Source organism: Aulonocara sp. 'chitande type north' Nkhata Bay, linkage group LG15, assembly GCF_057382095.1.
Source record: "Aulonocara sp. 'chitande type north' Nkhata Bay isolate Kocher_YH1m ecotype deep benthic linkage group LG15, A_spYH_male_GT1.1, whole genome shotgun sequence".
Taxonomy (NCBI): domain Eukaryota; kingdom Metazoa; phylum Chordata; class Actinopteri; order Cichliformes; family Cichlidae; genus Aulonocara; species Aulonocara sp. 'chitande type north' Nkhata Bay.
In genome coordinates this window covers 38,445,430-38,586,425 of record NC_141358.1, presented here as the reverse complement: position 1 = coordinate 38,586,425, position 140,996 = coordinate 38,445,430, and the positions used below count along the sequence as shown (strand labels likewise).

Sequence of the window (140,996 nt, the reverse complement as noted above, 5' to 3'; positions counted from 1 at the left end):
GTCAGCGGCTGGCCCCAGGGAGGGGTCACTTGCCCCGCCCTTCCTTCCCTCCCCATCTCCAGCTGCCTCCCTCTTCCCACTCCACCACAATCACCCACACATGCAGGGCCTTGGGGTAAAGGTATGTCACCAGGGTGCGGGGGAGGCATCTCCCCCTCTGTCCCCTTCTGGCTGCCTGTACTTCAATTTTATCCCACAACTTAGACATTCACATTACTTACACTCTCATTACACATACATATAGGATCTTGGGGGTGGGCACGCTACACGGTATCCAAAAGACCATCAGGGGGTACACCTCACCCCTGGCGTCGTTGCCCACCTCTCAATTTTAAATACACGTAGACATTGAGGGCTAGCAGGAGGGACCATGCGCTTACCTGCTGCTCTCTAGCAGGTAGCTCCAAGCCCTCCTGGGTTTTAAATGCACCTTAGAACACACATGCATCAACACTACAATGAGCGGGTGGAGGGAGGTTTGGAGTCTTCTCTCACCCCCGTTCTCTGCGGCCTGCTGGAGCGGGGGGGCTAGGAGGAGGAGTTGGCTGTCCGACTGCGGTCTGGAGTGTGGGGCCTCCCTGCTGCTGCCGAGTCGGGGCGGTCTGCCTCTCCCCACTGCAGGGAAAAGGGTAACACCACCTGGGTCTGGGTGCAGTTTCCCCCTCCAGGGGCAAGGGTACCTAGACCCGGTTTGTAGAGTACGCTTGGGGAGTGTGATCGTGTGTACAGCGTCTCTTTATGTCTGTCTCCACGTTGGGTGAGTGTGGAGTGAGTGCATATGAGAGCATGAGGGTGGGAATGGATGTTTGTATCTGTGTGTGCCTGTATGTCTGTGTCTATATGCCAGTGGCGGACTCCCTCAGACATCGGTGCGTTGGTGGTTCTTTGTGTCCGGGGATGGGCGTCCGGGTAAACACCGGCTCACTCCTTGGCGGCCGCTTATCGGGGCCTGGAGCCTGGGGCTTGCTCGGGCCACTTCGGAGGTGGGTGGCTCGGTCACTCAGGCACAGCTGGCTGCCGGCGGAGCTCACGGGCGCGTCACTGCAACTCCCCCTGGCTTCTGCTCCGCGGCTGCTGGGTGAGCCCTCATCTGGGACTCTCCTCAGCTCTTTCCGGGACAGTGGCGCGGCTGCCCCTCTGTTGGTCTTCCTTGGTCTCTTGTGTTCTGGGGGCCTCTGGATGTCTGGAGTTTTGATCTCCTCCATACCTGCTTCATGCCCTGGAGGACGGGGCTGTGGCCCCCCCACACCCTCTAGCAGATCATTAGATGAAGGAACCTTTTAAAAAAAACAAGCGCGTCCATGCTCACAGGTGTACACACGGGTGATCACACCCACAAACTACACCCTTTTTGGCTCCTACCTCAAAGCACACTGTGTTCTGTTGATATTATGTGCTGCACAATAATGTTTAATATTTAGTATTTACTGTCATATTCCCATATATCATTGTGATGTTGTTTATTCTATTACTCTTGTTCTCTTCTGCTTGTTTTCTTTTTTCTTTCTCAACAGGTGATCCAGGTGATCGATAGATGCATTTCTTTTTCTTTTTTTTTCTGCCCGTTCTGTTGGTTTTTGTTTTTTGCCCTTCTCCCCCGTCCCTCTTCTCAGCTGTTTCTCTTTCCCTCTTTCTTTCCCCCAGTCAAGTCTGTCCCGTATTCAGTAAGTGAAAATAAAATAAACAATAAAAGGTGAATCAAATGGACCATTATGGCAAGGCTGGGATGGTCAATTTGGTAAAGTAAATCCGTTGGGCATCTTTCTTTGCCTTTAGACAATAATTCTGATGGCAAAAGAGCCAAACGGGACAGGCAAAAAAAAAAAACAAAAACAAAAAACGACTAAATAAAACAGGCAATAAATTAACCAAAAGCAGTTTAAAAAAAAAAAGAAAAAAAAGAAAAGCCAGTGTGCATGGATTCATCCGTGTTTGCCATTACACACTTCAGCACCATTGGGCAGTGATTTTCAGGTTCCTTTTCACATGTAATGTACAGCTGGCCACTACACTCTTTGCAAAAGCCTCTGATTTTAATAAAACAAGATACAGTTCTGAGGTACACCTTGGCTCGTTTAAAAGTAATGGTGCATGTACTTTTAACCTCTTTCCAGATTCCCTGGTTTACAACATGAGTCCATGTACCTGGCTTCAAAATTGTGTATTCCCTTTTCTTGAAAGTACTCTTTTTGTATGTGACTTTATGTGGAATCATATGTATCCACTGTTCAAATGGGAGCTCCACATTGAAAGTCTTGCAGTCTTTGTTTTGAAAAGGAGAGCTGCTTTGTTCAAAATCATTATCATTGTCACTGCTGTCTGTGTCAGTCAGTCTCTCTTCATCACTGTAATCCAGAGCAGCCCATACATTGTGTCTGTTTAATTTAACAAAAGTGTAAAGAGCTTTTGGTGTCATCTTTTCACCAAGTTGTTTGCATAGATTTTGCCATATGTCATCACTTGGAGTTGAAACTTTTCCATTTTTTATGACTGCTTCTTTAGAAGCACGAAGGATTTCAAATACTGCAATTTTGTCCACCACTGATTTCTTTGGCATCTGTCAAGCAAAAATTAAAAATGTGATATATTAGTGCTATAATTTGGTTATAACTTTAATTCTACATCTTTAAGTGGACATTAAAAGTGAACAACTAAGCTGTAGTGCCTCTTCACCTCACTGTACAATACCTTGTGCAATACTTTTTGTAAATAGTCAACAGTGAAATAGACTCAATACTTGAAATGTGCAATTCACTTGTATTTTTATTTTTTATTCCTATTTATTGTGTGGATGCTTTAAGCATCCACACTATTGAGTTCCTGTTTCTCTTTATTCTTTATTATTATTATTCTAGTTGCTTCCGTACACTTTTCGCCGTTAAACTACTTCCACAATTTTAAACTATTCTGCTATTTTTGCTAATTCCTGCTACGATTTTTGCTATTTTTAACTATTATACTTTTTAAAATATTAAGCTTTTTTCCTTTAATTTGTCCCATTGAAATGAATGGGAAACTTCTGCAATTCTGCTAAATTTTGCTTGTTTTTGAAACTTAACTACTTCCTCATATTTTCACCTAGAACAACCATTCAAATTTTAAAATGTTCACAAATTATTGGGCTATTCAGGTATGATTCAGCTTTTTCAAATCTTCTACTGTTTTACTTTTATGCCTCTTAAAGTTTTGAGTTGCAAAATTGTGATTTTTCACAAAATACATGCGTTGTTATGGTTGCTATGCTCTTGGCTTCCAGTGTGCCACTGAAGGTTTTGCAATTTTCACTTCATGTCCGAACAACTTCTTGCTACTTGCTCAATTTTCACTCAACTTCCACAAAGTATACATCAAAACGTAGGTATTTTTGCTGGCTTTCAGAAAATGTCACTATCATTGTTGTGGGATTTATAGAATTTTTGCAAATCTCCTCAGACCAACACAAGGTCTCAAAACTCTCCATATAAAGTCAATGGAGAGCTTGTTCAAAATCATCGCTGGATTTCTGTAATGAGAGGCATATTCGAATCGTCATATCTCCTTAACGAAGCGACTTTAAGACATGAGGCTTGTCCCCGAATATCTTCAGACACCCCTGACGCTCACAATTCAAGAATTTCTTTCTCACCTATTACCGTTCTGAAATGAGTTGGACTTGTTTGAGGGTAGGAAATTCGTCCTTCGCTCAGATTTCTTCAGATTTAAAACTCTGGAAATGAACCACTTTTTTCTCTCGTCATAACTTTTTTTTGGATTTCCACAGAGACCTGAAAATTTCCATGACTGTTCACCAAAGCCTGCTGTCTCTTACGGTGAAAGAATGATATCGATACTCCAAATAGATTTCGAGTTACAAAGCGTTGTTTGAGGGCAAGTCAAGGCAGTTTTTGCTTCGCTCTACTCAGTTATGGTGCATTAGAAGTCAAATATCTTTAATAATTCATATTTTAATGATAAATTGTAAACACTGGAAGATTCCCCCATCTCTTCTGAACAAAACGGTGTAAGAATGACCGTTCTAGCCCCTACGGTTTAGAAATTATGGTCATTTGTTTGAGGCGAGTCCTCACTATGAGAAATAGGCTGCAATAATCCTGTGCCTCTCTCTGCTGCGTGTGTAAAAAGATGCACCTGTTTTGGCGGGAAAAAGTACACAGGCTCTCTGATTGGTGGATTCAAATTCAGCAGCTCCCAGGCTGACCTAGAAACTTACTTCTCTCTCCCTGTGCATTTTTTTGCTGATTTTTTCATTTAACAAGTATATTTGAGGGACCCTCAGCATGTTCAGCATTTTTTCAGCTGTCCATTTTGCTTTTCCAATTTTTCTGTTTAACTTATTACTATTGTGGTAAATCATACTGTTTCTGCTATTTTACAAGATTTGTGCTTAATATAGTATTTCTGCTTTTAATAGAATTTGTGCTTAATATAGTATTTCTGCTTTTTATAGAATTTGTGCTTAATATAGTATTTCTGCTTTTTATAGAATTTGTGCTTAATATAGTATTTCTGCTTTTTATAGGATTTGTGCTTAATATAGTATTTCTGCTAAATTATAGTATTTCTGCTTTTTATAGTATTTGTGCTAAAACATAGTATTTCTACTAAATGTAGTATTTATGGTTAATCATAGTATTTCTATATATTTCTGCCAGGTCCCCAGGCAGCCAAACCTCTGTGAGGACTTAGACATTCAAATTTTCAAATCAGGGCCTGCACGGTTTCCCAGCCAATCATATATGTGTCCTGAGGCATTCAAATTTGCATATTGGGGCCTGCACGGCTTCCAAGCCAGCCAATCATATATGTGGCCTCAGGCATTCAAATTTGCATATTGGGGGAATTCGTGGCTTCTAAGTCAACAAGTCATCCATGTCGTATATCTCTAAAAATTCACATTTTAATGATAAATTGTTAACACTGGAAGATTCCCCCATCTCTTCTGAACAAAACGGTGTAAGAATGACCGCTCTAGCCCCTACGGTTTAGAAATTATGGTCATTTGTTTGAGGGGAGTCCTCACTATGAGAAATAGGCTGCAATAATCCTGTGCCTCTCTCTGCTGCGTGTGTAAAAAGATGCACCTGTTTTGGCGGGAAAAAGTACACAGGCTCTCTGATTGGTGGATTCAAATTCAGCAGCTCCCAGGCTGACCTAGAAACTTACTTCTCTCTCCCTGTGCATTTTTTTGCTGATTTTTTCATTTAACAAGTATATTTGAGGGACCCTCAGCATGTTCAGCATTTTTTCAGCTGTCCATTTTGCTTTTCCAATTTTTCTGTTTAACTTATTACTATTGTGCTAAATAATACTATTTCTGCTATTTTATAAGATTTGTGCCTAATATAGTATTTCTGCTAAATTACAATATTTCTGCTTTTTATACTATTTGTGCTAAAACATAGTATTTCTACTAAATGTAGTATTTATGCTTAATCATGCTATTTCTGCTTTTTATGGGATTTTTGCCTAATATAGTATTTCTGCTTTTTATAGGATTTTTGCTCAAACATAGTATTTCTACTAAATGTAGTGTTTATGCTTAATCATCCTATTTCTGCTTTTTATAGGATTTGTGCTTAATATAGTATTTCTGCTAAATTATAGTATTTCTGCTTTTTATAGTATTTGTGCTAAAACATAGTATTTCTACTAAATGTAGTATTTATGCTTAATCATAGTATTTCTATATATTTCTGCCAGGTCCCCAGGCAGCCAATCCTCTGTGAGGACTGAGAAATTCAAATTTTCAAATCAGGGCCTGCACGGCTTCCCAGCCAATCATATATGTGTCCTGAGGCATTCAAATTTGCATATTGGGGCCTTCATGGCTTCTAAGCCAGCCAATCATATCTGAGGGCTGAGGAATTCAAATCCACAAATCAGGGCCTGCACAGCTTCCCAGCCAGCCAATCATGTATGTGGGCTCCAGGTATTCAAATTTGCATATTGGGGAATTCGTGGCTTCTAAGTCAACAAGTCATCCATGTCATATATCTCTAAAAATTCATATTTTAATGATAAATTGTCAACACTTGAAGATTCCCCCATCTCTTCTGAACAAAACGGTGTAAGAATGACCGCTCTAGCCCCTATGGTTAGGAAATTATGGTCATTTGTTTGAGGGGAATCCTCACTATGTGAAATAAACTGAAAGAAGCAGGTCTATGTCTCTGTGCTGCGTGTGTAAAAAGATGCACCTGTTTTGGCGGGAAAACGTAAACAGCCTCTCTGATTGGTGGATTCAAATTCAGCAGCTCCCAGGCTGACCTAGAAACTTAGTCCTCTCTCCCTGTGTGTGTGTGTGTGTGTGTGTGTGTGTGTGTGTGTGTGTGTGTGTGTGTGTGTGTGTGTGTGTGTGTTTAGTGGGAGAGAGAGGATCCTGCCCTTATTTGACAGCATGTCATTGTAGGATTTAAATTGAACATAGTTAGACTGGTTGACTGGATTAGAGCCTGTGTTTGTGTGTCCCTCTGTGCATTTGTGTTTCAATAAGTTATTACTATTCTGCTAAATCATAGTATTTCTGGTACTTTTCGGTACTTGTGCTAAATACAATATTTCTGCTAAATCATACTATTTCTGCTTTTCATAGGATTTATGCCTAATATAGTATTTCTGCTAAATTATAGTATTTCTGCTTTTTATAGGATTTGTGCCTAACATAGTATTTCTGCTAAATTATAGTATTTCTGCTTTTTATAGGATTTGTGCTTAACATAGTATTTCTGCTAAATTATAGTATTTCTGCTTTTTATACTATTTGTTCTAAATTATAGTATTTCTGCTTTTTATAGGATTTGTGCTTAATATAGTATTTCTGCTAAATTATAGTATTTCTGCTTTTTATAGGATTTGTGCTTAATATAGTATTTCTGCTAAATTATAGTTTTTCTTCTTTTTATAATATTTGTGCTAAAACATAGTATTTCTACTAAATGTAGTATTTATGCTTAATAATAGTATTTCTATATATTTCTGCCAGGTCCCCAGGCAGCCAATCCTCTGTGAGGACTGAGACATTCAAATTTTCAAATCAGGGCCTGCACAGTTTCCCAGCCAATCAAATAAGTGTCCTGAGGCATTCAAATTTGCATATTGGGGCCTTCGTGGCTTCTAAGCCAGCCAATCATATCTGAGGGCTGAGGAATTCAAATCCACAAATCAGGGCCTGCACGGCTTCCCAGCCAGCCAATCACATATGTGGTCTCAGGCATTCAAATTTGCATATTGGGGAATTCGTGGCTTCTAAGTCAACAAGTCATCCATGTCATATATCTCTAAAAATTCATATTTTAATGATAAATTGTCAACACTTGAAGATTCCCCCATCTCTTCTGAACAAAACAGTGTAAGAATGACCGTTCTAGCCCCTACGGTTAGGAAATTACGGTCATTTGTTTGAGGGGAGTCGTCACTATGAGAAATAGACTGCAAAAATCCTGTGTCTCTCTGTGCTGCTGCGTGTGTAAACAGATGCACCTGTTTTGGTGGGGAAAAGTGCACAGCCTCTCTGATTGGTGGATTCAAATTCACCAGCTCCCAGGCTGACCTAGAAACTTACTTCTCTCTCCCTGTGTGTGTGTGTGTGCGTGTGTGTGTGTGTGACAGAGAGAGAGAGAGAGAGAGAGAGAGAGAGAGAGAGAGAAAGAGAGAAAGGCTTTTAATGGGATGATCTCATTCTAAGATTTAAATTCAATATATTTAGACTGGTTGACTGAATTGGATCTTGTGTGTGGGTCTCTCTGTGCATGTGTGTTTCCTCATGTGTACATATTTGTGATTGTGTGGCTGTAATAAATTTTTTTGCAGATTTTTGTCATTTAACAAGTATATTTGAGGGACCCTCAGCATGTTCAGCATTTTTTCAGCTGTCCATTTTGCTTTTCCAATTTTTCTGTTTAACTTATTACTATTGTGCTAAATCATACTGTTTCTGCTATTTTATAAGATTTGTGCTTAATATACTATTTCTGCTTTTATAGGATTTGTGCTTAATATAGTATTTCTGCTAAATGTAGTATTTATGCTTAATCATACTATTTCTGCTTTTCATAGTATTTGTGCTTAATATAGTATTTCTGCTAAATTTAGTATTTCTGATTAATTATAGTTTTTCTACTAAATCATAGTACAGTATTTCTGCTTTTTATGGGATTTGTGCTAAAACAAAGTATTTCTACTAAATGTAGTATTTGTGCTTAATCATACCATTTCTGCTTTTTATAGGATTTGTGCTTAATATAGTATTTCTGCTAAATTATAGTATTTCTGCCAAATTATAATATTTGTGCTAAAACATAGTCTCAATTTAAAATTACAATATTCATAGTTCATCACAGTGTCTCTGGTAAATCACAATATTTCTGCTCTGTTGTACTATTTTTCTAAATCATAGTGTTTCTGTAATGTTTAAGTATTTTTGGCTAAATATATTCTTTCTGTTATCTTATACTATTTCTCCTAAATTCTTGTATTTTTGAGAAGTTATCATGTTTCTGGTAAGTTACAATATTTCTGCTAAATTCTGCTATGCTATTGTATTTCTGCCAAGTATTATGTTTCCTCTAAGATATTGCAGTTCTGCTAAGTTATTCCATTTTAGCAAACTTCTTTTGCTTCTGCAAAGTTTTTACAATTTCTGCAACTTTTCAGCTTTTTCAGCTACTTTTTGCATACAGCTTCAGCTTTAAGCATCCACACTGCATTTTCGCAGGAAATGCAAATTTTTCTAGTTCTATTTATCCCCTTTGTATATTTTATTTATATTTGTCTCTGTATTTATGTTATATATATATATATATATATATATATATATATATATATATAACATTCTGTAACTGTAACTTCTGTCGGTGCTGTGCTTTTTTTGGAAATCGAATTTCCCAGAGGAACCCACCCGAGGGATTAATAAAGTTCTATCTTATCTTATCTTATCTTATCTTATCTTATCTTAAATTACTTACTTTGATACACTGTTTTGACGTAGTAAATTGAAGTGTTGATGATTGCTGTTGCTCATGGGATCTAGCTTAAAAATGCAAATAAGATAGCTAGCACATGTTTTCTTCAACTCTTGTTTTTTTCTCTCAGAAGAATGTGTATGATAGCACCCCCTGGTGATCACAAACCAAACACAGGTCGCTATGTTTGTTTTTTTTGGCAGAGTTTATCAGTTTATCCTTACCAGTGTTGGGTAAGTTACTTTAAATTAGTAACTTAGTTACATTACTAGTTACTTCTATCAAAAGTAACTCAGTTACTTCAAGTTACTCGTTACTTTCAAAGTAACTAGTTACTAGGGAAAATAACTTTGGTTTTACTCAGAATTCTCTTGTTAATGTGTTTCTTCCATAACTTTGCCAGTCTTCTAGCTTGCTTACTTGCCACAAGTGCACTGTGCCACCTACTGTGTCTGAGGAGGATGTGCGGAAGTGCTTCAGGAAGGTGAACGCACGCAAAGCTACTGGTCCGGACGGGATTCCCGGCCGCGTCCTCAGGTCATGCTGGAGTGTTCACGCACATCTTCAACCTTTCCCTCTCTCTGTCTGTAGTCCCAGCCTGCTTCAAAATGGCCACCATCGTCCCTGTACCCAAATCCTCCACCATCTCCTCATTGAACGACTGGCGACCTGTAGCCCTGACCCCCATCGTAAGCAAATGCTTCGAGAAGCTGGTCAGGGACTTCATCTGCTCTGCACTACCCGACTCACTGGACCCTCTACAGTTCGCATACCGCCACAACAGGTCCACTGATGATGCCATAGCCCTGACACTACACACTGCCCTGTCACACCTGGAGAAGAGAGACACGTATGTGAGGATGCTGTTTGTAGATTACAGCTCAGCATTCAATACCATCGTTCCCTCGAAGCTGGACAGGAAACTGCAGGATCTAGGACTGAGCAGCTCCCTCTGCAGCTGGATCCTTAGCTTCCTGTCTGACAGACGCCAGGTGGTCAGACTGGGCAGCATCACCTCATCCCCCATCACACTGAACACTGGTGCTCCACAGGGGTGTGTACTGAGCCCTCTCCTGTACTCACTCTACACCTACGACTGCACAGCCACTAACAGCTCCAACATCATTGTGAAGTTTGCGGACGACACTACAGTGGTGGGTCTTATCACCAACGGTGATGAGACGGCTTACAGGGAGGAGGTCAGCGCCCTGACCCACTGGTGTCAAGACAACCATCTCACCCTCAACGTCGCAAAGACAAAGGAGTTGATAGTGGACTTCCGGAGGTGCAGAGAAGTACACACCCCCATCACCATCAACGGCGCTGCTGTGGAGAGAGTGAGCAGCTTCCGGTTCCTTGGCGTACACCTGGCTGAGGATCTTACGTGGTCAGTACACACAAACAAAACAGTGAAGAAGGCGCAGCAGCGCCTCTTCTTTCTCAGGAGACTGAAAAGATTCGGCATGAGCCCCCGCATCCTCAGGACCTTCTATCACTGTGCCATTGAGAGCATCCTCACTGGATGCATCACCACCTGGTATGGCAACAGCACCGCCTACAACTGCAAAGCTCTCCAGCGAGTAGTGCGGTGCTCTGAACGGATAATTGGAGGTGAGCTTCCCTCCCTCCAAGACATCTACAGGAAGCGGTGCCTGAGGAAAGCGGGGAGGATCATCAAGGACTCCAGTCACCCCAGCCATAAACTGTTCAGACTGCTTCCATCAGGAAGGAGGTTCTGCAGCATCCGGTCCCGTACCAGCAGACTGAGAGACAGCTTTTTCCATCAGGCCATCAGACTGCTGAACACGTCATAGACACCTCAGCTTCACTACTGGAACTTCAACATTATGCACTCCACACTGTATATAAATGCCACTTGTTTTGCACATATTCAACTCTGTATATTTTATATATTTTATTATTATTATTATTATTATTATTTTATTTTATTTTTTTACTATTTAATTTGTAAAAATGTGTATACACACACACACACACACACACACACACACACACACACACACACACACACACACGTAGGAAAATATTTAGTATACACATCCAGAAATGCATACACTATTATATATTGTACATATATTTATTAGTTTCAGGTTGGCCATTCTTGTATTTTGCTCGTTTGTGTTGTTGTGTTTGCACATCTCTGTTGCTTGTGGGGCTCTCACACAAGAATTTCACTCGCATGTGCTGTGCCAGTGTGCCTGCACATGTGATGTGACAATAAAAAGTGATTTGATTTGATTTGATTTGACCAATAGAAAGGAAAAAATAATGTGCACATTTCCACGAGAGAAATCCCACGCCTGATTCTATCCTAGCCTGCTTTTTACATCCAACACAAAAACTGCAGTCGTGGTGCTTTCGATTGTACTCAGAACTCGGAAATTCTGCCTTCTGAATAGGAAGATGCAGGTAACACCAGACTGCAGATGAGCTGCATACAGGGCTGGACTGGGACAAAAAAATCGTCCCGGGCATTTTGACTAGAGACCGGCCGCCATTATAGGAAAAATCATAAAGCCTTTGAATGAAAATAAACACTGTTGTGGCAGTGATGTACACTGTTCTGATGGTATATATGTATCAATTTATCAATTGTTTGTTGCAAGACTCAGATAATTATTTTTTTAAAAGTGAGACATTTTAAATGAGAATAAGAAAGTGTTTCTTTGTGCCCCCCTCTCCCTTTTAATGCCCAACCTTGTCCCCTGGCAACACTTTGCTAGACCCGCCCCTGCACAGTTACCAGCTGTCAGCTGCTTAGAAAAGGATCCTGGGGTTATTTGTCTCTCAGAAACAGTTCATAACTTCCCTTCAACTCATTCATGTCAGCTAAAAGGTAAACCTGTTTCTCCATCACAGCTCTGATGATCCAGTAAGGACATCTCCTGGTTTCATCTTCATGTTTCCCTCTCACCAGATAACCAAACCATATCATGCAGCTTTACAGCTGTGGCTCCAGCAAACATCAGCTGATAGTAGAAAGTAATATTAAATAAATTCTAACAACAGCTGATCAAACGTGCTGCTGTTGTTTACCGCGACATCCGCTGGTTTCCTCTTTCTGGCGCAAAGTGAGCAATAAATAAACAAGAGAGAAAAGCCGATCAGCTGATCATTGATCAGTTTCATGATTGAAGTAGAAACGGGTGAGGGAGGGGGAGAGGATGAGAGAAGAAGAGGCAGCTGTGCAGCAAAGACACAGAATAACTCCAGCTTTGTGTCTTTTTCATTGTAGCTGAAGTCCAGGACAAAATGTTCCTTTTCACCTCAATAAGAAACGCGCAATATTTTCTCTGAATACTAGACGATTCTGTTTTTTATGGGACGGTTGGCAGCTCTAATAATTAACCTTATGAACAAAATAAAGTTCAACATCAGTAACATAGCACCCACCCAGCTGTATAGAAACTCCGTCATGCTAGCTAGCACGCAGTACGAAAAAGTCAGCACAACGAAAATAAACTCCACCTAAACTTGGTTCATATCTGACCCAGATGGACTGCAGGTCATAACTTCTTACCTGAAGTTCAGTTCACCTGACTCTCTCGGACCAGCGGCTGCTTCGGGTCTCTGCTCCTGCCTCCCTTTTCCTTCATCCACCTGCTGGCCTCCACCACTTGCTAATGTTACTGAATCTGTGGAAGCTCTGCGATGCCGCCACACGAAGTAACGAATAACGAGCCTATTTAAATCCCAGTAACGAGTAATGCGTTCCCGGTTTTGACATAATAACTAGTTACCGTGCTCGTTACCACAATAATAACGTAGTTACTCTAACGCGTTACTTAATAATGCGTTAGTCCCAACACTGATCCTTACCACGATCTAGTTCAAAATTCATTTGATCAGTATAAAAATGAATTTAGTCAATGTTCAAAGCTCATCATTAAAATACTTGTAGATAAATCCAGACTCTGTTGAGATAAATCTGTGTCTGTGTCAATCCCACACGTGTTTAATAGCCCACTCATTTAATAGCCCTTTGTGACCATGGCTACAGAAGTTTGACTCTTGCAAAAAATATAGGTCGGCCCTTTCATGTAACATTGACAGTTACCTAAGGTTCACAGTTCTGCAGGCTGTTTGGAGCCTTTGAGTCCAGATTTGCTGAATCACTGAAGTGCACTCCTGTGTATGTTAATTTTATACAACTTGCTCATGACAGCCTACATACAAATGACAGCACTTTTGTTAATATTAGCATTTGACTTAAAAGCTACAGTTCACATATTATTAGGTTAATGTTTTAACAACCATTAGCATTTTAGCATATACCCTGCTGGTAGCACACTAGATGGAGTAAGGTAATGTTAAGAAACATGGTAGCCAGTGATCCACAACCAGCTTATTGGCTCAAAACACCTTATCTAATTATAAACTGATACGCACCTACTGGCATGCCCCTTTAAATTTCTTCATAAATGTTATTTAATGTTATTATTACAGCAGCACGGTGGTTAGCACTGTTGCCGCACAGCAAGAAGGTCCTGAGTTCAATTCCACCATCAAGCCAGGGTCTTTCTGTGTGGAGTTTGCATGTTCTCTCCCCGTGTTTGCGTGGGTTCTCTCCGGGCTCTCTCCAAAGACATGCAGCTTGTGGTGATAGGTTAATTGGTTAATCCGAATTGCCCATAGGTGTGAATGTGAGTGTGAATGGTTGTCTGTCCCTGTGTGTTGGCCCTGTGACAGACTGGCAACCTGTCCAGGATGTACCCTGCCTCTTGCCCTATGACAGCTGGAATAGATTCCAGCACCCCCTGCGACCCTTAAAAGGATAAGCAAATGGATGGATGGATGGAATTTTATTAATATCTTTAAAATAATAGCACCACAAACAAAAATTTTTGCAGCACAAACCTGTGACATCAACTTCTGTTTGATTTGGGTGATGTGGGGGGCTGGTTGACCTTTTGACGTTTGCATTTTCATTAATATCTTTAAAACAGAGGCAGCACAAACGACAATTTTAGCAGCACAAACCAGCACAAACGTAGCACAAACGTTTGATACCACTTTTGTTGGATTTGAAGAAGGTGGGGGGGCCAACTTCACTCACATGGTATCACGTTGTTCCACCCTCACCTTGCTGTGTTTCTTCCTTCGGTTTCTTGGCTAAGCTTTAGCTCTCAGTTCCTGGTTTGTTTTCTAGTTTGTGTTTCCAGTTTCGTCTCTAGTTTTCTGAGTTTTTTTCTATAGAAAGTCTTCCCAAAATTAAAAGCGGCTGCTCTAAGTTGTCAGTCTGTGTACGAGTCCTGCATTTTGGATCCTTCATCCTGCCACTGCACCCTCCTTGACACAGGCTCAGTTCTTTTAATTTTATTGGTGTTTCAAATGCTTTTTTTTTTTTTTTACTGCTGCACCAAGTTTGCTTAAGTACTTTAAGGCTGCCTGTTCATTCAAGGGAGATGAAAAATACATTATAATTGTAGCTAGTAATATCACAGATGATTAAATAAATATATTTTAGGTAGATGCTTGTGCATTCTTAAAGTCTTATTGAAGTATGTCATCCATACATGCCAACCCTCTCGATTTTTCCGGGAGAATCCCGAATTTCAGTCCCCCTCCCGAATATCTGTACAATAATAACATTTAACTTATTTTATCCGATAAACACTGTAAAATTCAAGTTTTTTGTATATATATGTATATGTACAAATGTCTCCCTAATTCTGAGGTCTCAAGGTTGGCAAGTATGATGTCATCTGTTCAAAGACCCTCCCAGTCAGTGCTGTTCTCCATGCCTGTCTTACTGTACATGATGTTGTTACACAAACACTTTAAAGGTGATCATTTAGGACTTAAACAATAATACAGACAGCAATGTAGTTAAACATCTTACATTCAGTTTTATTAGGAATGAATTAAAAAAAAAATCTAGTCTCCTATTTTTTTGTGTCATATAGGAAAAGAAGCATCAATATCCGATGAGAAGACTCATCGGATATTGGCCTTACTGTGTGTTATTTTGTGGTGTTTGGTGCAGTTTTCTTGTTTTGTAGGATTGTTTTTTTTTCCCAATGGGAGGTGAATATCTCTAACAAGTTTTTTTCACATTTGCACATCTTAATTTTTAAGTGAAATATGCGTTTTGAGTTTATGTACTTTATGCATATAAGGCAACGTTTTCCTTTTGCAGTATTTTTGTGTAGTGCATTTTTCTGTGTTTTAATAAAAGGGGAACAAAGGTCAACCAAAAATGATGTTATTATTTTCACATACTTACTCAGGTTATGCGAAGTGAAACATGCATTTTTTTGGGGGGGGGGGTAATGTGCTGGAAAAGCTTGAAAATGGACTTGAAAGTGCTTAGAAAGGGCTTGAATTTAACCCTGAAGAAGGTGTATGAACCCCGCAAGGCAGGAAAGTAAAAATCTCAAGAAGGAACTGATGAAAGTGCAAGATGAAGTTGCAGAGGAGAAAATGGAGTTGATGGGATTCCTCAAAGCGATGACAGACGCTGAAGTGACCAAGAAAGACTGTAAAAATGCACTGAAAGACCTACAAATGCACAAAAAAGAAGCTAAAGAGCTCCTGAAACAGTAAAACTGGCCAAACAGCAAAAAGAAAAAGTTAAAGATGCCAAGCAGCACCTAAAGAAAACCTTACAAGAGCTGAAGGCAAAAGAAAAGAAAGCCGAGGACAGGAGTGGATTCTGGAGCAGAGTGCAGAAGAAAAACTGTCCCAGCAACATCGAGTTTAAGGGGAATGATGGATCCACAAAGGAGGACCAATAGTTTCTTCTTCCTTCCCCCTTTCTCTCACCCCAAACCTTTTTCATGATCTTCTCTACCCCCACCCTGGCCCATGACAAGTGTTATGTAAAACAGTACCACACTTTCCACTCTGTAACTGTGAATAAATCCATTATTGCTTTATTTTACAATGCAGTGCAAAAATATTATGCTCCCAATCTTTTTTTGAGCACAAAGCTTTTTTTTGCCCCTTCCTGACTTCTTAAGTTTTATTAAGTTTCGTTTTTTTTAAAATGATGATTTCGTGTTTTGGATTATTCAAATTCAAATTCAAATCTTATTTGTCACGTACACAGTCATACACAGTACGATATGTAGTGAAATGCTTGGACAACTGCTCGTGACCTAAAGAAAACAAAAAAAAGAAAAGGCTATGAATAAGATAGGAAATAAATATGAAAAATTAAAAAGGGTAAATTTAACTAGGAGGGAATAAAATATAAATTAAGGTTAAAAATGAAATAACTGTACAACACAAATTAGAATGAAGGGTAAATTTAACTCCCCTCCTTGAATCGCTACCTTATCGTGGTGGAGGGGTTTGTGTGTCACAGGGATCCCAGGGGCTATGTTGTCTGGGGGCTTTTGCCCCCTGGTAGGGTCTCCCATGGCAAATTGGCCCTGGGTGAGGGACCAGACAAAGAGCGATTCATAAGACCCTTATGAAAAGGAAACCGAGGGAACAGTTTACCCTGCCCGGGATAGGGTTACCGGGGCCCCGCCCTGGAGCCAGGCCCGGGGAGGGTGCCCGAGGGCGAGCGTCTGGTGGCCGGGCCTTAGTCCATGGGGCCCGGCCGGGCACAGCCCGAAGAGGAGACATGGGCCCATCCTCCCGCAGGCCCACCACCCGCAGGAGGCGCCATAGGGGTCGGGTGCATTGTGTGCCGGGTGGCGGCCAGGAGCGGAGGCCCTGGCGGACTGACCCCCGGCTGCCAAGACTGGCAATAGGGACATGGAATGTCACCTCTCTGGTGGGGAAGGAGCCTGAGTTAGTGCGTGAGGTTGAGAGGTACCGGCTAGATATAGTCGGGCTCACCTCTACACATGGCTTGGGCTCTGGAACCAGTCTCCTGGAGAGGGGCTGGACTCTGTCTCAGTCTGGAGTTGCCCCTGGTGAGAGGCGGCGGGCTGGGGTGGGTATCCTAATATCCCCTCGGCTTGCTGCCGGTGCGTTGGGGTTTTTCCCGGTGGACGAGAGGGTTTGCTCCCTGCGCCTTAGGGTCGGGGAACGGGTCCTGACTGTCATCTGCGCTTATGCGCCGAGTGGCAGTTCAGAGTACCCCGCCTTCTTAGAGTCCCTGGGGGGGGGGGGGTGCTGGAGGGTGCTCCACCTGGAGACTCTGTTGTCCTGCTGGGAGACTTCAATGCTCACGTGGGTAGCGACAGCGAGACCTGGAGGGGCGTGATTGGGAGGAACGGCCTCCCTGATCTGAACCCGAGCGGTGCTCTGTTATTGGACTTCTGTGCTAATCACAGTTTGGCCATAACGAACACCCTGTTCGAACATAAGAGTGTCCATAAGTGCACGTGGCACCAGGACACTCTAGGCCGTAGGTCGATGATCGATTTTGTAATCGTATCAGCAGACCTGCGACCATATGTTCTGGACACTCGGGTAAAGAGAGGGGCTGAGCTGTCAACTGATCACCACCTGGTGGTGAGTTGGATCAGGTGGCGGGGGAGGACGCTGGACAGACCTGGTGCACCTAAACGCGTAGTGAGGGTGTGCTGGGAACGTCTAGCAGAGGCCCCAGTCCGCGAGATCTTCAACGCACACCTCCGGCAGAGCTTCAACAGCATTCCGAGGGAGACTGGGGACATTGAGTCCGAATGGACCATGTTCAGCGTCTCCATTGCCGAAGCTGCTGCATTGAGCTGCGGCCGCAAGGTGGTTGGTGCCTGCCGTGGTGGTAATCCCCGAACCAAATGGTGGACACCAGAGGTGAAGGGAGCCACCAGGCTGAAGAAGGAGAACTATCGGGCTTGGTTAGCCTGTGGGACTCCGGAGGCAGCCGACAGGTATCGACAGGCCAAGCGGAATGCGGCTCGGGCAGTGGCTGAAGCAAAAACTCGGGTGTGGGAGGAGTTCGGAGAGGCCATGGAAAAAGACTTTCGGACTGCCTCGAAGAGATTCTGGCAAACCGTCAGACGTCTCAGGAGGGGAAAGCGGTGCTCTACCTGCACTGTGAATAGTGCTGGCGGAGCGCTGCTGACGTCGACTGAGAAAATTGTCAGGCGGTGGAAGGAATACTTCGAGGACCTCCTTAATCCCACTGACACGTCTTCCAAGGAGGAAGCAGAGTCTGGGGATGAGGGGAATGACCCGCCAATTTCCGGGGGCGAGGTCACTGAGGCAGTTAAACAACTCCTTGGTGGCAGAGCCCCTGGTGTTGATGAGGTCCGCCCCGAGTTCCTGAAGGCTCTGGACGTTGTAGGGCTGTCCTGGTTGACACGCCTCTGCAATGTTGCGTGTAGATCAGGGGCAGTACCTGTGGACTGGCAGACCGGGGTGGTGGTCCCCATCTTTAAGAAAGGGGACCGGAGGGTGTGTTCCAACTACAGGGGGATCACACTCCTCAGCCTCCCTGGGAAAGTCTATGCCAGGGTGCTGGAAAGGAGAGTTCGTCCGTTAGTCGAACCTCGGATACAGGAGGAACAATGCGGTTTTCGTCCTGGTCGCGGAACACTGGACCAGCTCTTTATCCTCTCCAGGATACTTGAGGGTGCATGGGAGTTTGCCCAACCAGTCTACATGTGTTTTGTGGATTTGGAGAAGGCATTCGACCGTGTCCCTCGGGGTGTCCTGTGGGAGGTGTTGCGGGAATATGGGGTGTCTGGCCCATTGCTACGGGCCATTCGATCCCTATACAACCGTTGCAAGAGCTTGGTTCGCATTGCCGGCAATAACTCGGACTCATTCCTGGTGGGTGATGGGCTCCGCCAGGGCTGCCCTTTGTCTCCGGTTCTGTTCATAATTTTTATGGACAGGATTTCTAGGCGCAGCCAAGTGGCGGAGGGCTTTCGCTTTGGTGGCCTCAGAATCTCATCTCTGATTTTTGCACATGATGTGGTTCTGTTGGCTTCATCGGGTGAGGGCCTCCAGCTCGCACTGGAGCGGTTCGCAGCCGAGTGTGAAGCAGCGGGAATGAGGATCAGCACCTCCAAATCTGAGGCCATGGTTCTCAGCCGGAAAAGGGTGGAGTGCCCACTCCGGGTCGGGGATGAGTTCCTGCCCCAAGTGGAGGAGTTCAAGTATCTCGGGGTCTTGTTCGCGAGTGATGGGAGAAGGGAGCCGGAGATCGACAGACGGATTGGGGCTGCAGCTGCAGTAATGCGGACGCTGCACCGGTCCGTCGTGGTGAAGAGGGAGCTGAGTGTAAAAGCGAAGCTCTCAATTTACCGGTCGATCTACGTCCCTACCCTCACCTATGGCCACGAGCTGTGGGTAGTGACCGAAAGAACGAGATCGCGGATACAAGCGGCAGAAATGAGCTTCCTCCGAAGGGTGGCTGGCCTCTCCCTTAGAGATAGGGTGAGAAGTTCGGCCATCCGGGAGGGGCTCAGAGTAGAGCAGCTGCTGCTCCACATCGAAAGGAGCCAGCTGAGGTGGTTTGGGCATCTGACAAGGATGCCCCCTGGGCGCCTCCTGGGTGAGGTGTTCCAGGCATGTCCCACCGGGAGGAGGCCCCGGGGCAGACCCAGGACACGCTGGAGAGATTATATCTCTCGGCTGGCCTGGGAACGCCTTGGTATTCCCCCGGATAAGCTGGAGGAGGTGGCTGGGGAGAGGGAGGTCTGGGCCTCTTTGCTTAGGCTGCTGCCCCCGCGACCCGGCCCCGGACAAAGCGGATGAAGATGGATGGATGGATGGTAAATTTAACTGGGAAAGAATAAGATAAAATATATAAATTAAAGTTGAAAATAAAATAACTGTACAACAAAATACACAATATAGAACTATATAAGAATGTATGAAGAAATATAAATATAAATAAATATATACACAATAACAGCAGCTGTACAAGTATTAACCGGAAATGAAGAATATAGTGACCAGTGTTGTGCAATCCACATTATGTCTTGTGCAGTGCAAATATGCTTAAAGTGATTTAAGTGATGAAGTGAAAACAATGTCCAGAATGTCCAGTGTGTGTAAGAACCATATGTGTGGGTCAGTACTGTGTGGTGGTGTGATTGAGAGACCGTATCACCTGCGGGAAGAAGCTCCTCCTCAGTCTCTCTGTGTTGGTCTTCAGGGAGCGGAATCGCTTTCCTGACCTCAACAGAGAGAACAGTCTGTTGTTGGGATGGCTGAGGTCCTTCACGATCTTCCTGGCCTTGGTCCAGCACCGCCTGCTGTAGATTGAGTGCAGGTCAGGGAGCTCGGAGCGGATGGTGCGCTCAGCTGACCGCACAACCCTCTGTAGTGTGGAGGGAATTATGGTGTTAAATGCAGAGCTGTAGTCTATGAAGAGCATTTTAACATAATTCCCCCTTCTAGTGTCCAAGTGAGTGAGTGATGTGTGGAGGAGATGAGAGATGGCATCGTCTGTGGAACAATTGCCCTGGTAAACCTAAAGGCTTCAGGGAGCATTAATTGAGACAAGTGAAGCCTTTAGGTTTTTATTTCCAGTTCTTTTGTGACCCCCTGGATGAAACGTCGATGGGCTACGTCCACACGTGCACGGGTATTTTGCACCCAAATGCATATTTTTCTATGCGTTTGGGTCTTTCTAGACTTGTGATTGCTCACCATTTAGTTTATAGCGTTTACATGTGGACGGAGATATTTTTTCAAAACTGCACGGCTCAACAGGATTTTCTTTTTAAAACAATTCCGTTTTCAAAAATACCCGTGTACGTGTGGACGTAGCCTTGGAGTAATTTTAGTAGGTCGGTCAGTTCAAGTCCCAAAGTCACAAAGAAATGCCTTTGTAACCCTTTCCGGTAGTGATGTGCGATACCACTGATTTCCTTTCCGATCCGATAACAAGTAATATTCAGGGTGGTATCGACGATACTGATCCGATACTTTGTATAAAACTTATTTTATTTATTGTATAATAATAATAGCGTCATAATGATTACAGGACATCAGATTACTTGTTCTTATCACTTAATAATGCAGAGTTCATCATATAGAAATAAAAAACTGAAGTTGTGCGCTATTTGAACACCTTGCCTGCCTGCAGCACTAAAGGACTCCCTGAGAGACGTCTGTCTCGCCCTAGCAGCACCTGTCCCTCTCCTCCTCTTCAGTTCGCCTCAACATACGCTCGTCATATTCTGTGATATGATTTACTCTGAGGTGTTTGACACGGTTAGTGATGTTGCCACAACCATACATGCCAACCCTCCCGATTTTTCCAGGAGAATCCCGAATTTCAGTCCCCCTCCCGAAAATCTCCCGGAGCCACCATTCTCCCGAATTTCTCCCGATTTTCCACCCGGGCAACAGAATTGAAAAACCATATCGCAGAATTCATAGCGCGGCCCAGCCAATTCCAGTTTCCAACAATGACGGCAGCTACTTAGTTTTAATATTACTCTTTTTTCTCTTTCTGGGTCGCAAAAAAACTTTTAACATATTTTCAGGTGAGCATGTAGCTGTGTAAACTTCAAATATCTGAGCCGACCGACACATCGTCTTCAAACCCCCGCGGTCTTTCACTACTCGGGTTAAACATGATATATAAGTCACTTTGATAACTTAAAAATGTTATTGTTTGGCTTTTTCAGTGTTTTATTTGTTCGTGAGTAAATCGGTTTGGCTGAGATTAAAGTTATTAGATTAGATTAAATTAAATTTAACTTTATTAATCCCTCGGGAGGGTTCCTCCGGGGTTTTCACACAGCTGAATAAACGTTAAACAAAAAACTAATTAAACAAAGTGTGAGACGGTCGAGAGTTTACGTCAGCGCCTGGTTATATTTTAGATAGCAAGGAGCAGACGGCAGAGTTTCACTCCACCGAGGGAGCTTGTGATGTACTACCCGGCTTTCTTTAGACCGCGAAGCCCGGGTCCTCAGGTGGAAGCAGCCTCTGAATTTGGACACCCCCGCTGTTTCCGGGCCGGCCAATAATAACGGTGACATTTAACGTATTTTATCCGATAAATAAACCCTGTAAAATGCATTCATCCCCCCTCAACAGCCCTTTTGAATGTCTCCCTAGTATGGCCACAACACCTCACTCTTGGAGCACTTTTTTGCCACTTTTATCGCAAACCACGTCTCAGCTGTTTGTGGAGGTAAAATAAATCCGCACATGACTCCAATTACACTCAGCCGTTGTTGTGAGTGGTGATGTGCGGATCGATCCTGAAATATCGATTCCTCCGATACCAGTCATTTATGTTCTAGAATTGATTCTCATATAAAATATCACTATTTTAGTAATTTAGGGTAAATATGTAGTTCATCATTAACAGGAACAGTGGAAAGAAACTATATCATTCGGATCGTTTACATTCAAAGGAACTACTTCCTCTTCCGCCTTTCATAGTCATGTGCGAAATACGGCTGTATAAATGTCTCGCAGCCCCTTGGCGTTTTTTTAAATCCTGCATATTATTAAAAGGTGGTGATGGCGAATAAATAGTCCATCAAAAGCTTTGTGGGTCAGTCCATCTCAGCCCAGGATCAACTTTATTGCTGGCTTATTGTTAATATCAGGTAACAACAACAAATTTTCATTTCCTACTTTATTGTTCATACTTTTTCTAAAGTAGATTTTCCTCTGTGACTTGTGTCTTTGATTTAAAAAATAATGGTAAGCATCACTGTTTTTATTTTCAGAATTACTAATTAAGATTTTATTTTCATTAAAATTTCTTTCTTTGACAAAATAAAAATAATAATAAATACGTGTGTGTGTTTAAAATGGATTAAAAATGTAATGCGTCTGAGAATTTATTACCACACGACTCTTCTTCAGCTGATTTCACACATAGAGACAAGAAAACTGCATTGTTATAGTTCACTTCAGTTATTATGTTACTGTTTTCTGTCATCAGATCTTGGGTTAATTTTAAAAAATTTGTAACTGGTAGGGTTAATAAAAGAAGCTACTGCTGTACATGATTAATGGTAAAAAGCAATAAATCTAAAGGCATGCTATATATATATTAGCACTTTGAAAATCTTACTGATCATGCAAAGCTCAAACCACATCGAATCATACATTCATCCACTTTAAGCAATATGATCTATCCCCAAATGCACAGCCAGTTTACAATCACCCGTTAACCTAACATGCATGTGTTTGGACTGTGAGAGAAAGGACCTTGTTGCTCTGAGGGAAGATTAACTCATTTATTACTGTGGCAGATGATGGTGATGATGACCAGCCCCTGTCCTAAAACCACTGCACTGTATTTATCAGTTGGCCTGTTTCAAAATTACAAGTAAATTATACTTTATGTTAGAGAAAAAAAATACAGTCCTTGTCATGCATTCACGTTTTCTAATTGTTTATACAAGACACCCATCCTGGATCATATCAATATTCATTTAGGTTTGAGTGATCCAAATGCACCACATTGTGACAATAACCATAGCATAGCAGCTGATGATCAGTAGATAGATACGAAACAGCAGGAAGTCAAGGACATATCCTACATGGCACCACTGGTCCAACAGCTGGCTTTCCTTCTGCAGAGAGACGAGGTGGGCACGAAGTTCAGCAAGGTACTGACAGATCTGTTGCAGTTCAGGCAGAGCAGATGTACCTGGCAGAAAAGTGGAGATTAAAAAGTCAAATAAAGAGCACTCCATAATATATTTAACACCACAGATATCTTTTAATTTAATACAGAATAGAACATTTGCCCATGTAACCTTTTTGTATCTGAGTGAACCAAGTGATGCCTGCCAGTATGTTTTCTCAAATACTTTTAAGGTCACAAGATTTTTCAGCACCAATTGGCCATTGGCAGTAATGACAGAGTATTATGTAGGTTGGCTACCGTTACTAACTGGGTGCTGGTCAGGTGCCCGGCTGGCTGGTTGAATGATCCAAGGACCAGAACTGCCATTGGAGTTTCCAGGTTTATCCTTCTGTGGTGTAGAAGGTGGCTGGATATCTTCTGGCCAGCGGTAGCAGATGAGGTTTGCTATATGTTTGAGCACAACAATCCTAACCCACTTTGGAACCTCCCGATATTTCAAGGAGTTATGGTGGAGGACATTTGTAATGATGACTGTTTCCAGTAGACTGATAACCATGAGGGCAAGACACACTGAGAAATAGATACCTAGATTGAAGAATCAAAGAACAAACATTAAAGTAGTCATACATTTAACTTTTAAGATGTTGGCCGAGTTGTTTATCAGCACTTTTAACAGGCAGCTAAATTTGGGGCCTATAAGCCTTCCAACCATTTTCTTCTACTTATCTATAAGGTGGTTTATAAAAGTATGCACCTATGATGGGAGTGCCATTTGCTGTACTTGGCAGCAGGTCGTTCATGATGAGCAGGAAGACTGTGTAGCCCAGGATGAGGGTCATTTTGAAGGAGGCACGGTCGACGCTATGGGGAGGCAGGTAGAAGGACATGATGTCAATGAGCATGAGGAAAGAGCTTGGGATCAGAAGGTTGACCACGTAGAGCACTGGGCGCCGCTTTACGACCACCTAGTGAACAAGAAAGCACATGCAGTTTAGATGCATCTTCACAGGGTGTGACTTCTGTATTCAGAAAAGTGAGTTTTTAATTTTGCATTCACTTTCTGTTGGTTCTTTTTTAGTTTCTATAAACTGATAGATACTGAATTAGTAAATGCTAAATTCTAAAATCTGTTCACCGACTCCTGTTTGGGGATGAGAATGTACAAAACCATTTGCCTGTTGCAGTTCAAAAAGTTTGTATAGGAGAAGTAAGAAAGGAAACAGTTAGCTAAAAATCACTTTAAAGGTCTACAGTGATGCAGTGGCTTGCAGATAATCTGTGGTCAAGCAGTAAAGCCTTTTGGATGGTTTTAAAAACAACTTCTGACCTTAATAATAAGAGACTCAGCTACATGTCACACTCTGTGTTGAGCTAAACTATACCTGCTGGCTTACATTGTATATTTGCCATACAGACACTAGTGGTAAATAGCATTAATAAGTAAGCATCAGTCCCATTGTTGCTGTGCTGTGGAGTCTCTGATGCCCAAATTAGTTTCAGTCTGTTATATTTGTTTTATTTAAAAGTAGGAAATTCAGTGAAAGTGTGGCTCTCTGACCCAGAAGGTGATGATGTCCCATTCGTCGATTCCAAATTTAAGTATGGAGGTCTTTCCCAGTATGTCCACCAGCTCCCACTCTCCACTTGCTTCCAGGTATCGTTTTGAGTTTAGAGACATCTCCTTAAAAGGCAGAGCTGGACTGACCCTCACATCCCGTACTATGTAAGACAACCACAGCAACACAATACACTGTTAGGTATACATACAAAAGTAATTTTGTAATTTGCACACAATGTATGATAGTTGTGTGATTGAAATGAAGATGTTTGGCTTTCATTTAAGCGGTTTAATAAAGGTATTCAATTAACCCTTTAGGAAATACAGACATTTTCAAACATAGTCCTTCAAATTAATTGGAGTCAGTCTCATAGCAGTTACCTAATCTCAACCCAAACAAACATGTTTTTTATTTATTTATTACAACCCAAAGAGACCCAAAAACAAACAGCAACTGAAGGTGGCTTCAGTAAAACCCTAGCAGGGAGGAAAGGGAGGAAACAGTATTTGGTTAGATGGCTTCTGCACTTCAGGCAGTCAGAGAATTTGTATCCCAGTATTAAAAACAATTATTATGTTTAAAATTATGTTACTTTGTTCCATTAATATTATTTAGCCACTGAAGATGTGAACTATGTGTAAAATTGGCTGTAATTCCTAAAACGGCTGATGCAATTTTTTTGTTAAACCCTCTGAATTAAAGCTGAAAGCAGCCCATTCTTACTGGTGTGCATGTAAGAGCCAAATGTAAATGTGCAGTTCTGCACATCAAAAGGAAAACTGAAGATCTCCAGATTGCAGGATGAGACGAGCCGCAGCATCCTGTCCCAGCGGATGTGACCCGTGTGGTTAACGTAGACGTAAGGACATGCCTGGGAGACGTCGTCATCCACACTGGCAGGGGGAGGTGGGGAAATTAGGAAATAGTATAATATTGAACAAAAACAATGACAGAAAAGAGAGATCGTATTTGTATCAGTCCCACTGTGGATACATATGTATGAGACAGTGTAAAGTAAAAATAGAACTAAATACAAGTACAGTCATTATTTATAACTCCATAGTTTTATAAGTGCCCCTGTAAGTAATTACAGTAATCAAGTACACACAATACTAGGACCATAAGAGGTCTGTATCCATCCTTATTACACCTGTGGTTCCTCCACTGTGACAAGCTAAAATGTCTGCATGAAAAGGTCGATAATGTACCTGCAGATGACATCTTAGAATATCGACATGGTTTGTATTTTGTAACTGGACTTCAGGATCTTTGGCTGATTCCAAGCCTGTTCACAAAAATATCTTTTTCAGATCTGTATCAGCATTTCATGCTTATCACTCTGTACTTATGGCAACTATGCATGTGTGGTTTTGTGCTTAAAGGTTCATTTTGCTGAGCTGATTAAATGTATAAATGTTATTATTTAAAAAAATGTTTTATTTGAAGTGCTTACAACTCATAAACAATGATGTCCGGAGACCAGAGCTCCTTCACAGGTAGAGAAATCTTCGTGACACCATCACACTCCTTGGGGTCCCAGACCAGGAACTCATTGTGCCAGTACTGCCACAGAAGTAATGCATTCATTTTAAACCTCCAGTGTAACATTTAAATATGTGAGCAGCTTTTTACAGTGTCCATGGTTATACTTACTATAAGTTTGACATTTATTGAGTACTTACCAGTCTCAGCCACAAGAAAGTAGTGAGCATCTGAGTTTTCTCATTCTGAAATACAGTGAATATGAGTAAACCTGTTGTTGACTGGTACCACTCAATTCGAGTTAAAACAGCATTAAATAAGAATAGGTATGATAATAATATGGGGTTTTAGAGAAATTCCTTAAGAAGTCTTGGTGCATTTCTTAAAGTGGTAATAAGGAAACTCACCACACCGAGGACAGCATACAAAGTGAAGGAGATGTTGGCTATGGTGGGATTGCTGAGGTTCACGGCTGGCCTGAAGGGTTGGAGGTCAAAGACAGCCTGCAAGGACTCGTGTGTTGGGCCACTGTGGCCATTTTTACAAGACAGTATACTGTAACATACAGACACTGACCACAGAGAAAATGTATTTCATAAAAACAACAAAACACAAAGAATAAACTTTGCTTTTGAGTTTTTGCCTTTATGGATTTTTACCTATAGTGTCAGTTTAGATGGGGTGACCAAGAGGGTCACCTCAAGGCACTTTATATTGTAAGATAAAACCCCTAAAATAATGACCCCCTTGGAGCAAGCACAATAAATTGAAATCTATTAATTACTGTATTTTTCTGACCATAAGGCACACGGATTATAAGGCGCACTGTCGATGAACGGGTCTGTGTTTTTATACATAAGGCGCACCGAATTATAAGGCGCTTGTTAAGCAAAACAAGCATTAGCATTCATCCTCCAGCTTCACTGTTTATGCTATGCTATGCTAATATAGCTGTGCTGCTAGCGATCACGGAGCACATCATTATATACCAGCTAGCCCAGGGGTGTCAAACTCAAATACACAGTGGGCCAAAATTCAAAACTGGAACAAAGTCGCAGGCTAACGTTAATATTTATTGAAATATATTTATTCCTCCAGATATAAGAATGAATCTTTTCTTATGGACTCAAAAACGTTTTGCTGAAAAACTGAATATGGAACAAGCAAAGCTTAATACTAAACTGTGGTGGACCACTGGAGGGCTCCACTCACACCCAGTTCTCAGGAAGTGTTGTTGCTGTGTTTTGGAGGGAAAGTGTTCAGTTCTGTGGTGATGAGTAATAAACGAGCAGTGTTTATCGAGAGCTCTCGTGTTGTCTGTGTTTACCTCCACATTGGTGACCCCTGACTCGAACATGCTGCAGTCCGATGGTGGCGCCGACTCCGCTCTGGATGCATCAGCAGCCGCCAGCTCTCTGCCTCCGGCTGCAGCTACGTTTGCTGTGGCGCTCGAGCTGCCGGACTTTTGGCTTCACGATCCCCCGTCGTGGTTCGTGCACGTGGAGGCTCAGTTTGCCCTTCGTGGCATCTCGGCTGACGACACGAAATATCACCATGTGGTGGCTTCTCTCGACCCGCTAGCCACCCGTCGTGCGTTGACTCTCCTCCGGGACCCACCCACCCGAGGGAAGTACGCTGCCCTTAAGGAGCTGCTTCTTCGGCGCTATGCCCTCACCGACGCAGAGCGAGCCGAGAAGCTCCTCTCCCTCTCAGGCCTAGGTGGCGGTACGGCTCTCGAACTGATGGAGCACATGCTATCCTTTCTCGGACCGGACGACGGGGGATTCCTCTTCGCCCACATCTTCCTCCAACAGCTGCCGGCGGCCGTGAGAGCCGGCCTCGCCAACTCTCCGCTTCTGGGCACGAAGGATTATCGCTCCCTGGCTGAGGATGCGGATCGTATTCTCCTGGCTACCTGCACTTTCCACGATCACGACCTAGTTCCAGCCTCGCCGGCGGCGCCTTCCACTTCCCCGCTGACCTGCCACGACGTACCCGATCCTTCGCTGACGGCAAAGATCGCGGCACAGCGACACCACGGACGGGACCTCTGTTTCTACCATCAGCGTTTTGGCGCCGGAGCGCACCGCTGCCTGCCGCCTTGCGCTTTTCCGACCCTGGGACATGGACCCCGCCAGCGCGCTGTAGCGGCCGCGACCGCTGGCGACAAAGAAAAACTGCTCTTCATAGAAGACTCGCGCTCTGGGAGACGTTTCCTGGTCGACTCTGGCTCCCAGAAGAGCCTCCTTCCCCCGTCCGGAGCCGACAGTTTAGCAGCAGGCTGCGGACCGCAGCTTATTGCGGCTAATGGCTCTCCCATCGCAACGTTCGGGGAAAGGTCCGTGACTGTTTGTTTTCATGGTCGGGATTTCCAATGGACCTTTGTTGTTGCCGCTAGCTCTGTACCTATTTTGGGCGCTGATTTTCTTTGTGCCCACGGACTGCTGGTCGATGTCGCTAACAGACGCTTAATCGATGCACTGTCTTTTTCTTCAATACCCTGTTTCACTCGCGCCATCGAGCCCCTGAATCGGGCTAATTTAGTGACTTCAGGGAATGTTTTTCAGCGTTTGCTCTTGGAGTTCCCTTCACTGACTGTTCCTAATTTCTCGAACACGGCAACGAAGCACGGGGTTGAACATTATATTCCGACGGTCGGTTCCCCGGTGTTCGCACGCGCGCGCCGCCTCGACCCCGCGAAACTCTCCGTCGCTCGGGAAGAGTTTGCCGCAATGGAGCGCCTCGGCATAGTGCAGCGCTCGAATAGTGCCTGGGCTTCTCCGCTACACATGGTGCCCAAGTCAGACGGTCGGTGGCGGCCGTGTGGGGATTTTCGCCGTTTGAATAATGTCACGGAGAATGACCGTTACCCCATTCACCACATCCAGGATTTTTCCGCCCACCTCGCCAGCACCTCGATTTTTTTCTAAAATTGACTTGGTGCGGGGGTATCACCAGGTTCCCGTGCGCGCCGAAGACGTCCCCAGAACTGCCGTTATTACCCCTTTCGGCCTGTTTGAATTTTTGCGCATGCCGTTCGGCCTGAAAGGCGCCGCCCAGACTTTTCAGCGGTTGATGGACTCTGTTTTGCGCGGGCTGCCTTTCGTCTTCGTGTACCTTGACGATATATTGGTGGCCAGCTGCTCTGAGAGTCAGCACGCGTCCCATCTGCATCAGGTTTTCCAGCGCTTGGCGGCACACGGCCTGATCGTCAACCCCTCCAAGTGCCAGTTCGGCTTGCCGGTTCTGGATTTCTTGGGCCACCGCATTTCCGCTGACGGTGTGGTTCCGTTGCCAGACAAGGTCCGGGCCGTTTCGGCTTTTCCGCGTCCTGCGTCAGTTAAAGCGCTGCAGGAGTTCTTGGGGATGGTCAATTTCTACAACCGCTTTCTCCCCAGAGCTGCGCACCTGCTGCAGCCTCTCTATGCTGCCTTGAAGGGTAAAACAGCTAAGGACCCGATTGATTGGCTCCCTGAACGCATCCAGGCATTTTCTGGGGCCAAGACCGCACTGGCAAACGCCGCCCTGCTGGCCCACCCGTTTCCGTCGGTGGAGATTGCGTTGACCTCCGACGCGTCGGACGTGGCAGTGGGCGCAGTGTTAGAACAGCGGGTCTCTGGTGTCTGGCAACCGCTCGCTTTTTTTAGTCGCACGCTTAGAGACAGTGAGCGCAAATATAGCGTTTTTGACAGGGAGTTGCTGGCCCTACACCTCGCCACACGGCATTTTCGTTTTTTTCTCGAGGGTCGGAGCTTCACCGCGTACGTCGATCATAAACCTTTGACATTCGCGATGTCCAAGGTCTCTGATCCATGGAGCGGGCGCCAGCAGCGCCAGTTGGCAGCCATTTCCGAGTTCACAACGGACATTCAGCACGTGGCTGGTAAGTCCAACTGCGTGGCTGACTGTCTATCCCACGTGCTGGTTTCTCCTGTTTATGTTGGCATAGACTTTGAGGCTATGGCCGCTGACCAACAGGCCGACCCGGACGTCCTTTCCCTTCGGTCTGCGCAAACGGGCCTTGTACTGGAGGACAGACCCGTGTGGAACGGCGGGCCTAGCCTGCTTTGCGATGTTTCCACCAGCCGTCCACGCCCTGTAGTTCCCCTTTCGTGGCGTCGTCGCGTTTTCGACTCCGTACACGCCCTCTCTCATCCAGGCGTCCGGGCCTCGGTCAAGCTGGTCAGCTCTAGGTTCGTTTGGCCGGGCCTTCGTAAATCGGTGAAAGACTGGGCAGCCGCGTGTATCCCATGCCAACGCACTAAGATCCATAGGCACACACAGGCGCCCCTCGAATCCTTCCGCGTTCCAGGGAGGCGTTTTGATCATGTGCATGTGGATCTGGTTGGTCCTCTGCCGCAGTCACAAGGTTTCACGCACCTTTTGACTGTAGTGGACCGCACAACCCGCTGGCCTGAGGCAGTGCCTCTGGCCTCCACTACAGCAGCAGCAGTGGCCAGGGCATTTTTGTCAACGTGGGTTTCGCGTTTCGGTCCCCCCGCCGACATTACCTCAGACAGGGGCCCCCAGTTCGTTTCCGAGCTTTGGTCTGCCATGGCTGACGGCCTGGGGGTCAAGGTCCACCGCACCACTGAGTACCACCCGCAGGCCAACGGGATGTGCGAACGTTTCCACCGGTCGCTTAAGGCCGCGTTCCGTGCTTCTCTCACAGATGGCAACTGGGTTGACCGTCTTCCATGGGTTTTACTGGGGTTGCGCTGCGCGGTTAAAGAAGACCTTGGGGTTTCCCCGGCTGAACTTGTCCTTGGTCAGCCCCTCCGGGTCCCCGGGGAATTCTTGCCTGAGAGCCCACCCCCGTGCTTCGCTCCCTCTGTGCTGTCTCTCCATGCCCCAAGAGACTCGTTTTCTCTTCCTGGCCCAGTGCACCTTTGTGTGCCTGACACCTTTGTTCCGAGGTCGTTGGACTCTTCGCAGTTTGTTTTTGTCAGGCATGACGCTCATAGGCCTCCGCTGCGTCCACTGTATGACGGCCCCTTTCGGGTTATTCAACCGGGCCGGAAGCATTTCCTTTTGGATTTTGGGGGTCGGCAGGAGGCTGTTTCTATTGACAGACTTAAACCAGCACATGTGCTTCTGGATGACCAAGTGGTGCCGGCTCAGGCCCCCCGCCGTGGCCGCCCGCCTTCCACTGGACTGGACAACCCTGCTTCTTCCTCTGGGAGCGCCCCCCACCTGGCGGGGCCCAAGCTATCTTCAGTTTTTCCTGACCGTCCGTGCCAGCCTGGCCCTCAGGCTCGTTTCCCCTCCGCCAGCTCTCCACCTCCCCGGTTCAGCCGTTCTGGACGTTTAATTAAAGCAAGGGTTCTGGACTAGGGGATGACCCTACTGGGTGTTCGGGGGGGGGGGGGGGGGGGGGGTGCATGTGTGGTGGACCACTGGAGGGCTCCACTCACACCCAGTTCTCAGGAAGTGTTGTTGTTGTGTTTTGGAGGGAAAGTGTTCAGTTCTGTGGTGATGAGTAATAAATGAGCAGTGTTTATCGAGAGCTCTCGTGTCGTCTGTGTTTACCTCCACAAAACAATATATATATATTAGCTGTATAATACCAGTAGGCCAGCTCTAATAGTAATTTGGTATGGCTTCGCGGGCCAAATGTAATTAGGTTGCGGGCCAAATTTGGCCTGCGGGCCAGAGTTTGACACCTATGAGCTAGCCCAACTTCAGTAACCCTACAAACGTCACTGCTGTTTAGTTTTCTGTCTTCATTTATGTTGGAAGTGATAGCAGAGCTGTATGTTTGAATTGTTTCAGAAATCTCTCAGTCAGAACATGCTATATCATATTTAGGTGGAAACTAGCGAGCTAACTTACGGCTAACTTCTATCTCTGTTAAATTTAATAAATCCTATTTTCATGGATGCCTGGATGTTAAACGTAATTGTTACATCTGGTAAAGCAGCAACGCTGATCATTTTATTAAAGATGAAAGAATTTAGACAGTTTTTACCTCTCATTGATGCCGCAGTGTTGATTTGACTTTGGGACCCGAGGCGGATGGATTGTTGGACCCAGATTACTCCGCGAGGCTCCTGACTACGGTAGCTATAATGCTCCAACAATCCATCAGCAGTGCGGCTTCATAGCTTACAAAAGTCGTACTAAAACATTTTTGACAGTTTTTTGAACGCTGTGCCACATAAAATCAGTTCCAGGTCAGTAAGCACAACCAGAATTCATACATAAAGCACACCGGCGCACTGTCGTTTTTTGAGAAAATTAAAGGATTTTAAGTGTGCTTATAGTGTGAAAAATACAGTAGATATGATTCAGAAAGGTCATTGGAGAGAATTGTACTAAACAAATATCAGTAGTAGTGCAAGTAGCTGTACATAATATTAGCTGTGAGATGGCGATGACTAATTTATTCTCTGATGGTTTAAATGTATTTTGTGAAAATATTCATTTAGTCATTAGTTGTTTCGATTAAAGAAAAACTTGATTCAGCAGCTCTGACTGTTTGTCAGTTTGGTTACAGTGTTGAAAAGAAACCTTATGATTCTATTCTCTTTTTTCAGCAATGAACAATAAGTGCCCTAGCTTCACCGAGGAGTTTTTAATTTTTGGTTTTTAAAGCGCAACAAACTTTTTTCTTAAACTAAATAAGCGTCTTCTAAATTAGTGAGATGACTTTTCCTCTCCAGTTTACAGCTTATCTGCTTTCAGGTGTGTGTTTATGAGTTACACTAGGCACTTCTGATTGTAGACTTTATGATGGATTTTTATAGGCGTATTTCATACATAAGACATAATAATGTGTATGTACAAAATGTTACTTAGTTCTATCATTTTCAATCAGCCAGATTTGTTTTGATTCTTAACTGAATATTTTAAAATGTATGTACTAACACTGTATGATAATTCTTCATATTTAAACAATAAGAACAAGAGTCTAATGTCCTGTATTCATTATAAACGTATAGTTTGAAATACTCTCATTTTTAATCCAAACACATCAAGTTTTTGCTCAAAGTATCGGTATTGGATCAGTATTACTGCCTGAATTTTACTGTATTATCAGATCAGAAAGGAAATCAGTGGTATTGCACATAAGATAAAGGGGGGGGGGGGGGGGGGATGATTGAACTTATTTATAGCACTTTTAGAAAGAGATCTGCTGTAATCAAATGTTATTCATCAAATGTCAAATCAAATGTTATTCATTAAAAGCCATTAAACAATAACGACAGTTGCCAACTAGAAGATGAAATAACAAAAAATATTTATAGCAGTAAAAAAAACAAACGTCTTTGCAGTACTTATACTTAGAAAGTGTGATTCTAGCATACCACAGTGACATAAACTAAATGTACAAAAGGGAAAAGAAACAAATATATTTGCACAGTAAGACTGATTTTAACCTGAACCTGACAGATAAAACCTTTACATTAGTAATAATTAAAATAATAACAGTCATGCTTATCATTATTATTAAAAACATTTGTTGCAGATGAAAACCTGCTTAGGTTTAGAAAATAAAGTATGAACACTTAAGTAGGAAATAGAGGTGTTATCATTACCTGACATTAAGAGTAATCCTGTGATGAAGTTGATTCTCTGCTGAGACGGGCTCATGCTGAAAGCTTTTGATAGACTAAACTTTCTCCACCACCACCTTTTAATAATGTGCAGTGAAAAGCTCCTCCTGATAACACACACACACACACACACACATACTTGTTTTTGTCTCTTAAAGAAATATTGTAATGATGAACCTCTGGAGATTTAGTGCCTCCTTAACCACAGCCACTACCTGCCTTACCCCGAACAAAACAGCAATCTTAAGACTAATAAACACTCTATTGTTTAAATCATCAGTGTTTTATACACATTTTATAAATAGAGCCTCACAAATAACAGATTTCACTAAAAAAGAACAACAAAAATAATAAACAAAACAATATATGTGCTAGAACTCTGTTGTGCATACCTGTCAAACTTTCAGGACCCTTTAACACGTTTTTTTGTGTTATTATCACTTTTATTGGGACAGCTGTTGAACATAACAGTAGTTTGCCTTTTTACACTTTCTTTGCTGTCACATTTTAACTTGTAATTGAAAAATAAAGAAGACAGAAAAAGAAGAGAAAAGAAAAGAAGAAGAGAAAAAAAAAACTAGGGTTAGGAGGCAGCAGGGCAGGTAGGTTTACGTAGTACTCAGGGTTGTAACATCATATACAAAATCACACCTCATATGCTTAACATAGTCTGTCCATTTAGACCATATTCCATAGAAGGTATCCCTCTGAAGTTTAAGAGAAAATGACACTTTTTCCATCGTATAGATCTCTTGTACAGAATGTATCCAGTCTTCTATCGTTGGTGGTTCAGGCTTAAGCCATCTTCTCGTAAGAGGCTTTTTACTTGCGGCCAGAAGGATATACAGGAGTCTTCTGTCATTGGAATTCAGTTTATCCACTGGTGCATTGCACAAAAATATGGTCTCAAAAGTTGAAGGAAAAACAAATGAAAAAACATTTTGTAAATGATCATGGATTAGAGACCAATACTGGCGAATAACTTTACAGTCCCAAACCTTTAACGTGTTTTATTATGCAAACAGTCACAATGGCAGATTATTTCAGTCTGTTTGAGGTCACTGAGGCCTCGTGAATAGATTAAAAAACAAACACACAAACCAAAAATCACCAACAAAAATAGCAGTAAATAGAAAACTGTGGTCTATGCAATGCGTCACAAACACATACAGGGTAGCACAGAACTTGTTTTTCACACCTACAGTAACCGTTCACCCATTTTGTTTTTCAGCACCTCCACCTGTGGGAGCAGCAGTCTTTTCCGATACCTTTCGGTGTGTACTGTGCTAATGATCCACACAATTATTTTTGGATTTATGCTTTTTTGAAAACCTATGACAGGCTCTGACCCTGATACATAGCTTAAAATAAAATGTATGATTCTTAAATTGTACATTTTGTCATAAACAAAGACAAGAACAAGGACCCAAGGTGCCAATCAAGAAAGACACCCCTACTTCAAAACTCACATCTTCAAGCTTGAATGAAGTTTGCATCTGTCCACGTGGACAAACCAAACGCTTTCTAGAGAACATTTTTATGGTCAGACAAGACAAAGACTGAACTATTTGGCCTCAATAACAAGCGGTGTGTTTGGAGTAAAGGTGAGACTTTGAAACCAAAGAACACTAAACCGTCAACCATGATAGTGGTAGCAAAATACTCTGGTGCTGTTATGCTACCAGTAGTACTTGTAGATAACACAAATGGACGGAATATTCAAACGGAAGACCACCTTCAAATTATTTAACTTTACTACAAATCAACAGCTAGATGTTTGCAACACATTTCAATGTTCCCAAAGGATAATGAAAGCAAACACACATCAACACTGGTTTTGGAATGCATAAAGCAGACTAACATTAAGCTTCACCATCCAAGTCAGGAAACTAACCACTATCAAATCTGCCAAAAAGAGTAATCAATTATCTTGAATTATGCCCAACCCATATGGAAAAGAAATAGAAAAAACTTATAAAAGACTTGCATCAGATGTGGCCTACTTCATATAGTGAATCATATAAGACTTATATGATTTACTCATGAAAGTGGCCACTTTCATATATTGTTTTAGTAAGTATCCAAAACATACAAGTTTCATTTATATAATTTTTCTAGGGTTCTTATATCTGTTTTCACTCTTGTATGCTTTTCATACAAGTTTCATACAAGACAGATACAAACTTTATAAGATTTATATATATCTTTTCCATATGGGAAGGCTTGTTGATGGCTGCACAAAACCACACAAAAAGATATATAACCAAAAATTAGTGGGGGTGGCTATTTATATTCGACTGTGTGTGTATACTCTTAACCCTGTGTGGATTAGAGAAAATCCAAAATAATTCTAACTTGTTGTTTTTAAAAGTCATTAAAGATGTATGATGTAGAACTCTTGGAAGGCTCAAATTACCCCGATAATCAGGTTCATAATGAAATTATATATTAAACTTGGAGCTACTAGTCAGGCAAGTGTGAAATGAAACACAGAAAAGTAACATTTTGAATATTGTAAACACTTGCTAAATCAATAAATTCAGCATATTATAATCCTTTTTTTTAACCAGATGAACTCTGTAGGTGACTGATCTGTTGATTTCATCTGAAGCCAAACACAGTGGTTATAAAGCAGACAGAAGACAAGATTCATGACTAATAGATGGTCAACGACCAACCCAGTTCCTTCAACACGCTGTCCCCCAGGTGTGGTTGGATGGGTGTGAGGGTTTCTCTAGATGCGCATACTCTGCAGATCTGTTAATGAGAAGCTGTCTGTCTTCATGTTGCTAAATATAATGTACTGAGTGAACTGCAGTTAACTTTTCCAAATGGCATTGTATTTTTACTTTTTGTATTTAAATTGAATTTCTTTATAATTCCAAAGGATATTAATCAGTGGGACACCAGTAGTGGAATTTTAAATGCTGTTTAATCAATTACACCATCCATTCATGTATTTTAAACAGAGATGAGAAGACAGGCTTCCATGCACTTCCATAACTCAACCAAACAAAAGAAAACAACAACAATCTGAGCAAGTATTGCACTTTTTCCATCTCAGTTGCTTGTTAAAATTAATTGTAAACTGCAAAACTGACAACTAACTGACCAAGAGTGACAGCTTTTTTATTATAATAATTCATAATAATATAATGACATGCTAGTAATGCCATACTTTTAAAGTCAAGGTCTTTTTAATTCTAAGATTAAACAAGACAGAAATTTACCACTAACTTTTGAATTAAACACAAAATAACAAACAGCAAAGAAAATGTGAGAAAGACCTTTAATATTTTCACACAGATACAAAACAAAAGATCATACTAGTTACACAAGATCAGAAATTCTTAATAGTAAGTAATAGAATAAAGGTAAAGGCAACAAGTAATTGATACTTAACACATAAAATATTAATTTTTGTCAAACGATATTTAGCTGTTTGTAAGTCACGCCGTATATATTAGCAGCTTAATGTATGCCAGCTTCGGTCTTTCTGCCCTTTGTAACTGACATATGTCATGGACCTGGATCTTTGACCCAGTATTTTCAGCTTTTCATTTTGGACCTTTTGTTACTTTTGATTTTGAGAGATGGTGTTATTTTTATGGTGTTTTGTTTCTGGTGTTATTTCCTGTGTTTCCAATAATTAGTTCTTTATGAAATTATGTTAGTTCTCTTCCCAGTCTCGTCTGTGTCTGGTCCTCAGCGTTTCTTTTGGAAGTCAGTTTTGAATCCATGTTTGTCTACCTTTCTGCCTCCCAAGCCTCCAAGTTCATTTGTCTTAGTCCTGGTCTCAGTGTTTGTTACTTCCTAATTTATTTTGAAAGCATCTTGTCCCATCTGTGTTATGTTCAGTTTTGCTTTCCCTGTCTCATTGTGGGCGTGATGTTAAATATTATTTGAAAACTAAAAGTTAATGCAAAAAGTTTAAAGTTTAAAGTTTAAAGAACAGACAAGCTAAAAAGTTAAATTAGGCCGCATTGTATGAAACCACCCAGATAATGATGATGGTAATGAAGCTGACTGTTATGAAGATGATGTAAAGGATGAACAGCAGGCGGTCTATGATTAAACCTATCTGGATCCATTCCTCTGTGCTCAGGCTTTTGCTCAGATGCTGCTCCACCTGAAGGCGGACGGCCTGGAGGACTCTGCCCAGGCTCCTCAGCTCTTGCAGGGTTTTGTCCTCACCCAGTGGCCCCTTCTGCTCCAGAGTCTTGGATTCCTCTGTCACTGGAGAGGAGACTGGCATTTTGTATTGCAGAGAAAACAACAGAGAAAATTATGTCAGCTTTGTCATTTTTTAAGAACTTGCTCATCCCGACATTCTATCTAATAGATTGGCATTTCTATTGAGCGGAGACAAGTCAGAAGATTATGTCAGCTTTAACATTTGTTAATTATTTGCATATCCTGATCTTGTTTCCTACCCTGTGTGACTGGATTTTGGATCACTGTGTCGTTCCGATCTCTGGGCTTTGGAGGAAGGCATACTAGTCGACCCAGGATTTTAAGAAAAAGCACTCTGGTCCAGCGAGGAGCTCGAGAATAGTTAGAGGAACCGCAGAGGAAGTTTGTAATGACGATAGTTTCCAGTAGACTAGCCACCATCATAGCCAGGCACATAGAAAGGAAAACATCTAATAACAATAATAATAATAGTAGAGAAATAATTAATGCCAATATTTTACAGACAAATACAAGTTAAATCCAGACAAAAACATTTAAAACTAAAAAAAGGACATGGAGATGGAGGAAGACAGAGAGAGATACATTCCTTCAGTTCACTGTAAAGAGTGTTGCATAACTAATAATGTTTAACTGTAGGGATGTGTGCAACTATTTGATTAGACAATTCATTTTCAGTATTATCACTAATTGATACCAGACATACTTGTTGTTTAATCTCATTATTAACATTTTAATTGATGCCTAATGTCGGTAAATTGTTGTGTCCAAAATGTTATGTTGTTGTTGAGAAACGTCAACAAGGTTTTTAATCTAGGCCTGATCTTGTTACCACTATTATTGTGAAATATTTTAAAAGCAAATGATTGTGAATACAAATGGCAGAAATTAGCTCTCAGTGGGTTGATGGCCTCTCACTCAGTCAATTGGTAGGGGCTCAAAATAGAGCCGCTACTCCTCCATATTGAAAGGTTGCTAGTTGAGGCAGTTGCCTCCTGGGTAAACTGTTCCAGCTGGCATCTCCTACCAGGAGAAAGCCCCCGGAATACCCAGGACACACTGGAGCGATTTAATCTCGTGACTGGCCTGGGAATACCTCAATCTTTCCATGGATAAGCAGTAGTGATGTGCGATACCACTGATTTCCTTTCCGATCTGATACCAAGTAATATTCAGGGTGGTATCGATGATACTGATCCGATACTTTGTACAAAAGCTTGTTTTATTTATTGTATCTCAAATTATAGCGTCATAATGATTACAGGACATCAGATTACTTGTTCTTATCACTTAATAATGCAGGGTTCATCATATAGAAATAAAAAACTGAAGTTGTGCGCTATTTGAACACCTTGCCTGCCTGCAGCACTAAAGGACTCCGTGAGAGACGTCTGTCTCGCCCTAGCAGCACCTGTCCCTCTCCTCCTCTTCAGTTCGTCTCAACATACGCTCGTCATATTCTGTGATATGATTTACTCTGAGGTGTTTGACACGGTTAGTGATGTTGCCACAACCATACATGCCAACCCTCCTGAATTTCAGTGCCCCTCCCGAAAATCTCCCGGAGCCACCATTCTCCCGAATTTCTCCCGATTTTCCACCCAGGCAACAAAAGTGAAAACCATATTGCAGAATCCATAGCCAATTCCAGTTTCCAACAATGATGGCAGCTACTTAGTTTTAATATTACTCTTATTTCCCTTTCTGGGTCGCAAATTTTTTTTTAACATATTTTCAGGTGAGAAGCTGTGTAAACTTCAAATATCTGAGCCGATCGACACATCGTTTTCAAACCCCCGCGGTCTTTCACTACTCGGGTAAACATGATATATAAGTCACTTTGATAACTTAAAAATGTTACTGTTTGGCTTTTTCAGTGTTTTATTTGTTCGTGAGTAAATCGGTTTGGCTGAGATTAAAGTTATTAGATTAGATTCAATTAAATTTAACTTTATTAATCCCTCGGGAGGGTTCCTCCGGGGTTTTCACACAGCTGAATAAACGTTAAACAGAAAACTAATTAAACAAAGTGTGAGACGGTCGAGAGTTTACGTCAGCGCCCTGTTATATTTTAGATAGCAAGGAGCAGACGGCAGAGTTTCACTCCACCAAGGGAACTCGTGATGTACTACCTGGCTTTCTTTAGACCACGAAGGCCGGGTCCTCAGGTGGAAGCAGCCTCTGAATTTGGACACCCCCGCTGTTTCCGGGCCGGCCAATAATAACGGTGACATTTAACGTATTTTATCCGATAAATAAACACTGTAAAATGTATTTATCACCCCAAAACAGCCCTTTTGAACGTCTCCCTAATTCTGAGGTCTCAAGGTTGGCAAGTATGGCCACAACACCTCACTTTTTTGCCACATGTATCGCAAACCACGTCTCAGCTGTTTGTGGAGGTAAAATACGTCCGCACAATTACGCTCAGCCATTGCTGTGAGTGCGCCCGCCAAGGGACTGCGAGACATTTATACAGCCGTATTTCGCACATGACTATGAAAGGCGGAAGAGGAAGTAGTTCCTTTGAATGTAAACGATCTGAATGATATAGTTTCTTTCCACTGTGTTCCTGTTAATGATAAACTACATATTTACCCTAAATTACTAAAATATCGATATTTTAATGTGAGAATCGATTCTAGAACATACATGATTGGTATTGGAGGAATCGATATTTCAGGATCGATCCACACATCACTAATAAGCAGAAGGCAGCTGGTGAGAGGGAGTTCGGGGTTTCCTTGGTTAGGCTGCTGTCCATTTGACCTGACTTTAGATAAGTTAAAGAAAATGGCTGGATGATTTATTGTTTGGAGAGAACTTTATCCTCTTTATCCTCACAAACGTTCCAAACAAGTCATCCATCCACTTTGTATTTGTATACCCTTTTGTATTTGGGCCAAAGAGTCACATTGGGAATAAGTGTATACCAATCAAGACAATTTAAACTTACTTATGAGAGGTATGGCATTTCCAGTGGCAGGCAGCAGGTCATTCATCATGAGCAGGAAGACTGTGTAGCCTAGGATCAGTGTCATCTTGAATGAAGACCGGTCAGCATCATTGGGAGGTAAGATGAAGCTGAAGAGGTCCACAGTGATGAGGAAGCAGCTGGGGAGCAGGAGGTTCGCTACATACAGCATGGCCTGGCGCCGCAATGAGATCTGCAGCAAAGTGAGAACTTAACTAATCTCACATAGCTCTTTGTGCTTTGATTATACAGTACCTCATACATATACAATAGTTAAATGACAAGGCCCATAAATTTGCAGATATAACTTAATTGTGAAATGGTTTCCCCATCTTAAGTGTGTAAAACAAAGCCTTTCAATCTGTTTACTCTGGTAGAGAACTAGTTATGATCAGAATACTTGTGGCAGCAGGTAATGAAGTTTCTTTTCATTAGTAACTAAACAATTGAACTGCAATTAATCCATATGGAAAATAAATAGAAAAAACTTATAAAAGACATGCATCAGATTTGGCTTGCTTCATATAGTGAATCATGTAAGGCTTATATGATTTACTCATGAAAGTGGCCACTTTCTCATTACTTTCATATATTGTTTTAGTAAGTATCCAAAACATACAAGTTTCATTATATAATTTTTCAAGGGACCTTATATCTGTTTTCACTCTTGTATGCTTTTCATACAAGTTTCACACAAAACAGATACAAACTTTATAAGATTTATATATATCTTTTCCATATGGGAAACTGCAACTATACACCCAAATTCTTTATATACATGAAGCAATATATCCTAGGTTCCTATCAAATATACAAACAATAGAGTCAAATGGTAATGAAGAGAAAACTCTTCTACTTCCTGAAAGAACTTGTCTTCTGTTTTCTTATAGTATGAATAAGTAAATCATACAATAACATTACATTTTTACAGTGCAATGCAGTTTCTTACATAGAAGCGAATTTCATCGTAAGAGCCCGATGCTGTAGATGGTAGTGTGTATTTCTTTGCTGCAATTCCAATTAATTCCCATTCACCCATAGTTGCCATCCTAGATTTAGAGTATTCAGTCATCCTCTCTGGACTCTGTGTCAGGTAAAGCTGCAAAGCATTACCTGCATGGAAAACAGTCAAAGTCAGATAAAACCATATACATATAAATAAAAAAAACAGCTTTAAAGACTAATCCACTCAATTCACCAGGATTGCTTGTGATACATCCTCGTGGTTATACTTACTCTTGAGTGTGTATGAGTTGAATGATAAAGTGCAGTTCTGAATGTCAAATGGAAACAAGTAGATGTCAAGCTTGCAGGAGGTGATGGCTTTGATAGGCTGTGAATCACTTACAGTACCATCAGAAAGCAGGTAGGCATATGGCACCTTTGGAGCTGTGTTTTCATCCATGCTGCAGGAAGATAAAAGACATTAATTGAAGTCAGATATCTACATGGAAGAAATGGAAAATGTATGGAGAAATAGCTTAAACTGGACTGTAGCCTATATTGATTTTCACCAGAAGTGATAACCAGGTATGATAATAGATCAAAGACTTGAGAAACGTGCAGCCTAATAATAAGTGACTTATTATTGTTAAATTATCTGCTTCTTTCTGTCTGCTAAATATTATAGGAGGCAGATGATAAGGATTATACCTTTATATAGCGGATAGCAGTGTTACTGTAACAAAAAATAATTTCCCCCAGGGATCAATAAAGTATTCTGATTCTGATTCTGATTCTGATTACCAAGCTGCTCTATTGTCCTGTGCATGCCATTATGATTTTTTTTTTTGTACAATGAAACCAACTGGAGTCACAAGCCCCATGTTTTCTGACAAAATTCTACACATAAACTGTACCTTTGTAGTTTCACTTGTATGCACTTTCTCCATTTTTTCTTTCCTACTTAGCAGAGTTAGCTCTTTATTGGCTAATGATGCTTCAGGGCTAGTTCTCAAGATCATAAAAATACATAAAAAAGAAACTGATTGTAATCTGTGAATTGTTGAAGATAGGACTTACAATTCATTGATTATTATATCTGGTAGCCAGAGATTTGTTCTTGGAACAGACATCCGACTAGTTCCGCACTCTTCTGGGTCCCATTTGGTAAATTCATTTTGCCATTTCTGCAACAAAGAAACCCAAGAGTCTGACACCGTCCTTCTTCTTTTTAACTTTCTCTCTGTATTATTTTACGGTCTTTACCTTACAATGTAAAGAAACTTGCACTGTAAAAAAATCCGTAAAAATACAGTACAATCTACTGTATAAACGTGAAGGAATTTTCCGTATTAGTCATTTACAGGTATTTTTCTGTATTTCTCAACTACTGCAATGCATTGTGGGAAAAAGAACCTGAAAAGGAGGGAAAAGTAAGCGCAAGAGCAGCCATTAGGCTTCTTTCAGGCTTCATCTGGATTTTGGATTCTGAAGTTGGAGAAACTGCCTTCAAATTTCTGTGGTAAGTATTAAAACTCATGTTTCGTTTTATTAAAATAATGTTTTTCAAAAGACTCCGTGTTTTTATTTAGAAAGAATTGTTAATTTATTTGTTAACTGGTTTCGGCTGTCTCCAGACAAGTCAGGAATATTTTGCTGACTCATTTTTTAAAATAATTGTTATTTAGGTTTAACATGACTTAAGCTTTATTTTAATTAATGTTAAAATAATTTTTACTGTGATACCACCAGTTTTGCCCTTCAGTGGCTGAACCAGTTTTCATAAATATTATAGTTAGCTGTCTGTGTCTCTCTGGGTATTACACAGCTGTGACTGCTAACTAGCTAATTAGCGAAAGTCAGCGATGTGGATAACTGGGAAAGTGAGAACTTCATGGTTCTAGAAATTATTCTAGGACTCTAATAAGTACTGTATCAATACCTGTGTTTTACAGTTGGCTGTACTGTACACTTTAAAGGGTTTCAGGCAAAGTTACACTAACCCTAGTTTAAGCCTCAGACCTTCCTGGCTGACGCTAGCAAATGCTAATGTTAGCCTCTGATTTGGGCTGCTAAAGTAAAGACTTTTAGCTAGCTGACCAGCATAGATTATTTCGGTGGTTAACAGACTGTAGTGGTAAAATTATTGAAAGTATAGTTTCACCTCAGCACATTTACAATTACAGTATGTCTATTTTGTAGCACATAGAAATGTTTAGTTAATATTTACAGACAGACACATTTTCCCTGTAACTGTGTTTTTACTCCAACATTTGTTGAAAATGTAATTTATGAAATGCTGAGCAGCATTTCTTGTATGTGGAATATTTTTGTCACCCCACTGTGCTAATGTGATTAAATACTAAAAATTATTACTAAAAAAATTCAATAATAAATCAATAATAACTATTTCTTGATTGAACTATAATGTAAGCGCAGTGCTGGTGTGCAGGGGCTCTATATGCCTTGTCTATATCAAGCTTTTAGCCAAATATAAGCAGAGATATTTGTATCTTTCTTAAAAATCCAGATCCTTACAGATTATTTGAGAAATGGATCAACAGCTATCACTACTTGAAGCACTTTAAGTCCTGCAGTGGAAAAATATCCCTTATTTCACCTTTGATCACACACTTTGGTTTTCCAGTGCAGAGCAATGGCCAAGAAAAGGAAAGACTTCCCCGAGTGAAAAAAAAGATGAAGATACAAGCTGGTGATGATCCAGAGCAGCTGGTCTCAGGAAATGAAGAAAAACCCTGATCACCTTCTCTACAAACACAAGGTGAGTTTAATGTTGTGGTTGATTTAGTTTTTCAAGGTATGTATGTTACTTTAATTATAAACTGCTTTTGTTGCAACAGAATGGTGTTATGTGTATGCAACTCTACGTGAATTATAATCCTTTGTAGGGCTGCGTGATATGACCAAAGTCTCATATCCCAATATAAGACGTATCTCTCCTGATAACGATATATATCACAAAATAGTGCATTTTCTGTAAATTCTGTGATTCTCGGGCAACTCGACTTAGGTGAAATGTTTTCAGTTGGGCGTCGTGTACCTGGAGTCGAGTGTTTTGACCGATGCATGAAACTATACATTTTTAGACATGAGTTTAAATGGCCGCCATTTTCTTTCTGAGTATTTATTAGACGGCGTGCTGCAAGGAAAAGCCTGTTCTAACGTTTGAGTCTAAGGATTATTTTGAGCACCTGACGACTCTTTTTTGCTTTTCATTCGTAAACTCTCTCGAAACTCTTTCATGTGATTCTTGTGTAGGTGGTTAAAGAGGTTTGTCGTGTTCGAGTGGTGGTGGGGACCAGTTTGTGGCATAATTTGCATAGTACAGTTTTCTGGGGCGTGTCAGACTTTTCATAACCAAACCATGTCCATGCTACAGAGGTAGCCCCTCATTTAACAATAAGGTCCTCGATTTCTTTTGACTGGTCCTTCTGGTTCTGCCTCATCCTTGCTGGCCATGCTGGTATTTTCTGTGCCTTCATCTGCATGGTGACTGTAAGCGCCATTTATAGTTACTTGATGTTTTTATTTGAGGTCATTTGTTTGATGCATATTCCGAAATTTTATGTTTGAGAATAATGTATATCATTTCAGTTTAGTTTGAAAAGTCTCAACAGAAACTTGAGCTTTATTGTGAAAGGTTTATGTGGAAAATAAACAAGCGGACGGCGGAGCCACACGATGGTTTTATCCTCATTGTTGGTAACGAAAGTACGCGTAAAAACAGTCACTTGTCCGTCCATAGTGTGGTTATTTTAAGTATAAGAGAAGGAGAGAACTTTAAGAAATAATATAGCAACTACAGTGACCATCAAAACCATGAAAAAAATATTGCCGTAAACAGTTTATTTTGCAACACCACAAAACAAAGAATAGTGTATAATATGAAACGATAGACATTTTTATATCGTAATCTGATATATATCGTCATATCGCACAGCCCTAATCCTTTTTTTGTTTATGTTGTTTATGCTCTAGGTAAAAAAAAATTATAAAAATACAAACTTTTTAAAAATGTCTTGTTGTTTCTCTTTTTTTCCTCAGAATAAATTGCGACTAGTCTCAATGGCTGACACGGAGGAGCAACACAGCGACACGTTAACTCCGACTGCTGCAGTTCCTGTATGAACTGAGCAACTCTTAAAATCCAAGGAAAAGCTGAGTGTATTTTACTTAAAGCTCAGATGGACCTTGATGTACTAACATGCAGGCTGCATTCAGGACTTTGTCACACTGTTATATGAAGAGCGGTAACAAGACTTTGTAGTAATTTGTCTTACTATTGTCTTATTTGTTGTGATTTAGGGTCTGTGCGCACAAGCAGAGGTTTTTGTTTGTAACTGTAACCTCGTTTTCAGAGCCTTGTCTAACATTTAATGGTCATGAAATATGTCAGACTTTTTCCTCTACTTAACCAGCTTAGAGAATTTGAACACCGTGGAGAAAAAGGTGTGCATTAAGGATTTTGAACTATGATGTTTAAGTGTTGTCACTGCTGAGGATTCGTGGACACAGATCCTTATTCACTATGCTGCTGTTTACAGTTTAACTTTTCATCAGAACAAGCACTTCTAATTATACTTTGCTCCTCACTGACAAAACAAGTCCCGTAAATACACTTTTATCTTTAAGTTTGGGACAGTAATCTGTCTTAATTTATTATGTGTTGTAGTTATCATATGGGGAAAAGTCCTGTGGTTATCCATCAGTCCTGTTCGAATAAACCCAAAGTTCAGGAACATCTTCTTTAGATCTGTTCAGTTGTATTCATGTGGCACCACTTAAACAGTCAACAAATTTTGACTCAAGTATGTTATATTGTAAGGTAAAGAGCCCAAAGAGTTAATCTCAGACAAATGTTCACACAAATGTGAATTACATTCACTTCATTAATGAAGTGAATGCAATTCAGTAATCAAAGGTGTTTGGCTATAACTGACTACATGTGTATACTGTATCATAAGTGGACAGAGATGGATGTAAACCACACCTTAACCATTTGGCTGAGGCAAAACTACCACAAGGCAGTGATTCTAACTAAAAGGTACTCTGGATATTATTAAATGTGAACATGTCGTTAAATATGACATTTTTTGTTTGTCAGGTGTCCTGTTTGAAGAAAACACTTGGTAGCCACTTGAATGAATGTAAATAAACACATTTACATGAGGGCAACCTGATTTCAAGGAAATAAAAATGCTCAAATTTGAAAGCTTGTGAGTTATTTTGTTCATGTATCAGCTGTTTAGTAGTTTTGTGACAAGATGGATGCTGTCATTATATTTAAGTATAGTGTTTGAGTTAAGGAGAATAAAAGAATATTTAACATTAATTGTACCAATGTTGTTGTGTACGAAGCACAAATTAATTTAAGTTTTAATTTATGAATTTTTGAGTACATGGTGTACTAGGTTGTAATTGCATAGAAATGTACGTTTAAGGATATAAAGAACTATATTTAATGAGTTACAGTGAAAAGAAGTGCTTGGAAATAGTAATATAAACAGAAATTTCAATTTTTCTATTAACGGAAAATATCAGTTAATGATACAGAAAATATACTGTGAATAAACGGAATTTTCTGTTTTATAGCTGAAGGAAATGTCCGTAAATAGTACAGAGAGTATACTGTAAATCTACCGAATTTTCCGTTTTATCATTTACAGAAAGGTCCGTCAAACCTCCGTAAAAAAACGGAAAATGTACTGGCAGAAAATTACCAGGACATTTTCTGTTTTTCTACGGAATATTTTTTTACAGTGTGAGGCAACTATTGTTGTGATTTGGGGCTATATAAATAAAACTGTACTAAACTGAAAGTCACTAGTGGATTTGACCTTCTACTGCTATTTTGGGACAAAACTTACACTGTGATCCCTAAAAACGTTTTCATGGATAGAAATCAGCATTATTGCTTGAAAACTTACTATGAAGAAACTACTTACAATATCTTGCCAGAGAAATGTTTTGAGGAGTTGAGCTTTCTCATTCTGAAAAAGAAGATTTTTATCCATAACTGGATAGTTTTACTGAACCTTAATGTCTGTAGAGCACATACTGAACTGAATCATTCATTTGTCTTAATTATTGATGTTCAGATGTATTATACTTATTCATTTTGATTTAAAACTCAAATTAAAAATATGTGGAATGAGAGGGAGACAACATTTTTAAAAAAGCCTCTCATGAGAAGTTTCTTTTGACCATTTTATGCTCTTTATCTTGTACAGTATGCAGAAAAGCACATGCGACCATTACTGAATTGATTTTAAGTTAATAAAGGTGTTATTTACCACTCCCAAAATGCCAAACACAGTTATAGAAATGCCAATGTTAGTGACGGTTGTTATGTTCACCACAGGTCGAATGGCGTTCAGGTTGAAGACTGGCTTAAGGGCCTCCAGCATTGAAGGTGAATCAGGGTTAGAGCAGTTCAGCAAGGTGGAGCTGTACTGAGCTACAAAGGATAGAAGAAATGTGCCCTTATGATTTATATACATTGACATTTGCTTCACTATCTAGGAGCAGATATGTTTTTTTGCCCCAAATGAATAAATGGCCCTAGCAAAGCATCAGAAACCCACATAAACATTTGTGTGAAATGAAGAACCATAACCCTGAACCTCAATGCATACAGTGGTTCGGTTTGGATGAACAATTACGACTGGTAATGTTTTGTGCAATTTTGAATTTTTTCATCAAAATGTTTTTCAACCCTACATTTAGGTGAAAACAGAGTACAGAGTAAACATTGATTAACATTACAGTAAAAGTCCCACTCAATTTATTGCAAGTTTTCTTAATATCTAAATATCATGCCTCATTTTTAAAAACACAAACGAGGCATGATCAGTCTAAATGTGTCTAAATCTAAACGTGATTTTATTCAGTGGTCAGATTTCCGAAGATTTTGAATATTTTGTTTTTAATCCAGCCATAGAAAATCTTTAAAATGTGGACACGAACACACATTCTGACTAAATGTGTGATTTGGACATGTTTTGGCTAAACTGTCATTGTGAGTTATGCTAACAAAATAAACAAGTCATGACCCTGGATTAACAGACAAAATAAAAAGTTCTAATGCTGAACCATTACCATGCATACAATCATTTGCATATTTTTTTAGTATTTTGGATAACTGACTTGAATGAAAACTGTAAGAAAATCAACACTCAAAAATTGATTAAAAATGTAAATCAAGGAATCACATAAAAGATGTGTATACATTTTTAAGACAAATCAAGTTGATTCATTTTATACATTTTAGCAGCTGTACTTACCATTCACAAGCAGAGATATGAAGATGAATAGAAGCTTAGAAGGTCTTACTTTCAGCAGGCAGCACTAAAAACATTAAAATTACATCAAAACAGGTTGTCAGTTTCAGTGGTGTGCAAGTGGTGAGGAATGCCTGTAAAGATTCTTAGTGGCATTTTAAGTGTTTTTTAATGATTACATCTCTTCTTTTTCTTCGTCTGTTTCAAAAATCTGATACTTATCCCCAACAGTAGAATCAGATATTTCAAGATATGAAATAAATATTTTTATTTAAGACAAAACAGAAAATAATGTTTTTCACTTTTAATGTAACACTGCCTTTATTGTTTTAAGAAAATCATCACAATTAATTCAAAAACCATTCAAACTGAACCAGGGCATGGGCAAACGAGGGAACACACCACAGGAGGGAACACAGCTGAGTGTGATCCAAATAACAAGACAGGGAGAAGCAAATCTGAACATGATGCACACAGGACAGGAGACTAACTTAGTAAAACAGGAAGTATGGGAAACACACAGAGACAGAGATAGATGAAACCCAGGCAACAGAGGCAGGAGAGAGTGCGAGAGCTCAAGGGACACAGAGATTACTTTTACTTTGCTGACTCATGTTAGGGTACCTGGGTCATTGACTCAGTGTTTTTTATATGTATAAGAGCTGTTACAACTATATATTCATGTTTTAGATTACTTGGGTTAAGTGCTGCACTGTAACATGACATTATATCAATGATATTCTTAAGTTGCAGGAAAACTGCAAAATTACCTTCGTTAACTGGTAACATTTTGTAAACATATTACTGATAGTATCAGGAAAATACAGAAATATGCTTAGGGGTTTTCAGGATATCACAACATTATAAATGTTTTCAGTCTCATAAAAAACTTGACTATTCAAGAAATTTGAACTACCATAAGATTCAGCAACCATACTTCATGTTGTTTTTTTCCGCATTCATCAAACAAGCGTTTACTGCATAAAAGTCATTTTACGCTTGTTAACACTCTTCTGCTAAAGCCTTTTCTTTTCCTATTTTTGAGTGATGAGCATGCTTTATGATTGTATATGCACCCAAAAATGCTAAAAATATTTGAATATCAATTCTTATCTATGTACCCATTTTCAAACGCTCTAAGGATATTACTCAAAATTAAGTAAACATTCATGTCACTAGCATAAATTGGGACCTCTAAAACATAGCAGCCGGCTACTAACAGTATGTAACCGAGCAAAGAAGCTGATTGAGACAAACAGAACGCAGAGGCCAAACAAAAGGCAGTTTTTACTTATTAGTAACATAAAGACAAGAATATTTCTTACCATGATGTTCCAAGTGAAATTGTATTCTTTCCGTTCTGAGAAGTTTGTCTTCAAACTACTACAGAATATTTATCTTCTTTAAAGAATTGTCACATTCAAAACATTTTGCTGTCAGATGCATTAGTGAGTAGCTACAGTGCAAAAGTATGTCTGTAGCTTGCCTGGGAAACTAACTCTTGCCCCTCTCAAAGTCAGCCTTCATGGCCAAGATATACATATTGTCACTAAACAAAGATTGATTTGGCGGATTTGGAGAAACCACGGGCAAATGATGTGGAGCAGGAAAAACTAGGCATGGCAGGGCAGCTGCTTTGGCTGTATGTGTTTTGAGACAAAGTGTAGATAAACCACGGTTAATGTGGTTTTCAAGTCAGTGTGTGACGTCAGTGCCACACCTGCTTTGCTCACAAGCAAATGAGAGTAACCGTTGAGAAAGGTGGTGGTTTCAAAACCTCCTACCAGTGAAGCGTTGTCATTTTTTATAACACGGTAATTAAAATTCACCAGTTTTGTGAGAACATAAAATCCTCTGTGTGATAGTTTACATTGTTTTCCTGTTAATAGTAATAATAACTTTATTTGTACAGCTGCTTTTAAAACACATTCTGAAGTGCTTCACAGTTTTGACCTTATTGCAGTATGGATTTTAAATAAAACCAATCTACATCATTAAAATTACGTCTACAGTCGACCCCTGCCTATTTGCAGTGCAGCATTCGCAGATTCATGGAGATTCACTCCAAATTATTTGCGGAATATTTGCCTATTCGATGTATCTAAAATATTCACAAATTATTTTCAATTTATTTTCATGACTAAATACATTTTGGATGACAAAAACATTCAAATATTAATAGGAGTATTAACAACAAGCCACTAAATTATCCCATCCACCCTTTTATCGTTGTTTTATTTTCAGTGCAAGTAGCTGTAGTCCCATCCCAAATATTTTCTGACAACAGCATTCAGGTACTGTTGGAATTTATTTATTTTTTATTTTTAAGGCTTATGTCCCCCCATTACTGTATCTTACACAATTACCTCATAATTAGCATTACACATTTGTTTTATCATTTACTACACACAGATATGTATTGTAGAATATTTGAGATTTAGATTGTTACACTAATAACAGATATAAACAGAGAGAGGACTTCTTCTCTGAGGAATTTGTGGGGGATGGTCTGCCTGGACTCTTGATGGCACCAGAAGGTACAAAACTGGCTGACTCTCCTACACCAAAACAGGGCTGTAATATCTGGTGTTAGGAAATGGAATTGACTCTCTCCTCTTCTCTAACTGTACATGCCTGACCAGAGGACAAGAAGGGGTTGCCATGGTAATGGTAGTGATGCCTGGAATAGGGTCATCTCCATGTAAGGAAATGTCCAGAGAGGTGCAGAAGAAGAAACATGAGCCGATATCAGACCACCCTCAACTGATTCTACTAATCATGTTCACGTTGTGTTTCTGTGAGCCCACCAATAGAAGTGTTTGCTGCCTGTGTGTGGCTGGTTGTCTCTGAGTCAGAGAGACAGAGGTCCATTGCGCCGTGTAAAACTAATCTGAAATTCTAACCGTTTGATAATAAATTGTGAAAACGTATAATCTGAGCATATTTGTTTTCTCTCATGAAAAAACTCTCACTTGCATTTTTTACATTTTTTAATTTTTTTTGCTACTTAGGTCTTTATGAGCTAATAATGCTTCAGTTCTAGTTCTCAAGATCTTACAAAAACATAAAATATACACGGATTGTAATCTTTGAATAGTTGCTGATGGGACTTACAATTCATTGATTACAATGTCTGGTACCCAGAGATTTGTTCGTGGAACTTAAATCCGACTACAGCCGCACTGTTCTGGGTCCCACTTGGTAAATTCGTTTCCCCATTCCTACAACAGAAATTATGCAGAAAACATGAAACCTGTTGGTTATGTTAGAATTTATTTATTTTTTTTATCTTTAATCATTATTAACCCCATTATTTTATATTTCACAATTAGCTCATAATTTCGATCACACATTTATGCTTTATCTGACATCACACATTCAAATCTGATTTGGATTTAGACTGTTGGACTGTGATGCTAACAGACACAAGACAGAAGACCCGTCTTGAGGATTTGGGTGTGGGTTGTGAAACCTAAAAGAAAACAACTGTATAAATCATGGTCTAAATCTACCTCTGCTAGCCTAGCCAGAGGACAAGAGATGTTTGCTCCATACAGGGTGGAAGATGACCTGAGGGATGGACCCAAGCCAAAGGGAGGACCAAGTCTAAAACCGTGGTACACCCTCAACTGTTTCAACCAATCACATTAACATTGTGTTTTTATGACACACAGTAAAAGCGTATGCAACCTGGGTGTGGTGCTCTTTGTTCATTTCAGTCTCCTGTAAGAGACATAGCACTGTTTTTAACTTAAACCTTTAACCCTTAATAAATTTAACAAAATATACTTTGAGCATATTTGTCTTCTGTCTCATAAAATGAACCAGACAGTTACCATTTCAAACCTCAGATGTTTTCATATGAAAAGAAACTCCAGAGACTAAAGAGCCGGGCACCGTCTTTCATCATTTTAATGTGTTATTGTACGGTCTTTACCTTACAACTTGAGGCAACAATTGTTGTGATTTGGGGCTATATATATAAAACTGAATTGAATTGAATTTAACTGAAAGTAACTAATGGGTTTGACCTTCTGCTGTACAGAATTTCTTTTAATGACAAAACTTACACTCTGATCTATAAAAACATTTTTATGGATAGCATGGATAGAAATCAACATTATTGATTCAGAATTTACTATGAGGTACTTAAAAATATCTTGCCAGAGAAATGTTTTTAGAAGTTGGGCTTTCTTATCCTGAAAGAAAAGATTAATTTTATGCTCTTTATCTTGTACAGTATGTAAAAGTATGGCTTAAGTGTCTCCAGCATTGAAGATGTAGTTGAGCTGTACTGAGCTGCAAAGGAAAGGTAAGATGGCGCCGCCATTGCGTGCAATAGGTTGGCAGCCTTATCATGAAATTTCCCCTTGTGGGACTAATAAAGGTATTTTATCTTATCTTAAGTCCAGTTAACTGTCAAAATCCAAAAATGTCACACTATCCTTTGATAGGTGTTATAATCTGGCTCTTTGACATCGATTTTGCAATTTTGAATTAATAATATAAGAAACATAAATAAATGTGTATTAGCATGTTATACGAACTTTAGTTACCATGCATGAGCAGCGAGATGAAGATGAATAGAAGCTTCGAAGGCTTGACTTTCTGCGGGATTCAGCTGGATCCACTCCTCCGAGCCTTGGTTCTCTTTCTGCTGCTGCTTGACCTGCAGGTGGATGTCCTGGAGGTCCTTGCCCACTTTCTTTAGTTCCCGCACAGCCCTGTCCTTCACTGCTGGCCCCATTGTTTCTTGAGGCTTCATTATTCAGATGGCAGTTGTGGTCTTAAGGTCAACTTCTAAGTTAATTCAGGAAAAATATTTTTTAGCTTTAGTTTTTCAGTGTGATTCTCTTCTTTTACAACTTTTCATGACAAAATAAATGAGTTTCAACTACTCCGTGAATTCAGTTGTTTTTGTTAAAATATAAACTACATACCTGAAGCTCCTGATCTCTTATTCAATCGAGCTGTACAGACAAGAAAACCCAGAAACTGCAGAACGAGGACTCAGCTCCAGCGAGGGACAAGAGAGAAGTCAGCAGACCCACACAGCAGGTTGGCGATGAGGTTTATTTCCAGCAGACTGGCCACCATCAGAGCCAGGCAGATGGAGAAGAACACGGCTACAGAGAGACAACGGTCTGTGTTGAGACCCAGAAACAAAGGTTTACAATTTCACAGTCTAATCAACTAAATATATGTAAACTACAATAAACACTTTTAGTAATTTTGCCCTTGAGCCACATTAATTGTCCTACATGCTCATGAAGGAAGAGCAATACATGCTGTAGGCATTAAGTGTAGACGTTACAAGCAAGGTTTCTATTTTTTATCTACACTCAATTTTTTTAGACACTCTTGTAAGAATGTAATTTTAAGAAATCACTGTAGACTTTTTGTTGAGTGTCACTGACTTATGAGGGGTGTGGTGTTTCCAGTGACTGGCAGCAGGTCATTCATGATGAGCGGGAAGACAGTGTAGCCGAGGCTGAGGGTCATCTTGAAAGCATACCTGTTCACGGTCTGTGGAGGCAGCAGGAAGCTAAAGAGGTCAACTGCGATGAGAAACCTTGGGTGCAAGAGGTTTACCATATACATAATGGCCCGGCGCTTCAATCTGAGCTGTGGAAAGAATGAAAAGAAGAGATGAGAGGCGTCCTTAAGCTGTCTTGTCATTACCTGTACATGTATCTTCACTATATAACTGTATAATTCTGGTTTTAATTGAATTCATATTTTTAGGTGTGTTTGACTTATACAAGAAAAACTTTTTAAAAATGAAAATAAATTTCCAATATAAATTTGCTTACTTTTGACTCTGACTATTTATAGTAGTTTATAGTTACAATCAACTTACATAAAATTCAAGCTCATTAACACATAAACCATCACTGCCAGTATCATTCTCTGTTTTTTTATCCAAGGTGATATCCAGTAGCTCCCATTCACCGATGGTAGAGTCTGTATGTCACAGGGGAAGGTGTAGATATCAAGGTTACAGGAACTGACAACTTTGACAGGCTGAGCATCATCCACTTTACTGTTGCTATGCAGGTAGGGAGTAGGTGGTGTTTTGTTTTCCTCCATACTGCGAGACCAGATCAAATGTGTGAAGTGAGAGAATGGCACCCAAAGATTTAAAGTATACAATTATATTTATTCATTTACCTATTAACCTAAGCTTAACAGGTCTAAATACTGGAAAGATTTTTATGATAATAGTTGACAGTAAGGAAAACACAGGTTATCTCCACATCTCTCCTTTTAAAGAAAAGTTTTCTGAAGACTCAAAATACTCGTGCAGAATTATGCACAATTGTTTACCAAAACCTAGTGTACAGTAGTTTTAATAAATTATATCCCTATTCAAAGAATTAATAAACAATTAAACAAACTATTTATTTATTTAGAGGTTATCTCAACATTTCTCCTGTTCTTTGGAAAATACTTGTGCAGTTTGATGAGCTTTTGTATGATGATACTTACAACTCAGTGATTACAATATCTGGAAGCCAGAATTTGGTTCTGGGGAGATGCAGGAGGTCAGTACCAAACTGAACTTTGTCCCAACTGATGAACTCTTTCATCCAGGACTAAAATAATAAAATTGGTGTCAGCACAAAGAGCAGGTCTGAGTAGTCATCACATTTACAAAATATAAATCTAAACCCTTAAATCACTTTATGGGACTTATAGGACTATCATACTACTTTACATATCGTAGCTAAATAAGTATTTGGATAGATTTTGGTTCTGGACATTACCACAATGAATTTAAAATGAAACAACTCAGATGCATGTGAAGTGCAGTTTTTCAGCTTTAATTCAGTGGAACTGAACTAAGAATTTTTAAACATAATCTCTTCATTTCAGGGCCTCAAAAGTCATTGGACAAATTAAATAACTGAACATAAAACATTCATTTCCAATACTTGGTTGAAAACCCGTTGCTGGCAATGACGGTCTGAAGTGTTGAACTCATGAATATCACCAGGGTTTCCTCCTTTTTAATGCTCTGTCAGGCCATTAGGCTTTCAGTTACTGTTTTTTTTTTTGTGGGCCTGTCTTTAACAGGTGAAATGCTCACTTGGGTTAAGATCAGGTGACTGACTTGGACATTCAAAAATATTCCACTTCTTTGCTTTAATAAACTTCTGGGTTTCTTAGGCTGCATGTTTTGGGTCATTGTCCATCTGTACTATGAAACACCGCCCAATCGGTTTGAATGCATTAAGCCAAAATCGAGCAGACATTATGTCTCTGAACACCTCATAATTCATTTGGCAGTTTCTGTCCTGTGTCACATCATCAGTAAATACTAGTGTCCCAGCGCCACTGGCAGCCATGCACGCTAGTGCCATCACACTGCCTCCGCTGTATTTTACAGATGATGTGGTGATGATGTGCTTTGCATCATGAGCTGTTCCACGGCTTCTCCGTACTTTTTTCTTGCCATAATTCTGGTAGAGGTTGATCTTGGTTTCATCTGTCCAAAGATTTTTATCCCAGAAGCTTGCTGGCCTTTTTTAGATGTTCAAAAAATGTTCAAAGTCCAATACTTCCAGTACTTTCATGCAGTCTTAAGGTAGACTTGGATATCGCACAGTTGGCTATTGTGGAGGGGTTTCTCTTGACCATGGAAATGCAAGCACCACACCTGAGATCAACTCCAGGAAAACAATAACAATGTGTGTTTTAAAGTCTATTTAGAACATAACATTCAAATTCAAAGAACACACATTTCACACATAAAGACAGAAAACCATTCACACTCACATTCAAGGCTTTGGCCATGTTTGCGAACATATGTAATATTTATTTATAAAATCATGAAGCTTTTCTCTCAGTAATTTGTCTACACTTGAAGAGTTTTAGAAAGCAGTTCTGGAAAATGTTGCGGCCTGTATATACTCTCATTAAATTATATATCAAGCTCATCTTCAAAGAGGTGAACATACCACTCCTAGAATCCCACACAGCATGAGGAAAGGGCCGACATGGGGCATATGTCACTTACTTCAAAGACTGGAGACAGACAGTCCAGCAGTGCAGGTTGGTTTGGCACAGAACAGTTCACCATGTAAGCACTGCACAGAACTGATGAAACAGTTGAACAATAATATTGAGTCTAATTATGTTCCCATGCATGTTGTCTTTTTTTGTCCATGCTGCTAAACTAATTTCTCCTTGTGAGAAAATAAAGTATTGAATTGAATTTTCACCAACTGGTTAAACAGAAATTTATATATATATATAACGATCATGGTTGGCTTGATGATGGAAGGACCCCGTATAATTAAAAGGAAGTATAATCAAGATGTTTTATTAATAATAGCTAGCAGTAAAACATTGCATTAAAGTAACAGATGCACTATTGCTATTAGTTATTATGTACATTACCTATTAGTTACACTTCATAACATAAAGACCAGAAGATTCCTTTTCATGACTTCAGAGTCTGCAGCTTTTCTGGGAAACCAGCTCCAAATTTCCAGCCTTCATGGCCAAGATATACATATTCTCATTAAACAAAGCGCGATGAGGACAAACCACGGGCAAATGATGTGGAGCAGGGTAAACTAAAGGCAGAGCGACTGCTTTGGCTGTATGTGTTTTGAAACAAAGTGCAGATAAACCACAGGTAATGTAATGTACCTCAGTGTGTGACTCAAAAAATGGTGAAGACTGACCACAGCAACGTCAGTATCACACCGGCTGATCAAAAGCAAATAAGAGTAACCTGTGAGAAACAGGTGGTGGTTGGTTTCAAAACCTTCTACTAGCCAAGCTATTTATCATTTTATATAACATGTTTATTGAAAAAGTTTTTTTGTCTACTATTTTTTCAGACTTGGTTTAAGTTATATACAATAACAATGCATGCATACTTCTTAATATTAATTTGCTCAGGAACAAATAAAACAGCGAAATAAACTTAACCCAACAGATATAAGTGAATTGTGTCTGGTGGCAGTCAGTGTTTATGTAAGCTGAAAATAAATAATTAAATAAATAACTGAATAACTAATTAAATGTGTCATTAATGAATTAATTAAATTGGGAAATAAATGAATCATTTCATAAATGTTTTAAATGAAATTGCCTGATTTTTAGTTAACTATTTATATATTTATTTTTGTCTATTTTAATTTATTAATCACAAATGTAATTAATGGTCTAATGATGTATTTATTGAATTCATTTTGGCACTTGTGGCCAAACCAACCAGGGTGGGCTCGTTTGGCTTACAGCAGTTCGCCTTGCAAGCAATGCAAAGTGCTGATGAGACAGTACAATAATATTGAGTCAAACTATGTTGCAGCATTTGGTTTGCAATATGAGTTTCACAATAAAACAATTTCAACAATCTCGTACTTCTTAGAAATAATTTGGAATTTAATGAATTTTTATTTCCAATTACAGCTCAGTCCAGAAAAAATGAAATATTCCAGGCAAAACCTCCCACAATTCTTCTGCAGTGATGTGAAAAACTCATTGCTAGATACCATAAATGTTTACTCATCATAATTGTTTTTAAAGTTTTAAACCATGAATTGGTTTTGGTGCAAAAGTGGGGCCTTCCTCTGGTTCCTGTCTTCTGTTTCCACCCACCTGGTGTAATCACACACCTGTTCTTGATATTCTTGTTTGTGGCCAATACTTTTACTGAAGTTTATGTTGACAAAGGGTTCATTATGCAAAATTTTTCAACACAGTCCTCTTGGCTGACATCTGGTGGCCAAAAATATAAATAACAGCTTGAATCTACAACTTGAAATAAACTGCTTCATTATGATTAGTGATGGATACCGGTGTGGCACCGGTTCTGACATAAACGGTAGTAACCAGACTGAAAAGCAGCGCACATTTCGGTGCTTTATTTCTGTGCATTTTTTTCTTGAGATGTCATACACTTTGGATTCTAGCCAATCATTTTACCTTTCCAAGGATAGTAGGCGGGCCCAGGTACGTACGTTCTTTTAGAGCAGAGCTACAGATTAAAAACGCCCAAGGCCAAGCGGTCAAAAGTGTGGCTGTACTTCACAACAAAAGATGCAAACTCAGCAGCCTGCAAGAAGTGCTTTAAGGTGATACTATGCAAAGGATGTAACACCTCGAATCTGATGAAACACCTGGTGTGTTTTTTTAAAAGCCAAGAAATGGTAAATGGCCTGTATTTGTATAGCGCTTTACTAGTCCCTAAGGACCCCAAAGCACTTTAAACAACCAGTCATCCACCCATTCACACACTGGTGAAGGCAAGCTACATTGTAGCCACAGCCACCCAGGGGCACACTGACAGAGGGGAGGCTGCCGGACACTGGCGCCACCGGGCCCTCTGACCACCACCAGTAGGCAACGGGTGAAGTGTCTTGCCCAAGGACACAACGACCAAGACTGTCCAAGCCGGGGCTCGAACCGGCAACCTTCCGATTACAAGGCGAACTCCCAACTCTTGAGCCACGATCGCCCCTTTGCACCATGTTTGATAGCTTGCTGAAAGACCTCACACCGAGCACATCTACTGCGGGTGTGGTGCCTGTTATTGTGGTGTAATTGCATTGTACAGTAGATGTTAATGCAGCCGGTAAGTGTAGTTAGGCTGACGGCAGCTAGAGGGCGAGACCGGTATGTTTTGAATAGAATGTTATGTTATGTGGGGAGAAGAATTGTACAGTGGACCTGCGTACAATTGAATAACACAACAGAAGTCCTGTACTGATCCATATAACCTCGACTGAACGAACCTGTGTCTGGTGGAGCTTGCGTAAAAACGAGGGGGAGAATGTGGCGGATGAGACTGCACAGAGAGCACCGGCGGGGCCGAGTGCGACATTCAGCATCCAGCCACCGGAGTCCTTCGACTTTTCAAAACCGCAAGAGTCCAAATGGATACGGAGGTTCGAGAGATTCCATCTCACCAGTAATTTGAACGTCAGTTCGGAGGAGAACCAAGTCAACACGTTGATTTACTGCATGGGAGACGAGGAGGACGATGTGCTTTGCGGTCTGAGTTTAACAGCTGAGCAAAGGACAACATATGAGGGGGTACATGATGGTTTCCAGGCTTTTTTCATTGTGAAGAAGAATGTGATCTACGAGCGTAAATGAGACAGTGGATGCTTTTGTGACTGCACTGTATGTGCTAGCAGAACATTGCAACTATGGAGTGCTACATGATGAGCTGATACGTGACAGGCTCATTTTGGTCTCACGGACAAACGGCTGTCAGAATGCATGCAGCTTGACCCAGATTTGACTTTGCAGAAGGCTATCAACATGGCGAGGCAAAGTGAAGAGGTAAAGCGACAACAATCCTCCTTACGAGCTGACTCTAGAGCTGTGGCTAGCGATGCTAAGTCTGTAGATAGAGTGCACAAAATCAGTCGTAAGCCTGTTAGAACCGAACCTCTCCAGGCTGATAGTCGTCAAGCTAAAACACGTGGATTCCGAGAAGACGGCAAAAAAGGGCCAACCTGTCAGAAATGTGGTGGCGCTCCATCCCATTCAAAGCAGGATTGTCCAGCGAATGAAGGGAAATGCCATGCATGTGGGGAAAAAGGACATTACAGGAGCATATGCAGGGCACCCAAAACCGTGCATGAGGTTGAAGAGGATGAACGTGGTTTGTTCCTAGGCATTTGTTAAGTGTGAGGGTGAGCCGTGGACTGTCGGCTTAAGCATAAACAACAAGAACGTGTCAATTAAAATTGATACGGGCGCTGATGTGACAGTCCTACCCCTTAAGGTGTGTCATGGTGCTGGGTCGTTGACCCAGCGTTTTGTGTTTCATATTATTATTGTCTTCTGTTCTAGTTTATTCTGATGTTGGTATTCTGTGTCCTCCCCTTGTGCCCTGTTCGTGTTGTGGATTTCCTGTTTTATTTTGAAGGTCTGTGTTTGTTGTCACTGTGTTCAGCTTGTATCCTCAGGTCGTCTGTGCTCCCACCTGTATGTCATTTCCTGGTCTCCTTGTTTGTGTGTATATATAGTGGGTGTTGGCCTGTGCTCATTGTCGGCTTGTCTGTGTTCCATGGTGTTTCGTTCCTCTCTCTGCCCCGCACCCCGTTTCTTATGTTCTCAGGTTTGTTATTTGGTTTTCCCAGTTTAGGTTTCTTTAGTCATTTGTCATTTGTCACTGCCAGTTCCGTCACCCCATTACTTGTAAATAAACATCACTTGCATTATCAGTCAACTGCCTGCATTTTGGGTCCTTTTCCTCCAACACCATGCGGCTTGCCTCGGCAGCTGTGACAGTACGAGCCGACCAAACATGGACCCAGCGGCATCCGCACCTTCCGAGGAGCTTCGGGCTTAAATTGACTCTGTTTCGAGGTTGGTTAACCTGTGGCTCGAACCTGAGGGAGAAGGATTTCACCGCACTGTGGAAGCCAGGCTACTAGAGGTGGGAATCACCATACATCCCACGATACGATATTATCACAATACTTAATGCACGATACGATATTATTGAAATTTTTTTTTATATTTTGCGATATTCAGATTCTGTACATAAAGGTAAACTTTATCAATATTCACTTTATCTAATATCAAAGTCTCACACTCAGTCTTTCTCTCATTTCAGTCAGTTTTATTGTTGACAAACTGAACGGTTTGTATTACAGTCTAGTCCAACTTAACTGAATGCAACCATCTGGTACAATTATAGCTATTCTAAACTATGCAATTTATGAAAACTATGCAGCCCCTTCAGCAACTGAAGAATTTGAAAGTAAATTATAACAAAATATAATTTTACATTAAATAAAAAAGTTTTAAACTTAATTAAAATAAAACATGTCTTAAATTAAAATAAGTAAACTGTCATGTTTATTGCTGCCAAAAAAAAGTTAAACACATTTGGACAGTGAAGGAATGTCAGGATTCTTGCTCAGAAAAAGGATCAACATGCTCTGAAGTCAGAGCACAAAAACCTTTTTTGTAACAAAATATCGATTTCTGCTGTCCCTGTATCGATACATTACTAGCAAACTAAATATCACGATACTACACAGTATCGATTTTTTCCCCCCACCCCTACAGGCTACAGCAATTAATCTCTGCTCACCCCAGGCTACTGGACTCTCTTCACCTGCTCGCACAGTATTTTATCCTCCACGAGCTTCACCTTCACCCTCCAGCTGCTACCGCTTCCCTACCCAGCCCGGCGGTGAATGTTTTGCACGGCCCGCCAGGGAATCTGCGGCCCGGCCCGCCGGATATGGAATTACCCGGCCCATCGGAGCCGTCTCCGAGAAGGAAGCGACGTTCGCGCCGTCGGCCCATCACCCCACAGCCGGATGTTGGGACTTCAGAACTGCCGGCTGTGGTGAGTGGAAAAGACACTTTTTCTGTTTTGCCAGACTTTGTGACTGTTTATTCCGGGGCTGTGTTTTTTGAGTCAGCTGCCCAGCCAGAAGCTCACTTGGCTGCACAGCCAGAAGCTCACTTGGCTGCCCAGCCAGAAGCTCACTTGGCTGCCCAGCCAGAAGCTCAGTTTGCTGCCCAGCCACAAGCTCAGTTTTCTGCCCAACCACAAGCTCAGATAGCTGCCCAGCCACAAGCTCAGATAGCTGCCCAGCCACAAGCCCAGTCATCGTTTCTTTCACTAGCTCAGTCTCCTGTTTCCCCGCTAGTGCAGTCATCTACTCCACCACCTACTCCAACTTCACCACCGTTATCATCTCAACCTTTACTTCAGTCGCCCTCAGCTCAGCAACCTATTCATCACCTCTTGCTCTTGACGAAGGCGGTCGCACTTTTCTCCTCTCCTCCTCTCCCTTAGCTTCCCTGCCTCTTATGTCCTTGTCTAGTCTCATGTTTTTTGTATTACTTTTCCCTGGAACACTCTCTCACAGTCTGTTCTCTAAAACCTAAAAGAGGAATTATGGATTTGATCAACTGGTCCCTAAATGCAATTGACACCCCTTTCTCAACGAGAAGTTTGGGCTTGGGTGAGCCTGAGTGCTGAAGATATCTACCTACCAGTGTTGGGCTGTTAGAACAGCTTTGAAATTCATATGAGCTGTTCGCACTAAAGTAAAAAGCACCAACACCTCATGTGGATACCCTTTCGGCGCCAGCTGCGGTCCCAAGGCTGGAGCCGAACAAAAACACCCTGATAACAACTGTGTTTAGACTGTTCCTTCCCATTCCATGCAAGGCCACCTGGGTTGGCTGGAAGACTGTTTACTTAGCCTGGCAGGGCGAAGGACACTGTCTCAGCTGAACTCTGGACACGCACACACATACATATACACTGATATGCACACACCCATCCCCCCCTTTCCAAACGCCTTCGATGGTGGGTGTCGGTCTGTGCTCGTCGTGGGCTTGTCTGTGTTCCATGGTGTTTCGTTCCCCTCTCTGCGTCTCTCTGCCCCGCACCCCGTTTCTTATGTTCTCAGGTTTGTTATTTGGTTTTCCCAGTTTAGGTTTCTTTAGTCATTTGTCACTGCCAGTTCCGTCACCCCATTACTTGTAAATAAACATCACTTGCATTATCAGTCAACTGCCTGCATTTTGGGTCCTTTTCCTCCAACACCACGCGGCTTGCCTCGGCTGCCGTGATAGTACGAGCCGACCAAACATGGACCCAGCGGCATCCGCACCTTCCGAGGAGCTTCGGGCTTAATTGACACTGATTTCTGGTGGTGGTGGTACTGAAGAAGACAGAAGATGTACGCATATGTGTCGACCTTACACACCTCAATGAGTCTGTGTGCCGAGAGAAGTACATATTGTCATCAAATGTACATATTATTTTTATTTTATTATTTTTTTCAAATACAGTAGAAGACTGAGGAAGTGTCCCCCTATACATGTCGTTTATGCTTTCAACAGAGCATTCTCTATATTTTCTGGACATATGAGCAGTAAATGACGATTTCACAGAGAACATACTTTTACAACCAGTTACTGGACATGCCACAGGTCACCCCTCCACTCTATGCTGTTTTAAGTGAGATATAAGTTCTTTCACTGTGTGACATTGGCGCTCACATAGTGTTGTGGCACATTTTAAGTCTGTAAAAATGGCGCTACCAGCAATAGGGCGTGCAGGTACATTGTGAACCCGATAGAAATGGGCTTTAAAATGTATGCCTGCATTCACTACCGATGCATTTGAAAAAATGATGGGGTTTGTTCCTGTGAACGCGACAATGCAGCACATAACCCCTCAACGTCTTCAGCGTTTTGTTGCAAAAAGAGCACGAAATCATTGTAGCTGTCAACAGCACATTTGTTTTAGGTTACTAACCTCCTATGACCTTATAATAACCACTGCTTGAAAACAGCATGGAAAAAATAGGAGTAGCCTATTGCTCGGTCAGACGCCATTAATACTATTACTGGAAAACATACTCTCATGTATTTTAAGATAACAGAAAATGCAATGTTAGCTTACCAAAACTTTTGCTCATGCTAAAATAGCTGAATATCTCAACGTATACACATCTCCACCACTCTGCTTGCAGACTGAGCGCGTAATGGCACGAGCCGCCAAGCTTGCTACTCCCGCAATAATTTTAAGTAGTCCAATCAAAGAACAGAAACAAACTCTCAGTGATTTGCCAAGGTAGAGCTTGTGTAGTTTTAAATACTAACACACTTTGGGCATTAAAAAAATAATTATTTGAGCAAATGATTAATTTAACTTTTACTAAATCTGGCTAAAATTGATTGAACGTGGTGCAAAATTAAAGAAATGACTAACATGGAGGAGATGACCAGCTGTCTATTTGAAAGATAATCAGCACAGACTCTAGTCTGGCCCACTGGCCAGCTTTGGAAATTTTAATTTTAACAAGTTTTGGATTTTTCTTCCACTGAAAAAGACCTCCCCCAAAGCCATTCCTACTACACCAAAATAATAACAACTAAATGAAAGAAACATTCCTGTCTTTTCACTGTCTATAAAAAAAACAGGACATTTTCTATGAAACAACAAAAACCTTTCTATTTTATAATTACATGACAATCTGGCCAGTGGGCCGCCATAACTTTTAGGTCATTTTTAACATTTATTTATTACAGTTTAAGACTAAAGACTTATGCTGAATGATTTCATTTATGTACTACAACAGTTTGTCTTTAAAATGTAGAAAAACTGACAAGTACTGTTGAAATTGTACTGTCATATAAAGATATCTCTGATAACTTCCTTACACTGACAGAAATTGTACTGGTCTGTCCCACTTAAAAAGTGGTCTGCATGTGACCAACATTGTAAATGAGTTTGAATGAATTTGTGAAATGTAATACAGATACTTTCTGAATTTAAAAAAAACTAACAAAATATGTAATTTTAACATTATTTTGGTACAGTTTCAGTTGTATGTGTTGACTTTTAAATTACAATTTTTCAGTGTTTATAAAACAGTAAACTGTAAATTCAACAAGGACATTTGATATTTAAAACATATTCCTACTGTAAAATTAACACTTTTATTTGGTTCAGGACTTTACAGGTATATATGTATTATTTACAAAATGTTGATGTAAATTAAACATTGCTTTCTTGTTTTTCTATTTAAACATTTTTGATGTCAAGATTTTACACAATTTTACTGTTAATTTCACAAACATTTTTTACAGTGTAGGCTTCACATAAACATCGTCATGGATTCCCTCTGACTTTTGCTGTTTTGCTTCCCAGCGATGAAATCACACTTCATGCACAGCTCTCGCTCTCTCTGTACACTTCAAGAACAGTTTCCCGTCTAAAAATCTGTTTTCTGCATTATTAACTTGCTTATTACGTACAGCGCTGTCGGATGCTGTTTTTTTTTGCTTTTACTTACTTCTGAAAAGAAAACCTAATTCCTGCTGTTCAATACTGAACAAATTTAAACTTTTACAAAACTCTTAGCTGTGTCTCTAATCAAACCTCTGTAACTTTGCTGTTTCACTTCAGCAGCGTTTTTGATCTACTGCAGAATATTTTTATAAAATCCCAGGCCAGGAAAATTGCCTTCATGTTTTTCTGTGTTTCATCCTCATCTACTTTGACACAAAGGCATCTGCTGTGATGCTTATACCTCTGATGAAGTCTTGCAAGTGTCAGCTTTCTTTTTATAGATATAAAAATATGGAAATGTACTGACGCATGATCTGAAATATAATATTTCTGACTGTCTGAGGCAAAATTTCCCCGATTCAAATCGAATTGAATCGAATCGTATCGATTCAGGACCTTGTGAATTGGAATCTAATCGATTCTAGATATCAGTGATGATACCCAGCCCTAGTACATGCGGCTGTCTTCTTGTTTGATAGAGTGATACCATATATGCCCTATAGCTACAAAAAAGGCTAACATTGTTATCTTTTTACAAAGAAAAACAGCTAAACATGAGAGGTTTTTGGACAAAGTTTGTGTTCTCCATTCTTAAAACACCGGTTCGAGCACCATTTAAGCACCGGTATCGGATAAAACCTAAACGATACCCATCCCTAATTATGATTGCCCCATCTGCAGAGCTGATTTGACAGCTTCTGTTTAAGATCATGTGACGGTTCTGTGGGATATTGGGCTACCGTTCTGGTGCTTTGAACATATATTTTTTGGTGAAAAAATTATGCTATGTCAATTTGATTAATAAATCATTTTGATGAATACAATTGTGTGTTCTCCTTTTGCTTGTGTCTTCTTGATTTTTTTTTTCTTAATAAAAATCCAAAAAACAATTTGAATGTAATCTATACAACACAATCTTACAATAGGCTGGAAGTATGCTTGTGCTCCATGTGATTATATAATTCATTAATCAAGCTTTATTAACAGACTTAAGTTCATGATTATACAAAAGAAAAAAAAGCACAATATATAAAACCAACCAAATATTAACTTTCGTAAAAGTGCTTTAAAAGTGCAAACACCTGCAGTTCCAAACATCTGAAAAAACGTCTTACAACCCCCTCTGGCTATTTTAAAAAGGATTCTCATTGCATCATTGTATGTGACATGCAACTTCGGCATGCTACATTGTGTGTAAGATGACCACAGGGGGGCAGTATAGAATGGTGTGCAATATGCTTCAAACCAGGTGTTTCCAACTCCAATTAGTCCAGAGCTACTGTTCTGCAGCTTTGGATCCATCCCTACTCCAACACAGCTGAATCAAATGGTTGAATTACCTCTTCAGCATACCATAAAGTTTGGCAAAGGCATGGTAACAAGACCATTCATGTAGATCCTAAGATTTTCAGTGTGATGACCATGGTGGTGAGAATTCGAATGGAATAAATCAGAGCATTGTTATATCCCAAGATCAAAGTTGACCACAACCCCCCCCCAAAGCACACTGAGTAATATATCATATGAAAATGCCTGTAGAGAACTGTGCAAAACATAGTTTTTCCCAATCACAATGACGCAATAAATGTAGCAAAATCACACAGTACATGAAAACATCTTAACCCTTTAAAACCATCCGTGTCATATTTCCTACATGAGTTTGGGGGGTTTTGAAACTTCTGCATCGTCAGCGTGAAATAAATTGGAATTTTTTTTTCTAAGCATTAAAATAACAAACAAATGCAGGATGTAGCAAATATGACACAAATGAAAATTATACTGAATTTAATATTTAAGATTTTTTAAAAATGTCATCAATAGAGTCAATAAACAGTCCATTTTCAAAAACAAAAAAAAGGATCCTCTAGTGTGGTTCAGGCTCTAAAGGAATTTTACAGCTTATAGAAGCAAACAATTTCAGCCAAAATGGGTGAAGATAATAAAATACACCATAGTGTGGGGGTTGCACACTATGAGTGCTTTTGTTTTATTATTTAATTTTATTTTAATTTTGAAGCCTTTTGAGTAATTTAGCACCAAACATCAAATACAGAAAACTGCTGCTATAGAAGATGTATGTATAGGGTTCACAAGAACTCAATATAAAACGATCATCAGTTAAGATGCTTTTACACAGCTTAGAATATTTGTAAGATTTATTATCTGGACTTTAAAATATCTTGATTTAATTGTCTTATTGGTTCACAAAGTCATTGAAATTTAAGACAGATGAAGGGCTTTGTTGGAAAACAGGGCTCTGCTATATATTTATTTGCATAACTGGCATACTAAAAAGACAAAACATATAATACAAAGAGTTTAAAGAACAGACAAGCTAAAAAGTTAAATTAGGCCGCATTGTATGAAACCATCCAGATAATGATGATGGTAATGAAGCTGACTGTTATGAAGATGATGTAAAGGATGAACAGCAGGCGGTCTATGATTAAACCTATCTGGATCCATTCCTCTGTGCTCAGGCTTTTGCTCAGATGCTTCTCCAACTGAAGGCGGACGGCCTGGAGGCCTCTGCCCAGGCTCCTCAGCTCTTGCAGGGTTTTGTCCTCACCCAGTGGCCCCTTCTTCTCCAGAGTCTTGGATTCCTCTGTCACTGGAGAGTAGATTGGCATTTCTATTGAGCGGAGACAAGTCAGAAGATTATGTCAGCTTTGACATTTTTTTTAAGAATTTGCATATCCTGATCTTGTTTCCTACCCTGTGTGACTGGATTTTGGATCACTGTGTCGTTCCGATCTCTGGGCTTTGGAGGAAGGCATACTAGTCGACCCAGGATTTTAAGAAAAAGCACTCTGATCCAGCGAGGAGCTCGAGAATAGTTAGAGGAACCGTGCAGGAAGCTTGTAACGACAATAGTTTCCAGTAGACTGCCCACCATCATAGTCAGGCACATAGACAGGAAAACATCTATAAAAATGATAGTGGAATAATAATTAATGTTTACATTTTACAGACAAATACAAGTTAAATCCAGACAAAATATTTAAAAATTAAAACCATGAATATTTTTGGTCTATTCAGAGGAATGGAGACAAGCCGTAAACTATTTAAGAAATATCCTCAGCCCCTGTCAGCTCAGTGACAAAAATTGTCACAGTTGACGCTTTAATCTGCCAGACTGCAGCTGCACCTTATGTACATTTTGTAGTATTCATTCCACCTCATTCATTTCTGTATTTTATGTATATAAGTTTAGACTCGTTATTTATAGTTGGTTTACACAGCTTTGTGTATGTATGTGTATATATAGACGTGTGTGTGTGTGTGTGTGTGTGTGTGTGTGTGTGTGATTTACATTGCTGTGCTTGAGAGCCACCATCTACCGGAACCAAATTCCCTGTATGTGTCTGCACATATACTTGGCCAATAAACACGATTCTGATTCTGATTCTGATTCTGATCTATGAGACTGTGACTCAACTGCTCTCAAAAATTTTGTGTGTTGTAATGCATATATTGATTTTCCTAAATCTCGAGTCTGACATATTTGTTATTCATTATTAATAATAAGAATAATTAAAAAGACCCAAACTAACACTGAAACTAATTTAATTTAATAACAATTAAATTAAAACTAAACATTTTCATATAATAAGAACTAAACTGAAATGTGCAGACCTAGAAACACAAAGCTGAAACAAAATAGCCAAAAATAACTGTGCAGTATAACCAAAAACCTGGCACTTTGTTAATGATTAGATATGATGAATTGTACTTTTTAAAGGTAAACTTTGGCTGGTATTGGCCAGAGGGGCTGATGGTGCGATATGGCAGCCTCGCTTCTGTCAGTCTGCCCCAGGGCAGCTGTGGCTACAACTGTAAATGGTAAATAGCGCTTTTCTAGTCCATAGGACCCCAAAGCGCTTCACACTACATTCAGTCATTCACCCATTCACACACACATTCACACACTGGCGATAGCAAGCTGCCCTGGGGCGCACTGACAGAGGCGAGGCTGCCGGACACAGGCGCCACCAGACCCTCTGACCACCACCAGTAGGCAAACACGGGGTTAGTATCTTGCCCAATGATATTTGGCATGCAGCCAGGATGCAGCCTGGGATCGAACCACCGACCTTCTGATTAGTGGCTGACCTGCTCTGCCACCTGAGCTACTGTAGCTGCCTCCACCAGCGTGTGAATGTGAGAGTGAATCAATAGTGGAATTGTAAAGCGCTTTGGGTGCCTTGAAAAGCGCTATATAAATGCTATCCATTATCATTATTATTATTATTACTTTTAAGAATATATTATACATCGTTTTCTTTCTCACATGTAGCTTCATCATTACATTATGGTAGTTATACTGTTAAATCTCTAGGTAGGTCAGAACAAGCAACCCTTTTGTATTTGGGCCAAAAAGTCACATTGGGACGAAATGTATACCAAACCAGACAATGTAAACACACTTATGAGAGGTATGGCATTTCCAGTAACAGGCAGCAGGTCATTCATTATGAGCAGGAAGACGGTGTAGCCCAGGATTAGTGTCATCTTGAACAAAGACCGGTCGACTTCATTGGGAGGCAAGATGAAGCTGAAGAGGTCCACAGTGATGAGGAAGCAGCTGGGGAGCAGGAGGTTCACTACGTACAGCATGGCCTGGCGCCGCAATGAGATCTGCAGCAAAGTGAGAACTTAACACTAAGGACGGTGCTGATGTTCCTGGGTGTTTTTGATGTTTTTAGAACTTTTAGATGTATTTGATTTAAATGTTCTATAGATCCTAAGTTCCTCTGATATACTAACTGAACAGTTAAATATCTGATAATGAAGAGAAAACTCTTGTTTCGGATTACTTTCTAAAAGCCTTTGCCTTTGTGTCCTCCGTTTTCTTATAGTATGAATAATTAAATCATACAATAACATTATAGTTTTACAGTGTAAGAGTGTCTTACATGGAAGCGAATTTCATCATAAAAGCCCGATGCTGTAGATGGTAGTGTGTATTTCTTTGCTGTAATTCCAATTAATTCCCATTCACCCATCGTTGCCATCTTTGATTTAGAGAATTCAAACATCCTCTCTGGAGTCGCTGTCAGATAAAGCTGCAGAGCATTACCTGCATGGAAAATAGTCAATTTGTCAGACAAGACTATTCATATTAATGTCAGTGAAATAATTTTACTGTATTATAAACTAAACCATTCATTTCATAGGACAGACTGTGAAAGATCCTCATGAACTTACTCTTGAGTGTGAATGAGTTGAAGGTTAAAGTGCAGTTCTGAATGTCAAATGGAAACAAGTAGATGTCAAGCCTGCAGGAGGTGACAGCTTTGACAGGCTGTGAATCACTCACAATGCCATTAGAAAGCACGTAGGTATATGGGACGTTTGGAGCAGTGTTTTCATCCATGCTGCAGGAAGATGAAAGACATAACATTTAGAAACACAAGCACCTGTATGCTGATAGAGCCCTCATTATTAAAATTAAGTTTACTCAGATAGCTACATGGCAGAAATAGAAAATGTATGAAGAAAGGGCTTACAGTTGATATGTAGAGTGCCGCCTAATATTAAGTATGACTGCTAAGTGTTAACTTGTCTGCTTCATTCTGTCTGCTAAATATTGTAGGAGGCAGATCAAAAAGATTATACCTTCATATAGTGGATAGCAGTCTTACCAAGCCGCTCTATTATCCTATCCACACTATTGTTATGTTATTCCACTGACATCAGTTGGACACCTATGTGAATCGCTACCTTATAGTAGTGGAGGGGTTTGTGTGTCCTACTGATCCCAGGGGTTATGCTGTCAGGGAGCTTTGTCCCCTCGCATGGCAAATTGGTCCTGGGTGAGGGATCACACAAAGAGAAGAGCCTTCAGAAGACCCTTATGTGTACACGACCAAAGGAACCATTCACCCTGCTTGGGATGGAGTTACTATCCTAGCTCAGGACCACTTTGCTCGGACTAGAGCCGCTACTTCTCCATGTTGATGTCAAGGTGCTGGGTCTGGTGACCCAGTGTTTGTGTTTTTGTTAAATATTCTTTGTTTATTGTTGTTCTTGGTTTTGGTTATCTTAATTTCTTAAGCTCTCAGGAATCTTAGTGCTCCCTCCCTCAGTGTTCATCTTAGCCTGTGTTTAGTTTCTGTTCCCGTGTCCCACGTTTCATGTCTACTCTCCCCTGTCTCTGTGTTCCCTGTGTCTCCCCAGTCAGCCGTGTCTCCATGTCGCAGTTTGTACTCTTGCCTCTGTGCTTCACGTTCACTCTGTTTTCTCTGTCAGCCTTGCCTCCTTGTCAAGTCTGCGTCTCTGCACCTGTCTTTTGTTTCCTGTTTTACTTTGATAGTCTTGTGTCCTGCATTCACTGTTTTGAGTTTTGCTTCCCCTTCGTCTCGTTATGTCAGATTAGTCCCAGCTGTTTCCCTCCTGTTTTCCATTCCCTCTTTACTCCCTGGTGTATTTAAGCCCTGTGTTTTCCTCATGTTGTTAACCATGATGTACCTCTGTGCTGCGTGTGTTTCTTCTGTACTCCCACGTTAAGTTTCCTAGTTTCTTAGCTTTTTAGTTTGAGTTTCATGATTCTAGTTTCTTGTTTTTGGTTTTGTTTTTTGTATCAGTGTTGGAGTTTTTCCAGCAATAAAGGTGCTGTTTTGGGTTTACTCCCCCGTGTATAAGTCCTGCATTTGGGTCTGTCACACAGCAAACTACGACAGTTGAAAGGAGCCAGTTATGATGGTCAGGCATTTGATAAGGATGCGTCCTGGTGAGGTGTGCTTGACACATCTCAACGGGAGGAGGTCCCGGGGAAGACCCAGGACAAGCTGGAAAGATTATTTTTCTTGACTGGCCTGGGAATGCCTCGTTGTTCCCCTAACTAATCTGGAGGAGGTGGCTTGGGAGAGAAATCTGAGCTTCTCTGCTGATGCTGCTGACCCCGCGACCAGATAAGAGCAAGAAAATGGATAGATGGAAATTAGTTAGGGGTGGCTGTAGCTCAGGTGGCAAAGCAGGTCAGCCACTAATCAGAAGGTCGGTAGTTCGATCCCAGGCTGCCTCCTGGCTGCATGCCAAATATCCTTGGGCAAGATACTAACCCCGTGTTTGCCTACTGGTGGTGGTCAGAGGGACCGGTGGCGCCAGTGTCCGGCAGCCTCGCCTCTGTCAGTGCGCCCCAGGGCAGCTGTGGCTACAATGTAGCTTGCCATCGCCAGTGTGTGAATGTAGTGTGAAGCGCTTTGGGGTCCTTAGGGACTAGAAAAGCGCTATACAAATACAGGCCATTTACCATTTAGTTGGAGTCACAACTCAAATATTTCCTGACAATAGTATGCACAGAGACCATGCCTTTCTACTTTCACCTGTATGCACCTTCTCCATTTTTGTTTTTGCTGCTTAGTAAAGTTAGCGCTTTATTGGCTAATGATGTGTCAGGCTAGGTCTCAAGATCACACATATACATAAAAAAGAAATGATCTTAATCTGCGAATTATTGAAGATGGCACTTACATTTCACTGATTACAATATCTGGTACCCAGAGATTTGTTCTTGGAATTGAAATCCGAGTAGTTCCACAGTTTTCTGGGTCCCACTTGGTGAATTCATTTTCCCATTGCTGCAACACAAACCATGCAGATGTAAACATAAACACAATATAAAACCTGCTGGCTACCATTTAAAAACTCGAGATAATTAAATTTAAAAGGGAACCCCAAAAACTTTTCTTTTATCTTAACACTTTTATGTCACTAATGGGTTTGCCTATTTGCTGCCCAAAAAGATTTCAAGGGCAAAACTTAAACTTTCATCTATAAAAACATTTTTTTATGCATAGATATGGGTAGAAATCAGCTGTTTCATTATTGCTTGAAAATGTACTATGAAAAAACTGCTTACAATATCTGGCCATAGAAATGTTGTGAGGAGCTGGGCTTTCTCATCCTGAAAAAGAAGATTTTAATTTATTTATTCTCAAAAAAATAGAAAATTGCCCTCATGGAAAATTGCTTTTGACCATTTTATGCTCTTAATGTTGTACAGTATGCAGAAAAGCGCATGCACATGATCTAATAATGAAATGGTTTCATAGTAACAAAGGTGTCATTTACCACTCCCATAATGCCAAACACAGTTAAGAAAAGGCCAACGTTAGTGACTGTTGTTATGTTCACCACAGGTCGAATGGCGTTCAGGTTGAAGACTGGCGAAAGAGCCTCCAGCACTGACGGTGTATCAGGGTTGGAGCAGTTCAGTATGGTGGAGCTGTACTGAGCTACGAGGGAAAGAAGAAATGTGCCCTTATGATGTCGCAGCAAATACCTTTGTCTGAACGCCCACAATTACAACTCTGGCAAACGCGACCCAAATACGAGTGAGGCATCATGTATATCTACATTTATCTAAATCTAAACTTGACTTTATCAAGTTTCAAATTTGAATTTCAGTTTTTAATCTAAAAGTAAAATCTTTAAAATCTAGACAGGAATGAATTGGACAACATGGTCCATAACATTTCTGGCTAAATGTGTATTTTAGACAATTTTTGGCTGCTAGGACCTCATGTTTCCTCTTCCTTAAATATTTATAAGACTAGCTAACTGTCAGTGTGAGTGGCGCTGACAAAGTGAACAAGTCAAGTACAACAACCTTAAATTAAAAAAAAATCCTCCAATACAAAACATGTACACTTTATCCTTTAATAGGTGTTATAATCGGACTATAGGAAATCACATTTGCAGTTCGGAATTTCAACAGGTATAACATCATTTTGTAATAAGATTATTTTTTAATAAGATGTCTGACACTGTAGATTATGCACATAAAATAGGCGGTATAGTGCAAATAATAACACAGTTTGATGAACCATTACAATGCGTCATTTATATGTTTAAATACTATTTAGTATTTTGGATAGTGACTGTGAGAAAATCAACACATCAACAATTAATTACACAGGAGATTCAAATAATCAGTAATATAAGAATTAGTTATTTTTTAATAATATAAATAAATGTGTATTTGTACATTATAGGAACTTACCATGCATGAGCAGAGAGATGAAGATTAATAGAAGCTTTGAAGGCCTGACTTTCAGCGAGCAGCACTGAAAACATTAAAACTGTGGTTGTCAGTTTGAGTGGTGTGATAGTGGCGTGGGAATCTTTTTAAAGACAGTCATTACAGGTCATTAAAAAAATCAACGTTCAAATCGAACCTAACTGTTAAACCTTGACGTTGTTAAATATTTCTTCATCTTAGATCTGTTAAACATCTGGTATGAAATTTATGCAAACCTTCCTTGTATGCCCACAATGTAAAAGCAGGTTTATATCTTTTATCTGTTAGATATACACAATCAACAGTAGTTACAAGTGTGAATAATGAATGAGGTGTATCTTGGTCTTGAAACTGATGTTTTAGATTACTTGGGTTAAGTACCACACTGCAATATGGTTTAATCATCATTGTATTCTTAAGTTGCAGATAAAATTAGATTTTGTAACTGGTAACACTGTGTAAACATATTATTGATATAATCTCAGGAAATACAGAAATATCTGTTGGAGTTTTCAATAAGAGGGAGAGCCTCTGTTTTCATGATATCACAACATTATTTTTTCATGTTTTTCCAGTCTTAAAAACAGATTAAATATCCAAGGCTTCATCCTAAAAGACCATAAAGGTTGGCAAACATATTTACAATGTATTTTTTGTACACTCAAAATAGATAAATATTTGAATACCTGCATCCAGTCCTCTGAGCCTTGGTTGACTTGCCGGTGGATGTCTTGGAGGTCCTTGCCCCCTTTCTTTAGCTCCTGCACAGCCCCGTCCTCCACTGCTGGCCCATTTTTCTCTTGAGGCCCTTCGTAATCTTCAATATTTTCCACAGCAGTCGTGGTCTTAAGGTCTATTTCTAAATCAATGAGAGAAAAAGTATCAGAATCAGAATCTTTAGTGCCATAATGCTAATAGCACAACAAAATTATGTGCTACTCCATTCAGTGCAAAGCAAGGGAAGCAAACAATCAGTTTAACTATTGAAAAAATACATAAATAAAAAATATGTTCTGAAAATAAATATTGTATAAACAGTATAGAAATATAAACAAATAGATAGGTACATGTGTGGTTAATTGAGTCATTATTGATTGCACAGGTTGTGAAGAGAACATATCAATGTTCAGTTATTGTTTATTATTTACAATCACAACAGCCCCTCAATATGTGCCGTTTATTTTGGTTTTTATTGTCCTGTGCTGCCTTCCTGTGGAGTAGTTCATGTGCCAAGGATTGTTTGATTTAGGTCTTTTTTTTTTTTTTACAACTTTGCAAAATAAATTATTTTGAACTCTGTAAAATCAATTATTTCTTTTATCCTGAATTTCCTCATGCTACTGATTGTTAACCACTTCAAAGCGACTTAAAAACTACATACCCGAAGCTCTTGATTTCTTATTCATTGGTGCCATGGAAACAAGAAATCCCAGAAATTGTGTGAGGACTCGGATCCAGTGAAGGACGGGAGAGAAGTCAGCAGACCCACACAGCAGGTTGGTGATGGGGTTTATTTGTCGCAAACTGGCCACCATCAGAGGCAGGCAGATGGAAAAAAAAACACCTACAGAGAGACAACGGTGTGTGCTGAGGCCCAGAAACAATACAGATTTACAATGTCGCAGCCTAATTGACTGAATTTGTGCGTGTGCCTGGGCATAAGCATTAAATACTGTTGGCATGGAAACCTGTTCCATGTAAGATTACATATTTTTCTCTATACTGTAATTTTTTACACACTCTAGAAGAATGTTCCCAGTCCAGTTTCTATTCAAACACAACTGTAGCCAGTTTCAAGAAATCAGTGTAGACTTTTTGTTGAGTGTTACTCACATATGAGGGGTATGGTGTTTCCAGTGCCCGGCAGCAGGTCATTCATGATCAGCGGGAAGACGGTATAGCTGAGGATGAGGGTCATCTTGAAAGCGGACCTGTCCACACTATGTGGAAAGCAGCTGAGGAACAGGACGTTTACCATATACTTAGTGGCCCGGCACCTCAATCTGATCTGTGGAAAGAAAAGAAGAGATAACTGAGGTACTCTTAAGCTGTGAACCATGCTTGTCATTACCTGGTACATGAATGTTTGCTATATAACTGTATAATTCAGGATTTAGACTGAATTTATATTTTTAGGTGTGTTTTAATTTTGCAATAATGTTAAACATTTAAAAAATATAGGGAAAAAATTACAACATAGCTTTGATTTTATCTTACTATTTATTGTAGCTTCTCATTAGAATCAACTTACATGAAATTTAAACTCATCAGCACATAAACCATCACTGTTAATATCATTCTCTGTTGCTTTATCTGAGGTGATATCCAGTAGCTCCCATTCACACATGGTGGCCATCAAACTCTTGGAGACTATTGCCTTTATTTCTGCAGGTCTTCCAAGAAAAATCTTTATGTCCCTCGCTATGCGGGGAAGAAAAGTGAAGAGAAAAATGCTGACTTTAGTCAGAGCTCACTTAAAACCCACATTCAATTTAGATATAATTAAAAAGGGTGAAACTGATATGCATAAGTGTTAAATGTTCTTACCAAAGTGCAAGTAGGGGTTGAAGGGGTTGCAGTTTTGTATGTTAAAGGAGACGGTGCAGATATCAAGGTTACAAGAGCTGACAGCCTTGACAGGTAGACCGCCATCCCCCGTACTATTACTACACAGGGAACAGGGTGTTTTTTTGTGAATAGATGTGTGAAATGAGGACATGGCATAAATTAAAAGCACCGTTGATGTTGACAAACAACCCCAACAATAACCCCATTATGTCACAGCGAAAAACTAAAACTAAATTATTTTGTAAAAATACTTCTTGATGTGTCTTTTTGCACAATATTCAGGAGAACAATTTTCAAAATCCAAAAATTCAACATTCTCAAATCCCGGGATTAAATTTAGGGTTTTTAATTAAGTGTAATCATATTCTCTTGTTTGCATATAAGTTAGATTTGTAATTTCAAGACAAAGGCACAGAGGATTTGTGGCATTTACAACAACAGAGTATCCCACATAATGCTGAAACATTCATTTTAGTTTCTAGATGTCTGCTCTTTTGGAAATACTTGTGCGGAGTTTGAGATAAAGAGTAAATGATTTTGTACTTACAGCTCGTTGATTACAGGCTCTGGAACACACAATTTGGTTCCGGGGAGATGTAGTAGCTCAGTACGCCACTGAAATGGGTCCCAACTGACAAACTCATTGATCCAAGACTAAAACAACAAAATTGGTATCAGCACAAATAGTAAGCAAACCCCTGCATGGCTACTAAAATTATTGCAGTACATAGTGCAATAATAAGTGAGGAGAAGTTCAGCCTTTTCATCCTGGAAGACCAGAACAAAAGGTCTCTACCACAGAAAACACAGAAAGCCTCTCTTTGAAGAAGTTTGAACTAGTTTGTGACAGTCCTTCAACTCAAGAGTTTCAGATACAATAGATACCAAAATATAAAATATGCATACACACTGTTGGGAAGCACTAATGACATTGTAAATAAGCTCATGTGACAGGTGACATACCGCTCCTAGTATCTCACACAGAGCGAAGAAAGTGCTGACATCGGTGGAATTTGTCATTTTCTCCACAGACCATATGTCACTTACTTCAAAGACTGGAGACAGACACTCCAGCAGGGCAGGTTTGTCTGGTGCAGAGCAGTTCACCATGTAAGCACTGCAAAGAGCTGATGAGGCAACAAAATCATGAATCTGAGTGTAATTACGTTGTAGTGTTTGGCTTGCAATGGGATTTGGCTGAAGTGAATTCAGTAGTTGTCAATTCAATTGTCTCTCTCCAGATTTAATGCTCATACTTTTACTATATTTAACGTAATTGATTAACTACTGAACACACTGTTGTTAAAACTGAAACTCAAACACTTTCATTGTGCTTAACAAAACACATACCTGTCTTGAAGATCAAAATCATGGTTGGCCTGAGTGACGGAAGAAGCTCCTGTAATCGCAATCAGGAGGATTTATGGATAAAAAATGGTAATAACATTTTGGATTCAAGTAACAGATATGCACTATTATTAGTATTTAACTTCAGCAGTAACACTTGTGACAATGTAACGAGAAAAAATTCCTTACCATAATGTTGCGAGTGAAAGTGTTGTATTCCAGCTGTTTTTTGAATGGAAACTGTTTTATTTGGTATACTACAGAATAATCATCTCCTTAAATAATTGCCACATTTAAAAAAAAAAAATTGTTGACAGCTGTATTAGTCAGCAGCAGCAGAGCAAAGGTGTGTCTGCTGGTTATCTGGGAAACTTACTCTTGCAAGACTAAACTGCGAAGATATACATACTGTCACTAAACAAAGCGTGATGTGGACAAACATTGGGCAAATGATGCGGAGCAGAAGGCAGGACAGCTGCTTTGCTTGTAGGTGTGTTCATACAAAGCACAGATAAACCACAGGTAATGTAAGGTACCTCAGTGTGTGACTTGAAAATGCTGAGGACTGACCACAGTAGCATCAGTGTCACACATGCCCATCACAGGCAAATCAGAGAAACCTGTGACAAGCAGGTGTTAGTCTGCCAAACAAGCTTTTATTATTTTATGTAACATGTTTTTTTTTTTTTTAAATAAATTAAAATTCACCCATTCGATGAGAACAAAGAAATAACCTGAGATGATACTACTACTACTACTACTAATAAAACAAAATTCCTCATGTCATCTTGGCTATACTTGCTTTGATTATAATCACTTTCTGTGTTTCTGCGTCACTACTACGTCAAATTCTCTGTTGAATTTAAAATGTAATTTTCTTTTCTCCTTTATGAGTTATGTATCAAGATACTTTGTATCAGGTCGGATTTTTAGTCCAACTGTGGAAATTTTCGATATGTGATCATAATGCACCACAACAAGATTCCCAGCCTAAGCGTTACTTTGTTTGTTTATCAGTGAGCAGAAAAGTGTTAACAGACTAAATTATATTCTAGTAATTAATTTAACTATAACACTATTATACCTATACTGCAGTAGCATGGCTACAAGCTATAAAACATAATATTAAGCCTATTACTTTTCCATATACATTTAATGACTGTCTTCCTAACTGTGATGGAGAACTTGCAACATTATAAAATACAAATTGGGATCATATCAACATATCAGATTCTTATATTTGTTGCAATATCTGTTTTGTTTTTTTGATTGATGATAGTTTGATTTCTTACTCCACAAAGTAAAAGCCACCAAGAATTCATTGTGCTCCTGATTATTTAGTTTTTAGTTTAGCTTCAGAGCTACTGAGTGGACAGATGTGTAAAATTTCACACAGTTCTCTGCTTGGATGATATGATACCTCATAGACATCCAGTATTTCAATGAAATTTTCAACAACTTTTACACTCAGTCAGATTTACAGATGTTGTCTAGCAAGATAAGTATTTATTCATAATCAAACCTCATGATAAATATCGGCATGAACTACATGATCTATAAATGCTACATCAGTACATGTTAAAAAAAAAAAGTGACCTGTCCTGAAGCATCATATCAATATCGCCTTTGTCATTTAATTTACTAAACACTGAAACTCCTAATATTTGTAAAAATATATTTTTTTAAAATACTGGGGGAAAGTGTTTAGAGTGTGCTTGAATGTCTTAAGACTATACTCACAGTTCACCATACTTGGAGTGAATATCCTATATAGCCGGAGGCTGGGACTTCCGGGTGATGCGTGGCAGCACAATGGACGCATAGTCACTGAGCTCTGTTCCAACTGAACTAAATTGCGGCCTCCAGACTTGAAAGTAATAACGTCAGCCCTTTCAAAAAGGGATGAAAAAGGGAAAATCTAAAAGAGGACAGAAAAACACTAACCAATCAAAGACTGAGGAGGCAAAGATCCAAAAAAGAATGGAACCACACGACAAGGAAGATGGCGGCTGCTTGCTACCTAGCCACGAGTCAGCGTTGCCTGAGTTAGGAGGAGATAGCATCATCCTCCGGGAGATCGCAAAAGTGTCCAAGGAGCTTGGCAGCTTTAAAGATAAAGTCCAAGAATCATTGCTGGGACTCACGGAGGACACTGGCAATAAGCTGGCCGATGAGTTGGCAGCGTTTAAACAGGAACTAAACCAAAAGCTACTCGAATGTGTGGCTACACAGCAGTCACAGGGTAAGGCCATTGCGGAGGCAAAGGGACATAGAAGGACTTAGGGCAGAGGGACTTAGGCTTGCCTGGAAGAAAAAAGTGTTTCTGGGAAACAAGCAGATTTCTTTTTGACCACGACTATGCCTTTGAAGTCATGGAGAAACGCAAATCCTACACGGGAATAAAAAAGGCACTAAAAGAGAGGAACATTCGGTTCCAAACGCCCTTCAAGCGGATTTGCATCCACTGGAGCACCGACCCACGGACTTACGAGGACACAGTGAAGGAGCTGAGAGCACGGGGCATTGAGTTGGAACCCGGGACCCAGCACTGAAGAGAGAGTACGTAACGCATTTTCATGGCATGGAGTGGATACGGAGAGGGACAGAGGGCCATGAATGGAAACTCAAGTCCGATGCAAACTGCGGGAATATAGAAGAGACTATTAAATATGAATGACAAGGAGGATAAGAGCTAAACTCACAAGCAAACAGACTATATAAGAAGGGAATATGCACCATTTGGTTTCATTGCTGTTCAAGTTGGTGCGTTGATAGTTCAGTTGATCAGATTTATAAGTTGCCATATATGTTGGATTCATCTAGTGTAAGTGGGATGTACCTGCTGGACAGTCGCCACAACACTAGGGAGAGCTCCCACCGTATGGTGGGTCCTTACTCTCCTCTCCCCAACAGGGACCTAAAGGGGTTGAACGATCCTGAGTAATTGGAGGACTCCATATGGGCTCTATTGTTTTTTTGTACCTATCTTAGTTTTGTGTTAACAGTGGGGGCGCAACGTTTTACCTCAGTGACATTTGGAATGCACATTCATGGCTCTATCTGGTTATAATAAAGTCCAACGTTAAAGGTACTCTCACTTACTGTAAATGGGCTCCAAAGCCCGGCAAAGCAGGGAAAAATTCTTAGTAAACTGAAAAGAGAGGACATTGATGTGGCATTTCTACAAGAGACTCATTTGGTGGGCCTTGAGCACGAGAAACTTAAGAGACAAGGTTTCAAGCATGCTTATTACTCTTCAAATGGTTTAAGACATACAAGAGGGGTGGTTATTTTAATATCAGGTAGGGTTATTTATGAACTTTTTGCTACAATTAGGGATAGAGAAGGCAGATTTATCCTGGTACAGGGCAAATTGGATGGGGAATTGATCATGTTCTATAATGTTTATATTCCTCCAGGTTCCACATTTGATTTCTATAGGCAAGTATTCGAGAAAGTAGTGACAGAGGCACAGGGACTACTTGTCTGTGGAGGAGACCTTAATATTACATTAAAACCACATCTGGACGCAGCGGGGATGAGAATATCTCTATCACAAAAACTAACTAGAAAACTAAACCTTCTGATAGAGGAGATGGGATTGGTGGATACTTGGAGGAACCTTAACTCAACAGCAAGGAACTATACTTACTATTCACATCCACATGCAACCTATTCGAGAATTGGCTACTTCCTCACTTTTGGTACTGACATGAACAGAATACATGAGTGCCATATCAGGTCAATGGACGTTTCCGACCACTGCCCTCTATATTTATCTTTAAACCCTACTCAAAGGAGAAAAATAACCAACTGGAAATTAAATTCTAGTATACTGAATGAACGGACATGTGAACATTTGACAGAAGACATTGCTGAATACCTGGAATTCAATGATAAAGATGAGTTTTGTGGGATGCGTGCAAAGCAGTGATGAGAGGAAAAGTTATTACTATAACCTCTAATATTAAAAAATCCAAAGTTGCAAGATTCCAGAAGCTGCAGTCGGAACTATTACAATTAGAGGCCACACACAAAAATACTATTGATACTAAGACAAAATTAGAAATGGCAAAGAAGAGAAATCTAATTGATGAGATATACACCCAAGACGTCCAAACGAAACAAAGATATTATGAGGGGGGAGCTAAATATATGAAACAATTGGCATATAGATTAAGGAAACAACAAGCAGACAGAACAATATACACGATAAGGGATCTGGAAACCTGTACTCACTCTACACCTACGACTGCACAGCCACTAACAACTCCAACATCATTGTGAAGTTTGCGGACGACACTACAGTGGTGGGTCTTATCACCAACGGTGATGAGACAGCTTACAGGGAGGAGGTCAGCGCCCTGACCCACTGGTGTCAAGACAACCATCTCACCCTCAACGTCGCAAAGACAAAGGAGTTGATAGTGGACTTCCGGAGGTGCAGAGAAGTACACACCCCCATCACCATCAACGGCGCTGCTGTGGAGAGAGTGAGCAGCTTCCGGTTCCTTGGCGTACACCTGGCTGAGGATCTTACGTGGTCAGTACACACAAACAAAACAGTGAAGAAGGCGCAGCAGCGCCTCTTCTTTCTCAGGAGACTGAAAAGATTCGGCATGAGCCCCCGCATCCTCAGGACCTTCTATCACTGTGCCATTGAGAGCATCCTCACTGGATGCATCACCACCTGGTATGGCAACAGCACCGCCTACAACTGCAAAGCTCTCCAGCGAGTAGTGCGGTGCTCTGAACGGATAATTGGAGGTGAGCTTCCCTCCCTCCAAGACATCTACAGGAAGCGCTGCCTGAGGAAAGCGGGGAGGATCATCAAGGACTCCAGTCACCCCAGCCATAAACTGTTCAGACTGCTTCCATCAGGAAGGAGGTTCTGCAGCATCCGGTCCCGTACCAGCAGACTGAGAGACAGCTTCTTCCACCAGGCCATCAGACTGCTGAACACGTCATAGACACCTCAGCTTCACTACTGGAACTTCAACATTATGCACTCCACACTGTATATAAATGCCACTTGTTTTGCACATATTCAACTCTGTATATTTTATATATTTTATTATTATTATTATTATTATTATTATTATTATTTTATTTTATTTTTTTACTATTTAATTTGTAAAAATGTGTATACACACACACACACACACACACACACACACACACACACACACACACACACACACACACACGTAGGAAAATATTTAGTATACACATCCAGAAATGCATACACTATTATATATTGTACATATATTTATTAGTTTCAGATGTAGCCATTCTTGTATTTTGCTTGTTTACATTATTGTATTTTGCACAACTCTGTTGCTTGTGAAGCTCGCACACAAGAATTTCACTCACATGTGCTGTACCAATGTACCTGCACATGTGATGTGACAATAAAAGTGATTTGATTTGAAAGAAAAAAAAAAACCAAAATGGAAATGCAGGGTATAGAGGAAATTAAGGATTGCTTTAAGAGATACTATGAAAAATTATATTTATAACCACCCACAAACGATGACGATCAAATGGAGAGTTTGCTTGACATGCTACACCTCCCTAAACTTACAATAAAAGAAAAATCGTTAGTGAAGCAAATTACAAGGGAAGAACTTCACTTGGCAATTGGTAAACTCAAGGCAAACAAATCTCCGGGTACAGATGGTTTTACTGCGGAGTGGTACAAGAAATTAAGGGAACCTTTGACACCGGTCTTACTTAAAACATTTAATTGTGTCCTTACAAAGGGAGAAGCACCCTCCACATGGAAACAAGCCACAATCTCTATTATACCTAAAGATGGTAAAGACAAATTAGAATGTTCCAACTACAGGCCAATAAGTGTATTAAATGTAGATTACAAATTGTTTACGTCAATCATAGCACATAGACTTGAAGGTATCATCCCAAGGATAATAAATCTAGATCAAACTGGATTTGTTAGGTCGCGCCAAACCCATGATAGTGTTAAGAGAACTCTGCAAATTATTAGACATATTAATTTAAATAAAATACCAGCTATATTATTGAGTCTAGATGCTGAAAAAGCTTTTGACTCTGTGAGATGGGAAATTTTATTCCAAGTAATGCGTAAATTTGGGTTTAATGGGTCGATCATTACAATATTGAGTGCTTTGTATAATAGTCCAACTGCAAAAATAAAGATCAAAGGTGAACTTTCAGATGCTTTCAAGCTTGAAAGGTCCACAAGATAAGGATGCCCACTGAGTCCACTCTGATTTGCCATTTTTATAGAGCCGTTGGCTCAAAGCATTAGGCAGAATGATAAAATAAAAGGGATTAATATTGCTGGAAGTGAACAGAAATTGGCCTTGTTTGCAGATGATGTTTTGGTTTACATATAAAAACCTACTGAATCATTTATGGAGCTCATGTCAGTGTTAAAGGAGTATGGGTCCTACTCGGGATAGAAACTGAATATACAAAAAACACAAGTTCTTAGTAGCTTTTACAACCCCCCCCAATTTGCTCAGCAAATACAAACTAGGCTGGGACAAAAAAATGATCAAATATTTGGGCATTAACTAATCAATCAATGGATATAACCAGTTTGGAAGAAATCAACTACTCCCCACTTAAAAAAGATATCATGGTAGATATTACAATTTCTATAGAAAACCCTGACAGATACTTTGCAGAATGGAATAGGACCCAAGAGTTAAGTTTAAAACACTTCAGCTTCCCAAAGATAAAGGAGGACTAGGCCTCCCTTGCCTATATGACTATCATAGGGCAACACAAATAAGAAATCTGGTGGGCTGGTGTAAACCTGGATACTGTTCAAGATGGAAGGAAGTGGAACTTTCCTTGGGAGGTAACTTCCCTGTCGGGGCACTGATAGGAGATCCCTCAGAGTTATGATTCCCGGGCAACCCTTGGATAGTAAGCTCAATAAAGACATGGAAAAGAGTACTTAAAAAGTATAAATTAAACCAGAGGGCCGGATTCCTTAGTTGGTTTACATATGACCCAGAGACCGACTTGACATTTAAAACATGGGCTAATAAAGGTCTCATCACATACATTACCTTGTTGAAAGATGGAAAAGTGATGAGTTTCCAGGATCTTAAGAATAAGTTTAGGTTGCAAAATCAAGATTTTTTTTAGATATTTGCAACTGAGGGACTTCCTGAATAAAAAGCTAAAACATCCCCAGTTATCGACTGGGAATGAAGAAATTATTTATATATTCAAGAATGCATATAGAAATGCACCCTATCAAAAAATTATTTCCAAATTATATTGTTCACTGACCAATCTAAGGGGTCATGATACAAGATATGTTAAAGCATGGGAAACAGAGGGTAATATATCCCTAACAGGAGAGGAATGGGATGGGATCTGTTGGCAGCAGTGGTCGGTAACAATCTCCCCCTCGTGGAGGGAATTCAGTTGGAAGAATGTAATTCGTTATTTTAATACCCCGGCTCAAAAATCCAATTATTCTCATAACACAACATGCTGGAGGCAGTGTGGACATGCAGCAGCAAATCATTTCCACATTTTTTGGGAATGTCCTCGTGTGGCTCCATTTTTGAAGGAAATACATAATGTCCTGGAAACAATCTTCCAAAAGAAAATACAATTTCATTTTGCAGTATTGTACCTAGGAAACTTAGAGAGTCTTAATCTATGCAAACCGGTTAAATATTTGTTCAATGTGCTGTTGGTAGCTTCCAAAAAGGCCATAACCCGCCGTTGGCTTAAAGAGGACACTCCTACTATAAATGAGTGGATTGATGTGATATACAGGGTGGGCCATTTATATGGATACACCGTAATAAAATGGGAATGGTTGGTGATATTAAAGTCCTGTTTGTGGCACATTAGTATATGTGAGGGGGAAAACTCCTCAAGATGGGTGGTGACCATGGTGGCCATTTAGAAGTCGGCCATCTTGGATACAACTTTTGTTTTTTCAATAGGAAGAGGGCCATGTGACACATCAAACGTATTGGTAATGTCACAAGAAAAACTGCGTTCACCAGATATCAACACAATTTCGATCCGCTCCTCACGTGTTAACCTCTTTGACATGTCAATGGCTGTGAACAAAGAGAAACTTGTAAATAACTCATGAAAGAATAAAGTTACGTTGAAACCAAGCACACCATTGTTTTTCTTGTGACATTACCAATAAGTTTGATGTGTCACATGGCCCTCTTTCTATTGAAAAACAAAAGTTGTATCCAAGATGGCCGACTTCTAAATGGCCACCATGGTCACCACCCATCTTGAGGAGTTTTCCCCCTCACATATACTAATGTGCCACAAACAGGACTTTAATATCACCAACCATTCCCATTTTATTACGGTGTATGTACAAAATGGGAGGCCCGATTTTGTATAATCTCATTGTATTTTCTGGTCTGTTTGTTTTTTTGTTTTATTTTGTCCCCCCCCCCCCACTGTAATTAAGTTGTATTGTTGTACATGCTGTATAAATAAGAAAAGCAATAAAACATAAATAATAATAGTAATAAAGAATATCCCATATAGCCTACCTTTGTGTTAAACAAAAACTACAGTGCTGAAACTGGAAGTTTTAAATATCAAATGGAAAGCAGAAGATGATGCCATGATTGGCATAACGTCTCAAAGCTAAATTCCCTGTTTGAACGTGATTGCTTTGGGACCTGTCTGTGGGAAGTTTTTATGTTGTGTGACTCGATAGGTTTGGTGCTCTGGCTTCCTCCCACAGTCTAAAGAGGGTTAAATGTATGATTCAAGTGCAGCTTGTAGTCTGAAGTACTTAGAAGGAAACCATTATACTATATGATACCATTTATATAATCTACACAGGGATATGATTGTGCGTTTCGAAATGAATGTCACTCACAAATTGAATTAAATTTTACAGACGTTTTATTTTGTATACAGTGGTTTCCTCCATTTAAAAATTGTACAGTACAACACAGAAGGGTAAAGATGAATGATTATAAATGCAGCAGAGCTAATTTAAAGTCCAGTATGAAACAATAATGCAAAATACAGTATAACTATACTATACATACTGCATAAATGTGCTCTAAGAAGGTAGTTTTTCACACCATCTACAAAAATGACAAAATTTTGGTCAAAATGCACTAACATTCAACCCACTAGCACAAATGGAGAGCTTTAAAACACATGGCAGTTGTCTACTTATTGTACGAGTTCACCCAGATAATGATGATGGTGATAAAGCTGACCGAGATGAAGAGAATGTAGAGGCCAAACAGCAGGCGGTCTATGATGAAACCCACCTGCATCCACTCCTCTGAGCTTTGGCTGTCCTTTAGCTCCTGATCAACCTTCAGGCGAATGGCCTGGAGGTCCTTGCCCAGTTTCTTGAGTTCATACACAGCCAGGTCCTCCGCTGATTGCCCCTTTGGCTCTTGAAGCCCCACATAAGTTTCAATTGCTGCCACAGCAGTCCTGGTCTTAAGGTCTATTTCTAAGCAAAGTCAAGAAGAAATATTCATAGTCACCTAATCTTGTAACCTTAGATTTCTAAACTCGCTACTTATGTTTGACATACCTGAAACTCTTGGCTTCTTATTCATTCGTGGCATACAAACAATAACACCCAGAAATTGCAGAACAAGGACTCGCATCCAGTGAGGGACAGGAGAGAAGTCAGCAGACCCACACAGCAGGTTGGTGATGAGGATTGTTTCCAGCAGACTGGCCACCATCAGAGCCAGGCAGAGAGAAAAGAACACGTCTACAGAGAGACAAAGGAACCCAGAAACAATACAAGTTTACAATGTCACAGTCTAAGTCACTAATCTATATATTTTTATCTTAAAAGCTGTTCTTTAAATGCACATGTAAATATAGTTTAAAAAAAAGTGAACATTATTTACAAATTTGGACATAATAATATTGATTTGACTATTTCACACATGTTATGTATGTGTATCTATAACAAGTATATAAGTATACAATGCTAATACTGCATTACAGTATGTATGTGAGTACAGATTTTCAACTTGACTCTATAAGATCGAGGTCTGATATGGGATGTAAGGGTTCCCTTAACTTTCTTTAACCAGTACCTTTCATATTATATATATATATATATATATATTTTAGTATAGGATAAGTTAATAATTAAAAAACATAACTACAAACAGTTTCAAGAAATCACCGTAGACATTTTGTTGAGTGTCACTAACTTATGAGGGGTATGGTGTTTCCGGTGACCGGCAGCAGGTCATTCATGATGAGCAGGAAGACAGTGTAGCCGAGGATGAGGGTCATCTTGAAGGCGGACCTGTCCACACTCTGTGGTGGCAGCAGGAAGCTGAAGAGGTCGACTGTGATGAGAAAGCAGCTGGGGAGGAGGAGGTTGACCACATACATAGTGGCCCGGCGCTTCAATCTGATCTGTACAATAAGGGAAAACTTGGTCAGGTATGTTTGTGCTGTGAAATCTTCTTATCGTGACCAAGTGGATCGTGTATGTAAGCAAATCGTGATTTTAGCTGTGTTGGATTTACAAAACAGGCATTATGGACACATTAATACGAGGTATGTGAACAAGCCCAAGTATGTGCTCCTTTCTGCCTAATTACAGCAGTTTATTGGCACTGCAATCCACCTACTTGAAATTCAAGCTCATCATAATAAAGATTCTCATTCTCTCCATCATGATTGACTTTATTGGCGGTGATTTCCAGCAGCTCCCATTCACCCATGGTGGCCATCACACTCTGGGAGATCTGTGTTATTAGTTCTGCAGATCTTCCAAGATAAATCTTTATATCCGATGCTGTGGAAAAGCAAAGAGGAAAATACTGAGCTAAAGGTGAGCTCACTAATTGTCCACATGTAATGTATATGTATAAAATATTTTCTGACCATAGTGCAAGTAGGAGTTGAAGGTATAAATGCAGTTTTGTATGTCGAAGGGGAAGGTGTAGATATTGAGGTTACAGGAACTAACAACTCTGACAGGTATAGCGAGATTCACTTGACCATTACTGTACAGGTACAGATAGGGAACAGGCGGTGCCTTGTTTTCCTCCATACTGTAAGAACAATTAGAAAAATGATGGCGTGAATAACAAACATGGCACCTATTTGAACATTTGGTAAGAATTACAGTGTCTAGTAGTTAGACAATTATGGACCTATAAAAAACATGGCAACTGCACAGTTACATGTAATAAATATTGCTGTAAGATGGCCAAACATTAACAAAGACAAATACAAAATGTATTTATTATTAGGAAAATATAAGGAAAAGACTTGTTTTGGTTCCATAGATTATAATATGTGTATGCTTTGAGAGGCACAGGCTTGGTAATATATCACTTACAATTCATTGATTACAATATCGGGAATCCAAAGTTGGCTTGATGGAAGAGCCATCATGTCTGTACCACACTGAACTGGGTCCCAGCTGACAAATTCATTTATCCACAACTAAAAGAACAAAACTCATGACAATGGATAGATCACGCATGCTACACGTAATCATGATGTTTTAAAAAATATGATTATTCCTGTATCACAGAAGAACAAACGTAGCCGGATCATTGCAGTACTCACACACTGTAGCCAAATGTAAGCGGTCAAGAGTTGTGCCTTTTCATCCTGAAAGACAACCCAGTATATGCCAAGGGATTAAAAAACATTGGTGTTGCTATGGAAAGAGAATCATTTGAGCAATGTGGATATGGTTTATCCATTTCTCTAAGTATTTTGCCTTTACTTAAAGAGTTTTAGAGTGCAGTCTGTATACACACTTGTTACATTTTATGTGATGTGATGTTCTGATCGGTGAACATACCACCCCTAGAATCCCATACAGAGTGAAGAAAATAGTGACATTGGTGCATGTTGACATGTTCCTCACAGGCCGTATGTCATTCAAGTCAAAGACCGGAGACAGAGCCTCCAGCAGGGCAGGTTGGGTTGGCTCAGAGCAGCTAATGGTGTAATTACTGCAAAAAGCTGATGAGACAATGAAATAATATTGAGTGTAATTATGTTGCAATGTTTGGCTTGCAATGAGATTTTAACAAGAAAAAAAAATCTGTGTTTATTTTGTACTTTGTAGAAATCATTTGGAATTTAATGAATTCTATATTGATTTGAATTTCCAATTTATAACTCAGTACAAGATAATTTCACTAATCCTGAAGTTCTTTTACTATGTTACACAAACATTGTTCAGTAGACACCAAAAACTTTCTTCTAGACTTTTTCTTTTTGAAACTGATGCTGACTTGTTGTTGAAAATGAAACTCAAATACTCATAGTATGGTTCAGAAAATTCTTACCTGGCATGAAGATACTGAGGGAAATAATCAGGGTAGACTTGATTGATGACAGGAGACCCTTGAATAAAAGCAAGTACAATCAAAAGGTCTGATGGTTAAATGATGAAATGTTTAAATAAAGTAACAGAGGATGTATTGAATTGGTGGTGCTTTATTGATCCTAAGGAATAACATAACATAAACACAATGCAGGTATACCTTACCATTTTGAAAGTGAAATTGTTGTATTCCAGCTGCTTTAGAAACTGTTCTTTGATATACTAGTGAATAATAATCTTCTCAAAAATGGACACATTCATTTGCTGTCAGCCCTATTAGTCAGCGCCTACAGTCCTAAAGTGTGTCTCTACTTATCTGGGAAACTAACTCTCGCAAGTCTAAGTCAGCCTTCATGGCCAAGATATACATAATGTCACTAAACAAAACGTGATGTGGACAAACCCATGGAAAAGTTGTGGAGCAGGCAAAACTAAAGGCAGGGCAAGTGCTTTGCCTGTAGGTGTTTTCAGACAACATGCAGATAAACCACAGTTAATGTACTGTACCTCAGTGTGTGACTCGAAAAATGTTGAGGACTGACCACAGCAATGTCAGTGCCACACCTGCTGATCACAGGCAAATGAAGAGGTGTTGCTGTGTGACAAACAGGTTGACTTTGCTTTCATGCAAAACCTCCTATCAGATAACCTTTTCCTTTTTTCAACAATTGTGCAAAGAACAGTGGGCCAGAATTCCTCCACAGTGACGTTAAAAACGCATCTGCAGTTACCACAGATGCTTGATTGCAGTTCATGCTGCCAAAGGATGACATAACCAGTTATAAGATTTAGGGGGCTTGCACTGATGTTTGAATATCTTTTTCTAAATCATGAAAAACAGTAAGTTATAATTTAAAGGCAGATTTTTATTTATTCTTTGTATTATCTTTGTCTGCACTACAAACACTTCATAAAGGCAGTTTAACTACAGTTGCAGGATCAGTAAACATGACGCACTAAAGTCTCCTCTTGCACTGACGAGTTTGAAAAAAATGGAGAAATAAAATACATTTCCAGAAGATTTTCATTTTTTTAAATTTTTGTAAGAAAACAATATCGTCTGAGACAACAGCACGTGTTCACCCCCTTCCTTTTTTTTTTACAATTAAAAAAGTAACATAAGAGAAAGTGTACTTATTAATATTTATGAACATGCACATGTTTGTTCTTAAAATACCAATCCAATAATATCTTTGCATATTTTTTCTTGAAGAATGGTGTTTTTTTCTCTTTGAAAAAATTACCCAGGCTCATTGTAAAACAATGTATTATATTTACCAAAATTCATGGTATGTACCATGCTTCATGTGTAAGCTGTGTGTGTGGCTCTAAATCAAATTAAAAAAGAAGATGTTGCCCACCTCTCTTGAACAATAATGTCATGCCTAGTTTTTTTTTCAAAAATATGTATTATTTATTTACAAAATCAGAAAATACGAATTTAAATGTGAAAAGTGACTCCTGTAGACCTTCATGTCATATTTAAATCTTGACTTATTTAATTCATTTGTAACAGTAAATGTATGAGAGCTTTTGTGCTAATTAACGTTTTTAACAAAGAAAGCAATATATTAGCTAAAGCTGTCTGCTACCAAGCACAAATAAAAGATAAATACAACAATGTGCATCTGCTTATTACAGAAAGAAGAAATACAATAAAACAGAATGAAAGAAGGCAAAGTTATGATCGAACAGAAACAGGCTGACTTTAAAAGCAGCTCATTTTGTGCACACGCCTTTGATGCACCCCTCACAATGTGTGGGCTCATGCGGGCTGTCAACGTCAAAGCTTCTGAAATACCGCTTCCGTCCACCAGGGTTTTTATGGTAGCACTTTTGTTTTATTTTCTCCACCAGATTCTCCATGAGGATGTGCACATTGTCAGATTCCACGCTGGGATTCTCCATTGGAGCTTCGGAGCACATCTTGCAGTTCTGGCGTAAGGGCCTCACCTTGACAGTGCCCTGCCCGTTTTTCAGGCGCATGTGGAAGAGCACCTTCACCTTGTTGGAAGGCCATTCTCTTCTGCACATGGAACATTTAAACCTTGGAAATGAAAAAGAGCATGTGTTACTTTACTAGAAGAGTCTAGAGTGATTATATGATTATTTTTAATACGAGTTTAAACTTGCATCGAATTGTTTTTTAACGAGATGGCACCCACGCAAGGAAGTGAAAGGAAACAAATGATGTCAGCTCCATCTTACATCTTCAGTTCTAGTGTTGCTAGTCTAAAAAATATGCTCCCATCATTGAAACTCTGGAATATTCTTTTTACTTTTAATGAACTAAGCCTCCTTAGCAACTACATTTATTCCCTCATCTTTAATGTTGCAATCTTCATGTACAGTAATTGGCATAATGCAACTATATTTTTTATATATTAACCTATGAAATATACCATACTGAATATACAAACCACACTGACCTTGCACCTGTGTTCCTGATGTACTGCTTCCAGCCCATGTCTAGGTTGTCAGGCTCAATGTTTTCATCATACTCTAAATACCAAGAGTCTCCTCGTTTAAGACTCTGTGCTTTAATACGAAAGATACGTATCCATTCAGGTGGCAGCATCTTTTAGGTTAAAGTGGTCGCTGGTAGCTGAAGAAGAAGGATAACTCTAACAGCTGATGTGTGCAGTAAACAAACAGCTGGTGAGAATGAGTCATCCTCCTCAAGCTGCGAACTTTGACTGTGGCTCTGCCAGAAGAGTTTGTGGGGAAGACAAAACTTACAACTGTAAAACACGCTATCTTAAGTTTCAGTTACAGTTTTGTACAATCGATACTGAAAGCGTTTCTTGTTAAGCAACACTGACACCTTCTGGTTGCTCTCCATGCTCCTCTTTGCCCAGGTAGACTCAGAAGGCTTTTCTGTATTGCTATACTTTTTGCACTTAGTCGGTGTGACGAAAATGTGCAAAATGTTTTCACTGTGTATAAAAAAAAGACATTAGTGAACATTAGTGGGAAAAAGAGCTGATAAAAAACATTAGTGAACACGTGATTCTTATCATCGTGCTTATAACTCAACTCAGCACTATACCTGCACTCTACTGATTTTGTTTTTCTTTTTGTAGCTTCTCCCTGGTAGCAGGTAGCTCTGCATATGTCTGTGCGCATGTTCAAGCAGGTAATCTTTTGCTTGTTAAGCAAATGTGTGAAACTCTACAATATGGAGTCATTAATTATAATAATGTAGAATAAGAATATATAACATTCATTTATTTATTTGCTTTTTCTGGTAACATAAGAGCAAAAAAGATGTTAATTTTACATGTTCACCACTTTATTTATTTATTTATTTTTTCCAGAGTGAGAATATTTCACTCAAAGTAGTGACTGACAACAAATGTGTGCACAAAGGCTAAACCATAAACCAGCATAAACCAGCAGGTTCCAGTGTTGCTACAAAACATTTCAGTTTCATTTCACTTACAATCTAATGATTCGCCATCTAATATTCTGATGTTCATTGTATAAACCATAACTGAAACTTAAGGAAGCCTGCTTTGCACTGGTAGCTTTCGGTTTCCTCTCAGCTGGTACAGCCTTATTTAAAGTTCGCAGCTTGAGGAGTCATTCTCACGAGTTCCTTGTTTACAGTACAGATCAGCTGTTAGGGGTTTCTTTCTTCTTCAGCCGATTTAATTGAAAAGATGTCACCAGAATGGACACAAATCTTTCAGATTAAAGCAGAAGATCTTAAGCAAGGAGACTCCTGGGAATTACAATATGATGAAAATATTGAGCCTAATAAGCCAAACTTGGACTGGAAGGAGTACATCAGGAACACAAGTGCAAGGTCAGTATGCTGAACAACTGTTAATTACTGCAGCAGGTTTGCATTGAGTATTTGCATGAGTGTTAATATTTACACTATTGTATATTTGTGTTACATTAATAACATTACGCAATGTGCGTGATAAAAGTACAACATCAATACATTTTAGTTATTAAGGAATATTTGTTCATTCTTTGTTTGGTACAATTCCAGAGTTTGAATGATGGAAAATAATTGGAAGTGGTATAAATACAACTTTACCTAAAAATACAGATTTTAGTCTACCAATACTTGCCTTTAAGAGCTATTCTAGCGATTCTAGCTCTGTCTGGTATTGTGTAAACTGGAATAAGTAACATCAGATGGTTTGTTTTCCTTTTATGTTCTTGTTCTTCACTTTTCAAATGTCATTATTACACTATTAATTAGCCAAAAAGCTAATAATTTGGTCTGCTCAGTTACATCTAAAGATATATTTATTAGATTTTCCTCTTTCTTTTATGACATGTATTGTATTACTGTGGTGGCACATCACTGTAACACTGTAATGAATATACTATGGTCATATTCACCTATCCATCCACAAGTTTCCACTGAGTATTCTCTAAATAAAACAAAAAAGCTGAGTAAACATAAAAAGCACAAGCTTCTTCCCTTTGAAATATATTCAACTTTCATAGCTCGATAGTAATTTTTTTAAACAAATTTAAACATAAACATCATATGAATCACACATTCATCCATCAGAAGGGACACAGTTAAGCATGAGAAGCTCAGTTATATCTCCTCCCACTGCCCTTGTAAATGCATTTGATTCCACCCAACATCTCTACTACTTACAGATGTGATTCTGAGTGCAACACATAGGGCAGCTATCAGCTTTTACACAAATCATGAGTTTAGTGCAAGTTTGTGTGGTTAAATGAAAAATTCTGAATTTTTTAAAAGTAATTTTGACTTCTACTGAAACAGACATTCTCTTTCTCTTTTTTAATTTCAAGTTTCAAATGTTCCATGTGTCGAAGAAAGTGGCCTTCCAACAAGGTGAAAGTGCTCTTCCACATGTGCCTGAGAAATGGGCAGGGCACTGTCAAAGTGAGGCCCTTACGTCAGAACTGCAAGAAGTGCCCAAATGCTCCAATGGAGAATCCCAGCGTGGAATCTGAGAACATAAACACCCTCATGGAAAAACTGGTGGAGAAAATAAAACAAAAGTGCTACCATGAAAACCTTGAGGAAAGCTACCGACCTTTCAGACTCTATGAAGTCAAAAGTCCCCATGAGCCTGAACACTGTGAGGGGTGCATAAAAGGAGTGTGTACAAACAATCTGTAGTTTTAAATCTATTTACTTATATTATCAATATCTGATTCGGGGGCTTTAATTATGCTGTTTGCCTCAAATAATGGTAATGTTAGTGCTCAGTCATTACTTCAAAGCTGAAGGGTATACAATTCACAAATTCTGCACAAGCAAAACATGAAGTCCATTTGTGATTAGACATGTGAAAACTTACTGTTTACAAACAAAATGCACATAAGTCAAAATTGTCTACTATCAGTAAATGTAGCATAATGTTTACAGGAGTCACTATGTCAAAATGATTTGTAAATAAAATAAAAAAAAACATAGTGGTGATGTTGCAATAAGAATTTGGGAATTTATGATATTGTTTCTTCTGTTGAATGCATTGTTGTTGAGGTGGATAGCAGTTTATTTATTTATTTGTCTTCTGTTTAATGAAGTAAGCTAAATGACATGAAAGATCATATACAACTGTATATTATTATTATTATTAAGATTTATATTTTTCTTTGTCCCCTGTTGGTCTGAAGTGTTCTATATAACGAGCAACTGAAATGAAACAAGTGCATCTTTGTGCCTCTTTGCTAACAACCTCTGTGGTTTAAAGTAAGAATAAAAATTGCAAAAAGATGCAGATTTTGCACATATAATGACACTATTTAGCAAGCATAAATTAAAAATGAATTAAAACTTTTGAAATCGCTGTTGAAAATGTGTCTGCATCTGTATATTGCCAGAGCTGGAAGTTGTTCTTTAAAGACAAATTTACTCACATCTTATCAGTTTTGGGTCTGTTTCTTCAGGGGCTTTGAGCAATGGGAAGCATGATTTGATCAGGCTGCAGCTAAAAGGCCTTAGAACCAGCTGCATTCAGAAGTCACGCAGATACCATGAGTAGCCCAGCAGTTGAAATTATTACATATATTAAAAAACATCATTTTAAGACAGTGTGAATCATGTATGAGTAAAGGCAGTAAAACATCACTAATGGGGACAGAGTATAAATGCATTAGGTGGAAACAGAAACGATTTCATAAGTAGTAGAAGGTTTATGTGTTTAGGTTTACAAGATGATGAAGGAAGGCTTGCAGACAGCTGTCCACATGTTGTAGCTGTTTACGATCACCAGGGGGCAGTGTCACTGACAACCGGTTTGAGGCCTACTACAGCTTCTACTGCTGTTGATCTTTCAGCTAGTCACCGAGAAGAGCGGAGTTAAATCGAAACTGCAATCGAGTGTTAAAAACTGTGAAGAGTGTCCAGTAGCGCCATTATCTGTGATTTTCGTGCTTTTTTGATCAACTTTAATGTACACACGGAAGAAAAACGAACCGGTTAGCTAAGCGGTACTCTTATTTTGAAACAGGAAACAAGGGAAAACGTCGCCATGGTTACGGGTAGCATTTGGCTAGCTTCTTAAAGACGCTCTTCACATTTATTTGCTCGATACTGTAGTTTGAGTACTCATATACCATGGGGGAGTCCGATACTTACCACATACGACCCAATCATCAGCAGAAGTGAGTTGATTCATGTGGTTAAACGGCTTTTTTCCCACACAAGTAAAGAAAACTAGAATTTAGCATTTTAGCTAGCTGATTCGCGGTCTACTTTTAGCTGCGCAGTTGTTCCAGCCTTGAATAAATGACATCTACCGTCAAACTTAATTTAGTAGTATAAATACTACCAATCGTCAATCAAAATAATGTGGTTACGTGTGCAAACTTGAATTTTTAACCGAAGTTTAGTCTGTTACAGCGTTCATGCAGATTTATCTGCAGGAACTTTACCTATTTTTCCTGTACAATGCAGATGTACCAGGGCATTCAAATGTGATTACTTTAGGCATGTAGTTACAATATACAGTGCCATAGGTAAATAAGTTTAAAATGCAAATGAAAAAAAACTTATAGCCTATTGAATATAGAATGTATTGTTCACATGACGTTTATTAGCATGCATGTTGCCATTATTAAGATATTTGTGTATCAGAGGCTCATTGTGCTCGTTGGAAGGTTCATTTGCTGTCTTGTTGTTTTCCTGTAAATCTTGCAGGTTCAGGCCAGCTGTTGTGAAGGAGTGTATTCGTGAAATTGTGAGGGAGCGACTGTCTGGGGTGCAGTACAATCCAGAGGAAGTCCCAGAGCTGACCCGTTCACTGGCAGACTCTGTGAAGGACAAAGTAAAGAGTGAGTGAAGCATTGTCGCTCTCATGTGCTGTCAAAAGGACAGAACATTCAATTATTTCTAAAAATTTTAGCCGCAGCTTATAATGACCACTTTAATTATAGGATGTGGCAACCATCTGTGTATCTGTTTAAATAACAGTAAACTTGTGTTTCACGTAGAGGTACCCAGGTGTCATAGGCACTTTTTTCCAAGTAACTGAAAGGTTCCTTCAAACGGCTGTTTTCTGCATTTCCACTGTGGTACTCAGACCTATAAAGATGAGGCATTTTAATCTGCTGCATGTAACTTTTTTCATGCAGCTACCACTACATCTCAGGCCAATATGTGTCATGATTTCCAGGTTCAGTACTGTGCAGAAATCTTGAGTCATCCCGCATTTCTTCATATTTTTCTTCTTAGGAGCCAAACTTTTTTACATTTTTAAAAACTGGTCCTGAGCAATAGTTCTCCAGGCTTTCTGAATGCCATGGCCAACTTATTCTCTCATTTCAGTCCAGTCCTTTTTACCTGACCATTTGCATCATTTTCGTAATTTTTAACTTAACTACTAGTTAACTACTTAGCACTGATCTATAAACCATTCAGGGGATGAACCAGTGTTTGTGTCTACTTATAACAGAAAACTTGCCAAAGAACTCGTTTTAAATTGTGTCTTTAGGCACTTTGTTACAAGCAGCCTGTCACAAAAACACATGATTGTTCCCATTACTTTAGTTGAATATAAGAAAAATGAACATATAATTTGACAGTCATAAAATATTTTTTGAGCCAACATGGTGATTCCCAACAAGTTATTTTGTCAAAATCAAGAATATCTTAGGATAGTGTCCAGTGTGCTAGCATTATATTGGGGAAACTGACAAAGTGGAAGATAAAAGAAGACGTGCCAGGCTTAAAAAACTATGTACAGCAGATGAACTGTATCTGAAAGTCATTAAGACATCCTTAGGTAAATAAGGTTTTTTCCTTAAGAAGTTGGAAAAAAAATCCTGCAGAGACCTGACACAGGACCTGAGAGATGGAACTGCCCCTTCTGCTGATCCATCTGCTCTTCACTGAAGGTTCATCAGAAATGGTCTCACTGAATGGTGATTGTCAGGAAGCCATTCTTTAAGAAAGGAAAAAGAGAGAAAAGGCTGAAATTACGCCAAATTACACAAGATCTGGACTGAAAATCAACATGTCTTAATGAGTAATGAATCCAAATTTGAAATTTTTGGTTCAAGCCATCAGTATGTATAGACAGAGGACAGTCAGAACAGAGACACAACAGTGAGTGTGTACACATCTATAAGACACGGTGGAGGCTCTGTCATGGTTGGGGGCTGTATTTTTAGCCAGTGGTGTTGGGGATCTATCGGTGTTAGCTTTTTGATGCGTGTTGACTTATTCAGGGCTCCAGTACCACAATGGTTTGAATGCAAACATTTCTGAAAGTTTCAGCAGTGGAAATGCAGCAGTGACAAGACTAAAAGGATTGTGGATCTTCACAACAGCCTGTTGGAGCAATAAATGTATAACACCATAAATTCCTGGCCCCACAATGTTAATGAATTATTTCCCATTTAAAACAAATTTGATTAGTAAAAAATATTGACTAATATTCATATTACACAGTATTTTTTTTCTTTTGGATGTACATATAAAATACTATCCTATTCTCTTTGTGAACAGATTCAGGATTTGACAAATATAAGCTTGTTGTGCAGGTGGTCATTGGAGAACAACGAGGGCAGGGAGTCAAGTAAGTCTTCATTTGGTACTGGAAACATTAGTCTTGCTCTTGACTTTCAGAAACTGACTTTGACACAGGGATTACGGTTAGGGCTCAGGGCTCAGTGTATTTTTTAGACATGTCATATGTTGTACCAGAGAACGGAGACCGGATCATTTAGGTTGTTATCAAAGATCTGCTCTTCATATTTACATCATCAGTATCAGCAAACACCTGATTAAGGTAAAACTGTAGTGATTCAAAGTTACTAAAAATTTGAAGTATCAGTAAAAGCAAACGGTAGGACCGTCTCAAGAAGACACAACCATTATTTTACATTTTTTCAACGTAGTTTTTTTTTTTTAAGTAGTTCAAACTTTAAGATTTTCTTTGCTTGGTCTCTGTTTGTGTGTTTTTTTCTCCCCAGGATGTCTTCCAGGTGTTTTTGGGATGCTGACACAGACAGCTATGCAGAGGATGTTTTCATGAATGTAAGTGCTCTGCTCAGTCACAATTTCATCACTCGAGTCCGCTTTCTAAAAAGCACTCTGATTGTCCTTCCACAGGACAGCTTGTTCTGTGTGGTAGCAGTTTTTGGAAGCTATTACTACTGAGGAAGAGAGGATGGACCACAGGAAAAAAAAGACTTTTACATGAAAATGAGCTGGCCTCAACTAAAGAAGCGACGCACATCTGGTCTTAAAAATGAAAAACCTCATTGAGATTTTGTGACTTATTAAGGACAAAGACTTGTTATGGCTTTTTTTTTTTTTTTTTTTTTTTACCTCAAAACATTGTAATTGTTTAAAATGATACATATATTGTTACTGTATACAAGGTTACAATACTTTATGTTCACTTGGGTCTATTATATGCCCAAGTTACTGTTTATGAGAATAACATCTGAGCTCTGTGAGTTCTCTGAAAGCTGACTGCTTTCAATGTGCAGTTTCCAGCATTTTTTAATACAGGTAATAACATGGTCATCTGCTCTATGCACAGAGAAAGGCCAGGCAGGTTTATTCCAAGCCAAAAGCCTTTAAAGTGTCATTATCTTCATACAGTTTCACAAGAGTCTTTAGTTTGTTTTATGCAGTAAACCTAACAAATGAATAAAGGTCAGATTTAATATATTTGGTGACATTTTAATTTTTCACCTCTACACCTGTTAATATAACTTTATTTATCCCACACTGTTGAAATTCAACTATCACAACAAAAAGTGAATCAAAGACATACAAAAGGCTATTGTTGGTACAGGAAAATGTTATTGTGAAAAAACAAAAGATTGTATTATTTCGAGCAGTTGACTGAGCAGAACTGGTCCAGCAGAGGTCAGTATCTGCCTGTAATCGCCAAAATCCAGATGCACGGATTTTTATTTTATTTTTTTAAATTAAAGTTATGTGTGTTCGGGTCGGAACCGCCACGAGTCCCGACTTCGTCAAAGGAAAAACAAATTGTTCAGCAGTTTACGGCGGGACTCCTGGTCCCTGTTTCTGCACAGAGCACGAAACAACTCGGAAACAGTTTTAGGTCCTGGTTGGATTTAGCTATAAAAAAACTTCATGGTAGAATTTCACCAGCAGTTGCAGTCTAAGATGATGGAGTTAGTTTAGGAAACCTCAGTATGAATGTCTATCCATGTGATAACTGGTCAGCAGCTTTCAAAATAAGAGCTCAGAGACTGTCTAAGTATTTCCAAGATGAAGTAAAAGAAATCATGAATTGCCTAGGAAACCCACCTTCTGTAAATATACAAAATATTAACAAATTATTCTTTACTATATATTAACATATATTCATTAAGTGATGCCGTTTTGAACAGTGATGGCATCAAGCTGAGAGCTAATTACACAAGGCTCCGCTGACAAACAGGTCATAAAAGAGCAGGAAAAGAAAAGATTTCATTTGTATGTTTATAAGTTGTATCTTTAAATGCTTAGTTTTATTTACTGATGCAGGAAATTTATGAACCATCCATCCATCCATCCATTTTCATCCGCTTTGTCCGGGGCCGGGTCGCGGGGGCAGCAGCCTAAGCAAAGAGGCCCAGACCTCCCTCTCCCCAGCCACCTCCTCCAGCTTATCCGGGGGAATACCAAGGCGTTTCCAGGCCAGCCGAGAGATATAATCTCTCCAGCGTGTCCTGGGTCTGCCCCGGGGCCTCCTCCCGGTGGGACATGCCTGGAACACCTCACCCAGGAGGCGCCCAGGGGGCATCCTTGTCAGATGCCCGAACCACCTCAGCTGGCTCCTTTCGATGTGGAGCAGCAGCTGCTCTACTCTGAGCCCCTCCCGGATGGCCGAACTTCTCACCCTATCTCTAAGGGAGAGGCCAGCCACCCTTCGGAGGAAGCTCATTTCTGCCGCTTGTATCCGCGATCTCGTTCTTTCGGTCACTACCCACAGCTCGTGGCCATAGGTGAGGGTAGGGACGTAGATCGACCGGTAAATTGAGAGCTTCGCTTTTACACTCAGCTCCCTCTTCACCACGACGGACCGGTGCAGCGTCCGCATTACTGCAGCTGCAGCCCCAATCCGTCTGTCGATCTCCGGCTCCCTTCTCCCATCACTCGCGAACAAGACCCCGAGATACTTGAACTCCTCCACTTGGGGCAGGAACTCATCCCCGACCCGGAGTGGGCACTCCACCCTTTTCCGGCTGAGAACCATGGCCTCGGATTTGGAGGTGCTGATCCTCATTCCCGCTGCTTCACACTCGGCTGCGAACCGCTCCAGTGCGAGCTGGAGGCCTTCACCCGATGAAGCCAACAGAACCACATCATCTGCAAAAATCAGAGATGAGATTCTGAGGCCACCAAAGCGAAAGCCCTCCGCCACTTGGCTGCGCCTAGAAATCCTGTCCATAAAAATTATGAACAGAACCGGAGACAAAGGGCAGCCCTGGCGGAGCCCATCACCCACCGGGAACAAGTCCGACTTATTGCCGGCAATGCGAACCAAGCTCTTGCAACGGTTGTATAGGGATCGAATGGCCCGTAGCAAATTTATGAACCATTTTATGTTATATCTCGTGTTAAGCATTGAATGTTCTTGGATTCTGAATGAATAATTCAATTTAAAATTCATTGACGTCAACACATTTTTCTGTCTGGTTGTTCAGTGTTCCTTTGGTTCCTGAATCAAAGTCAGTCTGACTGCGATCTAGTGCATCACAGATTCAGCCATCGTGAGTTTGTTGGCTTATTGCGAACATTATTTCTGTGGTGTTTTCATTATTGTGATTATTTAACAGCACTTTCAGAAGTGAAGTGATCATAGCTTTGCATGCTCGACTGTCTTTTCATCCTTTTATGTCAAAGACAAATGGACTGTATAAAGCTGCAGAAGTAATACTGTGTGTGGATAGAACAGCACTATAATCAAACCGTGCCTGAAAAGCTTCCCTGTACTTTGTGACCATGTCATTACGTTCATCATCATCAGGCTGGTTCCATCACTTTGTAGCTTGAATTTTAAATGACACTTTAGCTAATTGTTAGTTACTGGGTCATTAATACTAAATTAAACTCTTTAGCATTTAGTTTTAAAAATATGGCATAGTGTCATGTCTAAAGTTTTTTTTTTCCATCTTGATGACATGTAGGCATCTTCCATACTTGTGCCCAGAAGTCTCCCTGGACTGTGGCCAGAAGCAGTACTGACACCCTGTCTACACTCATAGCCCCCTGGCTTCTTATTGTAAATAAAGTGAATTGCAGGTGTTTCTGTCTGTGTGAAAAACATGTAAGATCTTCGTTCAACAAAATCCATAGGTGTTTAATTGGACTGAGATGTGGTTTCATCTGCCCTTTGGATGGAGGCATTGTCAGTTTGGAAGCGAATTCTCACATCAGGATAAACCTGTTCAGTAACTGAATACATTGGATTACAGATAAAGGTTTTATTGATTTGCAGTGACACTTATATCTAAGGAAAGAAAAAGTCAACCCGTCACAATATCCACCACAGCACAACAAAGTCTCAAGAAGCACTCAGGACAGGGGTCAAGGGTTAAGATGTTTCCTTTAAGTCTTTTTTCTGTCCGCAATTTAACATTTTAGGGACTATAATATATCAGTTTATACTAACATATACAAGATATGGGACTGTTGTGTAATAAAAGGTTAGTAAACTCCAGATGATTGCATTACACAGTTCAGGCTTGTTTTTGCAGTAGAGAAACTGGAATTAGCAGAAATGGTTGTTATGGGTATATGGTACACTGGTTATTAAAAAAAATGGTACAAATGATACAAAACATTCTAAACTGACTAATTAGTTCATATTTGGGGCAGGGATAGCTCAGCAGGTAGAGTGGTTGCCCCATGATCGGGAGGTCGGGGATTCGAATCCACTGAATGGTTACCCTGCGGTACCCCTGAGCAAGGTACTGTCCCTACACTCTGCTCGCCGGTGTGGCTGCATTACTGTTATTTTAAAATAAACTATAGTTTACAACAACAACAAAAAAATAAATACCAATTTGATGGCAATGATAAAAGTGCCATAATGGCATTTAAAACAATAATAAAACCATAAAGTCCACAAATTACACAGCACTATACAAAATACCTTAGGTTTAGTTAAATGTATGGCTTTTGGTAATTATTTGGTCACCTAGCAACAATCCACAGAAAATGGTGCATGCAGTGACTTTCTTATTTTTCATACAGTCAATATAACTCATGCATGCTGCAGAAATTGTGGAATGCAATATGAAGACAGATATCCACCAGATAAATGAAATATGTTTTGTTTTTTTTTTCTAGAAAATTGAAAAATGTACATTTCTTTGCTTAAACAGCCCACCTGTCTCTCGTCCTCAAAACTCGGAGTGCCAAGCAACTTTCAAATGTTTAAGCTGTTCCAGAAACTCAGTTGGGTTTGCTTTTGGAGCTCTGAGATTAGGGGTCTCTCACCAAAGCAGTATAGTTTACTGAGATTATAGGACAGACCTTTAAACTGTGGCCACAGGTATTACATAGAGGTGTAACTTTAAGCCATCACCCTGGTTCCATTAAGATCAGGCTGGCCTGAGTGACCTGGATTGTGGCTATAAAAGGGAGGGTGAGTGCTTATGATGAGGGAAGCTTCTTCCAGAAAATCCTAAAAAGCTATTTCAAAGGCTTACTTGTGTTCCTTAGCCAGACTGCTCAACTGTCTTCCTCCAGTCTCTCTGTGTATTCTGTCATCTCTTGGGCTGCTCTCAGATGTTGATTGAAGCTGTTTAAGTCACAGGTTAAATGATCAGCTTATGATCAGCTTACCACTAACATAATTATTTGTTATCCTGTGAACAGTCTGTAAATCTTAAGTGTGAAGCAGATAAGGCCAAGTCAAACGTGCACAAGGTTGTCACAGTTGTCTTTGTTGGTATGCAAATAGTTGTGTAGTAGTTGGGTTCTGCCAGACATCAACGGAATGACAAATAACAACTTAGACTGCACGCTAACATAATGACTTCAGGGCCTTGCATTACTTTGCCAGCCCAGCACAACACCAAACTTGGTAACTTCTTTCCATTCAGAAAGGAAATACTGCAAACATTGTGAGACAAAGCAGAAGAAGCTTAAGTGCGTTGGTATTTGAAGCACCTCAGGACTGCTTTTTCTCAACAGGCTGGGTCATGTTGAAGCAGACAGTTACTTAACCAACAACACTGACACTTTGACCAAATATAATAATTGTATGACACACCAGGATATTCAGTATACAGGAAATTCAGAAGTCATGGCTGATAAGGAAGTCTACAGACTACTTAAAGCCAGGGATACTGCTTTCAGATCTGCTGACAGTCTGAGGGCAGCCAGGGTCAACCTGTCACATGTCGCATCAGAAGAGCCAAACACCGCTACTCCTACAGAGATAGGAAAGGCTTTAGGAGTCTGGGGAAAGGCATTTAGATCACCACGGACTACAAACACCCACCAGAGACCTTTGACAGTAACATTGCTTCCTTTTTCCTCCACTCAGCTCTCACCCACCAGGGCACACATGCGCACACACACACGAAAAAATAAAACTTATGTCAGAATGCTGTTCATAGACTTTAGCTAGGCATTCAACACAATCATCCCCCTTGGAGTTAGTATGCAAACTGGACCCGCTGAGCCCGAACACCTCACTTTATAATAGACCTCATCAATGGGGGACCACAAGCACTTTGGGTCGACAACAACACATCGACCACCATCACGCTGAGCACTGCAGTCCTCCAAGCATGTGGTTTCATTAACTTTGTGGATGGCACAAACGTAATGTGGTCTCACCAAAAAAACAACACAGAGAGGCCAACCAACTGGTCGTGTGGTACAGTGGCAATAATGACTTCTTAAATGTGGAGACAACAAAAGGGATTGTTCTGCTATGGAAAGGGTGAGCAGCACCAAATTTATGGATGTGCATAACACAGATGACCTTTCCTGGACAAACAAAAATGCATTTATGGTCAAAAAAGACAGTACACACAGTAAACTTCCTCTGCAGATTGAGGAGAGCGAGAGCCCCGGTGCTGATTTTGTGCTCCTTCTACTGAGGCAGAATTGAAAGCATCTTGACTACCTACATCACTGTGTGGTTCAAAAAATATACTTCCTCGAACCGCAGCAGCGCCATTTACTGCAGTGCACAGTAAATAGCGCAGGAAAGCTCACTGCTGTCACCCTGGTCTTCTTCATGGACCACTTCGTGGGCTCAAACCTTTACTGTACATGCATAATTCATATTCTTCTAACTTTGAATTATTCTTATTTTGTTTGTGGACTGGGTGAAACAATATTTTACTCCTGTGTATGACTGGCAAATATGGCAGAATTGACTTGTATTAGCTATGTATTAGGTTATTGCAGACAAAGGTGTGATGAGTTGATTACCTTGTTTCACTGAGTTATATGGAAATTAGAGCTGATGGAAGATCAGTTAGAATCCAGCAGTGATGGTGGCATCACAGTGGCAGTGGCACCATTAAATGATGTCTGAAATCATACTTCTCTAGATCAAACAGACAATTAACAAAACAACTGAGTTTGAACAGGGAATTTATTTCATATAACATTGCTTGCACAGATGGAAATGACTCAGGCGGCACTTATGTAAATGTATATAAAACTTCTTTAAATACATTTAATCTAATATTAAAGTATTAAAATGAATTTATTGATCTTTTGGTCTACTGTGGCTTTCACTGTGAGCACCATTACATACTTTATCTTACTTATCCCAGTGATTACCAGCCATTTATCTGTCACATGTGCCATTTTCAGTCTGTTTGATGTAGTCAGTTTTTTTTTTTTAAAGTGGTTCTAAAGGTATTAGATCAAAAACAAGTGAGACACATTTGTATTTACTTTTACTTGATTACATTCCTGATGTACAGTTTTTAAAATGTGGGCTAAAACACAGTTTGGATTTTAATAATAATAATAATAATGGATTGCATTTATATAGCGCTTTTCGGGGCCCTCAAAGCGCCTTACAATTCCACTATTCATTCACTCTCACATTCACACACTGGTGGAGGCAGCTACAGTTGTAGCCACAGCTGCCCTGGGGCAGACTGACAGAAGCGAGGCTGCCATATCGCGCCATCGGCCCCTCTGGCCAACACCAGTAGGCGGTAGGTGAAGTGTCTTGCCCAAGGACACAACAAGTTCCCTTTAACCACAGTTAGCAGTTATCAGTTGTGACAATTAGGAGTTATTTAACAAAGATCATCAGTTAAGGAATTGAGATCTCTTCTGTCTCAGTTTGTCGATGAAATTGAAAAGTTGTGTTATATCACCCTGGAGGTCACTTTCATATATGTTTCTGTCTTAACAAGTGCCCAGCCAAGCTGAACTATCCAGTGGGTATTCTGGGCAGCATGAACCCAGAGACTCATGTACAGTAAAACCTTTGTTGGTAATCACAGAGGTTAGACGTGTCTTGTAGATGGCCACTAGTTTTGCAAATGCTCTCCAAGCCGTTAATGTTTCATGGCTGATGTTTGGCAACTCAAACCTTCAGCTCCCTCCACAGATTTTCTGTGGGATTAAGGCCTGGAGACTGACTAGGCCACTCCAAGACCTTAATATGCTTTTTTCTTGAGCTAATATTTTGTTGCTTTGACTGTGTGTTTTGGATCATTGTCATGCTAGAATATCCACACATGATTCACTTTCAATGCCCTGGGTGAGGGAAGGAGATTCTCATCTACATTTTGTCCCCATCCACCCTCCCTGTGATGTGGTGCAGTTGTCCTCTTTTTCTTTGCATAAAAACACCCGAAAGCACAATGTTTCCAGCTCCATGTTTGACGGTGGGCACAATGTTCTTGGAGTCTTTGGTAGCGTTCTTCCTCCTCCAAAAGTTAAGTTGATGCCAAACAGCTCGATTTTGGTCTCATCTGACCACCTAACTTTCCCCCAGTCCTCCTCTGAATCATTGAGATGTTCAATGGCATACTTCTAACGGGCCTATGCATGTCCTTTTCTGAGCAGGGAGACCCGTGAAGCATTTCAGTCCTTCACGGCGTAGTATGTTACCAACTGTTTTCTTGGTGACTATGATCCCATGAGATCACTGTGCCATTATGGCACCGGATACCGGTACCCATCCCTACACCCGATGAAGCCAACAGAACCACATCATCAGCAAAAAGCAGAGATGAGATTCTGAGGCCACCGAAGTGAAAGCCCTCCACCACTTGGCTGCTCCTAGAAATCCTGTCCATAAAAATTATGAACAGAGTCGGTGACAAAGGGCAGCCCTGGCGGAGCCCATCACCCACCGGGAATGACCCCGACTTATTGCCGGCAATGCGAACCAAGCTCTTGCAACGGTTGTATAGGGATCGAATGGCCCGTAGCAATGGGCCAGACACCCCATACTCCCGTAGCACCTCCCACAGGACACCCTGAGGGACACGGTCGAATGCCTTCTCCAAGTCCACAAAACACATGTAGACTGGTTGTCAGTCTATTTAATTTAAAAGTCTGAATATTTAGAAGCTTAATCTTTAGGCCTAATCTTTATTTTCCTGTTATGCTCTGTAAACTTTGTAAGTAGGAGAAACCCAGAAACCAGTTAAATTATTATTCATCCAAGAACTCAAATCTAGCATATATTTGCATCTTTTTAACTAATTAAAGCATCTGCTTTTTAAATGCATCCCATTCACACTAATCATCTCACAGCTGATAAAACTGAATATATATATTTATAATGTATTTGAGTTCATTTACAGTTCAGCTGTGCTTCACAGCCAGATTAAAAAAATCTAGCTTTTCAGTGCAACAAAATAATAAGTAAGTAAATAAGTTCAAACTGAGCATCAGAATGAGGCAGAACGATGATTTAAGTGACTGATAGGAAGGATAAAAGTAATTCACATGCAACTTGTTACAACCAAGGTATGCAAAACAGCATCTTTGAACAGCAGCAGAAGACCACACCGGGTGCCACTCCTGTCAGCTAGGAAAAGGAAACTAAAAATATCCATCCATCCATTCACTTCTGCTTCTCCTTTTCAGGGGGCGCTGAAGCCTATCCCAACTGTCTTAGGGCGAGAGTTTTGAGCTTGTTAAAAATATTATGAAAATTAAGTTCTATAGTTTTTAAAAACATCAGATTTAAACCGAAGATTTTTAATATAATAGGATATAAGTGTCTTCAAAGTGCAGGTTACTTTTAATTAAACTTCAACCACCTTTTTCTTCACCAATACCAATATTAAGACAGACAGTGCTATTGAGAAGTTGATGAACTTCAGACGGATGTCCAGCTGACAGGATGTGAATGATCACAATCATGTGAAAAATCTGCACTTTTTTTTTAGTTTCATTCAGAAAACAGTGAGCTTTGTTAACATTGCACTAAAACATCAAACCTCCTCACATTGCTTCTGTTGTATGTTGTATGTTTTTTCAAGAACTGCACAGCGAGACTTTACAATGTAAGAAATGATTTAGATCTAGTTTTTTTTTTTATGTAAATGCAAATACTAACTGCTGTGTGTTTGTCACTCAGGAGACAGCGACTGCGGCATCTTGTTCATACCCTCTATTATAATTTGCTTTCATCACCCTACTGGCTGCTTTTCTGGAAGCAGTATAATTATGTTTTACGCTAGATACACCTGGAGGATGTTGTGCCTGAATGTAGTAAATGGTTGACATGCTTTACTCAGGGATTCTTTTTTTTTTTTTAGCATGGATCATTTGCATTACTATGTTGTCCAGTTAGTCCTGTGTTTCATCCTTAATTCATTAAAAAAGAGGTTTGGATGGGCATATGAATTCAAAATTCGCATTTTGGTTCTTTTTAAATTATTCAAGCAGTGTTTCACCGAGTGGTGAAACCCTTCACATATTTAATTCTTTAAAATAATCATAAAAAAAAATCAAATACTGGATTTAAAAGACTGGCGAATCTTTTTTTTTTCATTGATATTTTATAGACACTTGATTTTGGGAGGAAACAGTGATCTTATTTTGACTTAAAAACGACTTCCTGAGTTTAATTCAATTATGTTTGTGAACAGTTGTTAAAGATTTATATTCTCAGTAGGAGGGAAGGGCTTAGAGCTGAGAGCCACACTAGGGGAGGCTGGAAAGTGGTGAGGAAGCTCTAACAAGCAATTTGTTTTTCTTTTAGTCTTTGAATGGGATAAGCGTTGCTTATTATGTCCTGTTTAAAATAGTCTCAACCACCACTTACTGGACATCACGGTGTGGGTTTTAAAGCTGTATCACAGGAACCAGCTGTGCCTTTGTCTTTGTCACAGGTATTAATATTCAATTCAATTCAATTTTATTGATATAGCGCCAAATCACAACAACAGTCGCCTCAAGGCGATTTATATTGCACAGTAGATCGTACAATAATAAATACAGAGAAAAACCCAACAATCATATGACCCCTTGGAGCAAGCACTTCTATTAATACTATACTAATACTAATAATGCTTAAAACTTGGCCCTTTATTGGTGAAAACTGCTGCCATTTATCACATGACGTTTACACCAGGTCATTGAATAAAACACCACAGACACATTTTCTATTATTTAAAAAAAAATAATGGACTGGTCAGCGTTCCTCACAGTTTATGTTTGGATGTGTTATTTAAACCTTTCACTTTTAGTTTGCCTATTCCCAAAAGCATACGCAGTGATTAAGCAGGTCTATTGATTTTTCAGAGTAAACACTTTTCTCTTGAGCCTTAATTGCTTTTCCGGCTTAAAGCCAGCAGATGCACCTAAATACCTGCCCCTCAGAAATGATTTCAAACTACTTTGGCTCAAATCAGGTAAGGACAAACATGTGGAAATAAATAAATCAATAAATGGGGACTGAATGAAGTTGGAGGGAATGTTCATTAAATCTTGACTTAAAATCCTGTTTACATTTTTCCTTTTATGTCTTTATAAACTTTTTTTCTGGCTCTATGATACTTCATTAAAAATGATGATTGTTGGAGGTGCTTGGTAAGGTTTACATTTAGAACAACATAATAGCATCAATTTAAGTGCATCAATAAATCAAACCGGGAGAGGGAAGAAAACAAAAACGGGAGTTTGAAAGAGGAGGAGGACATATCCACAAGAAGTCTTAAAATACTGTTCGATGTAGCTCAGATTTGTGTCGTCTTTTTATACGCTGCCATATCCTCTGCATAGTTTAATCTGACAACCTGTAATTATCATTGTGGCTGACAATGATAATCAAACTCCCTCTCAGTAGCTATATTTATAAATTAGCCATAATTACTGGATTGCAGGATTTGCATGAACACAGTCGATGCAGTGGTCACCATAAGTTCCACCCAACTATTAAGAATTGGTCGTTAATATAATTAGGCGAAAATAATTATTGGTGGCAGTTTGTGTGTTTTTTTTGTGCACACTTTGTGAACACTCTGGGTTTCAGCTTTTTTTTCTTGGCTTTTTTCATTCCCTACATGCACTTTATAATCTTCTTATTGATTATACATTTCACTCAGTGATGCAGCGTGTTATACACATTGTCTGCTTGTATCAGATTTTTATACTTTCCACAGAGTAATTGTGTTTTTATTGCTGTTATTTACTTTGCTGTTTATGAGCAGCTTCGATGCGCCGCTGTTACTGTAGGAGAATATTGGCTGCAGTCACTCATCAAGGTTTCTGGTGAAAATGATTTTTCTTTGAGTTGCTTTATGTTTGGACTTTGAACAATCCTGACCTGCTTTGAAACCAAAAAACACAAACAAACAAAACAAAGACCAGCCACCTTTTTTTCTGCTCTGTATCTACTTCGTTCTCAATTACAGAATAAGTACAGAAATATAACCAAAGCTCATGTCCAACAACAGAGCCGTCTTTCTGACACCTTAAGCTACAGGATGATAATCAGGGTCAATCTTAAAATGTACTAAGCTTATCAGACTGCAAAAGAAAAAAACACACAGTGTACTGTACATATAAATACAGGCAAATATATTTCCAACACGAGTCCTTTCTTTCTAAAACCTCTGATTAATCAGCTAGTGTGAGTCTTAATGGGACTTTGAAGTGTTGTGAAGTGGCTTGCATGTTTCTTTGGTGTTCTTGTTTACTGTCATAGCTCTGTTTCACAGCCTCCACACTCTTTTTGTTTTATATATTAAAATTATGATTCTGTTAATGATTTATTTTATTTTAATACAGTGTTTTCTGAATAAACAATGACACTGCTAGGCTTAAATTGTACTAATGCAACAGAAACTTTGTCAGTTGTGGTTACAAATAAATGAACAGTTAATGCAGTTAATATAATTACATTGCTGTCATTGCATATGATCTTAAAGATAATCTGGTGTAAGGAGTGAAATAAGCATTTTTGCTCTCTCTCTCTCTCTCTCGGCCTTTAATCAGGAGGTGATGGTTAATCAATTTTGCTTTATAATTATGCATTCAAGGTGAAATTGCTTTTCTCTTAAAAACTAGATGAAAGGGATAATTACACAAAACAGCAGGTAACAATTTTAAAACGAGTACATGCTGTGTCCTGTCCTTCTGTATAACTGTGATATTAGTTCATTGTTAGGTGGTTTTGTCAACCAATGTGAAGACTTCAATAATAATAATAATAATACGATATATTAGTTAGCTTTTTTGGGTATGAATTAGATTTTTTTTGTTGTGAAGTAAAAACAATATAATACTTTTATATCATTTTATTATTGCAATAATGCTGAAAATGGGTCATTTTAGCCCACTGGTAATACGGTGACATTAGAGTATGAGTTAAACAGTACCTTTAGTAACCTTCAGGAGCACGACGCTTGATTTAGAATTTTGCAGGAAATCTACGTCCTACCTTATGTAGTAATCATTCCATCCTTACACTGCAGCCTTCCACACCATTCAAGTGGAAGGCCATTCAACCCGGCGTGTAGCTACATATCTCAGGAGGTGCAGCTTCTGTAGAAGGTTTAGGTGAATGTTTACAAAGGGATTCCAGTCTGCGACATAGATCTGACACACATGTACATTTACAGATGTAGCTCAACTGTGTAGGAGTTTGTGGGTGGATGAATAGGCGAACAGATGAAAGCGGTGGCTGTGCCTCAGGAAGTAAATCAGTGGGTATTTTAATTGGAAGGTTGGTGGTTTCATCCATGGCTGCTCCAGTCTGCATGCCAAACTATCTTTGGGTAAGACACTGCATAGAATAGAAAGCTCGTACAGTAGAAAGATAAGGAAAAAAAAGACATAGACATAGAAAAAGTGTTTGGATGAATGTGTGAGGGAATGATGTGACAAATACTATACAAGAACCAATCCATTTATGACTACAGAGGGACACAGATGTACAGTTTATATCAAATAAAAAAAAATCATATTATAAGTATATTTATTTAGTAATGAAGAGTTATTGAGGAATCCTCTCCATATTTTGTCTGTTACATTAAAGCCTTCAAAAAAAAAAAAAAAGGGGGGGGGGGGGTAGTTGCTAAAGGGCTTCAGTAGATGCTTGTAACTTAATAGCAGATTAATTATGAGAGATTGTTCCTGGTGATATCAGGAAACACTCAACTCTAAGCTCTGTCTTTAACTTGCAATGGCTGGTGGTGGTTAAATGGTTGGTAGCCCCAGTTGCAATGCAGGTGAATGCAATGTGCATGTAAATTCAATGAAGCTGAGTGCTTTTTTCATTTATTTGCTTACTTTGTCTCCTGATTGACAGACGTTATTACAAAGAACAGCACCAAATTCTCCAAACAAAAGGAAGGTCAGAGCACAACCTTGAAGTGGTTTTGTCAGGCTTCATTTTTCCAATTTTCGATACATACAGGACATCAGTGATGGCCTTTGAATTGAAAGATTAGATGCCAATTTACAAAACATTACATTCCCAGAGGGCAACGTAAGGAGGAAGCATTACCACAGAGAGCAATTTACTCTTTTTTGTTATAGATGGCTGTTTGTAGGGCACAGGGAACAGGTGCATTTTTCCTTCACCTTAGAGTTTATTGAAATATTGTCTGGTTTCTACAGCAACCATGATCTCTACCATTATCTGTTAGCCAGAGACAAGGCTGTGTAAATTGGTAATCTTTGAGTGTGTTAAAGAGAGGTATCTAGGGAAACACTTATGAGGATTAGGAGCTTCTTTACAGAGATGCTTTTGGCACGACTCATAATCATATCAGTCAAGACAAATCCATACACAGTATGAGTATTGTGTAAGTCTTGAGCCATCCCGTCAGCTCTTTAATACTTTAATACACATCCTGAACTTTCTCAGACAAGTTTCCTTTAGGTAGTGTTCAGGAATAGTTCTCCAGTGTTATTGAAGGACATTCAAAGCTCTTCTTGTTTTTCTTTTTTGCGCCTCTCTGCATTCAGTTATTTACATTCTCTTCCACACCATGTTTTTTGTCCTGTCTTCATCCCCTAACCCCAACCGGTCGCAGTAGATGGCCGCCCCTCCCTTAGCATGGATCTGCTGGAGGTTTCTTCCTGTTAAACGGGAGTTTTTCTTTCCCACTGTCGCCACAGCTTTGCTCATATGGGGCCATGTTTTCTTTGCAATATTGTAGAATCTTTACCTTACAATGTAAAGCACCTCAAGGCAACTGTTGTTGTGATTTGGCACTGTATAAATAAAACTGAATTGAATTAAAATATAATTCTTTGGATGTCGACTGCTTTTTGTTCTGTTCTCTCAAGATGATCCCACACTGCTTCAATAATGTTGTAGGCTCTGGGGGAGGATAGTGTTCCAGGTATGATTTTACTGCATTGGCAGTGTGTTTGGGATCATTTTCATACTAAAAAAATAAAGCTGTTGTCAAACAGATGTTGTACTAAAGGTTGGATGAAAATCTGACATTAGTTTTCTGCTTTCATAAATCCATCAATTTTGACAAGATCCCAACACAAAGTGTAACGAAGTGTCTAAAAGTTCAATTTAAAACTTCTTTGCCAAGTTGTCTGTTGTGAACAACACACCAGATGTAACAGCGGTTCATGCCTTGTGTTAGATGTCTTGTGTGGCTTAACAAAGAAACAAAGAAACGAACAAAACTTTATGGTGAAAAGCCGACAAGAAAACTCACCACTGCACTAGTGCCTTGTTTTACTGGTAACCTTGGTAACGAGACATTTAACCTCTTAAGCCCCAAGCCTACCTGATCTCCTGCTTTTAGCCCCCATATTTGTACCATGGTTTGATTTTTATAGCAGCAAGAGTGTTTTTTATGCAATCCTGTTTTGTAGTCTATCTTTATGCGCGTCTGCAGAGTCAGTAAAGTGCATCATTGTAATTATGTATAATGTAACTTAATTTTACATGACCAAAATGCAAAATAGTCACTCAAAAACACAGTTGTTAAAAGATAGCAAAGAAGAAACCATGCTTTCTCTTGCTTCGCTGGTTTTAGCAAGACTAATTAGTCTATAGTTTAGCATAAAGGTATTGTAAATGTTTATGTTTCTATTTATTTATTTTTAGCCAGTGTCTGGGTCTGTGTCTGAGCAGGGCTGGTTTCCCTGTCCCTCATGTGGACATTTTGACATCAGTCACAGCCTATAACGAAGGACCCAGCTTGTCTCTTTGATGCCGAAATGTTGAAAGTAGGACAGGAAAATAAGCCCCTTTCATGATTAACCAAATAATCTCCTTTTTTGGTCCAAGATGCACCAGATGTTATTACGGCTTCTTAGTTCTCAGTGTGTTCTTCTCATATCTCTGCCTTTTGTTCCTAACTCTTGTCTTAGATCATAATGACATCTTTAGAGTACACAAGGGGGATGAAATGAGCCCATAATGCACTCTGTGCACCTTGTTTTCTTTTTTGAAATCAAACAAGATCTAAGCTTATGTCAGCTGTGTGAGATTAATGTTGTTCCTATTTGACAGGGCAATTTCAGCCGAGGGTTCATCTTTTGTTTCCACGCTCCCAGATGGGTTTAAGTGGTTTAAGGTCGTGCGTTTGCATTTTACATTGTACTGACAGACTCTGTGTTGAGAGTTGTGGCGATGAATTCATCAGGCTTTGTTTTCCTTGTCTTCCTCTCTCCCCCTGGGGATGGCTGTCTATAGCCGTTTTCACACATGCACGGGAGCCATGAGCCTTTCTAGGCATTAGCTGGCAGAGCTGCGTGTGTCGATGAATATCTTTGAGCAGTCTTTGCAGCACTTGCTCCCCTGAACAAAGTCTGTTTAATGTCTGACTGAGCCAATATGGGAGAATAGCAGATAATATATTCAGAAAATTCAAAGCTAGCGGGTGTGATGTCCTGCCTCCTGCATGCTCTATCCAGGTGTCACACCTTGGCTAAATCAAACAGAGGATTTCAAGTGGTGAGAACGTGCCCTATGTCAGTCTACTCCTGTGTGTGATAAGTACTAGAGCCCCCATCTGCCCCAGCATCAAGTCTTCAGCCATTTTTATATGTCAAATGACACGATTTCTGAGTTTTACACCAAATAAAAAGGCCTAATTAAGCAATCATGACATAAGATATTATTTGAGTTTGTGCACATTTCAGTTACTATGTTGTTAGATATACATTACATTTGCTACACAAATTCACAGATTACTTCATAAGAACATCTGTTTAGCTGCTTTATAATATGTCATTTAGCCAATCACATGGCAGCAGTTCAGTGCACTCAAGCATGTAGACATGGTGAAGGCAAACTGCTGATAGACTCAGCAGGTTAAAATGAGAATCAGGATGGGGAAGAAAATGTTATTAGTGCCAGACAAACTGTTCTGAGTGTTTCTGAAACTAGTGATCCACTGCGACCTCCACACACAACAATCACTATGGTTTGTTGTGTGTGGTGTATGGTTTATATAGACTGCAAAGAAGAAAATGTCCAGTGAATTGCATTTCTGTGATTGAAAATGACTCGTTGGTGCCAGAGGTCAGAGGGGAGTGGACTAATTGCTTTGAGCTGATTGAAAGGCAACGACAACTCAACTAGCCACTTGTTACTGGAGAACATGCCGAAGCTTGGAGTGGATAAGCTACAGCTCATACTCCTTAAGGAGGCGGCACAGTGGTACAGTGGTTAGAAATGTCAACTCACAGCAGGAAAGTTCTGGGTTCAAACCCTTAGCTGGAGCCTAACTAGGTGCAGTTTCCATTTTTCCCTGTGCAGGACCTTTCTGGGTACTTAGACGCCCTCCCAAAGACATCTGTATGTGTTAGGTTAACCAGTAGTTCTAGTAAATATGAGCATGAATGGGGCATTAATCCTCGTATCCACTGGCACTCTGTACACGGTTCGTCCTGCCTCTCAGCCTTTATGCCATATGGCATCTTAAAGTAGGCTCCAGCCTAGTTTAAAGACATTTTCAATCCCCAGTATGCAAATTTAGAGTCAATGAAAAATGAGCATTAAGCTACATCCTTCAGAGAAGTGCCATCATTACTCACCTCGCCGGGGGGCAAAAAGATAAAACAGGCAGCATCCAAGATGGAAATTTGTGTCATGGAAATGTCCTGCGTCTATCCAACATTTCTTTTCAGGAGGCACGTGCAATAGTATCAGAATTAAGTATTTAGTAGAAAAATACATGTGCACTACTTAAGACTGAGGGTTTAGCCATGCACTGGGTCTCATGAGCTTCTTGCAAAGACAGATAAATCTTCAGATGTTCATTAGTCAGTAAGTTTATTAGCATCATTGCTCATTCTGCAAATGAGAGAATTTAAACTGATGATATGATTTACGTTTTAATTTCCATTGTAAATCGCGACAGCTTTAATAGTAAACATAAAACTGATAGTATTTTGGTGAATGGCATTGCTTGTTTTTCTATCAACCCTCCAAAGACGTGTAAACACATTCAAGTGAGCAACAAAAAGTGATTACTTCGGTGTGAAGGAGGTCATAGCTGCATGTCCATTATGAAATAATTTCAGGTTCTTCGCTTTGTCATACAATTTAAATGTAAAACCATTACAAAGTGTTTTACAGGTGAGGCAGAATGAAACAAAATGACTAAAAAAAGTCAAAATCATGGAAAGCTTTTTTATAAAAGAATCCTTTCAAACATGACCTAAATAAAGCAACTGACTCTGCCATCCTAATTTCTTAATTTGTAGGTTGATACAGCGCTTCTGAGGTCTGATTGCAAACTCTGTCCCCTTCTTTTCCCCCGGGCCATGGAAAAAGACAAACCATTGCTCGAGGATCTCCAGGTATGACCTGGTGCGGTCAGTAGATCTTCTTATGCTTCTGCAGAACCAGAAAGTGTATTTAGTTAGAAATAAAGGATGTGACTGTGAGACATGAATCATTTTAGCTCTGTTGCTATGAAACAGATGTAACAGATGTAACAGATGTAAGAGCAAAGCCTCCCTCGTGTAGTTATCTTGTCATCCACTGCACCAGCCTCCTAATAATTTTTGCATGACTGCGTGGACTTAACCATTTCTCTCTGCAATTGTTCGTAACTTAAAGTAACTTTATAAAGAAATTACAGTTAGAGGAAGGTAGCACATTCAGAATACTGACGGGGAACAGAAAGACAGAACATGCTCTCATATCTCATATTTCCAAGGATGTAAGACCTCATAATATCTTACAGACTTGTATAATGTCCAGTTATCTCAGTAGGGCAGGATTACATGTGTTTTGGACACTCAACTCCCTGTCTGGCTTCTGGAGACAGGCACTCCCTGTACTTTTAAGATTAGGCTTGAAGGTGTACTTTTGATAAAGTTTATAGTCAGGGCTGGATCTTTTTTCCAAATCAATTCAATTTTATTTATATAATGCCAAACTGCTTGACTGCAAATTATGCTGTGGCTATGCTGCTACAGTCTCGTGGCGGTTTTCACAAAGCCATACTTAAGGAAAGGAGAACAGGGGGAAAGGCTGAAGAATGTCAAATTACACAAGAACTGCACTGAAAATCCATGGCAACAGGTCTTACTGGTGCATCTAGAGGCTAGCACTGAACATTATTGAAGCATTGTGGGATCGTCTTGACCGAAAATAGAACAAAAGGCAGAAACATCCAAAGAAGAGCTTCGAAGAAAGCTTGCCAAAGAAGGTTCAAGCAATATAAAAGACTGAAGGGAGGTCACACTAAATACTGACTTTCTCTCTATATGGTATTTTCATATATATTTGACGAGTAAAATGTAAAGAGAAAAGATGTGGATCAAGACTTTTGCATATATTACAACATAGAGAGCGAGAGAAAGAGTGTATATTAAGAGCTCCAGTGAAAGGCAAGTTTTCCTTTGATATGAAGGGTCCTTATGGTCACATGTCCAGGCTTCCTGAATAATTACCTTTCGGCAGGCTCATTTCTGGGATTAAAATCCACTGCAATGTTAAGAAATATTCAACAGTTAGGAGTTCTGTGTATTTTGCCTATGTGGTGCCATTAAACATGGCAGGACTGCAGCTTTACCGCTGCTGTGGTTAAATTATTACCACTTCAAGTGGGTGGTACAACGATTTGCCCACATCACCCCATCAAGGTAAAATTAATCTTATCTGTGAAATTTAATAGTCTTGCTGCTAAGCCTTGGGATGATGCAGTTAGGCTAAGAACTTCAAACGTTTTGCACCTTTATGTTATCGTATTGCAATTTTATTACTATGTTAGCGCAATGACCACTATTAGACAGAATACTTTAGCTCCTTTATTTTGATCTTGGCAGAAGGTTTGTTCTAAGGCATTTGTTAAGTGTAAAAGATCATATTGAAGCTATAGCTTTTTTATGTATATGTTAGTACTGAAGATTTACCTTTAGAGGTAACCATTCCCTCAATCTCCCACAAGCTACATTAGTTACAATAGTAACTAACGTTACATTAGTTACAATAGTAACTAATGTAGCTGAACCCCTCCAGGAAGAAGGTGCACTTGAAAATTGAAATTGTTCCAGGGTATTTTGCAGCCAACACAGGTAATAATGATGGTGATAATACCTGTGGTCAAACAGAGCATTAGGAAGAGAGGTAATGTGGCTGACTGCTGGTCAGTAGAAATGAAAAGCCAATAAGCTGCAGGAGACAAAACAGCAGAAACATCACATTAACACCAACAGAATCAACTGGACATTGTCCACTTCTCTCATTTATGTTTTTTTCTAAATCATCATGCTGCACTTCCAGTTCCTTTTCATGTGGTATTTGCAAGTCCTATCGCAAAAGATGAAAATGGACACAAATAAAAATGTCTTATTCAAAAAACAGGCTGCAGTTATTAAAAATATATACTTTTAATTTCTGAGCTGGCTTTCTCTCCCATGATGCTCATCATCAAGTAAAGTGACCAAGTGAATGCACCAACTAACCACAAAGAGTGACACACTTATCAACCAAGTGCAGTTTGTGCTCATACAAACCAGCACATCAATCATGAAACATGTTTGTTTTTCTGTTACATTCTGCCTGAAGACCAGACCAACTCTTTACAGAATTAAATATGACTGTTTTTTTAACAATGTTCAGATAGATAAAATGAAGAAATGTGAGGACAGAGCCAAACCGCCCATCTATCCATTTTCTGAAGCCTATCTTAGCTGTCAAAGGACAAGAGGTGAGGTACAACCAGGACCAACAATTACACACTCACATTCACATCCATAGTCTGTTTAGACCAGTTAACTTCATAAGCACCTCTTTGGACCGTGGGAGGAATGACAGGGAGGGAGAACATGCAAATGAAAGCACCTAGGTGCTGAAACTCCTAAATGGGAAATTCCTTTTCCCATAGTGTCAGTATTAATGTTTAATAAATGCTTCCTCATTGCATGCCTCACAGATGATCCACACAGTTTTATTCATTTAGCCATCCATCTGTTTTCTTCTGCTTCTACAAGCCAGGGTTGCAGTGGGGCTGGAGTCTATCCCAGCTGGCACAGAGCAAGAGGAAGCATACATGCTGGACAGGCCAGCGTACACACAGCGAGAGCCAGACAGTTATTCACAGGCACAGGAAGAGCACAAAATCTCTAAAGTGCCAGCCAGCCAGTGGATTTGAACCCAGGACCTTTGAACTGAATTGAATTGACTAACACAGCTGATTATTTTTAGCATCATCTGAGTTGCTGATGTAGGACCTCACTCAGTTCCCCAAAACTCTCCCTTTTCACACCTCCAACTGATGTTCACCCTGGGGTCCCATATACAGCAAGGACAGGTTACAAGGCTACATGATGTCACTTGATCAGACTCCTGATTACTCTTTGCTTTGCTTCACACTGGCCCAAAGAGAAACCCCAACCAGCAAGTGAGAACAAAGGGACCAAGTTTTTCTTGCCTCATCATAGTCTTTGGTTAGAGCAGGATAAGTTCGTTCAAGTATGTAGATATTTCACTACAGCTGTTAAATTACTGCAGGTCCCAAAGCTAATTAAGAGGAATAAAAGGCAATCAAGTCCCTTTTATTTAACCGTGTCGAGGACTCACTGTCCTGCAGCACACATGGATCTGGACAGAGACCGGCGTGATAAGTCAGAACAAATGGGCTCCATTCACCACTACGTTGTTGGATTACTCTTACATGGCTGGATAAGCACAGTGGGAGCATTGTTTCATGCTGCTGTCTGGATGGGGCAGTCAATTAGACTTAGTCATCATCTTAAATTAGATCAGAAGACCTCCTCAGGTCCTGCACTGATTTAAATATAAACTAATTTTATATATAGTTATTACAATTCAAATATGAAAGGATTGAAAAACCTTGAATTATGAATTGCCATCACTAGTAAATATTTGTTTTGTATGCACTGTATAACTTCTGGCGGGGCATCACGTTGCTGTCGGTACCCGGGAAAGTGTTTTGCCTCGCTCTTTTGAATCGGCTACGACACGCTGTGAACGAAAGATTGCGAGAAGAGCAGGCTGGGTTTCGGAGTGGCCGGTCATGCGTCGAGCAAATCTTCACCCTCCGCATGATCATTGAACAAACATTGGAATACCAAAAGAAGATTTCTATTAATTTCATTGACTTCGAGAAGGCTTTTGACAGCGTCCACCGGCCGACTCTATGGGCTATCCTACGCCACTATGGAGTCCCTCAGCAGTTTGTAGATGCCTTTCGTTGTCTCTACTCCAACTCCCGTTGCTGCGTCCGGACGGATGACGGCTGCACAGCCTTCTTCAAGATCAATACTGGCGTCCGACAAGGATGCGTGCTATCCCCTTTCCTCTTCCTGTTGGTAATTGACTTCATCATGCGACGATCAGTTGACCAAGCTGACATCGGTGTGCCCTGGCACGAAGCGCGTAATCTCACTGACTTGGACTTCGCAGATGACATCGCCCTGCTGGGCTCGACTCAGGAAGACCTCCAAAAGTTGACCGCGGCCCTGCAGAGGAAGGCAACGAAAGTTGGATTAAGAATCAGCGCCAAAAAAACCAAGGTACTCCGAGTTGGCTATGCACGTGCCCGCATTCCTGTCATGATCAACCAACAACGTGCTGAAGAGGTGGAGAATTTTACATATCTTGGCAGCATCATCTCGAATGACGGGGTCTCTGATCGGGATGTCGACGCCAGAGTAGGGAAGGCAGTTGGTGTCCTGCGACGTCTCCAACCTATTTGGAACTCGACCTCCCTGAATGTAAGGGTCAAGATCAGACTACTGAACTCTATAGTCTTCCCTACTGCACTTTACGCTAGTGAAACCTGGCGCTCAACAAGTGCAATTATTCAACACCTGAACGTGCTTCAACAACGTGGCTTGCGGCGAATCCTGAGAATTTCCTACCGGGACCGAATAACAAATGAGGAGGTCCTACAAAGAGCAGGCACCCGCCCATTAGCCGATGTTGTTGCAGAAAGGCGCTTTCGCTTTGCGGGACATATTTTACGCCTACCCCCTCATCGCCCAGCTAAGATTGCCACGACATGGCGTCCACGCACTGGCAAGCGAAAGCAAGGCCGACCAAAGACCACATGGCGTCGAACATTTATGGACGATCTGAGAACTGTCGACATTGCCTGGGACGAAGCTGAAGCAGTCGCTGCTGACCGACATCGATGGAGATCACTAGCTGCCCGATGCGCCGCTCGGCGTAGGAGGAACTAAGTCTAAGTAAGTAAGTATAACTTCTATGTCTCATGATATGATTTATTCATGAATGTGGAAACGTTCATAAATGTTCTCATATTAAATTTGATCAAACATTATATGTAGGGAAACTGTGCATACTGTATATCTACAATACTTACACGTCTCAGTAATGAATATGCTGCTGTAACATAACATGTTTATCTATGGAGCGAGTTACAGAGTTGTGGGTTAGATATAATATGAAATCTAGTAAGTGGATGAAAGTCTGAGGATAAAACAGTCTGCATTTCTGACATTTGTAAATTTTCCCCTCAAAAAGTCAGATTCAAGTAGCATTATGAGAAGTATCTCACAAAACTACAAGGAAAAAATGCTTCCCACTCTCACCCGTTCTCTCTTTTGCTCTCACTCCTATCGCACAACTTTACTCCAAAAAGTAGCCTGACCTCGCACACAGTGTTACATTTGCAAAAAAGCCGCCTCCACAAATTACATGTGTATTATAAAAGAATTTACCTTTTTCAATTTGTTCAGATATGTCAAGTAGGTACATATGAAAACTGCAGATGTTCCAGAGAATCATGTGGCTGATGGTACCTGTTGGTAATGATTACGCTGATCCAGCAGATTCCTCAGGAGAAACGTTTTGCCTGAAAACCAGATATTGTTTTAACAACAGCTAAAACTACGCTGCCTCCAGCCCTGAGAGATTTGATTATCTTGAAAGGCCTTGAAAATCTATTAGCAATGCCTTTTCAATTTTAAGGAAGAGGCACACATGGTTAATACCTGTAAATACACATGACTTGTGTGAATTTCCTTCAGTGGACTTCTGGCCCTGAGCACAAATAGCTTGCTAAACAAAGCCAGATAGAGATGTTTAAAATTGTTTTGTGGTGTCATACAGTTATTTTAGCGAAATAACAGGCCGGCAGGAATTAAAATGCCAATGTTTTGAGATGTCACAAAAAATCCAGGTTTAAACAGAAGACCATTTGAGAGGTGATAACACATAGTGTGAACAAATCTGCATCCCTTGAGTTTTTAGTGAACAGATTTGAAGTTATTAGATGCTCTCGTTCTGATACACAGTCCTCATTCAATTAAATTCAATTGTATTTACACAGCGCCAAATCACAACAACAGTTGCCTCAAGGCGCTTTATATTGTAAGGTAGACCCTGCAATAATAAATACAGAGAAAAACCCAACAATCATATGACCCCTATGAGCAAGCACTTTGGCTACAGTGTGAAGGAAAAACTCCCTTTTAACAGGAAGAAACCTCCGGCAGAACCAGGCTCAGGGAGGGGCGGGGCAATCAGCTGCGAGAGAGAAGTAAGACAGGAGGACACTCATGTGCAGTGTGTGGTAAAAAGTTTAACTGAAACTTGTATTTTCCATTTTTCTAAATGGTCCTTTTTGAGATAAGAAAGCGCACCCCTTTACACCCCTTGTTCGCACCCCTTTTTATTTCAGGAGACGGACTGTGAAATTTGTTTCCTGCTGTTGTTCGCCCCCACTGGTTTAGTGTTGTCATGAAAAATGTCGAATCCGTTTATTGTAATTTTACCCTTTTGATTTAAAAAACAAAACAACTTTCATTACTTTCCCTGTTGTGCCACAGCAGGTTGTAAACTGGTAAGAAAGACAAACCGCTGTATTGCTCACACCATCTGTGACCATCAGCTGCATTTCTCACTCCTGCTGAGCTTTTGACTTGTCCGAGGTTCCATTCTAAAAATTTGCCTCAATTTAAACTTGTAAAAGCAAAAGCACACGCTGCCAAAATGCCAAAGCACTTACCCCATTATTTTCTACTTGCTACCCCACACTGCCTTCAGCTAGACATGTGGTGTTTTGCAAAGCAGCGCAACACTCAGCATCCCAGGAGCCTGCAGCACTTGCTAAAAGGGTCCTCTGTGGAAAAACAGTGACGTTAACATGCTGAAATCTGCAGCTTTTCTGAGTTATCTTCTAATGTAGACCTTTAGGTGCTTTGTTATGTGATAACAAAGCACCAAAACTGTTTTTGGGGGGAGAATAAAATGGTAAGTGGCTGATTAATCGACATGAGGCCAATTTTCACTGAGAGTACCATGAGTACCATGTGACACGTGCCAGGACACGCTGACTTGAAAATCATTTAGAATGTTGACCCCATCATCTGCATGTCTGCAGATAAGATTGTTTTAGCTGTTGTCTTCGTAATGATGAGAATATGGATCCTATAACTTGTTATGTGTTTCTTGACCACAACACATAGTCTCTTCTTTTCCTTGTTTCTGTTACACACAGGTGGCTGTTAAAGTTAAAGTGAGGCGATTTGTTTTTTGTTTTTTTTGTCTTTTTCAGGTGTGGTGAGGCTGAAATAAGGACAATAACGTGAACTGTTGTGACGCATCATCACTCACCTAGTCGCTATTGTTATGAAGTCCCTTTGCTAATAACAGGAACGACAGGAGAGTGTGGAAGTGGGACCTTAGCCGGCTGGTGAGAAAGTTTAGGTGAATTTTCACTACATGCTTGACCAATTAAAATATAAAGTCAAGCTTTGCCATTCCTACATTTCACAGTGGGGCTAATCACTGTGAAAGTAACATTTTATTCCTGATACAAAACTAAACAAACAAATTCTAGACTCAATTTAAAAATGGGTTTGAATGTGTATTTTTAACACATTTACAGCCAAGATTGAATATGTTTTGTTTTCAACACAATACTCCGAAAAAATCCACTCAAAAGGTTTGAGTGTATATGTTACATCTTTGAGACTTTGAACGGCAACAGTGAGTAAAGAACATTTATATTACAACTCTAAGAAGTACACAAAGCATTAAAACACCAGTATAAGCAGTACACATACACATTTTTCAAATGCACATCAAGGTAGTTTGTGATGATAGAAATAACCAATATTTTGATATACATATTGTGTAGTTTACCTCTTACATCAAAAGACATTAATATTTTACATTCAAAATTATATTCATAGTATTTTAACAAATAACAAATAAGTTCAACACAACTGGTCATTTTATTATTTTGTCTGCAACCTGTATGTCTAGATTACTCCTCAATGATATCATCATTTAAAGCATTTTCTACTGTACACACAAATATGGCTTCTTTCTGACTTTCACATTTATTGGTTCACATAGAAACAAGTCTGACCACTTGGCAGCCATCTTGGTCATGTCTATTGGCAGAAATTTTGGAGTTATGTTTAAGGCCCTGCTTAAATAAACTGTTTTTTCAGTGGCCTCCTGCCGTTATTATATAAAGAAACCTGTAGATTTCAGGACTAGTTGAGTTCCACGCTTCTCTTTTGTAGTGCAAGTTGAGAATGCAGGTTCTCAGAATACACCGATGTCATCATTTAAAAGTATGCTATAACCAGCTATCCTTCATTCTAAAATGCTGCTGTGAGAGTACTAGACAGGGACTAGAATGAGCACATATATATACTTTTTATTTACTCCCTGTTAAATCCAGAATCTAATTTACAATCCTCCCCCTGACATGCAAGATCTTAAATAGTCAGGGTGATCTTAAAGACCTCACAGGATCATATCATCCAAATCGAGCACTTCACTGACAGACTGCAGGCGTACTTGTGGTTCCTAGGATAATCAGAATTAGATTGGGAGGTTTATATTGTTAACTGGTAATTATGTAACAATGTGCTTTTTGGAGTAACAACAAAGTAATGTAACCACATGTACTGCAGTGCTTTTTTTTTGCAATGTATAGTAGTGACCTGTATTGAGAACTTTATAAACCGATGGGTGTGTACATTCATGGAACATATTTTATAGCTTGATCAGCATAAATCAAATCAAATCACTTTTTATTGTCACATCACATGTGCAGGCACACTGGCACAGCACATGCGAGTGAAATTCTTGTGTGCGAGCCCCACAAGCAACAGAGATGTGCAAACACAACAACACAAACGAGCAAAATACAAGAATGGCCAACCTGAAACTAATAAATATATGTACAATATATAATAGTGTATGCATTTCTGGATGTGTATACTAAATATTTTCCTACGTGTGTGTGTGTGTGTGTGTGTGTGTGTGTGTGTGTGTGTGTGTGTGTGTGTATACACATTTTTACAAATTAAATAGTAAAAATAAATAAATAAATAATAATAATAATAATAATAATAAAATATATAAAATATACAGAGTTGAATATGTGCAAAACAAGTGGCATTTATATACAGTGTGGAGTGCATAATGTTGAAGTTCCAGTAGTGAAGCTGAGGTGTCTATGACGTGTTCAGCAGTCTGATGGCCTGATGGAAAAAGCTGTCTCTCAGTCTGCTGGTACGGGACCGGATGCTGCAGAACCTCCTTCCTGATGGAAGCAGTCTGAACAGTTTATGGCTGGGGTGACTGGAGTCCTTGATGATCCTCCCCGCTTTCCTCAGGCAGCGCTTCCTGTAGATGTCTTGGAGGGAGGGAAGCTCACCTCCAATTATCCGTTCAGAGCACCGCACTACTCGCTGGAGAGCTTTGCAGTTGTAGGCGGTGCTGTTGCCATACCAGGTGGTGATGCATCCAGTGAGGATGCTCTCAATGGCACAGCGATAGAAGGTCCTGAGGATGCGGGGGCTCATGCCGAATCTTTTCAGTCTCCTGAGAAAGAAGAGGCGCTGCTGCACCTTCTTCACTGTTTTGTTTGTGTGTACTGACCACGTAAGATCCTCAGCCAGGTGTACGCCAAGGAACCGGAAGCTGCTCACTCTCTCCACAGCAGCGCCGTTGATGGTGATGGGGGTGTGTACTTCTCTGCACCTCCGGAAGTCCACTATCAACTCCTTTGTCTTTGCGACGTTGAGGGTGAGATGGTTGTCTTGACACCAGTGGGTCAGGGCGCTGACCTCCTCCCTGTAAGCCGTCTCATCACCGTTGGTGATAAGACCCACCACTGTAGTGTCGTCCGCAAACTTCACAATGATGTTGGAGCTGTTAGTGGCTGTGCAGTCGTAGGTGTAGAGTGAGTACAGGAGAGGGCTCAGTACACACCCCTGTGGAGCACCAGTGTTCAGTGTGATGGGGGATGAGGTGATGCTGCCCAGTCTGACCACCTGGCGTCTGTCAGACAGGAAGCTAAGGATCCAGCTGCAGAGGGAGCTGCTCAGTCCTAGATCCTGCAGTTTCCTGTCCAGCTTCGAGGGAACGATGGTATTGAATGCTGAGCTGTAATCTACAAACAGCATCCTCACATACGTGTCTCTCTTCTCCAGGTGTGACAGGGCAGTGTGTAGTGTCAGGGCTATGGCATCATCAGTGGACCTGTTGTGGCGGTATGCAAACTGTAGAGGGTCCAGTGAGTCGGGTAGTGCAGAGCAGATGAAGTCCCTGACCAGCTTCTCGAAGCATTTGCTCACGATGGGGGTCAGGGCTACAGGTCGCCAGTCGTTCAATGAGGAGATGGTGGAGGATTTGGGTACAGGGACGATGGTGGCCATTTTGAAGCAGGCTGGGACTACAGACAGAGAGAGGGAAAGGTTGAAGATGTGCGTGAACACTCCAGCCAGCTGAGCCGCGCATGACCTGAGGACGCGGCCGGGAATCCCGTCCGGACCAGTAGCTTTGCGTGCGTTCACCTTCCTGAAGCACTTCCGCACATCCTCCTCAGACACAGTGTGCGCACTGACGTCATCCGCGGTGCGCACACTGTCCGGTCTCATGGTGTTCGCTGTGTCGAATCTAGCGTAGAATACGTTTAGATCCTCACAGAGAGGCCGTGGTCTGCGGTGTGCTGGTTTTCCCTCTAAAGTCTGTGATCGTGTTTAGTCCCTGCCACATACTCCGAGGGTTGTCAAACTGTTGTTCCACCCTGTCCCTGTACTCACGTTTGGCTGCTTTGATCGTCTTCCGGAGTTGGTAATGTGCGTGTTTGTAGTCCGATGTGTTCGCGGAGGCAAAGGCGGTGTTCCGTGCCGCCAGTGCCGCGCGAACATCTCCGTTAATCCAGGGTTTTTGATTTGGGAAGGATTTGACTGTTCTGGATGGGACGACATCTTCCACGCATTTCCTGATAAATCCACAGACTGAGTCTGTGTATTCATCAATGTCTCTGGCGGCCACGTGAAACATTTCCCAGTCCGCGTGATCAAAACAGTCCCGCAGCGCAGACTCCGATTGGTCCGTCCAACAGTGCACCGCCCTCCGGGTTGGAGCTTCCTGTTTCAGCTTCTGCCTGTAGGCGGGCAGGAGCAGGATGGAGCAGTGATCTGATTGGCCGAATGGGGCGCGGGGGAGGGCTTTGTACGCATCCCGGAAAGAGGTGTAACAGTGGTCGAGTTGCCGGTTTCCACGTGTGTTGAAAAGGATGTGTTGATGGAGTTTTGGTGAGACTTTCTTCAGGTTTCCCTTATTAAAGTCTCCGGCTGTGATAAACGCTGCCTCTGGGTGTGCGGTTTCCTCGCTGCTGATCGCGCTGTACAGTTCCCTGAGTGCACGGTCAGTGTCGGCTTGTGGGGGAATGTAAACAGCCGTAATAATCACTGCTGTAAATTCCCTCGGTAGCCAGAATGGCCGGCACTTAATCATCAGGTACTCCAGGTCCGGTGAGCAGAAGGATTTGACCGGGTGCACGTTCGCATAATCACACCAGCTGTTGTTGATCATGAAACACACACCACCGCCTCTGCTTTTCCCAGTAAGATCCTGTGACCTGTCCGCGCGGTGCACAGAGAACCCCGGCAGTTGTATTGCGGAGTCCGGTACTTTGTCCGATAGCCAGGTTTCTGTGAGGCAGATCACGCAGCAGTCCCGCATCTCTCGCTGGAATGAGATCCGTGCCCGAAGCTCGCACAGCTTGTTCTCCAGAGACTGCATATTAGCCAGTAATAAACTGGGTAACGGTGGTCTGTAAGTGCGCCGTCTCAGTCGAACCAGAACGCCAGATCTTCTCCCTCTGCGTCGGCGTTTGCGGCCTCCAGGGCCAGAGAACAAAGCCTCCCCTCTTAAAAAAGTTTAGTGTTCATGTGGGGTGTGTGGTTTGCTGAGTTATGGGTTAAGTTTTCAAAACAGACAGCGGTCTGACAGCTTCAGCAGAGGAGTGCACTTTTTTTCTGCAACTCTTCCACTTAAGACTATTTTAGATATTTTGCTGATGCATCTATGCAGACTGGATGTTGATGACAGCTGATGGATGCACTGGCTCAGAACAAGCAAGTCTCTCTTAATGTGTCCCCCATAACATGACATAAAATGTGTTTGTTTGTTTTTAACAAGAAAAACTGGTCTCATATTTCATTCTCACTTCTTCGTCTTCTGCCTCAACAACAGCAGCTCCGTTGCTGAGCGCCGCGTCACTCAGGGTACTGCGGAGCGTCACCCGGGTGACACTGAGCGAATGTTTTCTGGGAGTGATGGGATGTGGCCGATGGCACATGACCTCCTTGAACATTTCTCTAAAGCGTGTTGACATGAGGTTGTACAAGATCGGGTTGACTGCTGAGCTGAGATAGAAAAACACTCCGGAGGTGATGTGCACATACTGGAAGATTTCCAAGTGGGTGTCAGTCCAGTCACTGATGAAACTCCACATTAGCCGGTCAGTGTGAAATGGAGCCCAGCAGATTCCAAAAACCACAACCAAGACAACTGAAAAACAGCACGAGAGAGACAAGAACACAATGAGAGGGGATGTTTCAACATTAGTGTTTTCCTCATGCTTAACCGATGCAATATATGAGTATTTAAACCTTGATTTAGGTACCTGTGTTCATTTTTAGCCCTTTCCCAGCCAAATAACAGTCATCACTTCAAAGAACATCTCATACAAAAGACAACAAGACAACAAGAATTTTTCAAAATGCCAGACCACATTTTCCTCATCTCTAATTGTTGTTTGAACTTTAATTGTGCATTCTAATTAGTTGAGACATTATTCTGTCTGGCAGACTTGTCGACTGGATTATTGTGGCTGAAAATTACAACTAATAAAAAATGAAATGAAAAAAAAGATTTTTTTGTGTTACTTTGAAGCTAATTTCAGTTTTCTTGTGTCTTAACAGACTAACCGGCAGAGTACACGTTTTTTGAGGCATTTACATTTCCAAGGAAATTTATTCACCAAACTTGAGGATTGATTTTTATTTTAACAGAACCTGTCACATCGTTGAATAAAAAGATGTTTAAAAAAAGTGGCAATATTATAGATGCTGAAGAAAAATATGAGACACACTAATGAAAGAGGACGTAAGTTGAAAAGAGAACAGTTACCAGAAAAAAAAATCTTTTGCTTTGTTTTGGCCCAACTTTTCAAAGGTCGGTTAAACTGTATCCAGAACATTCCCAGGGATTTATATCATCTCCTCAAGTGAATTCAGTGAAAATACTTCTTTTAGTGCTGCCATGTTCAGAAAAACACTCTGTTATTCCAAAGGTGTCTTGTACAGTGTGCACATCTCACCTTTGCACAGACAATGAATGAACATGAACACTTCCTGAATTTGGTTCAGTCTGTGTGACTGTACTCTAAGAGGTAAAACGGTAACTTCACATAGTTATGATCTGTTCTGAATTTTACAAAGCATATAAGATGTACATTGAGAAGAAGCTGTTAATTACAAATAAACTGACAGAACTAGCTTGTTGTATTTGGCTTGAACTATCTAGAATATTGTTTGCTTGAAAAAACAAGAAGCACACTGATGTTCATAATCACACAGTTCGACAGGTTTTTTTGCAGGCTCTGACTGCAAGTCCCCTGCTGGGTATCAAAAGCTGGAGCTGTTTCTGTTGCTTTCATCAAAAGCATTCAGTGACTTTTCTTGACAGTTGGGCACGAACTGCCTACCTTTCTTTGAGCTCCTTTGATCTCTTCCTTTCAGGCATATTGATGAAAATCTTCCAAGAATACTATGACCTGTTCAAAGTCACAACGCTTCGATATTTTGCACTTTGTTGAAGGAATATGACCTGAGAGGAGGATGACAATGACCCTAGAGGTCTTACTATCATGCAACCAAACGCTGCTTTGAAATAGAGGTCAATAAATTATGTCACATCTGAGAAAGATTGGCAATTTAACTTCACCTTCACCACTGAGTGATGCAAAAGCACACGTGAGCCATGACAAACCCTTTCGAAGCTATGTTTCTGATAGAATATAACAAAGTGACACTTGAGTTAACCCTTTCTTCTTGTTTTCCTTATTAAAATTTTTTTTTAATTGATTTATATCAGACTACAGACTTACTATCCATATGGGATGGGATTATGTGATCACACCAGCAGTGTCCCTAAAGGTAAAGTTAACTAACTCTAACTAAACTAGAAGGTAAAAGTTGGCACATTAGCAGATCCATATACTTACACAACATTTTAGTGACTTGCCGGCGACGTGCCTTCTGCTGCTGTGTGCGGATGTTACAGCAGCTATCTTGTCCGAAACCAGATTTTGGCTCCAGTTCCTGGTGCATCTTTTCACGCTTTAGCTGCAGCCCAATGAGCATGTAAAGAACACTGATTGTGAGCATGGGCAGAATAAAAAACAGCAAGGTGGTCATCTGGATTGTCAGGTTGTACATCCAGCGTGGTTTCACTAATGTGCACATGGCTGAGTCGGGAATCTCCACATTTATGGTTCCAGCAGGGTCTGTGGAACAACTGTGCAAGAAGACAATCCCATGCAGGCTTGTATTGGGCACAGCACACAAAACTGATACACCCCACACAGTGAGAATGACTCTCTTAGCATGAGTACGTGTCACATAATACTTTGCTCGCAGAGGGTGGACCACGGCGATGTAACGCTCTATGCTCAGTGCCGTCACGTTTAGGATGGATGCCAAGCAGACCGTCTCAAATAAGAAGGTCTTAAAGTAGCAACCTGCCGTTCCCAGAAGAAAGGGGTAGTTCTGCCACAGCTCATACAGCTCTAATGGCATGCCAAGTAGTAGCACTAACAGGTCTGACACGGCCAAGCTGAACAAGTAGTAGTTTGTTGGTGTCCACATGACTTTGTTGCGTGCAATGACGGTGCACGTCAGCACATTCCCCACAACGCCTACCAGGAAGATGATCAGATACATCAGGCAGATGGGGAGGAACACAGGTGATTGACGAGGACCCAGATATTTTTCCAGGTACCCCTCCTCTGTCAGATGTGTGAGATTATGAAAGGTCCCATTCACGGCATGAGTAATATTGGTGCACGCTTCTCCTTTAGGACAAAGCCACTCTTCGTTTTCAGTTATTAAATCAAATGAACAGTTGAAAGCTGACATCCTGCCAACTTAGCCGAGCTCACTGGCTGGAAAAAAGTAGAGGAAACCGTTATTAGCATCAATCCAGTTGAACACACAGTAGACAACACTGAATAGTGAGGATAAATAATGAGTTTCAAAATAAGTAAGGAAAGAATGAAGAACTGCGTGATAATTATTAAACTAAGAGTATTTCCTACCTCAACCCTGAACGCAGGACTATATAGCAGATAAAGAAAGTGTTACTTCTGGCACTTACCACATCACTTAATTGTCAGGTAATGTTCATCTATATGTATATGAGAATCATTACAGCACTGTGCAAAAGCTTTGAGCCACCTCCATTTCTTTATATCTAACCACCAAGGAGTTTTCCTTTTCATGTTTGCACCTGTTTCAGGAAGTAACCTCATGTTGCAAAAAAGAAAGAAAGAAAAGAAAATAAGAAAATATAAAGAAATCAGAGGTTGTGCAACAGATTATGAATTGATTACTGGATTCCTCATGTATTTGTATAGCAAGTATTATTTTTGCAAACGATTCCCTTATCAATTCCAGTCGCCCCGAATGATCTCACCACGCTCAAAAGTTTGGTTATACTTTACGAGAACGGATGACAACAGGGCAACTTGCAATACTTGAAAAGTAGATATTTCATTTAAGGGAGGAAACACTACGAATATGCAAAAGCATTTGCTCACAAAACACGTGATAACCTTAAATGAATGTCGTGTTTTTAATTCCGCTCCTTATTACAAAACCTGCCATTACTGTGCATTTAGGTGACCATGATGAGAGAGACAGAGTCTGGCTGGCTCAGATGCTGGCAGTTCTCACTGCAGTCTACCATTAGCGTCTCCTTTCAGACGAATGTCACCGAGCAGTGACTGAGTTTGTGGTCAAAGGCTTGCACCCATTTGCCACAGCAGATGCTCCGATTTTCGGTAAGTGAATGTGTTTAATTGTAGGCAGGGACATTACTGAATATTCTTGTGTAATTGCTACAGAATAATTTATGTTATACTTTGTTATTGCTACTGAAGAATATTTATTTTATTATTTTACATTTACAATTTTTTTCCTGGGGACCCCGTGACACCCCATTGAAGAGCCGTAAGCTGTGGATCTCTTAATATCTCACTGCTGGGTTTGTAAGGCCATGTTACTCCTAAATTTCTATCTTGTTCAAAGAGAAGATATAAAACAAAGTTCTAAGCTAATCGACCTTAGTGTTCTCCTTTTTTAAAAAGAATCAATAAGAGAATCAATAAAGAATCGAATCATTAAACAGAATCGAAAATGGAATCGGAATCATGAAAATCTTATCCCATCTCCAACAACGATGAGGCGGCCTACATGGATGAAGTGAAGAATCTGGCATCGTGGTGCCAGGACAACCACCTCCAGCTGAACGTCAGCAAGACCAAGGAGCTGGTGGTGGACTTCAGAAGGGGTCAGCACAGAGACTACAAGCCCATTATCATCAATGGAGCTCCAGTGGAGAGGGTGCAGTCCTTCAAGTATCTTGGTGTCCACATCTCCTCAGACCTGACATGGGCTGCCCACATTCAGGTCCAGACCAAAAAGGCTAGGCAGCGCCTGTATCACCTACGACAACTGAGGAAGTTCAGGGTCTCTCCAAAGATCCTCAGGATTTTCTATACAGGCGCTGTGGAGAGCATCCTCACACAGAACATGACATCGTGGTTCGGGAACAGCTGTGTGAAGGACCAAAAAGCTCTCCAGAGAGTGATCCGTACAGCAGAACGCTGCTGCAGGATTGCTCTCCCCCCGCTTCAGGACACCTACACCAGGAGATGCCGGACTAGAGCAGCGCAGATACTGAAGGACCCGTCCCATCCTGGCAACAAACTGTTCCAACTTCTGCAATCTGGTAGAAGGTTCCGCATAACTATGGCTACCACAAGATGCTCTGCACCACGTAAAATCGTCCATTATTAAAATATAGCCATTTTAAACTTGCACTAATTTTAAAATTATTCATTATTAAACTCTGGCTGTCTTCCACAGTCTGCCCCACCTGGGCACGGCCAATGGCCTGAGCCTGGTTCTCTTACTCTTACTTGCTTATAGGGGTCATTTGATTATTTGGGTTTTCTCTGTATTACCGTAGGGTCTTTACCTTACATCATAAAGCACCTTGAGGCAACAATTGAGCCAATCAATAAAAAAATATTTATAATTTCAGACACATTTGTTTTGTCTCTAAGTCTCTATAGACAATTTCTTTTTATTACATTTTTTTTTACACCTTAAAGGTCTACATTTAAAACAACCTACCACTTCAGATAAAAAGGAAATATTTTTACCTTTACTACTCGTCAATAGGTACAGTAGCTTTGCTGGATATAAGAACAGTGATTGTGAGTTTACTGACATCTAAAAGTAAGAATTCATAGACAAGGATGAAAAGGAACAACGTTTGTGGTTTGACTGCAGATGTAGGACCTTGGAGTAACATTAGTTTCTGTCTCTTTGACTGAATATCTGCCTGGCAGCTGCAAAACATGAACCCACTTGACATTGCTATGTATAAAACTTGCAAATGGACTGATTTATTTAGTTTGGTGCCAGAACAGAATACCATATCGTTCTGGCTGACATAACACCTGCGTGTACACTGCCATGAACAGTAGTTGTTTTTTTTTAACCTGTCCTGTCGGGCAGCTTTAGCAGGCACAATCATGATCTGAATGCCCCGTTGTGCCAGACACATTTGTTTTGTCTCTAAGTCTCTATAGACAATTTCTTTTTATTACATTTTTTTAAATTATTCAGACAAATGTATCTACTGCGTGACAATGCCAGACCTCAAGGCGGGTAGAAGAAACTTTTTAATTCAGTTTAATGGAATTAAGTTTCAATTCAATCTATCACAGCCCTGAAATGTATCAAATTAAACTGATGTGCATTAAACTGAATTAAACAATAGATAATACAATATAGTTAATACAAGCCTGAACTGTTTTAAACAGAGTTGCATTAAAGGAATTCAACTTTACAGAAGATGCTAAATAGGTGTAGAAAGCAATGATGAACTATGGAAGTAACATGTATTGCCCTAAAATGAGTAAGAATCGCTTTCTGAAAGATTGTATATTTGATCACATGTTGGCCACTTATAGAAATCACTGAGGAAAATGGAAAAGCATCCTTTTTTTGAATGTTAATTGATCATTGTTTGAGGCCAGTGAGCAATGCAATCAATTATCTAGTCTGCAGCTGTTAACACAACACCACAATCCATATGTTACCCAGAAGCTTTTTCCAGTTGTCAGAGCTTTTGTCCCTGAAGTAGAGACCATACTTTTCACTTTTCTGCTATGATTTAATAAATAATCAAAATCGTGAGTCCGAATCATGTCAGTGGACAAAAATAACCTGTTTCAGCAAAGTCTCCATGACACCGTCTCTTATGAAAGTCAAAAATGTCATATCTTGATGGGTTGGAGTGTTTTTTCACAAGCTTTAAAACTGCATGAAGTCAGTACAGGATTGCAGGAATTATACAAATGCCAAACAGGGAACTTTAATGTCTGACTGTAAGTCAGACTTTAATAACAGTGCACACTTTTCAATTTATTTGGGGGCACGGAGAACACAGACAAAAAAAGAGAACACAGAACATATCTCCTTTTTCTGTATTTTTTTCTGTATCTTGCAATATTCATGATTTATTTTTATACCTCACTGCTTTTATCATTTTTGACACATCACATTTTCATTCATTCAACACGTTCTTTGTTCTAAACAAGTCAAATCATGTAATAGTCTGTAATGGAGTTAATGCCACAAGAAAAAGACCTGCGAGTGTTTGAACCTCATTCATCTACTTTACAATATGTAAAGACGTAATAACTGATTGATTGGTAAATTAACAGCTGATGCACCAAGATACAAAAAAGCCAGAAATGCATTGTTTTGGATTCAATAAAAACTTGTATGTGACACTTGTAAAAGAACTTATGAGCTGAAAGAAATCGAATCTCTTCCTTTTCAAGTAAATACTGACTTGATCACATGTAGCGTATAATAATTTGGGAGAATTAAGAGAGAGATCTGCAATCCTCAGTAAAGCGCTGTTACTGTGTAAACAAAGGTAATTAAAAAGTAGTAGTTTAATGAACTGGTTGATTACACAATGACACCCGAGATTTATTTTAGTCTGAACGATGAAGTGCCTCCTATATCAGATAGTGAATAAAAATTACAGTGATTTACTGCAGCTCTGCACTGGAGCATCTCTAGCTTTTTTACTGGATATAAATGCTCTTACCTCCAGTGTGTCCCTGTGTTGTTATTCCTTTGCGTAAACTCAGGTTGAAGCCTTAAGTCTGAACAATGTGCGGCTCTTTCACTCCACTCTCCTCCTGGTCTGTCGCACTCTCCTCCAGCCTCACTTGCAGTTACACACATACATACATATTGCGCGCACACACACGCTCTCCCCTTTTCTGTCATCCTTCCTGCACGTCAGACTCTCAGACATGAATGTTCAAACACAGGCAGATATTTAAAACAACATTTATAGTTCTTTCCATTGCAAACACTTAAATTCGAATGACTATGATGATATTAAAGTAGGAATACGAGCTGCGCTCCCTTCACTCAGAACCCCCTTAAGGTTGAGGATAAAAACCCTTGCAGATACTCAGCTTTCAGTTTTAATTCAGTAGACTGTAAAACATACTTTCACACAATTCCATGTGTAGCTGGTAATTTTCCTTAAACCTCGTTGTTAGAGTGGCGTAGCAGTGGTTTTCAAAGAGAAAGTATCAGTCGGAAATTAGTTAGCTTTTGTTCATCTCCTCCACAGCTTGGTGGACATATTAATATGTGACTAAACAGGTTGCCTACACTAAGCTGTTTTTGTATGTTTGAAGTGTATTCCTCATCTTCAGTTTTTGCAAACACAGTTTTATGGATAAATATTTAAGCAAAATTAATGTACAAGGCCCAAACTGACTGTATTACCTGAATTTGGCTTCTAGTCACTTTGTCTTCTAATGCTGCTTAGAACCACGTCTAACGAGCCAAACATAGCTCTCTCAAAGTCCTGTGTTGCCTGGTTACACATTGTATATATTGCAATTTCACTATGGACCTGCAGACCTGCACAGAAAACAAATAACAACTTTTGTTTTAAACAGACACATTTTTCATGTCTCCCAACAACTCAGGCACCAATCAGCGGTCTTCAGATAAAGAGCCCGCAGTATCCCCAAAGACGACACAACAGGAGATGAGCGTGATCAGAAGCATGCTTCTTGTTTTCTTTGACGTTCCCAATGGTGCTGAGTGAAACTGTCTCCCAGGGTCAGACTGTCAATGTAGAGTTATAACATAATCTTGTTGAGGTGTCTGAGGGAGAACATTCCCTCACTGACAACTTGAACTGTGGTTCACCCCAATACATTCTATTTGTTTATTGTTGTTTTTATCTTGAGAAAAAGTCAAACTGAATTTCATTCAATCCATTGAAATCTTTTTGTTTTTTCTTCACACTAAAACAAGCGTAGTTACCATCTGTCATAATTGCCATGTTTCTGCTACAAAGTGAATATTCATTTAAAAGCTCTCCCTTTGTGTGTGTTCTGCCCTGGTGTATAATCAATACTTAAATGTGCCAATATCTGGGACTGTTTCAGGGCACTGTGCAGCTGGGGGAATTGTTGAAGGTCCAGTACTGTGGGTGGAGGTGAAATGTATGCACACCTAACCTTTCATATGCACCAAGCATATAATCAAAACCATAGTTAGCTCCCACCGTGATCACCCTCTAATTTTGCTGGTTGACTGGTTTTTCTGAATGGGAGATAAAGAGGATGCACATTCACAACAGGTGGTTAACGCTACGTGTGCTGTGCTGGATTCTGGTAGCTGACTGATCCTGGTGAAAACGATTTATCTATATATTCCTAATTTACCATTGTGTGGACAAATTTGCATCCCACTTTTTAAAATATATATATTTTAAACAGGAAATATAGGGAGACATAAATATATGGAGAAAGTTGACACCCTGACCAACAATTAGGGTTGCCAACTCCCTGAAAAATAAATAAGGGACACCTCGTGGCCAGGGCCGGGCAACCCAGTTGTCTTCACCCTTCCCAGTGTGGTAGCTCTTTTTTTGTGTGTGTGAAATTATTTTTTAACCATTTGACTTGAATTTGATTTAAGCAGATGCATATTCTTTGTGATATGACCATATGGGAAACAAATGATCATTTAGCCATTTATTTTTAGCTCAAAATGACAACATTAACACAGTAAAACAGGTCTCTTTCTTAAACAGAAGCCTGTCATGCTTAACTTTTGAGAATATAAGTAAACCTTTCTTTAAAAGAACTCTGTCCTGCTTAACTTAAAATTATATAAATTAATAGAAAACAATAGAACGAAAAATATTCTTGTGACTGTGCGCATATAGTGCATTTAGTACAATTGGCTTCAGTTGAGGTATTATTTCAGCTTTTCTAATGCTAATCAGCTGCTCCTGTTTGTAAACCCGCTTGTTCCCATGATTACGCACCTTAACTCATCATCATTATTCATCTATGTATTACTTTTATGTATTATTCATCTATTTGTTGTAATCATCCATCCTTGCAGTTGTTTATTACACAAAATAAATGATATTATCACACTTCTGGCCACATAGCGCTGATATTCACCGCACATGCCCATATTAACCTTAACCAGAGGGTTTAAACAACAAACCAGTGTTTACAT

The 140,996-nt window shown here is 40.1% G+C and overlaps 9 protein-coding genes, 1 long non-coding RNA gene and 1 pseudogene across 10 annotated transcripts; 4 read left to right on the top strand and 7 right to left on the bottom strand.

Moving 5' to 3' along the window:
* Positions 1-23,352: 23,352 nt before the first annotated feature.
* On the bottom strand, positions 23,353-26,552 carry LOC147313612 (5-hydroxytryptamine receptor 3A). The gene is given in 6 exon segments (XM_086262955.1): positions 23,353-23,466; positions 23,714-23,991; positions 24,056-24,371; positions 24,965-25,125; positions 25,689-25,858; positions 26,419-26,552. Coding segments are annotated over 6 exon segments (1,173 nt in total).
* A 1,250-nt stretch (positions 26,553-27,802) lies between these two features.
* Positions 27,803-29,377, top strand: LOC147313611 (uncharacterized). The gene has a single exon (XM_086262954.1). It carries the CDS (start codon positions 27,803-27,805, stop codon positions 29,375-29,377), a length of 1,575 nt encoding a protein of 524 aa, XP_086119080.1.
* Positions 29,378-36,958: 7,581 nt separating this feature from the next.
* On the bottom strand, positions 36,959-50,762 carry LOC147313609 (5-hydroxytryptamine receptor 3C-like). Its single transcript, XM_086263285.1, has 10 exons — positions 50,737-50,762; positions 49,415-49,478; positions 48,425-48,588; positions 48,077-48,121; positions 43,191-43,297; positions 42,405-42,574; positions 42,118-42,281; positions 41,151-41,361; positions 38,437-38,646; positions 36,959-38,251 (listed from the first exon to the last, which is right to left on the bottom strand). Exons 1-10 carry the CDS (start codon positions 50,737-50,739, stop codon positions 37,977-37,979), a joined length of 1,413 nt encoding a protein of 470 aa, XP_086119411.1. The 5' UTR covers positions 50,740-50,762; the 3' UTR covers positions 36,959-37,976.
* LOC147313610 (uncharacterized) lies at positions 43,404-47,363 on the top strand. The gene is made up of 3 exons (XR_015124955.1): positions 43,404-43,632; positions 44,758-44,892; positions 46,176-47,363. It is a non-coding gene; the product is annotated as an uncharacterized LOC147313610 (long non-coding RNA).
* A 3,201-nt stretch (positions 50,763-53,963) lies between the features above and the next one.
* Positions 53,964-57,208, bottom strand: LOC147313608 (5-hydroxytryptamine receptor 3A-like; annotated as a pseudogene).
* Positions 57,209-68,389: 11,181 nt separating this feature from the next.
* On the bottom strand, positions 68,390-77,587 carry LOC147313607 (5-hydroxytryptamine receptor 3C-like). The gene is made up of 13 exons (XM_086264630.1): positions 77,492-77,587; positions 77,074-77,248; positions 76,622-76,804; positions 75,927-76,099; positions 75,223-75,286; positions 74,292-74,455; positions 74,080-74,124; positions 73,692-73,798; positions 71,424-71,593; positions 71,132-71,295; positions 70,643-70,853; positions 68,931-69,140; positions 68,390-68,847 (listed from the first exon to the last, which is right to left on the bottom strand). Exons 1-13 carry the CDS (start codon positions 77,585-77,587, stop codon positions 68,564-68,566), a joined length of 2,046 nt encoding a protein of 681 aa, XP_086120756.1. The 3' UTR covers positions 68,390-68,563.
* A 10,508-nt stretch (positions 77,588-88,095) lies between these two features.
* LOC147313606 (5-hydroxytryptamine receptor 3C-like) lies at positions 88,096-92,203 on the bottom strand. Its single transcript, XM_086264628.1, has 10 exons — positions 91,667-92,203; positions 91,464-91,521; positions 90,971-91,134; positions 90,730-90,774; positions 90,497-90,603; positions 90,037-90,206; positions 89,781-89,947; positions 89,352-89,562; positions 88,712-88,897; positions 88,096-88,627 (listed from the first exon to the last, which is right to left on the bottom strand). Exons 1-10 carry the CDS (start codon positions 91,667-91,669, stop codon positions 88,332-88,334), a joined length of 1,407 nt encoding a protein of 468 aa, XP_086120754.1. The 5' UTR covers positions 91,670-92,203; the 3' UTR covers positions 88,096-88,331.
* A 183-nt stretch (positions 92,204-92,386) lies between these two features.
* LOC147313605 (receptor-transporting protein 2-like) lies at positions 92,387-94,194 on the bottom strand. Its single transcript, XM_086264629.1, has 2 exons — positions 93,931-94,194; positions 92,387-93,548 (listed from the first exon to the last, which is right to left on the bottom strand). Exons 1-2 carry the CDS (start codon positions 94,077-94,079, stop codon positions 93,221-93,223), a joined length of 477 nt encoding a protein of 158 aa, XP_086120755.1. The 5' UTR covers positions 94,080-94,194; the 3' UTR covers positions 92,387-93,220.
* An 885-nt stretch (positions 94,195-95,079) lies between these two features.
* LOC147313604 (receptor-transporting protein 3-like) lies at positions 95,080-97,356 on the top strand. The gene is made up of 2 exons (XM_086264627.1): positions 95,080-95,309; positions 96,290-97,356. The coding sequence occupies exons 1-2, from the start codon at positions 95,164-95,166 to the stop codon at positions 96,621-96,623; spliced, it is 480 nt and encodes a 159-aa protein (XP_086120753.1). The 5' UTR covers positions 95,080-95,163; the 3' UTR covers positions 96,624-97,356.
* A 386-nt stretch (positions 97,357-97,742) lies between these two features.
* Positions 97,743-101,628, top strand: dynlt2b (dynein light chain Tctex-type 2B). Its single transcript, XM_086263284.1, has 5 exons — positions 97,743-98,113; positions 98,649-98,782; positions 100,458-100,527; positions 100,925-100,988; positions 101,064-101,628. The coding sequence occupies exons 1-5, from the start codon at positions 98,067-98,069 to the stop codon at positions 101,109-101,111; spliced, it is 363 nt and encodes a 120-aa protein (XP_086119410.1). The 5' UTR covers positions 97,743-98,066; the 3' UTR covers positions 101,112-101,628.
* A 29,577-nt stretch (positions 101,629-131,205) lies between these two features.
* On the bottom strand, positions 131,206-138,629 carry nmur1a (neuromedin U receptor 1a). The gene is made up of 3 exons (XM_086263282.1): positions 138,538-138,629; positions 133,349-134,287; positions 131,206-131,631 (listed from the first exon to the last, which is right to left on the bottom strand). Exons 2-3 carry the CDS (start codon positions 134,259-134,261, stop codon positions 131,252-131,254), a joined length of 1,293 nt encoding a protein of 430 aa, XP_086119408.1. The 5' UTR covers positions 134,262-134,287; positions 138,538-138,629; the 3' UTR covers positions 131,206-131,251.
* Positions 138,630-140,996: the final 2,367 nt, after the last annotated feature.

Coding starts and splice junctions, on each gene's coding strand:
- LOC147313606 (XM_086264628.1), bottom strand. Junction 91,135..91,463: donor CCTCAGTATCTTCATGCCAG/GTAAGAATTTTC, acceptor TTGTCTCATCAG/CTTTTTGCAGTAATTACACC. Junction 90,207..90,496: donor GATATTGTAATCAATGAATT/GTAAGTGATATA, acceptor TTGTTCTTACAG/TATGGAGGAAAACAAGGCAC.
- LOC147313611 (XM_086262954.1), top strand. CDS start 27,803: ATGCTGCAGTCCGATGGTGGCGCCGACTCCGCTCTGGATGCATCAGCA.
- LOC147313605 (XM_086264629.1), bottom strand. CDS start 94,079: ATGCTGCCACCTGAATGGATACGTATCTTTCGTATTAAAGCACAGAGT. Junction 93,549..93,930: donor ATCAGGAACACAGGTGCAAG/GTCAGTGTGGTT, acceptor TTCATTTCCAAG/GTTTAAATGTTCCATGTGCA.
- nmur1a (XM_086263282.1), bottom strand. CDS start 134,261: ATGTCAGCTTTCAACTGTTCATTTGATTTAATAACTGAAAACGAAGAG. Junction 131,632..133,348: donor GCAAGTCACTAAAATGTTGT/GTAAGTATATGG, acceptor GCTGTTTTTCAG/TTGTCTTGGTTGTGGTTTTT.
- LOC147313604 (XM_086264627.1), top strand. CDS start 95,164: ATGTCACCAGAATGGACACAAATCTTTCAGATTAAAGCAGAAGATCTT. Junction 95,310..96,289: donor ATCAGGAACACAAGTGCAAG/GTCAGTATGCTG, acceptor TTTAATTTCAAG/TTTCAAATGTTCCATGTGTC.
- dynlt2b (XM_086263284.1), top strand. CDS start 98,067: ATGGGGGAGTCCGATACTTACCACATACGACCCAATCATCAGCAGAA. Junction 98,114..98,648: donor CGACCCAATCATCAGCAGAA/GTGAGTTGATTC, acceptor TAAATCTTGCAG/GTTCAGGCCAGCTGTTGTGA. Junction 98,783..100,457: donor TGTGAAGGACAAAGTAAAGA/GTGAGTGAAGCA, acceptor CTTTGTGAACAG/ATTCAGGATTTGACAAATAT.
- LOC147313609 (XM_086263285.1), bottom strand. Junction 38,647..41,150: donor AAATGCCATACCTCTCATAA/GTAAGTTTAAAT, acceptor TATTGTTATTAG/ATGTTTTCCTTTCTATGTGC. Junction 38,252..38,436: donor CCAAAATCCAGTCACACAGG/GTAGGAAACAAG, acceptor ACAAAATGCCAG/TCTCCTCTCCAGTGACAGAG.
- LOC147313607 (XM_086264630.1), bottom strand. CDS start 77,587: ATGTGTGAATGGGAGCTACTGGATATCACCTCAGATAAAGCAACAGAG. Junction 74,456..75,222: donor CATCTCTCTGCTCATGCATG/GTAAGTTCCTAT, acceptor TTTCCCTCGTAG/CTCAGTACAGCTCCACCATA. Junction 69,141..70,642: donor AAATGCCATACCTCTCATAA/GTGTGTTTACAT, acceptor TCATTTTTATAG/ATGTTTTCCTGTCTATGTGC.